Raw genomic sequence first — 144,179 nt, 5'->3', positions numbered from 1 at the left:
GTTGACGTTCCACAAAGTACAAGCAAATGTTAACCCTTAGCATGCTGGTCCTGTGCAAAAGGGAGCAGCTCTAGGGGAGCCCCATCAGGCGTCCGCCTTTGGGGCGACGCAGATGTACACTAAAGGGAGATATTTATCAATTTCTGGCGTATACAGATAGAAGTTTATCTTACTTTTAAAATGCATATATATTTCTTGTTGAATTAGGTGAAAAAATGTAAATGTATCAATGAGAAGTAATACATTCTGGTGAACATAAGGCAATCTTAATGGACATCATAGTTACTATGTAACTATCATCAAATCTGGTCCATAAGGTTCCATTTATCAAGCTCATAGAATTGTCATTAAAATGAAAATGATTCGTACAAGTCACATACAGAAGTCCCTTCTTATAATCTATATATTAAGATAATTTGTATCAACTTTACATAAGACAGCTGTACAGGAAAGGATTACATAAAGCAAGTGGAGTAAATGGGCCATGAGTTAATAATGAGTTACACACAGAATTAGAGATATGCGAAACTATTCAAAATGCATTCTCAACATTTTAAGCGTTCTTTCAAATTCGCGTCCCGGCGAGATGTTTTTGCTAAGCCTCAAAGGGATAACAATTTTACAAAAGAAGTCTTAGATTTTGCAATTTGGCAAGCTTTCAGAAAGTGAGAGAAACATGGCGTGTGCCTGATTTTGTAGTCTCAGCATTAAGCAAGAGTTAGAGAATTCCGCAAATTAATCTAACAATTGTATAGAGTTTCACAAATTAGCATACTAAATGAAATTGCCATGCACATTGACTTAATAGTTGGAGCATTGCTTGCAGACTGACTCAATCGTGTCTCTTTTTTATAAGTCAAGCACAAATATTGCATGGTTAGTAGCCTAATACATACATTTTGTACATCGCTACTCCTTAGATTGTAAGCTCTTCGGGGCAGGGATTTCCTTTCCTATTGTCTAATTTTGCTGCACTTATTGTATTATTATAATTCCCTGTACTGTATTCTTTGTGAAGCGTTGAGTACACTTTTGGCGCTATATAAATAAAGACATACAATACAATACAAAGGATCATTTTATAGTGTACAGTATATCAGTTTCAACAGGTCATCCCATCCTTTTCCTCCAGTTTTTATACAGCAGAGACTGCGACTATTCTAACACAAACCAGTGGCAATCACCAAAAAGACCCAGGTACATTCTGAATACATGCCTTAAACTTGCCTTAAACTTGCCTTTCTGCATTGATTAATGGCCCATCAGATTAACAGCGGGGTCCCTGGCAATCCCATTCAAACTGAATGGGACTGCCAGGGACCCTTGCTGTGTTAATCCTATGGCAGAAATGCCTTAAACTTGCCTTAAACAAGCCCAGCACATACCCACAGAGAAACCGTTAAGTCTGAGTTGGCATAAATCTACTGCATCTGAAAAATATACATCAACTGTGCAGAGCCTGACAAAAAAAATGCCTTGCATTTGTTTCATAACATTAAAAACAGAATAGTAACTAAATGACAGTATATCTTCATGTGACTAAGAGTCTCCTTGATAAGTAGATAAGAGCAGTTTCAAGCAGAAAATCTCATCTCTGACAAGGAAAATTACGATGAAGCACCGTTGATTTAGCATAACGAGAGAGAGAGAGAGAGAAAGAGAGAGGGTGAGGGGAGGGAGAGAGAGATGTTTCTAAAATCTCAAGTGATATATATATATATATATATATATTTATATATTTATATATATATATATATATATATACACACACACATATACACACACATACATATATAGACATACATATATACATATATACATACAACGGAAATAGCCGTGTTAGTTCAGTTGCGATAGTGCAGAATAAATTAGTTCTTCAGTATTAGGTGATACATTTTTTATTTGGACTAACAATTGATGTCCTATGACATAAATTGTTAGTCCAAATAAAAAAAAAGTACAGATTTACAGAAGGGTAGATGTATAGAAAGGTATAGTAAGTATATAAAGTCACCTTTAAAATAACTCAGGCAGATGTCATGCCATTCATGTGAAGGGAAAATGATGACGGTTTAAGGAGCCTACATCCAATTTTTTGTTTTTTTACTGTCCAAACCATCTACGATTATCCACCTCTGAATCAAATTTAGTTCAAATACCCACAAAGAATTTGCATCTCGAATTTTGACACATTCACCCATCTCTAATTATTACCATTGTTTTTTTTCTTTATGCAAATTATTAAAGCATTGTGAGTCAAAACATCAGTGTCAGGAATATACGGTAAATAACTTTGATGTTCACAGCAGGAAATGCAGCGTTTTCATGTCTTTGTTTTGGGTTTTCCTTTTATTATGCATAGAAAAAATATTCTTGTCGCAGCTTAAGAAAGGGGGAAAATGTGTAATCATTGTTTACCTGCACATTTTCGTGGTAAAATTATGTAACTATTTCATTACAATTCTTCGTGTCCTACCATAGGAAATGCAAAACCTATTTTCCTTGGTTGACGTCTGAAACATACTGCTGCTTTTTGTTAAAATTACCTGCAGACCATTTCTGTACAGGTCCATCTGCCATTGAATTGGATTACTGCCTGCGGTCTTCATTGCACAAAGTGGCAAAATGCCAGATTTATGGCTGTGTCTTAATAAGCACCTCCTATATAATAAGAAAATTACTTCATGTAAATACATTGCTTCCCACTATCTAGAGAATAATCAAATATTGAATATCTCAAAGGATCTAGAGAAAAGCCATCTGCCCAAACTGACACAGACACCAAGATCAATTAATTGGTCTGGATTTAATGTTCACTCGTTTTTTTTAAACTTTGACCCCACGCAAAAGCCATCTGGCTTTCTCTTGCCCCTTACAGGGAAAACACTTGAGTAGTTTAGAAATAACAGGTAGAATTATTCATGGACAGACACAGCTTTGCATAAAAATGCACCATTGTTTATTCAGAAAATAATCTGGCCCATACTGTAAGTAGACGCTGACAAAATTTGCTCATAATAGCACATCACACAGTGTATTTAACAGAAACTGATATTCACCAAAAAATATTGAACTCATCGACTTAGTGGATGTTTTAGTGGAGAAATACAGTTCTGCTCCTGAAAGTAGTGTAGCCCCCCTATGGGATTACCATGGCCTTTTAGGTGTTAATGGTGCCCCTCTGGTGCCCACTCTGGAAGAAGCCTATGCGTAACATGCGTCAGAGGGTAGCGCCATGATGTCACACATCACGCGCCCACAAGCAATTTAGCCTTACTGACGGGACTGCCTCCAGAGACCTGTGAGAACTGGGAACTGTGGCGCAGCACCCCACGAAGAGCTGCAATCCGGTTTACTTTAACTCCCGCAGGGACAGCATAGTCCAGCCTTCAGGGTCCTCCATCCAACTCTGTCCCCCACCCTTTTCCCTCCCCCTGTGTGTATGGGTATGTTATTGAGGGCAAGAGCATAGCGGTAGGAGCCTTATGTGTACCATCACCCTCTGGCCCCCTGCGTCGCACAATGTTGTTTAATATGGCTCATAGACGGAATTGCTAAATATCAGGCCACATAATCTAGGTACTTACTATATCCTATACCTGGCACAGTTTCTCAAAGTGCACCCAGGAGATACACCGCTGCATGTACTATTACCCCCACAGGAACAGCATATGCTAGTCTACAGGGACCTCTATCTAGCTCCCTTCCCCACCCTCTCTCTCCACCTGTGTGTGCAGGTATGTTTTTTAGGGTAAGAGCTAAGTGGGAGGAGCTTAATATGCATTACTATACTTAGAGTGCCACAAGCCATTAACTGCATCCTGGCCAAATGTGCACAATTGCTGTTTAGATACTAATGCTGTGTTTCACACTGATTATCACAGCATTTACACTGGTGCGTGTACTATTACCCCTGCAGGGACAGCATAGATTAGTCTACAGGTACCTCTATCCAGCTCCGTTCCCCACCCTCGCTCTCCCCCTGTGTGTAGGGGTATGTTTTTGAGGGTAAGAGCTAAGCGGGTGTTATGCCGATGCTCGCCACAAACCGTGACCGGACCGCGGGGCTGAGGTGGGGTTATATAATCACCGACCTTAGTCTGCGCAGACTGATCCGGAGTGCGCAGTTCGTAGTCATACATCGCAGGGTCAGGATTGGAGAAGGCAGCATCGTCGTTATTGAAGCCAAAGTCGGGGTAGGAGAAGACAGGACAATCGATGGCCAAAGCAGGGTCGGGATAGAAGACATCCGGGTGGTCGTAGTCATAGCAAGGAATCTGCAACAGGCAGACAGGAGTTCCCCGCTTCATCTTAGGAGCGTGAGCGCGGGAGTGGCCTCGGCCCATGACGCCGGTCTCAGCAGGGGGAGACAGCAGGCTGGCCGAAGTACACCGCAGGGCAGGGTCGGGGAAACCAATGCTTCAGCACAGAAGTCCAAGGCAGGCCACTGCATGGAGATTAGCAGCAGGCCTCAGGAAATTAAGGTTAACCACTGCTAAGAGAGAATGCAGCAGGTACCAGTGCTGGCTAATCACGCTTCAGCACAGGAGACAGGAACAGACCTCTGGATACTCAGGAACGAGGAAGGTAGAACACTAGGAGAGAGGCCTGGGCGGTTTGTGGCAGAGACGGTAACGTCCAAGGTAGGAGGTTATGCTCGGCACTGGTTCAGTGCCAAAGCCCAGGATATAAAGGGCGGAGATCCAATCACAGGAGGAGGGTGTGTGAGTATTCCTCCAATGATGGGGCACAGGGCAGAAGCTGCAATGAGAGGCAGCATATGTGCCATTGATTGCCAGAGGAAGCTTTTGCAACTGCAGAAGTATGCAAAAGCTATAATCAAAGCCAGGAGCGGATTCCTTACAGTACCCCCCCCCCCCCTTCAGGTGAGATCTCCGGACGAACAGGGTCATTCACAGATCTGGGGGACATGGAATTGTTCCTAAACCTCCTTAGGCGAGGGTTGGCATTGATAGCCCACGGTTTGTTGGGATTCCTTACAGTACCCCCACCACTGGGTGAGAAGCCTGGGTGGACAGGCCCATTCATAGGTCTGGGAGACATTGAGTTGGTGCTGAAGTGTCTCAGGCGAGAATTAGGTCCAAAATCCAGGTGTACATTGGCGAGTGCCACAAAGGACAGCGGTGGCACTGCGGTTCTTGGTACATGGGCAATGGGACCAGGGGACTCCGGAATAGGGACATCAGAAGGGCAGCAGCCAGGTGTCCAGTGCATAGTAATAGTCCAAGAGTACGGGACACAGGACACTGATTGTTGGACATAAATGGCAGGGGGACCTTCAGAGAAGGCAATGGCTTTGGTGGAATCAGCACGAAGGAATTTGCGAGAGTCTTTAGCTTCCAAAGAATTCCGGGTGGTGATTAGCGAAGGAATGGGGCAGGAGGGTTCACTGCAAACTATTGAGGCGGTACTTTTGATACAAAGCAGGGTTGCTATCCCAAGCAATGTGAGAGAGTCTGTAGCAGTGTATACGCAATTCTTGCTCGTGGTACTGGCAGTTGAAGAAGGGTCCGCTTCTTTTGGTCTGTGATCTTTAGAGAGAATCAAATCCGAAATTGTGGCATTGGCGAAGGGCATAATAAGCATCAAGGAGACAGTAGGGGACAGCATGTCTATACCCATAGTGGACCCGTAGAGAACAGGGACGGACGCTTCAGGTAAAGCAACGAGGTCCAGTAAGGGTGTCTTCGTTTTAGAGAAAGGCCAAATGCCATCCAGAAAGGGCACTTTAGGCACCGCACAGAGACCTGCGAGTAAGGAGTCTGTTTGAAAGGTGAGAAAACAGATTTTATCCAAAAAAACAGGCAGACGGTTAAGCGGTGCATCAGCCTTAGGAAAAACAGTCTTGGGGTTAAAGCTGGGCACCTCCAACACAGAGAAAGAAAACAGAGAACTCGAGCTTGGCTTAGGAGTGGAGGTCCCAGGTACCCAGGTCTCGCATGATTCTGTGGGAGTAGCAATGCAAAATATTACTGTTTTAAACATAGGGTTCTTAACATCGGTAGCTCCAGGCACCTTCTTGAGAGGTAACCCTAGTTTTGCGACAGGACAGTCAATAGCAAGTACCCCAAGTATTGTGGAAGACACAGGGAAATATAAGTCCATCTTAAAGACGGGGTTTTTCGAAAAAAGAGACACAGCGGTATTACTGAAAGTTCCAAATGCGATACCCCTGAGTTCGTGGTAGTAGACATAGAGTCAGTAGTGGATACCCCGAATACTGTGGGCGAATCAGCGTGAAACAGTATTATTAAAGGAGTGGGCATCCCTGACTTAAAGTCGTTTTTAATCATCCCGGAGGCTGTGGCATGATCCGTGAAAGAAACTGGGGTAGACTTTCCAAGAGAAACAAGGGACATCTTGCTTGTCACTGAAGTGGGTGATTGAGAACCAGCAGGAACAGAACTAGCTACTGTGATGAAATCAGAGAACATTGCGCTTGTTTCAGAATTGGGTCCCTGAGAATCCCTAGTGAGGGCATCAGACTCCATGGGAGACTCAGTGACAGGGGTCTTGGAACCAATTAAAGGAATTGCAGGTATCACAGACTGAATAGGAGAATTACCTTGCAAAACAGGAATTTTAGTAAAGGTGATAGGCATCTCACAGACTACCGCAGAGGTGGAGAGCAGGCAGTCAGGCTCCACCTCAGGAGTCAGAGAGAAGCCAAGGGTTAACACAGGAAGTGCTGGGGAAACCCTAGAAGCCATAAGGGAAGACTCAGAGCATAGTAAGGAATCAGAGGCAGATAAGCTGATCTCTGAAATGACAGCCTGAGGGACTGTAGAAGGGAGGCTAATAGCTGTCACCGGTTCCAAGGAGACAGACTTAGAGTCAAGGACAGGAATAATAGATAGGACAAACGGAAGTGATATAGGGAAGGTTGCTTCTACAACAGAAGTTTTAGCAGCGGCAGAGCTTAACTCAGCGGCTGCTGGAGAACTTTTAACTACAGTGTGAAGGGACTGCAGGTTTACAAAATCAGGGGTAAAGGGAGTTTTAAGTTTGAAAACCTGATCCTTCAAAAAGGAGGACCCTAACTGTAATTGTACTAAGGGAGCAACAGCAGATACGCTGATCTCAGAAGGGGTCACTTGGAAAGGGGCATAATATGTACTGTTCGCTTTTAACCCTAGGATTTGGGAAGAGGAGAACACAGACAGTACAAGGGGGGCAACCACAACTGTGCTGGTCTCTGAAGTGGGTATTTGGGAAAGAGTGTCTGGGACATCAGAAACGACTACAGATTCCACGAAAAGGGGTCTATGCTCAGAAGCAGGGATTTCAGCTCTCTGAGTGACAGACGGGGTCAGCAAAATACCTAGGAGTGGGGATTCTGCAAACAGCCTTAGGAAAACAAACGGTTCCAGAATACTTTTAACTGGAGCCAGTATTATTGTCGAAAGTTCATGGGGTGTAGCCCCGAGAATCTTAGCTGAATCAGGGGACATAAGGGGTTCATCCTCTGAAGCTAAGGAGGTGTCCTTGACTGGCGGACTACAGGGATTTTCCAAGGGAGGTTCATAGGGCTGACCTGCAGGGGTTAACATAGGAAAAACCTCAAGGGTTAAGTTAGGCTGTGACAGGCAAATATATCAAAAAGTGGCGCTCCAAAATTATAAACACAGATGTGAAAAAATGTGATACTTATACAAACATGAATAAATGCTGCTTAACCCAGTGTGGGGTCGTTCTCTCGATCCCGTGGACAGTGAAGAGGTGAAGGTCATCAGGAAGCGCAATGTCATGTAAAAAACAGAAGAAAATTCCCTGATGGTGCAGTATTGTGATTGATATGTGATAAATATCAAGGTGCAGTGTGCTGGATACTCACAAGTGTAGAGTGAGCAATGTTCCCATAAAGGTTTCTTTATGTGTGTCAGCCCGTTGGACCGTCAGACAGGTAAGTGGAATGATAAGTGCTGGAGACTTTAAGTGAATAATAAAATGGACATAGTGCAGACTGTACAAAATATCTTTAAAAGTAAGTATATGTGCAATACACTCACATGGTTTTAAAAGGTAACAAGCGTTTAGATCACACAGGTTGGATCTCAGCAATGAATGAGCTGTTCTCTGTCCCCCCTCTGCCTCGGCAGGCATGCGTGTCAACGGTGCGTCTCACCCTAACCGGGAACCGGAAGTGACGTCATCTGCTCTGGGGGACGCCGATCCTGTGGGAGTTTTTCTCATCAGCCTCACTCTACGCGTTTCTCCGTATTGCGGTTTCTTCAGGAGTGTATGGCTGACATGCTCTAGGAGGATTTTATACGCTATGCTCAGATCCCATTGGTTGGGCAATTAAGTATGGTGATCATGATCAGTAATTAGGGCAGGGATTACAGGTGTAAACAGGCAATATTTGTACAACTCATTATGAGTGTAAACAGACATAAAATTATAAGACTCATATCATACATATATGAGTCTTCCAAAAGAATTTTAATAAAATGAATTTAAAATTAACGATATACACACATTAGTTAAAATAGTTAAAATAATTAACCGCTACAACAAAATTAACCCCTAAATAAACTGAGCTAGTCATGTATTGACAGACATAGTGATGTGGTTTATCTAGTGGAGAAAAAGAGAGGCATGTTAGAATCATTCACAGAAAAGGTTTTATATCGAACTCAAGATTTAAACCTTGGGGGGAAATGGTTTTTAGCTCGAATATCCAGAATGATTCCCTCTTGATTAAATTTAAGTCTCTATTGCCCCCCCTCCAATGGGGCAAAACTTGCTCTATGGCTTTGAATGAGAAGCTGGCAGGATTAGAGCTATGTGTCAATAAAAAATGGTTCGAAACACTATGGGTTGTGAGTTTACGTTTTATATTACCCAAGTGTTCTAGCATGTGCGTTCTAAGCGGGCGTGTGGTCTTCCCAATGTATTGTAAGCCACACTCACATTCCGCAAGGTAAATGACATGACTGGATCTACAGTTCAAATGCTGTTTAATCTTATAGGATTTCTGTGTTACATTAGATTTGAAGCTGTATACTTCTTTGGAGCTATGCTGGCAGGCAGTGCACATTTTACATTCATAAAATCCTTTGGGGGGATCTAGCCAAGTGTGCTTTTTGGCTATTGTATTTCTCAGTGCACTCGGGGACAGGAAGTTTTTAATATTAGGTGCTCTCCTATAAACCATTTTTACTCTGTCCGCCAAATGTTCCCCCAAAATTGGGTCATTCCTGAGTATCGGCCAGTGGTTATTAGGGATTCTATTAATCTTACTGGCATCCTTATTGAATTGTGTAATAAAAGGCACTTGTATAGTGTCCATCTCTACAGTAAATTTTGGGGCAGGTGTGAGCATGGATTCTCTTGGGGTACTCTTAGTTCTAGCCAATGCTCTATCTATTACATCCCTCTTGTAGTTTCTCTCTCTAAACCTTTTAGTTAAAACTGTGGATTGCTCCTCAAAAACATGGTTATCTGTGCAATTCCGCTTTAATCTGCGGTACTGCCCATATGGGATGTTTCCAATCCACTTATTGAGGTGGCAGCTTGATTGTAAAATGTAGTTATTTGCGTCCACCTCTTTAAAATGGTTTTTGGTCTTAATGAGGCCATTTTCCAGATAAATGCAAAGGTCCAGAAAGTTGACAGAGGTGCTACTGACTATAGATGTGAATCTCAGATTGTACTCATTGTCATCCAAATATAAGAGGAACACATCTAGATCTTTCACAGTACCCTTCCATACAAAGATAATATCATCTATGTACCTCCGCCATGTGACCAAATTTGCGTCCAGCCCAGGCCAAGACCATATATATTGGTCCTCCCACATGGCCATCAATAGATTAGCATAGCTGGGCGCAAATTTGGTCCCCATGGCGGTTCCACAGAGTTGCAGATAAAAAACCTCGTTGAACCAGAAGAAGTTGTTACTTAGGACAAACTTAATGCATTCCACCAAAAAGTCTACTTGTATTGTGGGTAAAATCCCTTCCTTTTCCAAAAAATGTCTGGCGGCTCTACATCCATCCACATGTCTAATGGATGTGTAAAGAGCCGTCACATCTGCTGTCACCAATAGGAAGTTATCCTGCCACTCTATCTCTCTCAACATCAGGATTACGTCATTCGTATCTTTCAAGTAAGATTTTTGCTTTTTGACTATTCCCTGTAAATAACTATCCACAAACTCGGACAGGTTAGCCGTCAGTGACCCAATGCCAGATATTATAGGCCGCCCTGGCGGGTGAGTGCGGTTTTTATGTATCTTAGGTAGGAAGTAGAAAACGGGGAACATTGGATCCTCTACATTTAAGAACTTTAATTCATGTTCCTCCAATATTCCCCGTTCTCTTCCATTCCCTAAAAGAGTTTGTAGTTCTTTTTTATACATGGAAGATCACCAAGGATCTAGAAGATCTAGAAGATCTAGAAGATCACCAAGGATCTAGAAGCCCTTTCTAATAAAAATAAGAAGTACCATTCGAATCTAACAAAATCTGAAAAATTGGCACTAGAAGAACTATCAGCAGACAAAACTATCGTAATAAAACCAGCGGACAAGGGAGGGGGAGTAGTGATATTAGATCACGACTACTATATGTCTGAAGCAAATAAGATACTGGGTGATACAAGTACATACCAGAAACTTACATCTAACCCTTCTTCCATGTATAAAAAACATCCTGATGTTGAGAGAGATAGAGTGGCAGGATAACTTCCTATTGGTGACAGCAGATGTGACGGCTCTTTACACATCCATTAGACATGTGGATGGATGTAGAGCCGCCAGACATTTTTTGGAAAAGGAAGGGATTTTACCACAATACAAGTAGACTTTTTGGTGGAATGCATTAAGTTTGTCCTAAGTAACAACTTCTTCTGGTTCAACGAGGTTTTTTATCTGCAACTCTGTGGAACCGCCATGGGGACCAAATTTGCGCCCAGCTATGCTAATCTATTGATGGCCATGTGGGAGGACCAATATATATGGTCTTGGCCTGGGCTGGACGCAAATTTGGTCACATGGCGGAGGTACATAGATGATATTATCTTTGTATGGAAGGGTACTGTGAAAGATCTAGATGTGTTCCTCTTATATTTGGATGACAATGAGTACAATCTGAGATTCACATCTATAGTCAGTAGCACCTCTGTCAACTTTCTGGACCTTTGCATTTATCTGGAAAATGGCCTCATTAAGACCAAAAACCATTTTAAAGAGGTGGACGCAAATAACTACATTTTACAATCAAGCTGCCACCTCAATAAGTGGATTGGAAACATCCCATATGGGCAGTACCGCAGATTAAAGCGGAATTGCACAGATAACCATGTTTTTGAGGAGCAATCCACAGTTTTAACTAAAAGGTTTAGAGAGAGAAACTACAAGAGGGATGTAATAGATAGAGCATTGGCTAGAACTAAGAGTACCCCAAGAGAATCCATGCTCACACCTGCCCCAAAATTTACTGTAGAGATGGACACTATACAAGTGCCTTTTATTACACAATTCAATAAGGATGCCAGTAAGATTAATAGAATCCCTAATAACCACTGGCCGATACTCAGGAATGACCCAATTTTGGGGGAACATTTGGCGGACAGAGTAAAAATGGTTTATAGGAGAGCACCTAATATTAAAAACTTCCTGTCCCTGAGTGCACTGAGAAATACAATAGCCAAAAAGCACACTTGGCTAGATCCCCCCAAAGGATTTTATGAATGTAAAATGTGCACTGCCTGCCAGCATAGCTCCAAAGAAGTATACAGCTTCAAATCTAATGTAACACAGAAATCCTATAAGATTAAACAGCATTTGAACTGTAGATCCAGTCATGTCATTTACCTTGCGGAATGTGAGTGTGGCTTACAATACATTGGGAAGACCACACGCCCGCTTAGAACGCGCATGCTAGAACACTTGGGTAATATAAAACGTAAACTCACAACCCATAGTGTTTCGAACCATTTTTTATTGACACATAGCTCTAATCCTGCCAGCTTCTCATTCAAAGCCATAGAGCAAGTTTTGCCCCATTGGAGGGGGGGCAATAGAGACTTAAATTTAATCAAGAGGGAATCATTCTGGATATTCGAGCTAAAAACCATTTCCCCCCAAGGTTTAAATCTTGAGTTCGATATAAAACCTTTTCTGTGAATGATTCTAACATGCCTCTCTTTTTCTCCACTAGATAAACCACACCACTATGTCTGTCAATACATGACTAGCTCAGTTTATTTAGGGGTTAATTTTGTTGTAGCGGTTAATTATTTTAACTATTTTAACTAATGTGTGTATATCGTTAATTTTAAATTCATTTTATTAAAATTCTTTTGGAAGACTCATATATGTATGATATGAGTCTTATAATTTTATGTCTGTTTACACTCATAATGAGTTGTACAAATATTGCCTGTTTACACCTGTAATCCCTGCCCTAATTACTGATCATGATCACCATACTTAATTGCCCAACCAATGGGATCTGAGCATAGTGTATAAAATCCTCCTAGAGCATGTCAGCCATACACTCCTGAAGAAACCGCAATACGGAGAAACGCGTAGAGTGAGGCTGATGAGAAAAACTCCCACAGGATCGGCGTCCCCCAGAGCAGATGACGTCACTTCCGGTTCCCGGTTAGGGTGAGACGCACCGTTGACACGCACGCCTGCCGAGGCAGAGGGGGGACAGAGAACAGCTCATTCATTGCTGAGATCCAACCTGTGTGATCTAAACGCTTGTTACCTTTTAAAACCATGTGAGTGTATTGCACATATACTTACTTTTAAAGATATTTTGTACAGTCTGCACTATGTCCGTTTTATTATTCACTTAAGGTCTCCAGCACTTATCATTCCACTTACCTGTCTGACGGTCCAACGGGCTGACACACATAAAGAAACCTTTATGGGAACATTGCTCACTCTACACTTGTGAGTATCCAGCACACTGCACCTTGATATTTATCACATATCAATCACAATACTGCACCATCAGGGAATTTTCTTAAGTTAGGCTGTACCTGAGAATCAGAGAAGGAGAAGCTAGTCTCCGAGAGTGGGGTCATAGGGGGTTCAGCTTCTTGCCCTAGGGACCTACCATTAGTCTGCGGAATACAAGGGTTAACAATGGGGACCTCAAAGAGCAGACTAGCAGGGGTTAAAACAGAAATAACCTCAGGAACAGAGCCTAGAAATTCTGGTCTAGAAAGAGAGTGCAAACAGGATTCATTCTCTGGTGCTAGGGAAGACACACTGACCTGGGGGATGCAGGGATTTACAGTGGGGTACTCATCGGCCTGACTAGCAGGGGTTAAGACCGGAATAACCTCGGGGACAGAACCCAGGGAGGTTAACTCAGGATTAGGGAGCGTGGCAGCTTCTTCCTTAGCGGGCAGCGACAGAGAGATGGTTTGGCTATTCTTAGGAGAGGGAGGTGCCCCCACAGGTTTAGCAACAGGACTGGCAGCATAGGGGATCTTCCAAGCAGCAACGTAGCTGGCAAGGAGGGGATCCTGTTCTATTATGTGAATATCTAGTGTTGAGGAAAGTACATGGAGTGTATCTTGAGACTGAGCCAACATGAGGAGGGCGCCCTGTTGTACTAGATGAATGTCCAGTGATGAGGCCAGGGCATAGAGTGCCTCTTGAGCGTCGGCCAGTTCCATAGGGTACACGTTATCCCAGGTTAAAGGGGAAGCAGGAGAGCGAATACAAGCGTCCAGAGACTGTTTTAAGTTCTGAATGCAGTAAGCCTTAATAAAGAGATCACAACGGCATTGTCTTTGCAAAGGGGTTAAACCTTGATACGTAAACAGTTCTTCAATCAGGGGTAGTATTTCACACAGATACTGGCCTTCATAGTGGGACTGGTACGCAGGCCGGGACATAACTTCAGTTGGAAAATTGCCAACCCCCGCCACGGCGTGGTCCGGTTTTGATGGGCCGAGCATACTGTTACGCCGATGCTCGCCACAAACCGGGACCGGACCGCGGGCTGAGGTGGGGTTATATAATCACCGACCTTAGTCTGTGCAGACTGATCCAGAGTGCGCAGTTCGTAGTCGTACATCGCAGGGTCAGGATTGGAGAAGGCAGCATCGTCGTTATTGAAGCCAAAGTCGGGGTAGAGAAGACAGGACAATCGATGGCCGAAGCAGGGTCGGGATAGAAAACATCCGGGTGGTCGTAGTCATAGCAAGGAATCGGCAACAGGCAAACAGGAGTTCCCCGCTTCAGCTTAGGAGCGTGAGCGGCCTCTGCGCGAGGAGCGGCCTCGGCCCATGACGCCAGTCTCAGCAGGGGGAGACAGCAGGCTGGCCGAAGTACACCGCAGGGCAGCGTCGGGGAAACCAACGCTTCAGCACAGAAGTCCAAGGCAGGCCACTGCATGGAGATTAGCAGCAGGCCTCAGGAAATTAAGGGTAACCACTGCTAAGAGAGAATGCAGCACGTACCAGTGCTGGCTAACCACGCTTCAGCACAGGAGACAGGAACAGACCTCTGGATACTCAGGAACTAGGAAGGTAGAACACTAGGAGAGAGGCATGGGTGGTTTGTGCCAAAGCCCAGGATATAAAGGGCAGAGATCCAATCACAGGAGGAGGGTGTGTGAGTATTCCTCCAATGATGGAGCACAGGGCAGAAGCTGCAATGAGAGGCAGCATATGTGCTATTGATTGCCAGAGGAAGCTTTTGCAACTGCAGAAGTCTGCAAAAGCTATAATCAAAGCCAGGAGCGGATTCCTTACAAGCGGGATTAGCTTATTTTGCATTACAGGCAGTCCTCATTTTACAACGCTTCGTTTTACAACAAATGGCTTATCCAACGCTATGCAATGCATACCTATGTTCATTTTTACAACGCCAAAACGGCTTATCCAACGCTCTTACGACGCTTTGAAAAGTTGTTTGTGTATATAATATATATATTATACTATATAATATATTATATTTTTATATTATATTATATATTATGTTATATTATATATATATATATAATACAGTATATGCACTATATAATTTATGTGTGTGCTGCATATCTTATTGTCTGCGTAAAATATTTTGTGTATTTTAGCATTTCAAATGCAGTCAGGAACGGAACCTTTCATTTAAACAGTGTTCCTATGGGAAAACGTGTTTTGCTTTGCAATGTTTCGCTATCCAATGCCATTTTGAGTAACGCATTGTGTCTGATAACCGAGGACTGCCTGTACTATGCTTAGAGTGCCACTTGATATCTAGGCACTAATGCTGTGTTTCACACTGATTCTCACAGCATTTGGGTCTACTGTTCTTTGTTGGTTTAATTTGGGTTACCATACCCTTAGCCATCTGGGCTAACGTGATAGCCACTCGGCCTAACGTTATTGTCCTATATAAGTATTGCCATGGCTGGACCAGCTATCTTTCTGCTCCCCTGTCACGTAAGTTCACCTAGGTACAGACAGTGACAGGCTATCCTGTGGAGTTTGCCCCCCTCACGCAGCCATCCTGAGTGGCAGGAGAGGTGGTAACACTGGGTCTGTGTTGCAGCCTATCATGGTGCAGACCCTGTGCCCTCCCCTTTTGCATTAGGGAGGATGTTCTAAATTATAGGAGTCAGTTCTCCTCCGCCCCTCCTGAGGAGAGGAGTGAGTGTGTTAGAGTTCCCTTCAGCCCCGCATGGGTGGAGAAGCAAAGATCTGTGCATAGCACAAGGCCTCATCACATTATCTGCTGGCCAGCACCATCCAAGGGCCTGAAACCCCTACTATACTATGTGCAATGCTGTTATACCATCCTGCAGTGGCTGCATCAAATAAAGATCCCGTTAATATACTTCTGGCTGAGTTGCAGTCTATTAGGCTGAAGTATGGAGTAAGACTATCATGGTAGGGACTGCCTTCAGTTATACTGCATCCTGCTGTGACTGGAGGTGCTGTCACCACATGGAAAGAACCTAAGTATCACCTAAAGCCTGTCCTGTTACCCCACACCATAGCGGACACTCAGCTCTCCTGGACTCTCACAGGTATGACCGCACCACAGACATCAGTAGCAGCAACATGTTTCCAGAGCGGGGTGGGGAAACAGGGCTACAGTGCTTTATTTATAGCATTACAGTGCTTTATTTATAGCATTACAGTGCTTTATTACTGTAGTTTAACACTTTTTTTAGACATTCTATTTGTTCTCATAGTTTGGTCCTCATTTTTTAATGCATATCCATTAAATCTGATTTTAACAATAACATATCCACGCCAATATCTGGACCTCCGTTCACATTACCACATCTTCTCATTTGTGACAGATATATAGAGTAATTGCTTTCCCCTCACAAGTACCGAGTGCACCTTGTCCGCTCAGAGTGTCTGCGCTCCGCTTGGGTGTTTCTGTTTTTTGTGTTAATGGTGTGGACACACATAGAGTGAAACTTTTCCTACTGCACAGGATTGGGGGTGAGTTAGCAGATGCTAAACCCTGCCCTTTGTTTCCAGGAGACAAAGACGTCAGAGGGAGTATAAATAGGAAGGAGACGGTTCCAGAGGTAAGGTTCCTGGAGGGGTGAGAGTGAAGGAGCCTCAGTGTATATAGTTAAGAAGTATGTTCCAAAGTCTACACGACAGACTAGTTCCTATTTATTATGTTCTATTTAGGGACATTGCCCCTGTAGATATGTTCCCGATAGATGGCCAAGGTGAACCCAGTGGTTCACAGAAGAGGAGGCATGCACGCTTCTGAGGTCCCCATAAGGGAGATCCCGGGGTGTCATAGGATCAGCTCAAAGGCAGATCCACACACACCTCAGTTGCAGTCTTTCCAGAAGTGGCAATTCAGAGACCGGAGTTGGGTATAGATCCCCTATCTATATTGAGTTGGCCAGGGCCTGAGAAGGGGTCCAAAGTGACAGAGCATAATACACATTATATAGAACGGGAACAGGTCAATTAAATAGAATCCAGTCAAGTGTCCGCACCTCCCCAAAGTGTTAAGTGAGGATGCCTGGAGAAGCAGACATCAAGAGTACAGAAGCCATATGAAACTGGTGACACGTAGCCAGTATGTGTACTGTCAGTGTGTATGGATGAGAAGAGTCCTTGTTAAAGGGGCCAGAAATAAAGAGGGTTGTTTGTACTACAAAAGTTCCTGATGCCCATCATTTCTATCTTTCTACCTCATCACCCAGCCACACAAAGCCTGCATCCTGAATTAGTTAATGCGTTCTGAATAACCACTAATAGAGACACTAATATAAACTCCCTAGGAGCTTGGCAGGAAGGGTTAGGCCACGCTTATAGTCCCGGCGATGCGACGGCGTGATGGCATCCATGGCCTTTGTAATAGTGATTTCAGCTTATAGTGTAGGAGACAAGAGACGGCTATAAACCACACATATGGCGATATGCAGATGCAGCGGCCGTTATTCGAACACTTCGCGCGTTGTATACCTTGGAATACCCATGTCATGGCGCGTGATTTCTTCCAACCTTAAAGACGCGAGTGCAGAAAATGGCATTTTAGTGTTAAACAGTGTTAAACAATGACATTGACACAGTAGCACAGTAGAAAAACAAATAAGGTAGCGCTAATTTCTTGATGTATTAAATATGGATCTGCCAGTACCATCAACCCTGATTGTATATATCCTTTATATATGATTTGGTATATGTGCCGAGCGCCAGGGATATAACACTCTTTCCACAGTAGCACAGTACTGTACACATTACAATTCATTCATTTCTGCCACAGATATGAAACAGAATCCATGAAATTCAAACAAAGCAACCGCAATAAACACGTGTGCCTGGGGCGATTGGCCACGTTAATGCCGCGTGGAATACAGCAGAGCACACGAAAACGGCTCCGTAATATGTTTGAATAACGGCTGCTGCATCTGTATGTATCTTTTGTGTGCATTTCATTTTTGAAAGTGAGTCTTTGGATTTTCTCTACAGATCTCAATTTTTTCAATGCCTTTCTTTTTTTCTAAAAACTCAGCACAAAAAATAGCTTATGCCTCTCCAACGCTTTATTTATTCACTAACAGTGAACACTCTCTCACATGGTTCAGTAAATTGTACACATATTGAGACTTGGCCAAATGTCACATAAAACCGACCTTCCATGGAACAGGATTCTACACTATGGGAAGGTGACAAAAGATTCTGTTAGTAATCCTTGAACATTTGATGGTCTTATCTTCCTATGTGACAAGTTTTCCATAAGAGTTTGCTTTCAAGTGGAGCAGGACGATAGTGTAAAATAATAACAGTTCCAAAAAGTGACATGACTAGTAGTCACCTCACTGTTACAGTCCTTTTTTCCATAGAATACAATTTATACCAAAAAGTTATAACACCCATCAAATATAATTCATTGACAACCATCAGCTATAACTGAAACTCCAGAACAGAAAGACAGACAGAAAACACAAAAAAGAAAAAAACGAGACAAAACGTGAAAACGAACAAAAGAGAAAAGAAGTAACCATTTTTGGTTCCTGCTTATTTACTACCATTCAGTGTTTACTGAATTTAATTAATTCTACATGGATTAACAATGTTTTTGGATTTTTTTTCTGCAGTTTTAACAAGTATTATACTTAACTTGGCACAGCTGTGAATTATCTTTCACTCCAGAGGAGTTCATATTTCACAGGTATATATACTGTATTCTATGGAAATAATATAATTCATAAAAAAGTCCATGCAAATGTTGACAATTTCACAACATTTTAATGAGCAATGAAAGTCAAATATTCACCTGTTTAGAAAATTGTTCACATCTGAAGATACTGTAGAGCCCATGGGCAACCTCAAACCATGCTTACATATTCGAAACTGGAAGAGTCACAAAGCTCCTCAGTTTCCTTCAAGCTAGATGAAATATCCCAGGGATTTTGTTTTCTAGTTTATGCATGTTTACATTCTTTAAAAGACAGCTGCTCTATAAACTCTGAGACAGTTGAGTTTACTTACTCCGCACAAGCTCTTCCCTTGAAAGACAGTCTTGTAACTTAACCTTCTTCTCAAAGGTAAAATACCTACATCCTAGTTGAGGTCATATTTAATTTGCTACCTAAAACAACTGTGCAGGGTTCAGTATTGTAATATGCCATTGTGTGTAGGAGGAAGGAAGGGGCCCACTTTGGTACCATTGCACTGCAGAGCCACCTTCATCACGGAAGACTTGCTTACATCACCTTCAGCAGTAGTCCCTCAAGCAGGAAGTTCTCCTCAACCAGTGCTGCCATTCCCTTTCTCACAACTCTCATCCCCACCACCACCACAGCAGAGACTGAGAGTGAAAAGAGATGGACAAGCAGAACAAGTAGGGACTGAGAGTGGAAGACTAAGCCAATGGGCATCATTTACTATCCAGGCCTATTCTGTGGGAAAACCGTTAGTGGAGGTGAAAGTCAGGCTGAGGCAAGAGAATTAATAATGGAAGACCACATGTTGAGGTATCATCCCAGAGAATATGAGCAACAGGGACTAAATTAGGAGAGGGATACACAGGGTTGGCAAGCATCCTCGTCATCATGAGTCTCTACTCCTGTCCCTCTCCCCACCCTTAGTCTATTGCACCGCCCCCAGCTACAACAAATACACACTGACAATTGTATATGACAAATATTTGACAATCAGCCTGCTCTTTGATATTAGTTGGTGGGTGGCCCAATGTTGTAAACGTTTGCTTGCACAAGTCTCAGGTGGTATTACAGGTGGTGTTTAGGGCCTGGGGTGGACACCAGTGTAACAGTGGGTACTAGTACAGACTGAGCTCTGCTTTCCCTGTCAGACAGGCTTTTATTCTCAGTGCAAGACAGGTCAATAATATATGTAAATGATGTTGGTAAATGTATGCTTGCATGCCTCAGGTGGTACTACTAGTGGTGGTGTTTAAAGGAACAGGGTGTAAACACCGATTTTGGAGGTGGGGTATAGGTTGCACAGTGACAATGTTCAGCTTTGCTTTCAGTCAGTTTCCCACACTAATCCACAGATACGTCATATTTAGTATATATAGGTTATATTAGTATACGTCTGTACACAAGTCTCAGGTGGTACTACTGGTTGCTATTGTTAAAGTTCATTGTCTTGAGATGCTCCCTGTACATCTTACAGACATCATCCATGCATTCATTCACTGATTCATACACAGCATAAGTTCTGCCTTCTTGCGGGCTGGACTAACAAGATTGTGTAATGTTACTCTTCCACGTTTAATGCTTTTATTTCAGAGTGACCAGCTATACCTTGAAACTCCAATTATAGATTTGTTATTTTATTATTTTGATGTGGTATTTCTCCTCATCTTTAAAGGGCTCTCTATACTCAGAGAGAGATAACAAATGACACAGATACAACACAGACTATAGTTCCCTGGCGCACTATCAGATAATAAACCTGACGAATCGGAGTAGTCCCATGAATCAAAAGATGGTATAAAGAAGATCCACAGTCCACAATGTCCCGTTCTTTTACACAGATTGCTGGTCTGAAAATACAAATAAAACAACCATTGCGCAGTACCCTATGGTCAGTATTCCAAGACCCCACCGTTGCTATCTACTTACTTAAAAATAGATAAGAATGGGCCTCAAAAGGTTTCTTTAAGTCCCCCACGATTGGCTCCGACTGATTCCTGCTGCTGGTATCACGCTTTACACTTCCAGCATCAGCATCACCATACCGATTGGGAACAGAAAGGGGCACCAATAGTATAGCACTATAACATTTATTGTTAAAAAATGACAAGCATAAAAACATGCACTCACATGCGAGAATGCCCTATGTGTGTCCTACAACGTGCCGTCCGCTTCACATGGGAGGATGCCGAGTGATTGCAGGGGGAGGCTGGAGCCGGCGTGGGTCCCCGCTTCGTGGCCGCGACTCGGAGCGCCTAGTCCCTCCTCCGATGACGTTCCCCGTCAATCAACCTCCTCTCCTTCCACAGGGTCTGCACGTTGCAGCACGTTCAACAAGCTCCACCCTACGCGCGTTTCGTGACTCTGACGTCAGAGTCACGAAACGCGCGTAGGGTGGAGCTTCTTGATGACGTCAGCGGTTGGCGTGCGACGTCGTGAACAACACACCATCGAGTGGACATAGGCTGCGGACGGCATTCTTGAGCGGCATGTTTGCCCTCGCAAAATGTGAGTGTAACATCGCTGCTTTTTATCATTGTTAAATAAAATTTGCGGAGTACACTAGGCTGTCTTTCAATTTTCTCCAACCACGGTTGTTGCGGTGTATGCTGCTACTGGGACGACGCAGACCGAGTTGAAGAGAGCCACCTTAGGAACCACGAGGGGCCCGTGGAGATCAAGGTGGAGGAAGAGAGCTAAAGAACAGATTCTCTCCCCCGAATGAACAAGAAAATATCCTGTAAGTAGGGATTTTCCTCTTCAGGTTGGGGCAATTGAGTCTGTATACTGCGCAATGGTGTGTTTTCTTTATCTGTCATTGCAGACAACATAAGGGAACACGCCTAGAGGAAAATCTACCTCACATTGTTGATAAATCATTCTACTACCAGGACTGACTTTTCAAACAGGACTGTCTTTCGATATGGTACTGTAATTATCATCACCACACTTTGCGCCGGGGACATTTTTTGTATTTGTAATATGTCATGTGTTGTTGTTCATCTGAGGTTGTATTTACCTAATTTTTAGACCTGCTAAAGAACAGATGATTGTTATGTCCTGATATGTAAAACCATGGAATTCAAAGAGGGTGTACTTTCTTTTTCACATGACTGTATATGTTCATCTATATACTGTATATATTTATTTAGATACATTTATCTCGAGTCTCAGAATGACTCTATGCAATATCATTTTGGATGGCTATTCATTGCCTAAATTTAATATGTCCAAGATCGAGCTCTTCATGTTCATAACTAAGCCCAAATCCTATTGACACATTTCCTATCATTACCATTCCCTCAAGCACACTTCCTGAGTGTTACATTTTTACTTCTCTCCTTCCTTCTCATCTTATATTCATATTGTTGCCAAGTCTTGCTATTTTGTTTCGCTCACAACAGTGCTAGGATCCACTCTATACTCATCCACTTGCTAGCTAATATTTGTATTCTCTCCCATCTTGACTACTACATACACCTGCTAACTGGACATTCTCCCTCTTAGCTTTCCACCTTACAATCTATCCAATTTGCTGTGGTTAAACTTATTACACCCTCTCTGTCATCTATCTTTGCCTTTCTCTTCCTTAAATGCCATTGCTTTCTTCCTATCAAATTGAGTATTAGCTACTATACAAGAGTCTCCACTCCCTCAATGCTCTTCACTCCTGTGCCCCTCCTTATATCTTTCCTATCATCTCTTACTTTGTACCAGGTCGCTTACTGTGCTCTTCTAAATGCTGTTGTCACGGTAGGGGTAGTCAGCCTCACATAATAAAGGTGAAGCCCGGATGCCTGCCCCAATACCGTGTGTAATGGCTTCCTGTGTGAGGCTCATATTGGCCAAAATATGTAATGTTTCGTATAACCCCTTCCAGAAAAGAGCTAATCACTGTCTGATGTCTGGAAGAGGGGAAACTGTATGAATTGGGAACAGGGAATGTAGTAAATATATATATATATATATATATATATATATATATATATATCTGTAAAATCATTTTATTACCTGTAAAATGTATTCCCCCCCAGTTTAGAAAGCCAGTAATGTATATTATGTATAATCATTTCTCTGCAGGCAGACAGAGTAATTCAGTTATCTGAGCTGCATGCATAGAAATGCCGGTTCAGGACAAAGTTTTGGGGAAGGCTAGGTGCAGAGGACAAATGGTAAGCAGGGAAGAGTTGGGTATCATGTCCGGGGACGATCTCTCAGCGGGCTAAAGCCTTTGTTCCCTGCAAATCTGGAGGTGCCTTCCCAGTGGGAGATTTGGGGCTGGTCGAAGGTAGCCATTGCCGGGTCTGAGTCCCATAGCAGGATCCCCAATGGCAGGTTCAAATTTGCTGCTTTCCAGCCGTACGGTAATCTAGGGGCGGGTCCTAGGCCAGCCCCCATTCCCCATTGGTGCAGCCGAGCGAGCCCTCGTTCTGTGATTGGCTGCACCATCATGATCCACACTGTGATTGGTCAGCAGCCCCTGCTCCATGTAAAACATAGGCAACCGAGGTCTATGTAAGGGGATTGCCCGATCAGGGAACCAGACAATGTCTGGAGTCGATCGGAGACTCGGCTGGTGGGGTTTTCAAAAGTGATCTGTGTGGAATAGTACTGCGCTTGCCGGAGAAGCCCGCCGAGCAGAGACAAGCGGAAAACATCCTTGGAGCTGATCGGAGACACGCTGGTGGGAGATTCAAAAGTGGTTTGTGTAAAAGAGCATACTCAAGCACTGATCTCAGTGGAGAAGCGCTGGGGAAGCACGGGACATGAAGCAGACTGGATAAGCCTTCTGGAGCAGTTCTCCAGCACCTAATTGAACCTAGATACTTCCCCCCTACTCCCCCAGTTGATGAGTGTATATTGGTATTGTGTATTTTGTGTGTTTGCTGGCTTGCCAGAATAAACTTTCATTCATTCAATTATTGTGTCATGTCTGGTGAGAGTGATCCCGGTGGTAAAAGGTGTTAAAAGTACTAGTCCCCCATGACAGCTGTCTTCTCTGTAGAATGCTTTTTTACTGCTCTGTCCACTTTAAATCTTTCTCTCATTCTGCCCTCACCTCTAGAACTCTTGTCTACTCACAGTTCACCAACTTCCTTCTATCTATATAGCGATAAGGCCAACTTGAAATATCACTTTTGATTAAGTATTTCCATAATGCTGTAACATGACATGACTCACTGCATAGGCATTTCCCCTGTTGACCTAGCTCTATTAACATTTGGACTTCCCTGTCATGTACATCTTCTGTTGCTGTAGATTTTGCAACACACCAGTTAGATTGTAAGCTCTTTGAGGCAGGAACTTCTCTTCCCCTTTGATGAATTATGCACTTTTTTCTATTTCTATATTTATGAGTTCTATTATGCTTTCTATAATACTAGCTGAAAGTACTCTGCATTGCTTGGGAATTCTAAGAAACCCAAAAATACTGAGATGTATAAATCAATCATTTAAAAAAAAAAAATCATGGGAAAAAAATATGTATTTTTATTCTGATGCTGTTGGGTAAACTATATTTTTGGTTTTTCCATCAGGCACATTTTTTCCAGTTCCCACTTTGGAGAATCCAACATAAAATTATGTGCAAAACATGGATTTTCTAAACTCAGTCCAACTACTTTAAGTGACTGTCCTTGAGATATATTAATTGACATTGCAAAGGCAAGCTTCACTGGAAACTGAAGTCTTTTGAATTCAAAAGGAATGTCAGTAGGAGTGAGTTGGATTCTTGGTATGAATGTCTTCTCCATTAGCACAGCCTGATAAAATAGTGACTTTGATGACATTAGGCAAAAGATTTTCACTATTAGTCGAGTTCCATTACATACTGTAGTCTTGCAGCATCTAAATTTCACAGAAACATGATAGGTGAGCCAATTTTAAGGATCAAGTTACAGACGAGACCACGAGTATTCTAAAGCTTGCCTTAAACTAGCCCGGTTAAATTTCTGGGTATGTGCTGGGTGTAACCTGGCTAGTTTAACGCAAGTTTAAGGCATTTCTGCATTGACTAATGACCCAAAGGATTAACACAGCAGGGGTCCCTGGCAGTCCCATTCAGTTTGAATGGGACTGCCAGGGACCTCCGCTGTTAATCTGATGGGCCATTAATCAATGCAGAAATGCTGGGTCTAGTTTAAGGCAAGTTTAAGACATGTATCCAGCATGTACCTGGGTCTTTTTGGCGATTGCCACTGGTTTGTGTTAGAATAACCATGGGCACTACAGTATGTGGTGGCATCCCAGATTGTTCGATTTTGTTTAGGAACTCAGTGGGATATGAAACTGCTTTATTTATATCCATGACTGTGTCAATTGATTGTTTTAGCTTTTCCAGCAAATTTTTATTGTATTTTTATGTTGATTTCATTGATACAATTGTTTTGTTTTTTTAGCAAGAATTACATACTTGCTAAGCCATTTGTATTTCTTGAATTCGTTTGGAAAGACTTTTGTCTTTTAATAAATATGTCTCATCTACGATGTTGCAAAAGTTTTCTGGAAAACTGATGAGTCCAGTGAGTCAATCAGTAAAGTTTTCCTTCGCCAAGATCTCAGTTGAGTTGCAGTTGAGCAAATCTGTCAGTAGAATAATAACTTTGTAAATGAGCTCACATGTTTGTTGTAAGCTTTCATTTGGTAACACTCCGCCACATATATTATTATTTTTTACATGCTTTTAGCTCATCAGCGATAGTTCCCTTTGGAACAATAGGAAACATTTGCAAAAATCTCCTGCTAAAACAACATCTCCACCCATAATAGTTTAATTGCCTCTGAGGTCCTGAAGTGTTCAATCGAGAGCCCCTGATGCATGTTTGTGGGACATTGTACTCATCCCACACTATTCTTCAACTGCATGTGTATCCTTCCAGCCAAAACAACCCACAAAACCCTGGCAGATATAATCCTCCTGACATCCAAACTGGCAATATAAGATCTTTCGCCTTGCATCACATTGAAATCAGACTCATCTATGTTTTGTTTCAATCTGGTCTTGGCCTCTGTTTGTGCCTTTGCCATGAGTTCTCACTCTAGCGTCTTACAGGTATAGTGTAAAAATAGTTGCTGCACAGTTAGAACTTCAGAACTTATTTTCTCTAACCAGAGTTGCCTATACCAGACATATCTACTAAGTGCTTACCTACTATACCCTGGAAAACCCAGAGGGAGAAGCTGGACAGACTTTGAGGGAACAAGGTGAAAAAAAAACCACATTTAAAAAATATATATATATATATGTTTTCTTCATAATAGACTCGCACCTAAAATAATTTAATTGAATAATAGAAATAGATTGAATAATGAAATATAGCAATGACTGGTCCAGGCTATCTTTCTGCCTCCCTGTCACGTAAGACCTAGTAGCTACAGGCTGTGACAGGTTATCCTATGGGGGTTCCCCCCTCCTCATGAGAGTTAGACGCTACTTCAGGGTTTGCAAACAACAATAGCGCCATCTCCCAGAAGCCTGCCTACCTGATTGTATCAAGCTGCGGACGGCACGTTGTCAGCTGTTTTTACACAGCCTGGTTTATGTGAGTAAGCCCTTGGCTGTTTTTTATTTTTATTGTAATAAATTTTTATCAATCTGCACCATCATCTTTCATGTTATTTCCTTTCTGGGAACACATGGGAACTATGACCAAGTGGTAATGCTGTGAACAGACAGAAAACCTGGAGGATAGACATACAACACGTGGGATTCGTGATATCTGGAAGAGAAGAGGTTAAAAGCACAGATTGTCTCAAAGGAACAATAACACAGCAAGTCTGTAAGTTCATTACTTTAATCTGTTGTGGAGTTATTTATGGATTCTTGTGGCTGCGCAATGGTCTTTTCCTTTTTGTCCATTACATACTTGGAGGAGTTCGGAACCAGCAGCCAGCAATTGGATCACCATCGCTCCATCAGCTGGAATATTGAAAAGAACTTTCCATATCTATATGGACTAATCATTGGACTGGGGTATTGTTGTAGCCTGAAGCGCCGGGTCATTGCATTTTAGTATAATTGTCTGTAATGAGTTTGTGAGGAATTTGTTTGGCAGAGACCCCGTGGCAGCTTTCACTTAGCAATAAGCTTATTATTCACATATTGTATTTACACTTTATATATTTTTTTGCGCTGAGTTATAGGGTATATCTTTTTTTAGTTTACCACAAAACCCTTCATAATAGACTCGCACCTAAAATAATTTAATTGAATAATAGAAATAGATTGAATAATGAAATATAGCAATGACTGGTCCAGGCTATCTTTCTGCCTCCCTGTCACGTAAGACCTAGTAGCTACAGGCCGTGACAGGTTATCCTATGGGGTTTCCCCCCTCCTCATGCTGACTCTCATATCGAGTGACCGATGTGGAGGTGACATAGGAATCTGTGAGCAGCCAATAGTGGTGCAGATCCTGTGCCCTCCCCTTCTGAGCCTCAGGGAGGAAGTGACCAAATTATAGGAGAGACTCAGCCCCTTAGAGGGGAGTGAGTGTCAGTCCAGCTTTCCCCTTCATGGGGCAAGGACGTACAGTCTCCTCCCGGCTGGAAGAGAGACATGCTTTCAATCCCTCATGGGTTGAGTGCAGCAAGAACTACTATAGCAAGGTCTCAAGATTGCCAGCAGTCCAGCACCATCTAGAAGCCTGGGACTTACACTGACAACTAATGCATTCATTGTAAGGACATCAACAATGGCTGCTACAATAAAGCATCCCTTTTTATACTTCTGGCTAAGTGGCGGTCTATTAGACAGGAGTAAAGGAGTAAAGACTGTTATGGTGGTAAACTGCCTTTATCTCTGCTGAAGCCTACTACTGTATGACTGGAGGCGCTGTCACCAAGGAGAAGAACACCAAGAAGCACCGTAAGCCTGTCCTGTTTCCCCATGTCATCGCAGAACTCTCCGCATCTCCTGAGCCAAACAGGTACTGAGCACCATACAGACCCTGTAGCCTGGCAAGGTCTCCCAAGAGGTGGGGGAAGCAGCGCTACAGAAATAAGAATTAACAGATGGAGCTATGCAACACTGTTCAATCCCGTCTAATAAATATTCCATATAATCCGAGTAAAAGATTCAGGTATTAGTAAAGTCTATCATTTATTTGTGACTTTGTATTCACCTTGTCAGGACTTTTTATTTATAGTGCTATTTGGTATATTGTGTATTTCCCTGATTCTGTTCTAGAATTAATTAATGGAGCTTCTCCAGTCTACACCTACAGTACTGCAGTCCTGTTTTAATCTGACAGTAGATAGAACTGTGATGTGTGGGGTATGAGCAATGTCCTGATTTAGCTCTTACCTGAGCAAACTTACATCAGTCGCAAAGGTTTGTCACGCAACTTGTGCAATCAGGGATTCAGTCTGTCGATGATGAAGCACCCTATTAGCTGTCATGGATTCCACCAGTGGATCTCTGGCACAAGTTTCTATCGGAACTCCCTGCATGCTCCCCAGCCCCAATTTTTGCCACTCCCCTTTCTCAGGAGCCCAGGTCAACAAGGTACTGCTGAAAAAGGGGAAAGTCAACTTATTAGGGCATTAAAGTTCTTACCCCTTAGCTTATCAATAAAATATTCCGGTAATTCTGTCTCTATGGTTCAAGTAACAACTGCAACAATTTATGTGTTTATCTGATATTAAGTCAACTGTGTTTGTATTTAGAATGCTAACAGAACTGCGAGTACACCAATTACTTTAACTTCTATATTTGATGGTAGATCAAATTCAGTGTATGTGTTGAATGGAAAAATTATAAACATATGAAAGACAAAGGGGTTCCAGTTTGTGCTTAGAAGAAAAATAGTAAAAAAAAGTTTTTATTCATTTGAACTAAAACCTGACGCATATATATATGAGGTTTTGGCATTGTCAGTGGCCACACTAAAGTTCCGATGACCATATTGTTTCCTGGCAATTCGTTCTGCCCACACTGTAGCTACAGTAGCCATCTTAATTACTTGCGTCCTGCCTATAAAAAGGCAGAACTTCCTCCAGGAAGCTGCCAGAGCATGGTTTCTGTTTTGTTCCAGTTACACTCCAGCATTCCTGTTTGTATACACCCAGCTGTGATCTCTGCCTGTGATACCGACCTTGCACCTCTGCCACCTGCCTTGATCCCAGCCTGTGACCCCACCTTCTCTATACTCAATTCAGCACTCTGTCTCACTGTTCATGTCAGGGATTTAATATCCTACCTCAGACCTGCAAGTCAATTTTTGGTCTGTATGCTTCTGGTTAGGATGTTGCTTTCTGACAGTCTCAAGTTCTATGATAAGGAAGGGGGTGATCATTGTTACATACTGCAGAATAATCCTTTGTCAGATACAGACACTTTAACTGTCCTTACTGTAAAGAACCCTTTCCATTGTTGCTGGTGAAATCTCCTGTCCTCCAACCTTAAGGGATGACCTTGTGTCGTTTGTACTGCCCTTGGGATGAATAGTTATTTTGAAAGCTCCTTGGACTGTCCCTGGATATATTTGTATATAGTTATCATATCCCCTCTTAGACGCCTCTTTTCTAATGTAAATAAATCTAATTTAGCTAGCCTCTCCTCATAAGTTAGATTACCCATCCAATTTATTAATTTGGTGGCCCAAAATGGTACTCCATTTTCAAGGTGTGGTATTACCAACGCTTTATAAAGGGGCATAATTATTTGGGCACTATTGACTTTGGGCACTATTGCTAAGCCTGCTGTCTACAAGCAGTCCTAAATCCTCCTCCATCAAGGATTCCACTAATATATCCCTCAGGTCTGTAATTTACTATCCTACCTCAGACCTGCAAGTCAATATTTGGTCGGTAGGCTTCTGGTTAGGATAGTGCTTTTTGACAGTCTCAAGTTCTATGATAAGGGAGGGGGTAATCATTGTTACATACTGCAGAATAATCCTTTGTCAGATACAGACCTACATAGAAATGTTGTTGTTTTTTTGTTAATTCCATTTCAAAGAGACATAGAGAGAAATGATGTCCATATTTTATCATAATTAGCCACCCAACATAGTTACATAGTAGATGAGGTTGAAAAAAGACACGTGTCCATCAAGTTCAACTTATGCTAAATTTAGATGACAGATACTTTATCCTATATCCATATTTACGTATATTGATCCAAAGGAAGACAAACAAAAACATCCTGTGAAATATCATCCAATGATATCTCATAAGGGAAAGAATAAATTCCTTACTGATGCCAAGAATTGGCAATCAAATTACTCCCTGGATAAACATCCTTCCCATGTTTACTTATTTGGTATATCCCTGTATACCTTCCCTTTCTAAAAAGATGTCCAACCTTTTTTTGAACAAATCTATTGTATCTGCCATCACAGTCTCCATGGTTAATAAATTCCACATTGTAACTGCCCTTACTGTAAAGAACCCTTTCCTTTGTTGCTGGTGAAATCTCCTGTCCTCCAAACTTAAGGGATGACTATGTGTCGTTTGCACTGCCCTTGGGATGAATAGTTATTTTGAAAGCTCCTTGGACTGTCCCTGAATATATTTGTATATAGTTATCATATCCCCTCTTAGACGCCTCTTTTCTAATGTAAATAAATCTAATTTAGCTAGCATTCCTCATAAGTTAGATTGCCCATACCCTTTATTAATTTGGTGGCCCAAAATGGCACTCCATATTCAAGGTGTGGTCTTACCAACGCTTTATAATGGGGCGTAATTATGTTTACTTCCCTTCCATCCATTGCCTCTTTAATGCAAGATGAGATCTTGTTTGCCTTTGCAGCTACTTCATGACTTTGGGCACTATTGCTAAGCCTGCTGTCTACAAGCACTCCTAAATCCTTCTCCATCAAGGATTCCCCTAATATGTCTCAATTTCAGTTGTAAGTCGCCTGTTTATTCTTGCTTCCCAAATGCATAACCTTACATCTATCTGTATTAAACATCATCTGCCATTTACCTGCCCAAGTTTCCAGTCCTCCAAGTCCTTCTGGAGTGAAATTATATACTGCTCTGATTCTACTACCTTACACAATTTAGTGTCATCAGCAAAGATGGAGACTTTGCTCTCTATGCCAACCTGAAGGTTATTAATAAACAAGTTAAAAAGCAACATAATTATTAACTTAGTTGAATAGATCCATAAAGAAATGATTAACCAAGCTATTGAGCTAAAGATGGATGATAAATAATTGCTTTGTGGGTCTCAGGCAGAGAAGGTCTTTATGGTTGCTTTGCTAATCTGTTGAAAGGTAGGTGGAAGCCCTATAAGTTCCTAGCAGCATAGAGTAATTGCTTCTATTTAAGTCTCTGGCAGGGATGGGGTCAATCACTACTCTTTCGATTTATTCATAAAAATGAATGGTTGCATTGGGGGACATTAAGAGGGAAGACTTAATTGTTATTATGCAGTCTATTTTAAGGAAGAAGGAATTCATAATACATGCCTGATAGCTTCCTGTAGAACAAGAATTACCCTTGTCACTGACAATGAAATCAGCAGAGCATTAATTATCACAGAGTATTCCCGAGACTTATGTATTCCCTCTAATATCCAGTACCTCAGACGATACGCCTGGTGCTGAGGTGAGGGCCTGAGTCCTTATGCCTATGATTAATACCGAATGTGCGTGGAGCAAACAAAGGAACACAACTGCCACGACACTTTGTTATATAACTGATTTATATATATATATTTTTTTTTTTTTTTAAACGGTTAACAGGAGCCTCATGAACCTTTGGAACCGGATCACCACATACTAATCATAATACATTCTCATTACAGTTCACATAAGTGCTGAGGCCTCCCAATCCTGGGTAAGCAGACCTATATTTGAGGTATCGGTACACCATTGTAGCTCGTGGTTTTAACTGGGTGTAGCAGGCCTGTACTTCGCAAAAGTTTATTTTGGCACCACTGTTTCCTATGACCGTTGGGGGATCCCCTCTGTCGGCTATCTCTCCCCCATATGGCTCCCAATCTCAGCTGCAGGGCTATCCAAAACTCCTTCGGCTTCTCTCTGTCCTCTCAGCAACTGCAATCTCACCCACACGGGACACGTGCAGGTCCCGTCACACAGGTTACTCTTGATCGAGAAAGGAGGGTGTTGACAGGGCAACCAAAAGAAACCTATGTGCACTCGCTATTCACATAAGAGGGCTAGGAAGAATTCAATCCAAGGGAGTGATCCCTATATAGCCAGTCACTAATATAATAAAATAAAATCCTTTATTAAACATCTATGCAAAAGGGACAATATACAAGGGATAAAATAACAGGGAACTACCGCAGGAGTGGAGATACTTATGAGTCTATTGCTGACAAAAGTCTATTGCTGTCTCTTTGATTGCAGAGAGACAAAGAGGAGGGGAGGGTAGGGTAGGGAGCCAACGTCACCTATAATGATTAATACTTAGCTATTCACATAAAACCAGACATCGAAAGCAAGGACATAGACCTGGTCTAATACATGTATTACTTTAGTCTTCCTTATGTATTTAAGGTCTGTAAGTCTCTAGCATATGAGTCTGGTGATGAATACTTATCAATTGTTGCAAATATGGTGTGTACAGTACGTTTGCACGATCGACTATGTCTCTTAATTCAGCTTAAACAGATGCCCCAATAGCATTATAAGATATATATGTACAAACCACATTACCACAGCACTTGATCTCAGGCTGTCCTGTTATGTTTTTAGATCCGTACATAGGAGGTGGCATATGTAGTTTATACGGTATGCCATAGTGCGCACATGGTATGTATATCGTATATGTATCCCTTGTGTGCAGGGGTGTGTATGCTGAAATACCGTAAGGCTTAATTACAGATGAATACGACCTGGTTTAGCTGTTGAGACCGTGCATGTTGGCGCCTTTTATAATACTAATCCTTTTCTCTCTTTCTTGTTATCTGACCAGGGGGTCAGTTTTTTAGTATATAGGCAGCCCCCTAATTTAGGGATTGATTATCCATATAGTTAGCGCTACCTAAACTGTGTTTTCATCTGTTGAGACCGTGCTACTTCAGTATGCTTCTTCTCCCTGCTCCACTCGTGCGCTCCCTGATGGCGTCACAGCGGTGACGTCACTAAAAACCGACGTACGTTTCACACCCACAAGGCGCTTTGTCAAGGTGTAGGGAGTGGTATCCAGCCACTCAAAAAACATCTTAAGCATTTGGCTGGGGGTGTATTCTCCTAATCAGCCAATTGCGTAAGTAAGGGGCGGTACAGACCTCACAGTATAACTCTACCGATGAAGTTCACCTTATCTGAGCCTGTCATAATTGTACCGATATCAAACAAAAATAAAAAAGAGGGATCTTGCGACGGGAGGGGGTGTGGTCGAGGATTTGCAGGGGCGTGGCCATCACGTCACGCGGCTGGTTCGCCCTCATTGGGAGAACCACCGGTGGGGGCGTGGCCACGCCTCCTTCGCAAGGTTTGAACTCAATTTGATTGAGTTGGAAAAAACCTTGGAGCACGGCGCGTCTGCACCTTCAGCGGTACAGTGCGTACTGGGCCCAGCCCATTGAGGGGCGGTGCATACACGCACAGCACAGGCTGTTACTGGGACCACAGCCTTAGGGCTGTTCTATACTGCGTGCACTTGCTACGCCGTGCGTGCCCGCTGCAGTTTTAGTTGGCTGAGGTTAGTCAGCCTTTCTATAATGGTGCCGCGCGCGTACACTGCAGTGAGAGTGAAACCGGCCGACAGGGGGAAGATGAAGAAAATAAAGAATTTACGCCGATACCGCCGCTGAAATGTATGTATATATATGTGTGTGTGTGTGTGTGTGTATGTACAATGTTAATAAACAATTTATTAAAGTATTTCTTTATTTCAAAACTTATTTATAACACACACACATACACACACACACACACAGACATACACACATACACACATAAATACTCCTACATATAGTACGTCACTCGCGCACAGCATACGCACAAAAAGTGTGCGGCACGTGCACGCGAGTTCACACAGGCACGCGCGCGGCGGCCGCACACACTATAGAACGGCCCTTAGGGAGGTTCAGATGCCGAACTTGTTACACAACAGGTACATATATTTGTTATAGACACTCTAAAACCCCTCTACGCGTTTCGCGCTAATTAGCGCTTCTTCAGGAGGTATCTAAGCATGCTGGGATATGTCTCTTAAATACGGGCAAACCTTATCTTATTAGCCCAGATGCTAAAAACGTGTGTGCATTAATAGGACAATTGCTCTGTTAATCACAAGGTGTTTGTATACAAACAAAAAACATAATTCTACAAATACTACGTACACAACATTGACAATGTTATACAACTACACCAAAAACATTTTTAAAAACATTACATTCTAAAAATTCTAAAATTGATTAAAAACATGTATAAAAATATATCAATATACACATACACACACATAAATATATTAAAAATGCATATATGGAGAACACCTATGGAAAAACTGCCTACCCATAGAGACTACATATTGGGACGTCAATATTTAACCCATTCCCTCCTCTCCTCTAAATGATAATATATGCAAACACATTCATCTTCAGAGGTGTTCATCAAACTATCCAAAATCTTTACTTACTTTAAATAGCTTAAAGATTAACCTAAATAACAATCCTTCTGACATTAATTACAATTAAAAAAAAAGTTCTTATTTAAAAACAAAAAAAAAATTATATTACCTGTATTTTATTTCCTACAGTACAAAGAATTATTTTATATAAAAAATTATTTATAAAAATATACTCAATTTTAAACCTGACAGTCATCCTAAATAAGCTCAATTCTTAAAATAAAAAACATAGTCCAGGTAACACCTTATTCCTACTTAAATAAACAGGTCCAGAATCAACTTCTAAGTTAGCTCTTCTTGCATCACTAAGTTCTATTTAAGGAAAGGTTTAAGCTCTATCATTTCATTTAACCCCCCGGTATTCTACTATGTAATGAATATATCCAAAACTGTTCCCTTTGGAGAAGTTTTAGACCTCTATCTCCTTTTCTAATGTATGTCGGCCCTACCTCAAGTCCCCTGAAATGTAACCCTTCTGTTAACCCATTATGGTGTTTCAGAAAATGTTGTGCTAGGTTATGTATATTTTTTCCTTTTTCTAGAAGGCGCTTAGCATTTTTTATGCCATTTACATGTTAACCAATTCGTACCTTTAAGGGTCGAATGGTTTTCACTATATAACACTTATTAAATGGGAAGTCAATAACATAGACTACAAAATTTGTCTGACATAATAAATTGACAAATTTTATGTTGTCGCCCTGTTTGCTCATCCACAAACATTTTCTCTTGTGACATAAATCTGCACATAATACATTTCCCATACTGATAGTTTCCAACTGGTTTCCCCCAAAAGTTCTTATTAACTGCAACTGGTTTATTCGGTTGCTTTAAAACACTGGGAGCCAAAATGCTTTTTAAGCTTTTGGCCTTTCTAAAAACTACCTTGGGTTTTTCTGGTAATGTTGTTTGCAAAATAGGGTCCATTTTCAGGACATCCCAATGTTTATAAATTATTTGCCTTATCTTAGATTCCTGTTTGCAGAAATCTGCGATAAACATTGGTTTTGTTACCTTCAGAGGCTTGATTCCTATCTTTCGGAATTAGTAATGTATTCCTTGGTCTAAGTTACTTTTGTGTAAGGAGTCTTGTATTACATCTGTACTGTATTGTAACCTTTTCACAAAAATCTCTGTCTAAAGACCTCAGATTGTTCCTCACAGTCCTTAGGCTCAGAGCAATTCCTTTGAATCCATAGGAATTGCCCATACGGTATATTATTGAGCCATTTGACAGGGTGATTACTAGTGTAATCAAGGTAGTAGTTGACATCCACCTTTTAAAAGTGGCTTTTGGTCACAATACGACCGCTTTTAAATTGAGATCCAAGAAATTTATTTCTATAGGATCAATTTCTCCAATGAGAACAATATTTTGATCATTCCTATTTAAAAATAAAATTAACTCTTCCAAATTTTCCATAGAACCAGACCAGATGATCAGGATATCTTCTATATATTGCCATAATAGACTAGATATTGACGAAATCTGTTATTATTCCATACATATTCCTCCTCACAAAGACCCCTAAACCAACCCACATAATTGGGGGAAAATCGAGTGCCATCGCTATTTCATTTGTTTGTATAAAGTATTCACCCTCAAACAGGAAATAGTTGATTTGCAAAATAAATAAAATGCTGTCAATAATAAACTTCTGTTGTGCACTTGACAAGGTATTGTGTTGATGCAAAAATGTGCTACTGCCTGAACATCCAATGTGGCCCAAATAAATGTATTCTCCCAAATAATATTATTAAGTGAATTTAAAACTTCCATACTATCCCTAAGGTATGATGGAAGTGCGGAGGTCATAGGTGCCAAAAATGTGTCAACATAACGTTACAAATTAGCAGTAATAGAGTCAATACCAGACACAATTGGGCGTCCTGGAAGGTTAATTAAGGTCTTATGGATCTTTGGGATGTGATATAGTATGGGCACACGAGGATGGGTATTATAAAAAAATTGGAATTCCCTCAAACTGAGTATGCCATTCAATTTGGCATCAGTCAGAGGTTTCTCCAGTAGGTTGGAATACTCAGTAGTTGGATCTGAATTCAACTTCCGGTATGATACTCCATAATTTAAGTGTCGGTACGCTTCTCTTAAATAATCTGCTCGATTTTGTAATACCGTACCTCCTCCCTTATCTGCTTGTCGGATAACTAGATCCCCATTCTGGTTTAAATCTTTAAGAGCTCGTCTTTCCTGACATGTATGGTTGTCATTAACCACATAGTACCGATTGTTACTACACAACCTCAGAAACTCTTGTTCTACTAATTTTCAGAATAACTCTATGTAAGGTCCTTTGGACTCATAGGGGTAGAAAACAGATCCAGGTTTTAGCCTCCGGTGTATTATGCTTATGCTCTGATCACTTTCATCATATAGGCTTGGAAGATTTTCATAAGTATTATTAAAATCCGGTGGAGTGCCATCTACTTGTGACTGAAAATTAAAACCGTTATCAATGATCTCAGTACTAATCTCCAATACATTAATCCATTCACTGGATTCATTAATCACTGATGTTTGAATCTCAACCAGATTAGGTGCTGTTCCAAGTGAGGTAGTAAAAAAATGATCTTCTTCTTCATTATCTGCCATATCCATGTTTTGTGAAACTATGAAAGGTACTTTAATTTTAGCAAAATGTCTATTTAGTGTCATTTTCCTTATACATTTCTGCAAGTCAATATACAGATTGAACTCACTATGCTTATTGACAGGGGAAAATGACAATCCTTTCTTTAGCACACTAAGGGGTCTATGCAGTAAGCGGCGAAAAAGCACTTTCGCAGGGGTTTGAACTCGGCATGTTTTTGGAGTGTTGCTCTCACGGTATGCAGGAAGGCCCGAATACCTGTGAGAGCAACCTTTTCAAACATGGCGATTTGCTGGTAGCGACACGGTCTGCCTGCCGATAAGGGCTCCCGTGGCAATATCTCTCTGCGCAAATCTCGGCAGAAATTCGTTTTTTTAAAATACATTTTTATTCATAGTGTAGATGTACAGGGGGTCTCTGGAGCTGAACCGAGTTGGTTTCAGGTCCGGGGACCCCCTGCTTCCCGAGATACAGGCCCCGTTATGGGGTGCCGGTATCCCTCTGCTTTTAAATGTCCCGCGTCATGTGAGCGTGGGATGTAAACAAAGCAGAGGGATACCGGCACCCCGTAACGGGGCCTGTATCTCATGAAGTAGGGGGTCCCCGCACCTAAAACCAACGTGGTTCAGCTCTGGAGACCCCCTGCACATCTAAACTAGAGTCAAAACACACATATCAATAAACAATAATTCATTACCGTAGCGGATAGCCGCTATGGTAATGAAGCTACATTAATGTCATTTTTATTAATAGTGTGCGTGGTGTATTGCAATGTTTATTGGGGTCAATTGTCCCCAATAAACATGCTATTGTGCCTCAACCCCTTCATTGCCTTAGTGAATAGCCGCTAAGGTAATGAAGCTGTTTTAATGTATTTTTATTAATAGTGTGCGGGAGCAGGGAGTCTCTTGAGCTGAATCGCTTTGATTTCTGGCTCAGGGATCCCCTGCTTCCTGAGTTACAGTCCCAGATATGGGCCATCGGATGCCAGTATCCCATTGTTTACATGTCACACGTCACGCGACGTGGACGCTATAAAAATGGCGGCGACACTGGCACCCGATGCCCCATACCGGGGCCTTTAACTCGGGAAGCAGGGGGTCCCCTCCCCCCGCACACTAACACATACAGTAATGGGCAAAATTACTATCATCCACATATTGATAATAATGCATCTGCCTAATTCAAATACAAGAAGTAGCAGAAATAAAATAAATACATCTTGCTCTCACCCCCTGCCAGGCACCCACGATGTAGGCCATCCTTATCCTCACCCGCACCTGACCCATGTTGCTGCAAAAAATACACAAGAATAAAAAGCGACAATCTAATGTCCCCTAACCCCTTAATCACCAAAGCGGTTAGTAACCACTAGAGTAATTAAGGGGTTAACCCACCCTCACCCACTACCCACCAGGGAGGACAACCCATCCACCCTTGGGGACAATACCCCCTTCACCCAACCCCACTACCCACAATAAAAACCCTATAAGAACAGCCCCACTACCCACCTCCTAGGCCCCACAATAAACATTACCATATTTAATAAACATTAAGACATAACCCACCCACCCCTTGTGCACCCAATAAATACATTATTTATTATTTTACATACAGGGTTAATACCCGAGGCCTACGGTGGTCCTGACTGGTGTCTGGAGGCCCCACAATGCACCAGAGGGGGGTGCCCACAGGGTCTGGGGGTCTCCGGGTGGTCACCGCTAGGCGCCGTGGGCCCCAGGTGGTACCCGTGGGTCACCGTGGGCCACAATGGGGTCCACGGGTTGGCCTGCGAGTGTCTGGGGGTCCCCGGGTCAACGCCACAGGTGTCTGGGGGCCCTCGGGTGGTCCTTGTGGGTCAATACCCCCCCCACCACCACCACCAAACCCATTCAGTACAGTAATGTGCAAAATAACTATTATACAGATATGGATAATAGATAATTTGCCCATTATTAAACACATAACCAGCAAATATAAAGTAAACAAATACAGTTCTACTTACCACAGCAATATGATGGATGTCCACGTCAACATACAGCAGTGGTCCTCCGTTGCCACAAAAATACATTGCAAATACATTATAATGTCACCTAACCCTTTAATTACCTTATTGGTTAATAACCGCAAAAGAAATTAAGGGGTTAACCCACTCTGCCCCGATACCCACCCATGAAGCCTAACCACCCTTCCCAGGCCACTACCCCCACTCTTCACCCATTCATTTGAACATACTCCTGCCAGGTGAAGGCCATCCTCATCTTCCTTACCATGCTCTCCGTCCTAAGGCCACTAACCACTTAATCACCTTAGTGGTTAGTAACCGCTATAGTAATTAAAGAGTTAACTCCCTCCCCGCTACTCACCAGGGATGCCTTACCAGCCACCCCAGGGCAACTACCTCCACTCTCCCCCCTCTACCCAATGATTGGCACAGTGGTAACCAATGCACATAATATGAGCATGTTTTCCCACTATGGCAATGAATGGGCAATCTACCAATAAAAAGATAAGCACTGAATAAAATACATTACATTTCATTTAAAAAAAAATGCCAATAAACCAATTTATGGGCACAGTGGTACACCATGGCCATATAATATGGGCATGGTTTGCCACTATGGCAGTCAATGGGCAACATTAAAACATTAAAAAAAAAACAGCACGAAAAATACATAGCAATTACATTAAAACAAGTATTTGCAAAAAAAAGGCATTGCCTTTCTTTAAAATAACGTCACTTAAAAAAAAAAAAGAACCCTGTCACATGGTACACCAGCCAATCGAATTGGGGGTGTACAATTTGACACTCAAATGTGACGTCACAGGCCTTATACATCTTGCCTTTCTCCCCCCTAGGTTTACATGTACCTATTGCATGGCTTTCTCCCTATACTACCTGTACTTGTTTCAATTGCATGCCTCTCCCCCCCCATAGGTGTACTTGTACTAATTGCATGCCTCTCTCCCCATAGGTGTACTTGTTCCTCCCCATAGGTGTACTTGTTCCAAGTGCATGCCTCTCTCCCCCATAGGTGTACTTTTTCCAAGTGCATGCCTCTCTCCCCCATAGGTGTACTTGTACCAAATGTCGTGAATGCTCATATATTTTGTTGAGGCTCCAAAGAATCTGATTTAAGTATAAAAGAGAAGACACCATTTTATTTACACATTAACTGATCAAGTATAGATTAAAATATGTTTATGAAAATATACGGTAATATGCTGCTCAAACACATTTTTGCTGTATAGAAGTGAAGCGAATGCTAATCTCACAGTCCGCTATGGTTCCTTAGTAGAGATGAAGTAACTTGCCCAAGGTTATAGAATACTGGTGCTGGGATTTCAATTTGATTCCAATTACAGACAGTTCTGTCACACCTATGCAACTCCATCTTGGTGGTATTTTTAGATACTAGCAAGTAAAAAACAACATGTTACTGTATGTCAGGTAAATTGACAGTATGCCCTGATACCAATATTAAAGCAGCAATACACACTGCTCGAGATTTTCTATTTAAAGCTTATCTGAACCAGGGGGGAAGCCAGGAGCTTTTCGTGGTCCTCTGACATTCGGAGACCCACTGGTCTATGTGCCTCCCATGCACAAAATGCTTAGAGGGTCATACCTCGCTCCCATGACAAATAGAAAGCTGTGATGTGGCGATGACATTACAGCACAGCGTTCTATTTTTGGACCTACTTTTTGGACCTATTTTTGGACCATAGGTTCCTAGACATCGGGGCGACAAAGAATGATCTCTGGAGCGTTTAAAAAAAAAACACGCACACAGATGCAAACCTGCCTGGTAGTTAAGAAGTTAATAAAAAGCTACACTAACGATGTTAGGGCTCAGGGAGCATGTTACACCTTTTCCTGTGTGTAAACCCTTTCATCTTACCGAATAGACTCCCTCTCAATATTTGGAGATCATTTCCCACCCTGACTGACTCACCGTACAGGTAGCTACAAGTTATATTTTAATGTGTTTGTCTCCTCAATCAGCAGTGTTTTCCCATGCTACAGTATAAAAATACACATCTGCTTACATTCTCAGTATACGAGTTTTAGGTCATTTGGAAATGTAAAGTTCTAAAATCAGGACCCCACGTTGCAGCTTTTTTCTTCTTTTTCTTTTTTTTTTAAGGTAAAAGTTGGAGGCAGGGGGTCTCCGGAACTGAACTGCATTCCTTTCCTTCAGGAGATATTTATCTTCGTAGGGGGTGCGGGTATCTCTGAAGGTTGCAGCTCCATCTGGGATTGTTGGGGCTAACATAATGGTGGCTTAAATGTCCTGCGTCTTGCGGGCCAATAGGAATACATGACGTAATCCCTTACGGCTTCCTATTGGCCCGCGTGACGAGGGACATTTAAACATGAAGGACATAGCGGCTCTGCCTACGGAGGTAAATATCTTGGGAAGCAAGGAGTCCTGGAGCTGAAATTAATGCAGTTCAGCTTCAGAGACCCCCTGCTTCAATCCTATCAATATTTTTTTTTTTTAAAGAAACAAACTGGAGTCCTGATTTACAAACATGCTGATATTTCATCTTCTAGGGTTAAGGATTTATTTCAATGTTCTCTTTTTGCCCTTGGAGCATAATAAATCAAGATTGGAACCAGCATAAAAGGATAGTTCTGTTTACACAAATGTGTATATATTCTATTATTTTATTTAAATAGCAACAAACATGTATACAGCCTTCTGAGAGTGATTATACAAAACAGAACAAGACATATGGATCGATGTTAGAATGCAAAAGATTTAAACCTAGCGATTTCTTTCTGATTCTTGTTGTAAAACATACAGAACACCTACAAGCTCATATTGAACCCCCAAAATACCCACAACATATATATAAGCATATAAGTTTCACAGAGGAGTGCTACTGAACATGGCATTATATATATTTAAAACCACAGACATAACTAATATTGACAGATTTATTATAAATCATTCTTCCTGGCAATGCACAGGTTATTAAGAATCTATATTAGTGTTAGGGACCCTTGAAACGTGGTCTGCCGTGCAGTTGGCTCAAGGGCTTACAACAATTTGGCCAAAATGTTAAACTAAAAGACCATTTTATTTATTAGTTATTTATACATGTATATTTAGGCACTGTACCGTATATAAGTTTTTCTGGATGTGCACTGAGCTTTGTCTGTGTTTTATGTTATGTCTCTGGTTTTAAATATATATAATGCCATGCTCAGTAGCACTCCTCTGTGAAACTTATATGCTTATATATATGTTGTGGGTATTTTGGGGGTTCAATATGAGCTTGTAGGTGTTCTGTATGTTTTATAATTCTTGTTCAGCTAGTCTTAGCTGATTGGAGGGTGGCAACCTCCTACCTAATTGAAGCTCACTCCCTCCCACATTTAAATGGTTAAAAGCTCACTCCATGGCATCTTCCACTCTCAGGGGAACTTGATTGCTTGCAGTGTGATTGTGACAAATCTATTACAGAGTGTTTTTCCTGGTAATGTACAGGTTAATAAAAGCTTCAATCAGACTTAGACCTTTTGCAACTAATATTGACAGATTTATTATAAATCATTCTTCCTGGCAATGCACAGGTTATTAAGAATCTATATTAGTGCTAGGGACCCTTGAAATGTGGTCTGCCGTGCAGTTGGCTCAAGGGCTTACAACAATTTGGCCAAAATGTTAAACTAAAAGACCATTTTATTTATTAGTTATTTATACATGTATATTTAGGCACTGTACCGTATATAAGTTTTTCTGGATGTGCACTGAGCTTTGTCTGTGTTTTATGTTATGTCTCTGGTTTTAAATATGATTCTTGTTGTAGCATGGCAATTATTCAAAGCAGCATTGTAGATTGTATTACCAGATTAAAAAATAATTACTCAATGGGGGAGATTCCCTAAGTTTCACTGCTGGGTAACCCGCCAGATCCTGTGTTAATATCCATTGTCTTGAATGTATGTACAGGCATACCCCGGTTTAAGGACACTCACTTTAAGTACACTTGCGAGTAAGGACATATCGCCCAGTAGGCAAACGGCAGCTCGCGCATGCGCCTGTCAGTACGTCCTGAACAGCAATACCGGCTCCCTACCTGTACCGAAGCTGTGCGCAAGCGGGGAGACTATAGAGCCTGTTACCAATGCGTTATTTACATCAGTTATGCACGTATATGACGATTGCAGTACAGTACATGCATCGATAAGTGGAAAAAAGGTAGTGCTTCACTTTAAGTACATTTTCGCTTTACAAAAATGCTCTGGACCCATTGCGTACGTTAATGAGAGGTATGCTTGTATGTACAGTATATATGTCTTTATTTATATAGCGCCATTAATGTACATAGCGTTTCACAGCAGTAATACACGTGACAATCATATAAATCATAAATACTACATAAAGAAGAGAAGTGCTTCAGACATAAAAGTAACATTTAGGAAAAGGAGTCCCTGCCCCGAAGAGCTTACAATCTAATTGAATGGCAGTTAACTTTGGATCGGGTGTGTTAACTCGCAACAGACTGTAGGGAATGTCCCCCAATCTTTTAACAGAGCTTAGACGGAAAGAATTTTGCAGAAGATAGGCTGTTAAGATAACTAATTGAGAGTGTATAGGGAATTGAAGGGAGTTTCCATAATTATTTAATTTTAAATTACAAATGTTTCATTATTTTTACACCAGCACATTTGTAAGGGGTGGAAATCCTTTTATCCTTTGATATCCTACACGTGGTTGTTCTTTTCTTTTGATGGCGTAAACTGCAACCTGCTTTGAAATATTTGCAAAGCTTAAGACACAGAAACATCTTTTACTATTACTGTAGCTTGTAGAAAAACCTCTGTATTGGACTTGTGCTTGGTTCCAAGTGTGCTGCCCTTTGCTTTTAAGCCCCACATGTACAATTTATCTGATTTGTATATAAATTTTTTTTAAAAACGTGTCATTATTCATTAGCAACTGAAATTTGAAAGCAGTAGTAGTTAATATTGTACCAGAAATGTGTACGGATAATCATACTACATTAGCTAGTTCAAGTCTGACCAAACACATGATCAATTATAGATCATTTTTTATTTATTGAAAATATTGTTTAGTGTTTTATCAGTAAATACTACAGTATTTGCAATCACAAAACACGTTTTGCTAAATTAACCCGATCACATAATGCACTATTGCATAGCCTGCTAAACAATTTTGTACTCGTACTGGGGGGCTGGTTTAATGGTATGATATGTTTATTTGTAGAAGGAAAATAAAATACTAGCATGTTGCCTGTACAACATACATATACATGGCGCAATACATGTACATAGGATGCCATCGGGGCTTAAAATGCAAGACTAAATATTTGATCAAGACTATCTACCATTATAAGGGAGCAGCCCAACGTAGCAGGCAGTAGCATTGGATATCAATGCTTTGGCTGTGATGGAAAGTTTACTACAATATTTATAAACACTTGATTTTGTTAAAGGAGTCAATCACCTGCTTATTGAACTTACTACTGCCATTATTTCACTTGAGTCCTAGCAGAGACTGTCCTTCTTAGTATAGACTAGAAACACACCAATGATCAATTGACATCAGCAGACAAGTCAGTGAAATGCATGGTCCAGATGGTGGCAAATTCCTTCAGTAGCGGCATAAAGTCACAAAGGGAGAGACTGAAATGATTGGCACAGCAGGACCCTGTAATGAAGAGTCCAGTGCCAATGGAGGTCCCCAGAGCGAATGGGACCATTTATGAGAATCACAATAAACAGTTTGAGAGTGATTTTTAAAAAAAAATTAATTTGGATTATTATAAAGATATTGCACCACTGGAGGCTCGCTATGCCCTCTTTAATGTTTTACAACATGGCGAAATTGATGGAACCACGCTCGTGCTGTCTTAAAAATACGCATTGATAAATCTGAGCCCCTTGCAGCTGTCAGCCTGGAGGTACTCCCAAACACTCCGATGTGAGGTCTCCCGAAAGAGGTCTCACTGACAAAAGACAAGAAAATGCAAACAGCGCACCGGGGAATCAGTAATAAAATAATCTATCCATTTATTATAAAAACAAAGAATCACTATGTCTTATATGGGACCAGATGATCCATATTAAAACACAATAATGCTAAAAAGCAATGACAGTGTCAATAAGCTGAATGCCTTAATGACCAAAGCAACTAAAAATAGTATTTAATATATGATAAGTGAATCAACATATACAAAAAATAATGCAAGCGGTGTTTAAACAAACAAAAAAATATATATATATACTAGCTGAGAGACCCGGCGTTGCCCGGGATGTAATGTTCCTGCTCTCCTCTCTCTCTCTTTCCCTGTCTCCTCCCCTCTCTTTTCCCCGTCTCCCCCTCTCTCTCTTCCCCCCCCTCTCTCTCTCTCTTAACCCCTCTCTCTCTTCTCCTGTCTACCCCCTCTCTCTTCCCCCTCTCTGTTTGTCCCCCGTTCCCATCAATCCAGCTCCCCCCCTTTACAGGTCCGGTCCCCCCCCCCCATTTACCAGTCCGGTCCCCCGACCCCTTTCCAGCTCCGTTCCCCCCTCCTTTACAGCTTCATGTGTTGTTATGTGTGTGTGTCCCTTCTCCCCCCCCCCTCCTCTGCTTTTTCCTCTGCCCTGTCGCGAAGAGGGGTGGGGGGTGGTTGTTGATACATGCTCGCGCTCCCGGCTTCCCGGCCTGGCCGCTGGTCCGGCCGGGGGGGTCGATACCTGCTGGCGCCACCGCGGGTGGGGGTGGTGGTTGTGGTGACAGCTGCTGGCGCTACACGTCTTCCCGGCCGCGGGGGGTGGGGGGGTTTGATGAGGTACATGCCAATTTGTGTGAAGCGGTGGCTTTGGTTACGTCTTCCCGGCCTGGCCGCGGGGGGGGGGGGAGTGGAGGAGGAGAGGGGGGATGATGCGGTACCTGGCAACGTGTAGGAGGCGTCGGTCAGTGTGTCGGCGTCGGTTACTCGGCGGGATTCGGTGTGTCGAGAGGTGAGGTGGAGGAGGGGGGGCGTTTGAGGTGAGGCTGTGGCGCCGAGGGGCGTGCGCCGCTGGCCCCACGGTGCACAGGCTGGGGTTTGCTGTGGGTGGGGGGATGTGAGGAGAGGTGAGGCGGCAGAGGCGGCACCGAGGAGCGGGCAGCATTGCTGAGTGTGACCGATGAGGCATGCGGTCTGTGTGTGGGGGGGCGGGGAAGGGGTGTGAGCGGGTGGGGGGTGAGGGAGAGCGCCGGGTGAGGGAGTGGCCCATGGGTGGTGAGAGCCGTGGTGAGGTGAGAGTCCCCCGCTGTGTCCCGGGCGCTCGCTCCGCTCCCCCACTGACTGTAGCGGCGCCGGGGGGGGAGGGGGTTGGGGGTGGTGTGGTGTGGTGTGTGTGTGTGTGTGTGTGGCTCGTCACTCCGCCTCAGGCCAATGAGAGGTGTGCAGGGGCGGGCGGGCCAAGGGAGCAATCTCATTGGCCTGAGGGACACAGGCCATGCAGACATACAGTGCTTTCAGAAATATATAGTAGATATATGCGAGTGCAAATAACAACAATAACCACAGAGGGGGGTGTGCAATAACCAGGAGTTTGGTGCGATACTGCTGCTGGGAGGTGCTGATGTATGTCCGAACTGCACTTCTGACAGCTGATGGTATGCCAGCTCGCGCTCCTTGGTTTCGCCACACCAGCCAATGGTAACACGCGCCAGACAGACTCACGTGACCTCTACGCATATCGCAACAGCGTGCTTTGTCAGCGGGTTCCCGGTGCGCTGTTTGCATTTTCTTGTCCAATGTTTTAAAACACTCAAACATGCATCCATGTTTTACATAGTCCCTCCAAGTATTATATAGTATGTAAAAGTGCAGTCTCACCTATCACAAAAATGAGCTGATCACTGTAACTGCCTTTACACAATCAATTCTAAGCTTTTTTTCTAAATCATTTTCCTATGTTGGTTTGCTTTCAATGGCAACCTGAAACGTAGGAGCCGTTTCACTTTCTTCTGCCTCAATGTATAATGTTTTGCGCAAGATATCCCTTCTCTTTCAAGGGTAAGATATTCCCTCTCCTAACCGGTTAGAACATGTGTGACTAAAATGGCGTCAGAGCTAAGAAGGGATCAAAAATACCAAGGGCTAAGAGTAGATTGACTTTGCAGACATACTTAAGGGTCCATTTTGAAAAATAAAAGTCTATGTTTTAAAGGAATCATATAGTGAAATTAGTGCCAGCTACATTGGTAATTTTTTTTGTGAACTAAATGGGACTGCTCCATTAAACTGCAGATTTCAACTTTCTGGGCATACGGTAGGCATGGAAATAGAAGGCACATTACAGCTAGAAATGGGTTAATTTTCCATAGGCTTAAGACATTTTAACCTTTTCAGCATGTAAAAAAGTCATTTTGAACCAAAAGTTCACAAGTTTGTTTAATGTTAAAAAGTCAATGGGCAATTACATTGTTGTATCATTTTGCTTACTTGCACTTTTAAAATTCACAAAAATTTATAAAAAATATTTTAAAAAGTTGTAGGGCTGCCATTTCACCACTTTAAACAAGGAAAATAGTGAATTATGTACAGTTTGGGCCATTTTGCTAGAACTATTGGCTCCAAAAATTATTGTAACCTCCTTGTAAGTGCATGCTTTTGACACATACACTCGTACACTGCCCCCTGCCTCCTCTCGTGTTTGCTGCAATAGGAAACTACAACTCCGAACTTGCCCAACTTGCTTTGCTGCATCAGAGAGCCACTTCCGGTGCAGGAGGATGTGACTTGTGCTGGATAGGGCCTCAGCCAGTGAGATTGGACGCTGGGAAGGGGGACTGAGAGAGGAAATCTAGAAGGGTCCCTGGCAGGACATGCTGAGGCAGAACTGCAAGGGGGAGCTGGCAGATCTCAGGACTGACTGCAGTTTACCGAGGGCCATCTGCGTCCCGCTGGAGAAAGCAGGCGCTAAGAGGTAGTGGACAGGCTACGTTTGCAATAAGGCCAATGATGACCTGAGTGCTAGCTGCGGGGAGGGACAAGCACCGTCAGAGGGGACGTCTCCAGAATTAATCTAAAGTGGTATCGAAGCGTTTTGCGAAGTACAGTCCTGCAACACTTTTCAGTATGAATATGCTCCAACGGTGTGCCGGCACCAGCACAAAGGATTTTGATACCCAGGATTGATTGGCCGCAACACCAGACACTGACATACACCCACGCAGTGCTTGGGGGGCATGTTATGTGTTGTATGTAGTGATCCTTTGTTAAGGATAACAAGGTACCTGAATACTCATATCTACTTTTCTTTATAAATATGGTTACACCATAAATACTACTGTAATTTGTCTCCCGTTGTCTGACCTAAAGCCATGTGTGGCATAATGCATAGAGGGCGACTGGCCCCAACCTCAGAAGCAGATGTTAGTCTGAGGAAAAAAAGATGGGTTACATTGGAGGCGCTGCTGAGATTTTTTGTAGCTGGTGTGATACACACAATACTGTCCCCTAATCATAAATGGTGAATAAAGGGAATAGTTCACTTTAACCATTAAAGTATACCCACTAGCCGTTTTTTGCCCAGAAACAGCTTAGAATTTTACAGAACATTCACTCTATAGTGTCCCGTCGAATGTAACTGACAGTTCCTCACCATGAGTGCGCCCATTTTAAGCGAGTGGGGTACGGGTGACGGCCTGGATTGTAATAGAAGCCTTTGATATCCAGCATTGGGTGACCGGAGCACCAGACACTGACATATACCCGCGTACCGATTGTGGTGCATGTTATGTTGATGTGTTATGTGATGGAGCAGGTGTTAGTCTGAGGAAAATGAGAGGGGTTACATTATTGCGAAACAGCCACAGGTTTTGCTAACCTTTTTAAAGTTTGAACCTGGTGACAAGCATATTTCAACAGATTTTCACATCTCTACTTACAGCCAATTAACTTGGGGTCTCCCATAAAGGGCATGCTAGATTGATGCAATACTGGTGGGGAAAATAGCAGATTTAAAAGAAAATGCCATTAAATGCACTCTTTTTCTCTCCATATATTGTTTGCACCAAGTGGACTGTTTTAAAACGACATAAGGTGGAAGCACATACCACTACAAATACATGTTATGCAAGTTAACACTGGTTTCATAATTAGTACAGATTTTATGGCCTCTCATATTCTGGAACAAAAGTTACATTGTAAATATGATAAACATTTCACAGAGGAAATAATGCTGCAGCAATACAAGCTACTGTATGGTGCTGGAATCGGACTATGCTTAAGATCATCTTCACCACAAACATTATGTACATTGTTTCTTATTAAATAGAATGCTTGAAGATGTTAGAATGATGTATCTTCTTGAAATAATAAAAAAAACAAAATTCGTAACAACAAAATGTGTTTTTTCAACTATGTGGTACTACAGCTTGCCATTTTGTTTTATGGTAAATATTTCTGCTGTCATGTGCTCTGGTAATAGCAAAGAGTCTGATCACTGTATAGTGTTCTGTCGTGGAGGGAGATCAGGATGTGGGGTCTGATGCCTATCACTTAGGTGAGGATATAGTGGCAAGGAAAAAGTACCTGTTACCTCATTTGCTGGTCCCTCACAATGTAGATAGTACAGTAGAGGCAACCGGAGCTGTGGCGGCTGTGCCGGTAGTTGCGGCTGTGAGCCCAGCGTCTGTGTCAGCTGTGCAGACTCCCACACTCTCTCTGTTGTGTGCTTCATGGATCTCAGCAAAGACGGACAAGAAAAAAGGAAAGAATATCCGGAGCAGCAACTGGACGACAGAATCCAAAACGAACAACACTCAGCTAAGTCAAGGTAGAAAAGCTTTATTGCACAAAACGGAAATCTCCAATAACACCTTCTACATGTTTCACGCCTGAAGTCGCTTTGTCTCCTTGACAAAGTGCCTTGCAGGCATGAAACATGTAGATGTTGTTCTTGGAGATTGCCGTTTTGCCCAATAAAGCATTTCTACCTTGACTTAGCTGAGTGCTGTTCGTTTTGGATTCTGTCGTCCAGTTGTCGTTCCGGATATTCTTTCCTTCTTCTTGCAATTTTGTTTTAGCATAGATAAAATTCTTGTGGAAAAAAAATGCAGTGCAATTCTCCACCACCAGCAGAAGAAAGCCCACTTATAAGTTTTGGATATGGGACAAAGACAAGTCTTTAGTGGGCCATTAATAATATTGGTTTCTGTAAATCAACAGAAATACTCAGGGGAGCTTTCTTCCACTCTGTCGGTCTGTCAGCATTTGGTGGCAGTATTACTTTGCTGACCTGTGCCTAAAAGAAATGAATCAATGAAAGGCACTGCTGAGGAATGCTATTCTGCTGTTTACTCCAGGCAAATGAGTGACAGCAAACATCATACTGTTTACTTCCATCACCTTAAAACTGCAGTTCAAGCTGACGTTTAAAAAATAAAATAAAAATTCTTCCATTCAATATGTACATCAGTACAATGTGCACACTGACAGGTTCTCCTGTGCTCGATTGGCAAACATTCAGCTCGTGGGTTCTTTAAATCACTGTTAGTGCTACAGGCGAATACCCAGATACAAAGTTCTGTGTGGAAAATCATGTGACCAGGCAGGCACTAAATACAATTGGTGCACAGCTAGAAAGAGGGCAAAAGGGGTGTGCCAGAGCCTGTCTCAGAACAGGAAGGGGATGTAACTTTGTAAATGGTTGCTATAGAAACAAAAATGCTTGTTACGTTAGAATACATTAAAAATGTCTTTAAAAATTGTTTATTTAAAAAAAAAATGCTACAAGTATTTTCTCATAGTACAGAACTGATTTATTAAAAAAAACAAAACAAAAAAAAAAAAACTCATGTAGGATATTGCTTGAAGTGCAGCTTTAACTGAATCAGGGGCCTGGAAAAAACTAAACCCTCATATACTATAGTGCCGACGAGTATTCAAAAACAAATCTGGGGCAATCACCAAAAAGACCCCGGTACATGCTGGGTACATCATGCAACATTTCAGTGACTTTTCTGCAGACAGACTAATGGCCCATCGGATTAACAGTGGGGGTCCCTGGCAGTCCCATTCAAACTGAATGGGACTGCCAGGGACCCCTGCTGTGTTAGTCCGATGGGCCATTAGTCCCTGCAGAAATGTCACTGAAATGTTTGCAGCATGTACCTGGATCTTGTTGGTGATAGCCCTAGATTTTCCAAGGCAAGTTTAAGAATACTCGTCGGCGCACCTGTACCTTAACAAACAAAGTAAGAAAACATTTTTTCACAGACAAAGAAAGAAGGTTCAAGACATTTTTTGTTTCCTATCATAAATAATGTATTTATTGCATATGGCTATTAAAACAGCATCCATGATCAATAAAGACTAAATACAATGCACTACTCTAGTTCAGATTATTCTCGACTCCAGCAGCATCACATTTACCTTATTATATATACACACCATGTACATCGGAAGACACTGCAAGATAAGTTAAGTCTCTTGTCATATCACAATAGCAAGAAATATACAGTATTTAACATCTTGATATCCAGAAACAATATGTATCCCGTAAAGAAAAAACACTGTTTAATAACTGTTAAGGTTACGATAGCAAAATATTTTAAGTTTAAGGGACCTCCAACAAAAATGTACAAAGACTTAAATATACATTGTGGTGTTTCTGCAAAACCTGTACATTTTGGTTGCAATTCTGTAAACTAAATTTAAAATGTAAATATTGCATATGCCTTCTGTTACATTTACAGAGTTGAGCAAGATTTTAGTATGCTCAGGATTTTCTCCTCAACTGTGGATATTAGTATGAATGTAAAATCATGTTACAGAGCCTTGCTTTTTATCGATATAGGTTTATAAATACAATATACATCAAAAACTTTGTGGTCAGCAGGTACCAACTTTCAGTGCTGTTAGGGTTCTTACATAGCAAATATTAACTATATTTCATTTGGAAACTATGCCAAAAAAATATGTTATAAAGTTTTACATATCTTTATATCTATACATAAAACTACACTATATATTTAAATAATCAGACCAAACAGTTTCTGGCCTGTGCATTGCTACTGTATGTGAAGCAAAACCTTCCCCTGCCCAAAGAATTACATTAAAAAAGGAGAAATAGAAAAAGAGAAACTAGATATGAATTTACATTCATTTTTGTCTGGTAATACAATCCTTATTTGTAAGACGTTCATTGTATATGCAGGAAGACATGGTGTTGCTATTAAATAAATTACATTTTGCAAAACCCTTTGTACAGATCCATAGAAAGTACCTTGTAATTTACTGGGTTCCCCCAGCCTTCATATAGTAACAGAGCTCTCAGAAAATTCACACAGACCTTGAGCAGGTATAAGAAATGAATGATTACATAGAAACTCAAGTGAATGGAAGTTACTGCATCATTAACTGTGCATTACCCCGCTCCTCACCTTACTAAATAAGGGGGTAAGACTATCTAAATTTCCCAAGCTGGATATCTAGTTAGGGCATTGTTACTTAAGAATCAGAAAGACTGTAAAGCATTCTGATGTCGGATGCAGTGCTTTGCAACAAGGAGAAGGTAAAAACACTGCCATTTCAGAATACTGAAAAACAAAACGAACGGGTACCAGTAACTGGGTTTTTGTGTTCTATATTATTATTCATAATTTAGATTAAATAATTTGCTTCACACTGGAACGTGGCACCAATGTGACATTACTGCAGCTGGCGTACTCTATTTTCAGACTTGTAAATTGGTTGGCCAATTTGTCCAGCCAATAAGAACCAAGCCAAATGGTTATCCCGGAAATGTCAGTAATGTAACTGCCCGTTACTAAGGAGGTATACTCCATTATGTGGCACATACGTGGTGATGTTTGATTAAGAAAAATGTAACCGGATATGTGTCACAATCATTTTCTAATCAAAGTACCTTTAAAAAAAAAAAACATTTAAAAAGAAAACGCACACTTACAAAAGTGAACAAGTTAAAACACATACTAACATTTGTGTGAACACACAAAAAATCTCCTGATGGTAAAAATTAACATAATTTTAAACGGGTTACTTCAGTGATACATATCACCATTCTCTCTGTCCGTCATTAGTGTGCATCAAATACATTCCAGTCCAAATAAAGGGCTCACTCTGACTGTGCAGTGTGTGCAACAGGTATCAACATAATTGGGCAAAAAATGTCCAGTGGATGCATTTTTGGTCCATTTCTGGTAACAAGAGTTGCAAACATCTGCACCATCACATCACTTTTTAAACGAGTTTCAAGTCTATTTAATGCCATGGTTTGGCTTTGTCTTAAAAGTAAACAATGCAGCTAGTAATTTTGATCTGACCAGCATCTTTGTCCTTTTTAGTGTTCAATAAGGCTGAAGATGTTCTCCAGAAGCTTCATTGTTCCAGGGAAATTAAATCTTGTTGAGCATCATCTTCTCTTGCTTTAGTTGTGTTGTTGTTGTTTACTGAGGTAGGACAAACAGTACACTTTGTTTAAAATATGCCCGATTTGACTGCTTTAGATTTTGTCTATATATCTTCCAGCCTGCTGAAGAATAAATAAAGAAGGCTGATAAAGGCCTCTAGCCTCTGCATTACTTAAGGACTTTAAAGAATAAATGAATGATTTTCGCATAAGAAGGATTTCAAGCCATTTGTGTCAAAATGGCAGCATGGAAAATAATGCCACCAAAATAAATTGAGGCAGGTCTCTCTCTCATGGTAGCTTGCTGATGCCATGTTCACAACAGTATATACCTGAGGGGAAACAGTTCAAACCGCACGAGCGGAAAGAATGAAACTTTAGCAGCATCTGGTCAAAAATGTGGGCCCGAGGATTTTCTTTTTGTAGTGTGTTGAAGTTTTGAGCCACCGCCTTCACTCTGAAAAGGAAAGGAAAACAAAAGTTGTCAATATGTGAAAGTTGTTTAGAAATCCTACGGCAAGATAAAAACAGTTTTTTGAAATATCAATAGCTTATTACGAAATATACACACATATATATATATATATAAATATATATATATATATATATATATATATATATATATTATATACACACACACACACATAAACTGAAATGTTTATATACAGAATATATTCTTGTTTTAGCAAAACAAAACGGGGTCCAGCTAATACTTTTAGAAAAACCTCCAAAATGTCACCTTAAAAAAAACAAACATTTTATTGAAGATTTTTTTAAATGCAATATTAAAAGGGATAATCACAGGTATTTCAAGGGATGATAGAGAAGTACATAACCTGGCAATGGCCAGGTACCTCAGAGTTGACCTAAGAGGTAAAACGTTGTTGCACCTGTACAAGGAGAGCCATGATTTAAGATGCCCACCTTTGAGGAATTTTGTTCATCTCTTTTCCAAATCTGTAAATGAATCATGTCTCTCATTGGCAAGTAAGGTAAAAATAAATACAGTAATGTTGCCACAAGGCTACAGAGCTTGTTTTAAGTATGTAGTCAGCCTTGTACTATAAAGTTCACGTAGTTCTAATACTCATTCAATGTCAGAGCAGCCTACAGAGTATCCATTCAATGTCAGAGCAGCCTACAGAGTATCCATTCAATGTCAGAGCAGCCTACAGAGTATCGCTGGTCTCTGTTACAGTAAAAAGGTTATGCTGACATGTTTGCAGTCCAAGCTAAAAAGGCTAACCTGATCCTGGAAGGCATGATTTGCTAACTTTTTTTGCTCAAAATGATCTAGGAACAAAGCAGTTGTGCACACACAAAACAACAAACAAACAACTCAATATGCACCAGTGAGAGAAACTATGATAAGACAGATAAACACGTGAAAAAAAAACCACATAGCTAATTGGCCTAGCTTTTTAACCAACTCACTGCAAAAAAATGTAAGTATATCCCTACGAGACAAATTGTATCCAAGAGGAGAAAAACATGGATTCTGCACTGATAAAGCCACTTGATAAAATATATAGCACCTGACTAACAGTTTTAAATTAGGCACTTTGAGGCAAAGGTGAATTTTTCTCTCAGCAGAGGAAGTATCAAGTAGCTTTTTGTGCGTCTCCATAGTCTCCTACTGTGGGCCAGTGTAACTGCAGAGATAGGATGTGCATTCTTATTTTCAAATATAATTTCCATACAAATTATGATACAGGACCTGCTGGCATACAGGTAATTTGCTGTAGCAACAAAAACAGGTAATTGTGTAGTGCAGCCAACTGCTGTCCTAGCAAAAGCATAGGGAGATTCTCTTTAACAATGATCCAGAGAGGAAGAACATATTTTCCATGTTATGCAAGTCTGCAAAACACTCGGTATAGAATGGTGTGCTGGTGTCACGGCTGGATTATACGACAGTCCAGAAAGCATGTAAATTCCACCTGACTAGTAAGACTGATAACCATGTGTTCCCTAAAGTGCTGTTCAGAAGAAAGTGTTTTTGAATTATTCACCTGTGATCAGGTTGCAGCTCGCGGTGCAGAGCAGAATACCTTATCTGAACCCTTTTGCAGCGCTAGTCCAAAAAGTCACAACAATTAGTACACAGATAAAAGTACCTGTGACTGGAGGTATTTAACCCCTTGAGTGCTATAAGGGTTGGACACACACTGCAGAGAAGCTCTTGTCCTGGCAGTGTTTCGCACACTGGAACCTCAGTATGTTGGTTTTAAGGATCAGAACCACTAACAGATGTTCCAAAGACAAGCAATAGTTTTCGACAGCACATATGCAAACAGTAAAAATGTTTTATGAATGTGCAAAAAAGAAGCACTGTTCTCATTAATTGCTCTGCAGAACCAAAGTGGTTAAGGTGTTTCCCTGTGCTCTTGTGCTCTGCCACAGGTCTTAACAGCTGCTTAATGCATTCACTGTAGCCCATCTGTCACTGAGAAGGAAAAAAAGGGAAATTCCTATTTCCTGTTTGAAATCTGCACTTACGAGTACCGAAATACACTTTCGCTGAAGGCGTTTATTCTCCTAATTTTGTCTGTTTACATTATTATCCATTGTATCGCTAAAGTCAACATCACATCAATTCTACATCATTTGTGTCCCTGATGACGTGGGAGAATCCTCCACATCATCATCACTGGAGGTCTTGGAACAATCTTTGGATCACTCTGGCCTTTCCTTTGTGTGCAGAAGGAGATTCCCTCAAACAAAAGACAAGCAAAGGTTGCACTACATACGCAGGCTGGATCACGGATGGAAATTGTACCATAATGCAAACATTGGTTTAATCTGTGTTTATAGATTGACTCCCTTCTAAATACAGTAAAACTGACCCGCCTAATTTGAAAGGAACAGTTAACCCATATTTTATCTGTGACCAGTCCTCCATACTACACTACTGTATATATACAGTGGTGTGAAAAAGAAAGTACACCCTCTTTGAATTCTAAGGTTTTACATATCAGGACATAATAACAATCATCTGTTCCTTAGCAGGTCTTAAAATTACAACAACATATCCGTGTCATGATTAATTGAACAAAAATAAAGCCCAAATGGAGAAGCCATGTGTGAAAAACTAAGTACACAACTAAGTACACACACACACACACAGGTAAATCCAGTAAAGATAGAATAATTTCCACAAAAAGCTCCAACTTAAAACAAAAAAAACCAGCTGCAGCATATTTTTCCGCAAAAATGATTGTGTTGGTGTCTTTATGGAGGAGAGGTGGTATTGTTGATGATTTCAGCATGATGAAAAAAAAAAAAAAAAAAAAAAAAAAGGGCGGGGGGTGTATTACACACACACACACACACATGCACCTAGGATGAAGGAGTGGATCAGTGAGTAAAGACTCTCTGTAAATGACGTCGAGTTTGAATCAGCGGCACCTGGTTCAATTCCTGGTGTCGGCTCCTTGTGACCTTGGCAAAGTCTCTATCTCCCTGTGCCTCAGGCACCAAAAACACCAAAACACCGATTGTAAATTAATCTGGGCAGGTGTTGTGTCTTGTGTGGATTGGGAGGAAGTGCTATATGAAATAAAGTGTGTTATTAAAATAATACATAGATTGGATTGAAAGCGAACAATCCTGGGGACTGAATCTACAAAATCTAAAACACTGACCCCCACAGTAATGCATCAATCTTTTTTATATGTATTTTGATCTTATAATTCTCAACATTACTTGTTCTGCTGTGATGTTGCAAAGTAAGAACTGGAGCAAATATGTATAAATTGTTCTGCTACAAAAGAAAAGAAAAAGTTTATTGCTTGAAGTGGTAAACATGTTGTTATTGTTTTTGTACTGCAGATAACTTGAGCTTAATCATGTTATTTACGCATACATTCTTTTGTAGCTAACAAAATCATATCTAAAATGCATTTGAATACTGTGCTCTAGCATTGTTTTCTCCTCATGTGGAGTCTACTATGGAACATTTTCACCTCTGTCATTTGTGCGCTCTAAAATCAAAGCTACCATAAAACTGTAGAATTCATCTTAATAAAAACACAATGAAACATATTTCAATTAGAATTAGCAAACCATAATTAAAAATGGTACAAAATGTGCGATACGGCTGAGGGCTTCAAAATTATTTCTACTCTTCCATATGTTGCTACATGGACCTCCGCTTTAACAACATTATAAGTATCTTTTGACTTAAAACTTCTTTGCTGGCGCCTACAGGGTTTTCATGGGAAAAAATGCATTGTCTTGTATCGAAAAACCATAACAAAAAAGTGACGTCACACTGCTAATGGGCGTGCGCGCACATGCCTGTCGCGCATGCGCAGAAGAGGAGCTTGCAGGCCACCACAAACGTGCAATACCGCCCTTGTCCACCAAGTACATTGGCGCTCCCCCCTCTTCAAGCACGCATGGGCACTAACGCCCGTGGCCTCTGCGCATGGCCGGCGGCCTTTGCACATGCGCACCATGGGCTTCTGCGCATGGCCGCGCGCCTCCACCACAAGAGAGGACGACCGTGGGGGAGGAGAGGAGCCGGGAACACCGGACAGGAAGAGAGTGAGAGAGCCGCATCCCCCGAGATCCCGGTGCTGTGCTATCACACACACATACACACAGAGTCACACACACAAAGTCACACACATGCAGTCACACACACGCAGTCACACAAACACACACACGCAGAGTCACACACAGACACGTGGAATTCACAGTTAGTATAAATATATTAGTGCCGTGCACGTGAGTTCTAAGTCACACTTCTTTGTGTTTTGTCATTGAAATTGTGTTTTGATTTTTAATTAAAAACATCACCATCACAAATATAATTTCTGTGACAAAAGACAAAGACGTTTCACTTAAAATGTGCGTGCTCGGCACACACACCCTTTTTTTAACCTTAAATGAAAAAGGTGTTCCGTCTAAGTTGAATAGTACTTGCAAGGAAATTCAAAGATGGCTGGGGGTGTCACCCAATAGGAAGCTTCAATGTCATCTCACTATGATGTACAGTAAAAGCTTGCAAAAGAATTTAAAACGAAATAATCACAGGAACTGGGGTAGCTTGAAGTACCTCCGTTCAGCTTCAGGGAACCCCTTGTTTCAAATAAGGTAAAAAAGATATTGCTGTATGTATATAAAAAGCGAGAAGCAAAGATTTCTGGTTTAATCAACAGTCTGCTCGGATATGGTTCACCTGTTGAAGCCCTTCAGTGCCAAATGGTCCTGCCACCTCTGGAACTACGGACCCTCCAGCACTGAAGGATGGACACTGCTTCCAGTGGCTGGACTGGAAGTAAAAGGGAAGGGTCAACAGGAGCGCTGATCGTGAACAGGACCTAGAAAGCCAGCAAAAAGCCATTATGTACAGCGTAGGTTATAAGGGCCTCTAGGGTGGGACTTTTTATGATGGACACTGTACGGCAATAGGGCACTGAAAGGGTTAAAGTAGAAAGGTTTTGTTTGCTTTCTATGGTTCCCCTTTATCACTCTTGAGACCGTTTTTCAGACGCCTGTGTGGGGATACATCTGCAGCTGTCGCTGAGTCCATTACAATCTAGTTTGGCTTCTAAATATTTGCTAGGGTGATCAGGCTTTTGTAATTGTGTAAAAATGTTGAATAGAACTTAAAATAAAATATACACAAATGCCGGAAAATCAAAAGCAAACGTTCAAACTTTGTGTTAAATCTGACACTGTGTGATCAATATAGTTCTTATCAAGTATCCGGCCGCTCTTCCTCCTACCGTGCACCCCAAAACTGGAGCACCGGAGACTCTCACAGCCACCACCAGTCTAAGTTCTTTCAAAGCTAAAGCTGTCTCACATTTTAATCTGGTCTGTAACTGTTACATACGCCTATACCAGCGGTGCGCAAACTGGGGGGGGGGGGCTTAATTTAATGCCCGGGGGATTGCGTGAGGCCTCTGCAACACTCCACTTACCTTGATTCAGCCGGATATGTGACGCGTCGCCATGGCAACGTGGCGTCAGGGTCATGGCATGACGTCACATGACCTCTGCACGCCGGGAAGCATGGTGGGGGTGGGGCGCGAGCACGAGGGGATCAGACAGGGGAGGCGCAGCGCGAAAAGTTTGCGCACCCCATGGTCCTATACCATATATTATTATAATGTATAAACTTGCTCACTTAATGTAACTATGTATTTGTAACCATGTATCTGTCATCATAACTCTGTGCCCAGGACATACTTGCAAACGAGAGGTAACTCTCAATGTATTACTTCCTGGTAAAACATTTTTATAAACAAATAAATAAAGTACTTCTGTTTAGGAAATGGTCTACTCTGCTTGAAATGTGCATACGCTAAAAAAAAAAAACTATTACTGTATATTGCAGCTTGTGAAACTGTATTTTAAAACAAGAATAATATGTGCCATAAATACTTATATTAATGATCTTGATCCCTTTTTTTTTTTTTTTTTTTTTAGCATTTTTATACTATTTTAAATTCCTGAGATAACAAGCTTTTAAACAAACATTAGTGGGATAAAGTGAAAAATGCTAGGAATCAAACAATAACAAACATCAGCAAATCAGTATTTAAAAAAGATTATTAGTTGTTCTCTTATTTACTATTTTTTATTAGGTAAACAAATAGAACTATAAAAAAAAGCCTATTCTTGACAAAAAAAAAGTGAGTTTCTTATTCTCATTACTTATTCACATATAGCAGACAAAATTAAATAGATCAACAAACCCATTTTAAAAGAGTATTATATATAATGAGTCATGCTTTAAGAAAAAAGCGGGACAGTAATGTGGAGTTAAGTAAGTGAATTTGGTTAATGTGAGATTGCTGCTTTATTTATTTCAGAGCGGTTTCATGAAGACACCCTGAAGGCAACACTAGAATACAGGTTATTTCAAAAGATCAGGAAATCTGATACTAACATACTGACTTTTGGTTGTAGCCCATTTTTTACTTATGAATGAAATGCTAACAATGGCAGAGTGTTTCATACTTGGATGAGTTGGTTGATTTCAACTCCAGCAACCACTTTATCTGTGGAGCTATGAATTGCTAGAATATTTACACTTCAAATAAGCAGAGCTTATTTTGAAAGAGTTCTACTAACTCTTTAGATGTCATTGGCTACTCAACGGGTTTAACCATTATATAATACTGGTTCCTGGGATAAACCCTTCAAAATCTGCAGCAATTACATCTCTTTTGTGGAACAACGTAAAATACTAAGCCCTTCTACATTCAGAAGGCCTGCACCATACTGTATATTATATATTGAAGCATGCGTACAAGCAGAACACATACAGTACACAAGGCTTTCTCCAGCTGCTACAGTATTAGAGGTGTTTACTATGTGTATAGCAATTCCCCTCTGGTTACATTACTACGCTAGCACAATCTCCGACTACAGCTTCCTGTCAGGCTACAGTGTCTCCCTAAGAAGCAATACACAGACATGGGTGTGTGGGCAGTAAAAACATCCTACTTTTGATGTTGGCAGAGAAAATGCAATTCAGTTTTCATTGTTTTGTAAACCTTTGCACAGCCCTGTTTGAGACATGATGTCCCCAGCTGAGTCTTGGTTGAGGGTCTGTGGGGGTTATTCATTAAAGTGCAAAAGCTTGTTCATTCAATAAACCACTTGAATAGTGAAAATTATCAGATTCATTTCATAATTTTTTCAGCTTCTTGATATTTAAGTACACTGCCGTCATACAGGTCAGATATTCTCAATTGTGTTTTCCACTAATCAAAGAATAACTTTTTGTTGTGAAACAACATGGTATTAACCAACAGACATGACTGTGTGGACAAAAGCAACCTCCTCTGGCGCTGAGGTGGGGACTTGAATTTTCTTCGTATAGACTGTGACCTCAGGAAAAAACAAAAGACAAAACATGCAGGAAGCCTGCAATGGTGTATTACCCAAGGGATACAAAACATATATATAGGAGCAATTTATTGATTGATTATCTATAAAATATACATAAAAATATACATGAAAATATACATAAAAATTAATAAAATATTTGAACCAGTGCTTGGCACTAACTGGTGATGTGAACAAGCTGCTTGCACACTATCACAGTGGGAGGCTTGAAATTTGTGTCCAAGACTTCTGATCTTTGCTCCGCCTGGTAAAAATTGAAAACCTACTCACCAGATGTGAATAGGTCAAATGCACTGGTTAATGGTCTTTAAGGCCGGGATACACCGTCTGCCTGGCGGTGTTTACGTCTCCTGCTGCCGGGATCCTATCTCGTGCTCCGTCGTGAATCACTTCATGGAATGCACCCGATCCGCTCGCGCAATGACGTCACCAATTCTTGTCCACTGCTACGGTGTCCCAACAGTACCAAAAACCATCCAACGCGTTTCGAAAGCTCTATTGGTGTCTTTCTTCGTCAGGGAAGCAGCTCCCTGACGAAGAAAGACACCAATAGAGCTTTCGAAACGCGTTGGATGGTTTTTGGTACTGTTGGGACACCGTAGCAGTGGACAAGAATTGGTGACGTCATTGCGCGAGCGGATCGGGTGCATTCCATGAAGTGATTCACGACGGAGCACGAGATAGGATCCCGGCAGCAGGAGACGTAAACACCGCCAGGCAGACGGTGTATCCCGGCCTTAAAGACCATTAACCAGTGCATTTGACCTATTCACATCTGGTGAGTAGGTTTTCAATTTTTACCAGGCGGAGCAAAGATCAGAAGTCTTGGACACAAATTTCAAGCCTCCCACTGTGATAGTGTGCAAGCAGCTTGTTCACATCACCAGTTAGTGCCAAGCACTGGTTCAAATATTTTATTAATTTTTATGTATATTTTCATGTATATTTTTATGTATATTTTATAGATAATCAATCAATAAATTGCTCCTATATATATGTTTTGTATCCCTTGGGTAATACACCATTGCAGGCTTCCTGCATGTTTTGTCTTTTGTTTTTTCCTGAGGTCACAGTCTATACGAAGAAAATTCAAGTCCCCACCTCAGCGCCAGAGGAGGTTGCTTTTGTCCACAAATTCAAGTCTGGGTGCAAGATACCAGAACAATCTCAACAGGCAGCTCCAGGACTACCATTCGGACAATTTATCTAAGGTTTATCATTTGTTGATTGTATAAGCGCTGTTTGTACACCTTTTGTTCTACATAGACATGACTGTGTACTGAACACTCCATGAACCAGCAAAGATGATCCAGTGTCTCTAGCAGGGGTGGGCATCTCCAGTCCTCAAGGGCCACTAACAGGCCAGGTTTTCAGGATTTCTATGCTACAGCACAGTTGGCTCAATCAGTGGCGTGATCTTCATCTGAGCCACCTGTGCTGACGTAGGAATATCCTGAAAACCTGACCTGTTGATGATCCTTGAGGACTGGAATGGCCCACCCCTGCTGTAGAGGGCTAAACTGTTTTTTTTTAATTTTTTTATTCATTCTGGAGTGACAACATATGTATAGGTCCCAGTTCTGCCCTTACAGCTCTTAAACCCAAAAGCCTTTCTGTGATCAATCGGGTGGTGGCTAAGGAATTTAAATTACTAGTAATCTTTGTATTAATATTGAGTGCTACAGCAAAAAAAAAAGCATGATTATGGAGTAACTTTTTAAATGCAGCGAATGTTTAAGTGAAATAGTTAATGGTCTTATCTTTGCTCAATATGAAGCACAGTAGCAGGATATTTTCAAAATATACCTGGCAAAACAACGAGTTCTCCTAATGCTCTCGGCACACAATGTTTGTATCAACAGTGACAGATACGAACAGCATGAAACGTGAACTTTTTGGTAAACACCATTGCCCTGTGCTCCTGTTTGTTTGCTTTTGGTGCAAATAAAAGGTACCGGATGAGAAGTGCAAACGGAAGCCATACGTTTACTCAAGGAACAGGTGCTGAACGGGATGTGGAAGGTTTCCTATTCTAAAAAGCGCATGCCTCGCCTCACTCAGTCTTGACGCTGAGCCATTCCAGTGCCAAGACAAAAATTGGTCCTATATTAGATAATCAACCTCCACCATAAAAAGCTCCCCTAAAGAACGTACAATTTCAAGATCAGAGTCCTTATCTTCTTCCATCATCGGAATTCAAGGATACACCACTTCAGTGATTATGGGAATAGTCGTGCTTTTTAAAACATTGCGCTTTTGACCATATCTACACCAAACGCCCAGGGGTCTATTCTTGTAGCTCCGTAGTGTGACGAACCGCTTCTAAAGTGCCCTTTCTGATCGAATTGGCATGCTTTGCTATTTTGTAAAGCCCTTCTCGCATGTCCAATCCGTGTCTAAAAGGCTCTTTTAGAAGCAGTTTAATTCTGGTTCTGCAATTCGATGGGTTTGTCAAAAAAGCCTCAAACTCGTATTTTTTTTTCTCACAAAAACGGCAATTCTTGTTGCTTCGTTATACAAACCACTTGGTAAAAACTCACATTTTTTTCACGCCACCTCAAGAGTGGTGATATTGGCATTGTAAGTAACATCCAGAGCCTGAAATATGGGTTTGACTGAGAGAGGAAAACCTATACATCAAACTGGGGATGGAGTCAGCACGACCTCCGTCATTCCGCTTCCTACAGTAAATACAATCCGGGCGGTTTGGCAGTTAAACCATTCAGTTTGTCACCTTTTTATAGAAGCGGTTTAGAAGATGTGATTTGCGATAGAGAATAGGGGTTATTTCTGTCATATTTCATTCTGCTACTTCTAAACATGCCAAACCATACAGTTTGGCACTGACAACTTTGGAGTTATGAAAAAAGACTCTCTGGACTCTGATTTCACAAAAACACTAGTCAAACGTTCATGAATAGTGGATTATTCACTACTGATGAAATTGCATGCAGTAACTAAACACTTCTAAGAACAAGTAAGGAACTGAAAGGTAACACTTTGCTCACACAATGTTCATACTTATGATGCCTTTACAGGAGCAATAAAAAGTGCTAATCGGGCCCTAGTATTAGTAATGAAAACTTCTGAAATCTCAGCGTTCTTATTCTTTAATTTGGATGTGTTATGTGGTGTGACAATCAAAATCCCTAACATACAGGAATTAGCCAGTTACATAACACAGGTTTGTTTAAATGTGGGGATTTGTTTAAATGTGTCCTGTGAGTTGCAGTTCACTTGCCCTGTTGATACTGGTATCAGCCAGTTTGGTTGGCATTACACTAAAACCCCAATTTCTGACCCTTTCGATTAAAACAAGCTGCTCAACAATGCCTAATCCATGCGTCACATAATCCTCCTTAATGCTGTACAAACTCTGGGTGATGTTTGGGTAGTTTTTACATTTAACAAGAACATCTTGGCCTGCTTCAAAGAACTTTCAGCTCCACTAACAAAAACAGTGAAAGCCAAGACAATGATGGCTTCCCTGGGCTGCAGGAGCACAAGGAATATTTTGATTGTAAACTCTTTAGGACAGGGACACTATGTACTAATGTTTACTTTTATATATGAAGTGCGTATTCCCATTAAGTATTTTACAAAATGTTATTTTGTTGCATCGATTACTGCTGTGAAGCTTTATGTGCATGGATGGCGCTATACAAATGAAGATCTACATACTGTACATGCATGTGCGGGAAAGTACAGTAGTTTGTGGCAGGCCACTCCGTCACTGAAGGAGATAGCAAGCCTACAGTAAAACCAGTAGGTACTAGATGTCTTTATTTACTCATATTTATTTAGTAAGCCCACTAGAGAACAAACATTCCTGCTGAATTTCAAATCTGAAAACCATCATTTAAATAACCAATAGGAATTCCAAAACAGCCTTTAGATCGGCACTCTAGCTCTATACTATATATGCTGCCATATTTATGTGTACTGAATAAAAATGAGACTAAACTACATGTGTTTAATCTGATTTACAAGCACCCATTCCTGATTTTAACAGGGAATTGTAAATGCCTTACAGAACCATTTAGAATAAAGCTTTGTTAAATGGCGTCTCAGTGTACCTGAGAGTAATGGAGTAACAGTCGGGAAATTGATAAATGCTTTCATTATTTTATTTTTCTATTTGTTCGAATAGTCCTGTTTAATGATCTCCTATTTGTTGTTCTAGCATAAACCATTTGAAAATGTTGTTGAAAGAGCTCTCCTAACCCGTCCAACAAGATCATGCATTCCACTTTGCACAGCAGTAGAAATGTCTTCAGCTGTACTTTGACCAGTGTAAAGAAGCCAATACAACAGCCCGGAGGAACTGACTACATGGGATTTTTTTTCTTCCCTTTTCATCTGCCGCATGATGATTAAGACAGGACATGGTACACAGCAACACAACAGCAGAACAAATCTTCAAGGTAATCCATGCATGTTTATAATTAACAGGTAACACTTCTAAGGTGTTAACTCTACGTGGCCAAGAAAAGCCATGGACAATTTCAATCTGCTTCAAGACAATTCCCAAGGGTTAGTAGTAATAGAATGAGAGCTAAAGCAACCTCTATTATAACTTGGACTAAGCTCCATCAAAACAAGTCCTGCACTGTCTCCTCCATGCTCTAATCTCACTAGCATTGTCACTATTGTCTCTTTCATAAAAATCTGTCATTCCCTTGTTGAAGAACAAATCTTTTAGTCTATTTTGTACTGGGACTGGGAGGCAGATGGCGTGCAATCATTAGCCTATTGTTAGCAGCAGTGCTGGGGTAGATTACTAGTGTGCCTTGCTTGTCATGGCAGGTGCATGGCCTTGGGGCTGCCATCTGCTAAGGAAGGAAGTATTCGCCTGTAAGATGTGGCAGGGTTTCACAGACAAATGTAAACAACAACAATGAATCTCGCCTGATTGGTAGAAATAATTTAATATCAGCACGCATTTTGCATGGACAGAAATGCTTCTCTATGCAAACTATTGGCCCTTTCACCACTTGAGAAAACTGCAAATGTTTGTCAGGCAGAACACCAAATTAGCAAGGTTGGTATGGCAAGAGCCAATGTCTTGGGGCTACTTTGGGGTTCAATCAAGCAGTCGGGCATGAAGAAGATAATAGCTAAAATACCAAAAATGCACCAAAAACACAACACGACGGTGCATAATTTAATAAGTGGTCATAACATGTTTCTAATGGTGTTGAATCAACTTTAGTGCTGCTTATAACAAATTGGTTCATTGTCATGATCTGCAGTCGAAAAGCAGCTAGACCTAAAAATTGTATTTTTAATGATTGGTACAAGAACAAAGGGACACACAGAGAAACAGAAGAACTAACATATCCCTGACAAATGTCACACCAAACCATTACACTGAACATATGAGCCACTGATCCTGTTTACAACCAATGAAACCAGGAAAACTAGACAAAGTAAACTGAAAACTTATACTTGCTTTGCTTTGGTATCTTGAATTAACTGAAAAAGGCACAAATAAAAGTATGCAGTATAGTACCCCATGCATAAATGTATGGATTTAAGGTCACACTATGCAACGGCGTTAGAAACTTATGTAATTAATACAAGCACATGTCTGAACTCAGATCGCATCTAACATGTCCTCAGAAGAAAAAAAAATAACGCTGTAAACCATATGTATCTGGTAAAATATTGTCTTTTCTGTGCTTGGGTTTAAATCAATATGTATATGAAGGTCCTTCAAAATAAAGGGAAACTGAACATTTCCCAGGACTAAATCCCTTAGAAAAACAATAAGTACTACAAATATAATCTAGTCATATTTGCATGTATTGCATGTGATATAGTGGCTAAGGGGTTAATGGCTGTTTTGGATGTTTGTCAGAGGCCCTTTTTTCCTGCCTTTTTTACTTGAAGGAGCCAAAAATAATGAACCCTGAACTGTGGTCTTAGCATCTGCTCATACATTAATTACATGCATTGCAATCACGTACCTTTGCTCCCCCAATAAAACAGATTAGCTCACTTCATTCAAACATTCACTGACCTCGAATACAATTTTGGCACTGTGCACATGCGGAGCTCCACCGCCCACTTTAATCCTGAACTCACAGGCAAAGCCTGGGGTCTTTTCAGGGCAGCAGCCTTCCTCATCTTTATTAGAGACGTTTATAATTGACGGAGGTTGGGTTTTTAGCCCCTTTAACAAAGGAGTCAGATATGAGGACACTGGATGCTAACGTTCCCTCCCACTCCCAGCTAACAAGGTGTACCTGTACATTGCTATCTTTTGGGATAAATGTTCTGCCACATCTGATAGGAAGTTCTGAGCGTATTTCAAATAAGATACATAGGTATTGGTTAGCAGAGAAATGAAATATGCCAAGTAATCCCCATTAGATCAGTTCTTTGGTTACCATAAGGCTATATCATTTGGAGAATCTGCCTAATTGCCCTTTGATGCCAAAACTAGTTATAGTGTACATACCCCCTCCCTTTGAAATACTGTTCTTGTTATGACCCGCCTGCATACCTTGCAAGCCAATTTACAGCACCTGCTTGTCAAACTCTAAAGGAAAGTTATGAATCATACAATTTATAATGCCATCACATTTCAACGTTTTCACTTTTGTGCAAAGTGACTGACAGGCAGCATACTCACAATGAAGATCCTACGGTGGCTCAAGACCATGTGTTTTGATTTTTGAATATTCAGAAACTAAATTAGATCTAAAAATCTATTGTAACGCAGAGAGCAATGACAATTTTCATTTATTCAATTGGCTCATATAATTTAGTTATTTGTTATACATACATACATACATACATACATACATACATACATACATATATATATATATATATATATATATATATATGCTCCTTACCAGGCAGACCAAGAGTCCCAGGGCCACGTAGCAAGGAAGAGACAGCACACGCAGTGAAAGTATCATAAGTGATATATTGTAAAAAGCTGGCACAATCACCAACGTTTCGGTCCTCCCTTGATAAAGGTCCTGTTTGAAGGACCGAAACGTTGGTGATTGTGCCAGCTTTTTACAATATACCACTTATGATACTTTCACTGAGTGTGCTGTCTCTTCCTTGCTACGTGGCCCTGGGACTCTTGGTCTGCCTGGTAAGGAGCCTCTACATTTATTATTTCTATGGGACGAGCACCTGCTTTCCAGTTTTATGTGAGTGCCATCTGCCGTGTGTGTGTGTGTGTGTGAATATACATATATATATATATATATATGTATGTATATATATATATATATATATATATATATATATATATATATATATATATATATGTATGTATGTATGTATGTATGTATGTATATATATATATATATATATATATATATATATATATATATATATATATATATATAATTTCAATGTTGTATTGTGTGCTATACCTTTAATGACAAAAGCTAAAAAACAAAAGTGTAACCTTAAAATATTATTAACAACAACTACATTCACATTTCACTTTAAATAAGTAAAATAGGAATCACTTATAAAAATGAGCAAAACTATGCATTAAAGTAGAACATAAGGGTGTTTTGATGCACTGCTATGCTTTTTGGAGCAGAGTTGTGGCATATGTCAGACCAGTTTCTTGCAAAATTAGAGCAACTGACTTTGATACATAGGTGCAGGATGAAAGTGCCTCAGTTTTGCACCAAAATTGCCTTGATGCTGTACATATAGATCCCTAGGTTTCAAGAGGCTTATTTAAACATTGTGTCCCACAGCTCCTCTGCACTGTGACTGTGTAGTGATCTTTAAATACACTCCTTTCTTAGAAAACTACAGACACATTTCAAATATTTTTCCTGCTTGAATATTCTTTATGTTGTTTATACTTATAGCAAGTGAATGTAAGCTTGTCTTGCTATCTTGAAAGTAATCAGAAGCAATCGTCAAAGTAAGCATTTCCTCTGCCTTAAGCAAAAACTGTTCTTGATTCACTTCAGAACAAACACACCATTCAACATAGTCTACAACAATTTATCTTAAATTATTCTGTGTAACCATAGGAACCACTAAATGTATACTGCAATAAAACAGAGCTAAATTCTTTATGACATTTCAGGAAAAATTGCTGATACCCACCAGCACCAATTATACCATTTGTAATTCTTTGCGCTTAATACACATGTTCCTTTGTCTCAAACTAAATGTACAATTTATTTCTGATGTTGGAAAAGTGTTTTATTCAGCTGCTAGGTTCATTGTGTTTATAAATATATTTAGCTTTGGCACAACAAATAAAAAGATGGAAAGAAAATCCTTTTTTCCCCCTCTCCTCTACAGAAAAAAACCAGTGTTTGAACCAATTGCCACAAAAATCAGTTTTAGAGACAGATCAGTACAGTGTTTACATTAGCTTATAGTTGTCCATCTTGTGATCGGCAGCTTAGCAGCGACCCACACTAAAACAGAAAAGCTTTGCTGATAAAGTGTTAGATTATCTGTAAGAGGGTCAAACTGACACCCTTCAAAAAAGCAAGAATTGAAGTTAAAAGACGTTACAAGAGCTGAGCTGCTGCACCTGGAACCTGTGGAGGAGCCGCCAGCGTGGGGTTCTATGGCAGTTGGCAGCAGGAAAGGGACTGTTGGGAATTGAGTGGGTAGATGGTCAGTTGATGTGAAAACTCAGAGCGAGACAGAGCAGCTGGGATAACAACAGTATATAAATAAAAGATGGATGATGAAGATGGAACAGGCCAAAAACAAACTATCTAATAAGGATGTACAAAAGAGCGACTGAGAGCCCTGTACACCGAGGCAAAGGATGGAAACCGCAAAATTGTCCCCAACGGACAGTATAGATAATGGGCACTGGGTGAGAGAGCATATTAAAATGGGAGCTATAGTTTAATAGATATGTTATAAGTTTGTATTGTATTTTATAGTAGATTACTTATTAAAAGAAAATGAATAGATTTTATTTGAATAATTCTAATGTCCATTTCATAAAAAAAAAGTACACATATAAATATATGTAAGGGGGGTACAGAACTGGCCATCTGATCACAGCCATGTTACGCCACCCGCTACCGTGTTGCTTGGTCGCCTAGGTGCAGCGTCTGCGAGGGATCCCTGCGTAACGGGATAAGCCCCTCACAGGAACCAATATTGACAGTAACCTCACACACTGTTATATAAGAACAGGTTTTACTGAACACATACATACATATATATATATATAAAAATATATACATATATATATATACATACAGCCTGTACCACACAGTATATAACATAGTGAGAGTCCACAAAGTACATTGGGTGCCAGGCACCAATACTCTGATGACGTTTTTCCCTATGTCAGGGCAAACCCAAAAGTGTGTATGGTAGCGCTACCCGTGAATCGTTGGTGCCCTTAGATGAGGTACCTGCCCAGGTACTCCAGTACCCGGGTGCTGCCGAAGAATAAACAGAGATCCGCTGATCCAGCGACGTCGTCGTCCACGAAGGCGTCCGCTTCTGTGTGGGGTGAACTCCGGTTCGAGGGTCTCACCTTTGAGAGTCTATTAACATAGGTGGTCTGGTCCAAGACAACAGACCGCGAGTCCCCATGCGGTGTCTTCGCTAATGCCTATTACCATCAGGCTACTGGGGAAATGTCCCGAGGTGGGGGGGCTTTCCCTGAAGCAGCCACAATCTAGATGTGAGTCTGGCCTAGTCTGGGAGTCACTGACACCCAGATCCTACCTTCCCCTTCTGTGCTCTGGCTCCAACTGCCGTGGTCTCTCTCAAGCATGCCAAATGTATCTTTTTCTGGTAGCTGTGCTTCTGGAAGACCTATTGGCTGTGCTGCCCACAAGACCCGACATATCCCTGAGGCTCCTGTGGCATGTAGTCCCGCACGGAGCCTTCCCCTAAGATAGCCGACGCAACTCTAGCTCTACTGCGCATGTACAGGACTGTAATGGCCACCGCAACTGCCGGGACTCTCTGCGCATGCATGCTCTATCACGCATGCACGGATATTCACAAGATGGCGGCGTCCTGTCCTAGGTGCCGCCCCGGAGTCCCGGCGACCCGCTCACCACACCACCACGCAGCCCACACTCCCTGTACTCGCCTGGTACCCAGTAGTGTCCCTGCACCACAATGCTGACGTCCCCCTCCCACAGCGATGGTAAGAGGGCCAAAGGGGGGAACCTGGCTACATCCTCCATCTGGTGGAAACCCCACCGTCCCCGCATGTGAACAACGTATAAACATGACACAATTTATATAATAAAAATACAGGTTAATATATACAACTTAACTGATGCAGGCTCTGAACAATATTATACATCTCAACAAACATGTGGATAACCAAGGCTAGTTTGCTTTTAGCCAGCTGCTGAGACTCATAATGGGGTGCCCCTAACACATCGTACGCCACCCTATTGGGAGGGTGTCTCACTCGCTGGCTTCTGCGAGGCTCTTCTTCATTATTTCCCACTAGGGAAAGTCGATCATAGTCTGCAAAGGAGTGAACCAGTCTCTACAAAGTCTCCGAGTGGTACAAAGTTCGGGCTTAGTGGGTCTAGTGGACGGCTTGTTGAAGCCACTGGTGCGGGTATCTGAGGCACGGGCCCATTACCTGGTGCTCCTTCGGGAGGTGCCCATCAGTCTCCATTGAAGTTGGTGGAGTGCCCTCCAAAGGATCTTGTGTGAATTCGGTTGCTGAAACGGGAGTCTCGGCGGCATCTTCTGGCTATGGGGCAGTTACTGTGGTCTCTGTTTCAGTCATTTTCTCCCATGTGTGGGATGGGCAACAAGTGGTTTCTGTGCCAAACCTTTACCTGGCCATCCCCGTCTCGTATACGGTAGACCGGGAGGCCTGGCATTTGGGATTCTACCTCGAAGCCCCGTCGCACCAGCGGTCGGCCAGCTTGTGTTTGCCGGGATCCCTAAATTGCGTAGGAGAATAGCGTCTCCATGAAGAAGTTCCCGATATTGGACCTTGTAGTTGTACCTTCACTTGTTGCAGGCATTTAGATGGGCCGAGGCCTTTTCCGCTAGCTGATAGGTGCGTTGCAGGCTATCCTGAAGTCTCTTCACGCATCGGTAGTGGGTCATATTGGGTACCCCATCGGCAGATACCCTGAGACGAATGTCTACAGGCAGTCGTGCCTCTTGCCTGAACATCATGAAGTACGGAGTGTACCCCGTAGATTCATGCCTGGTGCAGTTGTATGCGTGCACCAGTGCTTCAACATGCTTGCTCCATTCACTCTTTTGAGAGCCCGTTAGGTTGCCTAGAATGTCTAGCAATGTTCTGTTGAATCTCTCCGGCAGAGCGTCTCCTTCTTGATGATACAGTGTGGTCCTAGACTTCTTGATATTGAGCAGATTGAGAAGCTCCATGATGAGATTGCTCTTGAAGTCCCTTCCCTGGTCGGAGTGCATCCGACTCGGCAGACCGTAGTGTATGAAATACTTTTCCCACAGTACTTTGGCGACTGTGAGAGCCTTCTGGTCCTTTGTCAGAAACGCTTGAGAGTAGCGAGTGTAGTAGTCTGTCACTACCAGGACATTACTGATACCTCTTGAGTCGGGCTCGATGCACAAGAAGTGCATTCAGAGGGGGTCCATGGGACCAGAGCTTTTCAGATTGCCCATTGGTGGCTGCACGGGTGGTCAGAGTCTTCCTCTTAATATATTTCAAAGACTTCCGGCAATGCCGCTCTACAGATTCTCGCATCTTGGGCCGGAAGAATCGGTCCCTCACTAACCCAAAGGTCTTATCCACCCCCAGGTGTCCGTGGTTGTCGTGCAGGCATCGTAGTACATGGCACTGCAGACTTCGTGGCAGAACCAGCTGTCGTCTGTCAGGATGATTGTGGCAGGGGACGATCCAATAGAGGAGGCCACACTCTATTTGGAATTTGTCCCATTCTCTCATGAGGATTGCGACAGTGTCGGTGGGGGCACGTTTCACCAAGGAGGGATTATTCTGGTGTAGGGCCTTGCGTATAGCCTTAGCCACGGGATCACGTATCTGAGCCTGTACTATCTCCTTCCATTCTAGGATGGTGTCCTCGGTGATAGACATGCCGTCGGGATGGCAGTAGGCAGCGCCTTAGGTCGGAATCCCAATGAAATGCTACTCGCAGCTTGGAGAACGCCACTCTTTCTTCTACGATGGTAGCAGTGGAGCAGATCACCCACATCCCAGTTCCAGGGATTTCCAACCAGGGGTCGTCGTCCTGCCTCATACTCAGTCCAGGTCTCCTATGTTTATAGGCCCTGGCTTGTGTTTCAAGGTAAATTGATAATTTGAGAGGGCCGCTAGCTACCTGTGGCCGGTGGCGTCCAGTTTGGCGGACGTTAGGATATACGTCAACGGGTTGTTGTCCGTGCGTACTTCAAAGGGAACGCCGTATAGATAATCATGGACTTTCTCCACTACTGCCCACTTGAGGGCTAGGAGCTCAAGTTTATGAACCGGATAGTTCTTTTCACTTGGGGTTAGGCTTCGGCTCACATACGCCACTGGGCGAAGGCCAGCTGGATACTTCTGGTGTAGAACAGCTCCCAGCCCGTTGAAACTGGCACCCACATGCAAGATGTATGGTTTCTCTGGATCGGTGTAATCCAGGACCGGGGCTTCCGTCAAGCTTTTCTTGAGTCCCGTGAATGCCTTTTCGCAGGCAGACATCTACTTGTCACCGAAGGGTGCTCGTGGAGAAGCGACCTTCTGCCGAGGTTCTTATGGGTAGATCTTTAGTAAGCTGTTGAGGACCCTGGCTTTACAAGAATATCCCTTTACGAAGCAGCGGTAGTATCCTCAGAATCCCAGAAAGGATTGCAGCTCCATCACGTTGTCTGGTCTCAGCAAGTTCACCACGGCTTCGACCTTGGCGGGGTCGGTAGCCACTCCGCCGGTGGACACTATGTGGCCGACATAGGTGACTGACGTGCGACAGAACTGCCACTTGTCCAGGGACAACTTCAGGCCTTCCTTGCCCAGTGTATCTAACACCTTTAGGAGGCGTTCCTCCGAACACGATGATGTCATAGAGGTAGACTAGGCACTCACAGGGTTTCATATCCCCAATGGTCTTCTCCATCAGCCACTGGAAGGTTGCCGGGGCACCGCAAATGCCTTGGAATATTCGGGTAAACTGATAGAAGCCGAGGGGGCAGAAAAATGCCGTCTTCTCCTGGTCTTCGGAGCTCATGGATACCTGGTAGTACCCAGATCGCAGGTCCAGCACGCTGAACCACTGGCTTCCGGTCAGCGCATTGAGGATCTCCTCTATTTGCGGAAGAGTGTACTGATCGGATATGGTACGTCTGTTCAGGGTCCAATAGTCTACGCACAGGCAGACTGACCAATTTTTCTTGCGTACCATCACAATCGGAGAGGCTACGGGATTTGGTCATGATGCCTTCTGTCTCCATCTCCTTCAGGACATCCCTCACGTCTTCCACATCCCGTGGAGCGATACGTCTCGAACGCTCTCGGAATGGCGTGGTATCATTCAGACGGATCGTGTGCTGGGTGTTTTTGCTGCAACCCACGCCATCTCGCTAGTGGAGAACACCTCCCAGCGTTTTCCTGGTAGAAAAAAAACAGGGAGAGAGGGGGGAGTGTGTGTGGGGGAGACAGATATATCACGTCAGGAGGGAAGAGAGAGAAAAAGTGGGGTAAAGATAGAACATACAAAATATTTACAAACACAGTCACAAATTACAGGGTTGTTTTGCCATGGTTCTATGGTATAGGAACCGTCTAATGAAACTAAACAAAAACAAGAAAGTAATTAAAAATGTTGTTTTCAGGTGACATTATATGAAGAACTGTACACATGTTGAAGGTCTTAAAATACAGTAACCATGCCATCCTTGTACATGATCATTTAAGTCATAACCTTAAACCAATGTTATGTGGGATGAATATGACTACAATTTAAAAAGCACGTAAATCACAAATGAAAAGATTCCAGAACACTGAGATATGATTTGTGATTTGATGGTAACCACAATGAGGAGGGTGATTATTAGAAATGTGCATCATTTTCACCTGAGTTCAGGGAAATGTTTACATTTGTACTTGAAAGCAGACAGATTTTTGGAGAACATTCTGCAAGTTAATGGACCAGATTCATTCCCATCCAGGAATATGGGTTTTGAGTATTCAACATAGCTTATTTCCCAGGCACCTCAGGAATGTTCACAAGTATCTCCATGTGTGGTACCCAGTGTTTTTGGAGGTATATAAGTAAATGGGTACTCTCTGAAAAATGTGAAACAAAATGTGCAAACCGATCTTACATGGGTTTGTATATCACTGATGATAATATGTGGAGGCCCATGCATTGCATTACAAGTACTGTACTGTGCTAAGGGAATGTTTGTATACATGGACAGGTACCAATGTATCACACCAAAGCTACAGTATTACTGCAAGATAAAAAAAAAAACACCTTTGGCATCACCCATTAGAACCATTGATTTTAAATTTATATCCCCTATTTAATATATAGTCAGAAGTCATTAATGTTAACACTGCACAACATCCATTTGTTTGAGTATGGTTAACACACCATCAATGGCTTCACACAATATTGAACAGGAATACATGCAAGGCCATGTTAACAAATCGCTCTATCACTAGAGTCCCACTTAACATCCATGTCCCATGACATCCATATTAAGAGCACTATATTATTATAGAGTAGTTCCACCATTGATGTAATGTAATAACATAATGATCCCTTTTCTATTCAATGAAAATGCAAACTTTTTTTTGGCATTCTCCATTAAAATTCTTAGATGTCATTTGAGATTAAAACAATTATATATATATATATATATATATATATATATATATATATATATATATATATATATATATATATATATATATATATATACATATACACACTAGCTGAGAGACCCGGCGTTGCCCGTGAGTTAAATTTCCCGCTAGGAGGGGGGGGGGGGGGGGACAGTGGACAGGAGGGGGGGGGCAGTGGACAGGAGGGGGGGGACAGTAGACAGGAGGGGGGGACAGTGGACAGGAGGGGGGGGCAGTGGACAGGAGGGGGGGCAGTGGACAGGAGGGGGGGACAGTGGACAGGAGGGGGGGTGGAGAGGAAGGGGGGGACAGTGGATAGGAGGGGGGTGGAGAGGAGGGGGGGACAGTGGATAGGAGGGGGGGACAGTGGACAGGAGGGGGGACAGTGGACAGGAGGGGGGGGCAGTGGACAGGAGGGGGGGCAGTGGACAGGAGGGGGGGCAGTGGACAGGAGGGGGGGCAGTGGACAGGAGGTGGGCAGTGGACAGGAGGGGGGAGCAGTGGACAGGAGGGGGGGGGCAGTGGACAGATGGGGGGGGGCAGTGGACAGGAGGGGGGGGCAGTGGACAGGAGGGGGGGCAGTGGACAGATGGGGGGGACAGTGGACAGGAGGGGGGGCAGTGGACAGGAGGGGGGACAGTGGACAGGAGGGGGGGGCAGTGGACAGGAGGGGGGGCAGTGGACAGGAGGGGGGGCAGTGGACAGGAGGGGGGGCAGTGGACAGGAGGTGGGCAGTGGACAGGAGGGGGGGACAGTGGACAGGAGGGGGGGTGGAGAGGAAGGGGGGGACAGTGGATAGGAGGGGGGTGGAGAGGAGGGGGGGACAGTGGACAGGAGGGGGGGCAGTGGACAGATGGGGGGGACAGTGGACAGGAGGGGGGGCAGTGGACAGGAGGGGGGGACAGTGGACAGGAGGGGGGGACAGTGGACAGGAGGGGGGGTGGAGAGGAAGGGGGGGACAGTGGATAGGAGGGGGGTGGAGAGGAGGGGGGGACAGTGGATAGGAGGGGGGGACAGTGGACAGGAGGGGGGACAGTGGACAGGAGGGGGGGGCAGTGGACAGGAGGGGGGGCAGTGGACAGGAGGGGGGGCAGTGGACAGGAGGGGGGGCAGTGGACAGATGGGGGGGACAGTGGACAGGAGGGGGGGCAGTGGACAGGAGGGGGGGACAGTGGACAGGAGGGGGGGGCAGTGGACAGGAGGGGGGGCAGTGGACAGGAGGGGGGGACAGTGGACAGGAGGGGGGGTGGAGAGGAAGGGGGGGACAGTGGATAGGAGGGGGGTGGAGAGGAGGGGGGGACAGTGGATAGGAGGGGGGGACAGTGGACAGGAGGGGGGACAGTGGACAGGAGGGGGGGGCAGTGGACAGGAGGGGGGGCAGTGGACAGGAGGGGGGGCAGTGGACAGGAGGGGGGGCAGTGGACAGGAGGTGGGCAGTGGACAGGAGGGGGGAGCAGTGGACAGGAGGGGGGGGCAGTGGACAGATGGGGGGGGGCAGTGGACAGGAGGGGGGGGCAGTGGACAGGAGGGGGGGCAGTGGACAGATGGGGGGGACAGTGGACAGGAGGGGGGGCAGTGGACAGGAGGGGGGTGGAGAGGAGGGGGGGGGACAGTGGATAGGAGGGGGGTGGAGAGGAAGGGGGGACAGTGGACAGGAGGGGGGGACAGTGGACAGGAGGGGGGCAGTGGACAGGAGGGGGGGCGTGGACAGGAGGGGGGGGCAGTGGACAGGAGGGGGGGGCAGTGGACAGGAGGGGGGGGCAGTGGACAGGAGGGGGGGCAGTGGACAGGAGGGGGGGCAGTGGACAGGAGGGGGGGGTTGCTTAAAATATTCTGGGTCCCTCCTCTCCACTCCCCTTGTATGTTTCTCCGCTCCCCCCTCTCTCTCCGCTCCTCCCCCCCCCCCCCCATGCGCAGCTCCAGTCCCCACCCTACAGTGTCTGACACACACACAGTGTCCCACACACACACACACACACACACACACAGTGACACATACAAACACACAGATATGTCACCTCTCCTTCCGGGCGCCGCCATCTTAGGCACTCGGCGCCGCGAGGGAGGAAGGGGGTCCTTCCGGGCGCCGCCATCTTAGGCACTCGGCGCTGCGAGCCAGCTGCAGGCTGCCTGCCCACTGTCTGTCCCGCCGCCGGGGAGGGAGGGAAGTGAGCGCCGGGGAGGGAGGGGAGTGAGCGCCGGGGAGGAAGGGGAGTGAGCGCCGGGGAGGGAGGTGACTGAGCGCCGGGGAGGGAGCGGGACATTGTATAATGTCAATGTAAGGTACATGTTGTAAGTTGGTGTGGCGGCCATTTTAGAAAGTTAATAAAGAGTGCGTAGGTGAAGGTACGTGCGACCATTTGTGTAATAGAAATTAAAACTGTGCACGCCATTATTTTAATATATATTTATTGTAATATATGTGTTTTTAGTAAGGCATAAAGGTAGAGTGCAGGGCTACAGGGAGTGTTCATCGTGCGTGGTAGTGTCGTCGTGTGTGTGCGTTTGTCCGGCCATGTGCACAGGGGAGTAAGCATGAGTGTTAGCTACAGGAGAGTAAGCAGTGTGTACACAGGGGTGACAGCATGACTGTGAGTTGTGGGATGACAGTGTGGTCAGTGTGAGTGTGTGGGATGACAGTGAGTGTGTGTGTGTGGAGTGTGTGTGTGTACACAGGGGTGACAGCATGACTGTGAGTTGTGGGGTGACAGTGTGGTCAGTGTGAGTGTGTGGGATGACAGTGAGTGTGTGTGGAGTGTGTGTGTGTGTACACAGGGGTGACAGCATGACTGTGAGTTGTGGGATGACAGTGACTATATGTGTGGGATGACAGTGACTGTGTGTGTGTGTTGTAAACTTACCAAGGACTCCACAGGGGTTCTGTGGGGGTATGCTGTCAGTGCAAGTGTGTGAGAGTGAAGTAGGTGTGTGTCAGTGATGTCACTGTAACTTTTGGCCAATGAGAGTCGTGTGGGAGGTGTGTCACAGTGGGGCGTACCTCTTGGCCAATGAGAGTCGGGGTGGCCACGGACCAATCAGATTCCCCGCAGCTAGTACCAACCTTTCGATTTTATATATTAAGATATACAGGCATACCCCGCATTAACGTACGCAATGGGACCGGAGCATGTATGTAAAGTGAAAATGTACTTAAAGTGAAGCACTACCTTTTTTCCACTTATCGATGCATGTACTGTACTGCAATCGTCATACACGTGCATAACTGATGTAAATAACGCATTTGTAACAGGCTCTTTAGTCTCCTCGCTTGCGCACAGCTTCGGTACAGGTAGGGAGCTGGTATTGATGTTCAGCACGTGCTGACAGGCGCATGCGTGAGCTGCCGTTTGCCTATTGGGCGATTTGTCCTTACTCGCAAGTGTACTTAAAGTGAGTGTCCTTAAACCGGGGTATGCCTGTATAGCAAATGGAAATATTACTGTGTGCTCATTTGCATGTCTTAGACAGGTCTGCAACCCTGCCTTTCACCATTATCACCCAGCATACAGTGCTTCCACTGCAGCAAGGGATTCTGGGAAATGACATGCAAATGAGCAGACAGTGCCACCTATTGCTTCAAATCCGTCTTGACATGGACATTATATATATATATATATATATATATATATATATATATATATATATATATATATATATATATATATATATATATATATATAGATATAGTTGTGTGAAAAAGAAAGTACACCCTCTTTGAATTCTATGGTTTTACATATCAGGACATAACATGGCTTCTCCATTTTGGCTTAAGAATTGCTCCTACCTCAATGTCTGCATTCTTGATATAAGCAAGATTGCAAAAACGCACAAGAATCATCCTGCTGTGACAGGACTTTCCAGGCCAAACCAGAATGGGTAAGTTATCAGTACTGCTAAGTAACTGATGCACTTAACTTGTTTCTGTAAAGCAGAAAATATGTGGAAGCCACATGCTATATTTTTCATACAACACAGATTAGCATTTGTATCAGATTTCCTGGCTGAATGAATTTACTGACAGTTTACATCAAAAGAGAAACATAACTGTTCATAGAGCCTGACACATATGCAGCTTCAAACAGATTTCCACATGAGTCTATGAAGATGCAGACACATAATCAATTATTGATAAAGGAACATCTGCTAAATCAAGCATAATCTACTAAATAAGCAGATGCATACATGGATAATTGCAGCAGATATAACGTCAGATTTAAGTAATTGATATTTTAAAGCAGAATGTAAACATTTCCACCTCAGATGAAATAGGTCAATGTAAAACAATATCTTGTTATGATTCTACAGCTTCCAGTCATTTTTGCCCTAAAAGATAATTTTAGAGAAATTGTGCTCCTTTGGCATGACCTACAAATATTTGTCAAATATCACATAATACTGCCACAACTATACAAAGCCGAAAGACATGACTCATGATAATTCAAGTATTAATAGCATAGAATTATATTGTTAAGAAGTTGACACCCTGCAGTCTATATTTCATTACACAATTACTGCCTTAAAACAAAACTATTTCATTACACAATTACTGCCCTAAAACAAAACCGAATTATGGCGTGCAATCTATACAAGTCCCTAATGTCTTGTACCATTTTAGCTATACACATTTGAGTATCTATTTCATGACACAGATTTTTATGATAAAGCCAAGGCTAATGTCAAGACAGCCCAAATAATAAGGCATACTGACAATTTTGGTGACTTTACCTCAAAGTCTGCTAAAATGAGTGATCCACTGTACATTCACATACGTCCGCCATAACACATGGGCATATAATATTAGCACATACTGAAGTGTGGCTTTCACAAGCATCCCAATGCGCTCCTCAACTTGACTTGTACCCTGAAAATAAAGCTGTGTACTATAATACACTATGTAGTATATTATGACAACACTATATCTGTGTTGAGGCTCATGTGCAGTGTATAGCACCCACATGATGTGGCTACATCTAGAGAACTGTGATTCCGTTTTAAATGAAAGGTGCATGTTGTTGTCCTCATCTGTATAAATGTCCCAACAAGAGATACCAATCTTCACTCTCAAAATGCCTTGAGAGGGCACAGAATAATGGAGTATGCGGCAAAGTACAAAATGTTACAGGACAAGATCTGAGCACAAATATATAACAGACTGTAGCAAAATGCAATGAGCCGAGTCAATTAAGTTCATGTTTCTTGGCAAACTTTTAAATGCAGTTTAAGTGCATCAGGCTTTGTGCCAATCTTTTATTATTAAGGCTTACAAGAGGCTCTGCTGTGTAACCAGTGAACTGGCTGTAAGCACATCCAGCCTGCATTTGCTGCATTCACTGTGTTTACATTAGTACAGTATATGAATCCAATACAGGTTTTTCTTCCTCCTTCATTCCACCTTCAACCATGCCCTCCCTCATTCCACCTTGTCTTGCCACCTTCTTCTATACGGAAGTAACTAGCAGCATGTGAGGGTGGAAACTGTGGTGTGTACCCGTCACATGGGAATTCTATTATTATGACTTTATTCTCATATAGCACTGATACCATACTACTGTACATGCTTTATAATTTGACATAGATTACATAAACACTGTTACACAACGTCTATACAAGGGGCAGTTCTAGAGACATAAACACAAGTTGGGTGTGATGAGAGTTCAGTGTGAGCCTGAAGTGTGCATCCTAAATTGGCTGGAGCTTTTATCAGATTAAAAAGAAAGCCTTGGCCAGCTCATGTTTTCAACTGTTTAAATATCTTATCGGGCTGGATAATGTTTGGGTGATATAGGATCAAGTGACCACCGTTTAAAGGAATGCCTGACATATGGCCTCATGTACAGGGAACGCCTGCACGCAAACATAATTAAACAATGTGTATTCTTTAAAAACCTGAGTGTACTGGATGAAGGTACTCCCTAGCATCTCTTGTGGACATCTCCTAATCTATGTAGTTTACCACACACACACAGTCTATTTAAGTTACAGCTGGTCTTACAGATAGCATAACCGCATATAATTAAGGTACAGATGGAGGGTAAACACTTCTATTCTATCTGCTTTCTTGGCCCTGGCTGACCCCACATTTTGAAATGACAATTATTCACTGTATACTAGGCCATAAGCAAAGTCCCTACGCTAACCTGCACAGTCCCTTTTCTTCCCAGTCACTACCGCTACAGTTTAAAAAAAAAAAAATTATGCACACTTTACATAATTTGTATTAATGAGTATTAATCACTATTGTTCAGACTTTATAGAATAGAATCTTCCCCTGACAAAAAGTACTTCACTGAAAGCTCAGTAATCAACTTAGAAACACACATTTCCCCCACATCTAGCCCTGCATGAAGAAGTCACACTGTGATGTAAAATGGCTCTGAGCTTCTCTACTAATCCCAAGTAAACAAAAGCAAGATGTGCATGCATGGAAAAGAAAAGCTAGCAATATACCCCAGGGCTGCTTTAGAAAGAACCAGACCTGGGAGGCTCCTTTCTTCCCTTAATTCTCTTTTAACCACCTCAAGGCTGGAGAAAATAGAAATCAATCAATGCTCCAATCATTGTAATTGTTTTAATGGCCAATGAACTAAACTGATGAAAAGATATGTATACGAAGGCCAGTGCTACTTTGTCCCCATAAAAGTGGTTGAGATATACTGTACCCAGTTTCTAGAGGGAGTCTGTACTGCAGCCCTAGCATTTAACCTCCCACTGATTAATTCAAAGGACATTTAATAATACTTCTATTTAAAACAATGATTACAAAACTCATGGTGTACGGTGCTAAAAATAGGTCTTGCAATTAAGTTGGAACACAATCTATACAATAAAAATTGTTTTTCTTTCCTTTCCTCGTACATTTAACAATAGATGTGGAGGAGAGATAAAGGTTGGTTTGACTGGCTCTATATCTTATTTACCATCATAGTACACGTCCCACTTGCATTGCATTAAAAGTCCCTTTCGAATCAGAGGAGTTCACAATTCACAAAACCTTGTGTGGTTTTTCAAATCAAAACAATGATAGTAGCATTCTCTTTTCTCCATTCACTGCTAATCCTTAACAGATTGTTAGCTGGTAGAGCAGGGAAATCATAGCCAATAAAGCATCACTAGCACACGCAAGTCGAAAACACCCACTTCTTCTCGGCAAAAAGAGAGCATTCATAAACTTATTTCAAACATGGTAACAATTAACACTGTCATAATAAGATTGAAATCGTAGCTGATTGGGCGAATTAGCTACTCTTTCATAAACACACCTTCCCCTCAAATACCAGTAAATGTTATGTGCAATCATAGTGTAAAATATAAAAAAAAAACCTCAACAATTCTGTTTACTTAACCCCTTCATTGCAGGTACTTGTCATACAAAAGATGCTTAGTTTCCAGAGTTCATGTCTATGCGTTATAAAGCCTGTTCCAAATGCATAAATGACTTAATGTGTAACAGAGCTACCTCAAAGATTCTGAACATTGTGTATGTTTCCAAATCACTTATAGGAACTGCAATGAGATCTGTACACATTATTTAACACTGTTCCCTGGACAAAGAAGGCTTTATTTAACATATTGCATCTGGTTACAACTGCATGGGCTCTCCCAGTCAGCTGTGATTATGTGGTGGCTATGGCTACTACAGTATGAAGCTTTCACATATACTGTAATCTGTTTTCATGCAGGCGATCAAACTACGGTACTGCAAAGCAAGTGCATCTATCAGATATTTCAACAGGTACAAAATGTGCAATGAGTTCTCAGTGAGAGTAATAGTTTAAAACCGAAATTGCTGGATAGTTATCTGACAAAAACATCAATGTAATGTTGTAAATGTTCTGAAATCTGTAAGTACTGAAAGAGATGCTGCCCGTGTAACCATGTGACTGCTCTGCATGTGCTCTGGACAGCAACAATAATAGAAGGGGCGAGTGACCTGTGTTTCCCTCTATGAGTGCATGTGAAGGCTCTGTTTTCCCTTCAGGTTAAAGGTGAACAGTATGTGTCTTTGATAGGTTTTCAAAAATAAAATTATAAAAAATAAATAAAACGTGTTTCCCCTTTCATGTTAGTCAGAGAGGAAGAAAAGAAGTAGGTGTAGAATTGAGAGGGATCTGCGCTCTCATGTCTGTGTGTGGGGAGGATGACACATCCCCCTCACTCCCAGACATGTCAAAGCTCACCAAGTTTCTGGGACTCTGAATTTTAGCATAAGAGACCACTTACCTGTCAATTGAGTTTCACTGATAAAAAAAATAGTATTTTTTTTCCATTAAAAAAAAATGTGTTCTATGGCGCAGAAGTCAGTGGGGAAGAGGGGAGGGAAAGATGGGGGTATGGAGAGGGAAAATCCTGCTCAGCTCGAAATAGACTTACTAGGGAGGTGCTATCAGGGTGAAAAATGGCGCAGAACCCACAAATCTCACAGACTGTGGCCCTTGGAGGCTGACAATCTGTGCACTCCTTATTTTACTTTCCCTCCTCCTTCTTCACATACAAGCAACTCCAAGCACTCACAACCATCATTTCATTTAAGGTACGTGTGAGGAGAGGGAGAACTGTTGTGTACAGTATCATCGTGCACCTTTACCTACAAGGGCTGTGTGTCTGCTCTTTGTGAGATGGATGCGTTCCCTATATTGCCATGCTTGTATATAATAGGGTCATGTTCCCTTTCTTTATGTGGCAATGTGTGTGAGGTGTATATAACCTTAAATGGGTCTGTCTGCAACAGGGTTGTGTACTATCTTATTGTGCCTGTAAGATTGTGATTGAGTTACATCTCCACAGCTTGCCCCGCTGACCGGAGTAGGCACAGACAATGGGCCTTATTCTATAATGTATATATGCCTAAACGGCCTTTTAGGCTGTTTTTGGACAAGAATCCCCATTGAAGTCTATGGGGATTTCTAAGTCGAATACAGCCTGAACTTTCACTTCGGGGATCATAATATTACCTCATTATTAGCTCCGAGTCCTCACTCACCTCTGACTGTGGTGGCACCCTTCATCCGGTGTAGCAGGAAGTCAATGCTGGCATAGGCTCCAATGTCGAGGCCGGTGAGGCCAGTGGCAGGCAGGTGCCCCCTAGATGAGGCTTGTGTTAGCAGCAGAAGGCCCCGCTCCTCGGGTGGAAGGTCAATAGCAATGTAGTTAAGTCCATTCTGGAAGCCAGCTGAGGTCTCCCGGCACATAGGGCTGCCACACTCAGCAGCCTCCAAGACGTCCCCAGGCCGTACTGAAACATTCTCTACTGAAGCTGAACTGTGTCGCTTGGGGCTGTGCGCAAAGGAAGGAGATACTGGGGTCACTGTTGTGGTGGATGAGAAGGTCTCAGAACTGTGGCGACGCCGGCCCCCTTGGGGGTCTGCCCGGATGAGCTTCGCACCCCGGTTAGGATCTGGAGGATTGGGCAGGCTGAACGCCCCAGACATCTGGTCCATTAGTAGAGTTAGACACTGCACACCAGACCCCTCCATGGGTAGAGGGGCAGCTGCAGTGGGGAGAATGGTAGGAGAAGGATCTGCTGGAGTCTTTCTGGGGCTCATCTCTGTGTAGTCTGAATGTGGACCCAGCAAAGAAGGGATGCTGGGCTTTAGTGGGGAAGACCCAAAGTCCAGGTTTATGTAGTCGGATATTGGGGAGTGTTGGGCCTCAGACCCCAAAGATGATGAGGAGGCTGGACTGCCAGCAGCAGACTCTGGGGTGGAGGCTGGAATAGCAGGCAGGGGAGGACGTGGCATGGAATTTTGAGACCCTGGCTCTCCAAAGTGGATGTGGATATATTCCCCACCCGGAGGGCTGGCTTGGTCTGGGGGGTGCTCGCTCATGCTTGGAAGGGTTCGCAGGGCAAGGCGGGAGGGTCGAGTTGCCCGGCTATGTGGAGAGGAGGAGGCTGGGCAGTTCATCAGCACATAGGGCTCAGCCTCCCCACGACTAGGCTGACGTGGGGACACGGTGTGAGTCTGGCAACAACAACTGTTTCCAGGCTGTAGAATGAAATAGTCTGGAGGAGTTACGGGGGTTTGGGGCTCTGAGAGCGAGAGGCGGTGTTGCACATGGACTGGCCGGTGCTTGGGGCCACTCCACATCCGCATGTAACCTTCTGGGGAATCTTCCTGGGAGCCTCCTAGGGACTCAGTACAACAGGTTCGGGGCTGTAAAATCTGTTGGGGGGCAGACACACTTGCAGGGCTCATGGGCATATAGTTCGAGGAGGGGACTGTACCTGCTCCAGGTGTCATATGCATGTACCCATAATTCCCTTGGCGCCCAATCTCTACATCTCCATAGTCCTCTGGGTATGGGTGGTATGGAACCTTGGGGGAGGAGGGCAGGAGACCTGGACTCCCCTTGAATGTGGCACGAATCAGAGTGGCCTCGTCGAGGGAGGTTGAGGAGACATGAGGTGCCACCCTCTGCCTTCCTGGGTTAGTCAGGGAGTAGGTTCTCTTCCTGTGGGCCTTTTCTGACTCTGACCCTTCCAACCGGCGGTGTATACGTGCGCAGCCACCCGGGAGGAGCCTCTCCATGGACATGTACCCATTTAGCTCCCCCGGCTGGGGTGGGGTGTCAGACACCGAATCAGGTGTGCCACTGCGGCAGCTCAAACAGACTCGTGTCAGCTCCCCTGGGCTGGAGCCGTATTCATCCAGGGACATGAATCCTGGGTCGCTTGGTGACCCGGATGCAGAGGCACTGCAGCTAGAAGGCTGTGGGGGGAGCAGCGGGTCAGAGGCTGAGCCGTGTCCACTACTGCTGCCAGAGGACAAACTGATGGGGCTGGCAGCTGAGGGTGGGGAGCGGGGTACAGGCATGGACATAGAACGACTGTGCTGCAGGGGGCCGGGGGCTGGCACCAGTCGCCCATTGCGCCCACCCGAGCTCAGTGTGTGGGAGCGGCTCAGTGGAGCACGCAGGGCGCTGGGGCTAAGGGGGCTTCCAGACACCACCCTGCTGCCTGAGCTATCCCCCTCACTGGCGGTGCGGAGCCGTAAAGAGGCGTTTGCTGCAAGACTCACGGAAGAGCAAGGGGGCGGGAAGTCAGTGCGGGTTCTCCGTGCCAGGCCAGTCTGGCTGGGCGGCAGCTGGTTCAGGTGGTGGTGCCGCCTGCCTGGCACGCTGATGGGGTTGGAGCTAGAGGACTGGCTCTTGCTGCGGGGCCTGAATTCAGCCAGTTCCCGCATGGCCCTCATAGCCTCCAGAATAGTCTCGTGGATGCTCTGGGCTACTACGGAGTCGTCAGCCTGCATCCAGATCTCCCCCGGCCCAGTGCTGGCTGAGCGTCCCACCTCCACGAAGAAGTAGTTGTCTGAATGGCCGCAGCGCCGGATGTTCATTAACTGCAGGGTCACCGATGGGGTCTCACTGTTCAGACGCACAAAGCTGATAGTGCGGGCAGATAGGCACAGTCGATACACCCCAGTCATACCACGGGTCTGGCCCAAGCCCTTGGGTTTCAGGTTTACTTGCCAAATCTCCCGGTACACTGCACTTGCCGGTGTAACCAGTCCATAGTTGAGGTCCTCAGCCTGTGCCAGGTGGTTTATGCAGCCACTGTTGCTGCCGCCTCCAGGGGTTCCCGGACAGCAGCACCCCCCTGTACCTGCACACCCAACCCCATCTTTCTCCCCCCTGCCAGTGCTGAGCAGCTCGGTGAGAGCCCGATACCAACTCTCCTGCTCCTGCTCACTCTCTGCCGCTACAGCAAAATACTCATCCCGGGTGTAGAGGGCAATGAGGTATTTGTTCTTGGCGTCCGCCCGTTTGTTGATATTAAGGCAGCTGTCCAGGGCAATCACCCGCTTGGCGGCTGCAGACTTGCTCCGCCACTTCTTCTCATTCTCATAGTACTCCAGCCTGGCAGCAGTGCAGCCTTCCCCAGGCTCCCGCAGCACAAAATAGCGTTTGTGACCGTGCTTCTGTTTCCGGAGGTAGCCACATTTTTTTACACTGCTGCTGTTGTTATTGTTGTTGTGGTTCAGATTGGAGCCGGCAGGGAGAACCGGCTGCCCCAGAGTGGGCGGGCTGGCCATCCTCCACTCACCTCCAAACGGCTGCCCCCCACCCCTCCTCGGATAGAGAGTTGCAAGGGTGGGGGTAATTTATTCGTAGTCTCCCACCTGATCTTTTCGGACCTTTGCAAAAAAGAGAACTGGGCAATGGGAAGTAAAAAAAAATAGATGGCAACCCGTTGGTGTCTCGCAATGCTGCTTCCCTTTTCTATGCAGAGGGTACCATCCGCTCAATGATATTAACAAAATGACAAGTCCCAGATGTTTTGCAATGCTTCTCCTCCTATATAGAAGGGGACATCAGCTCAGCAAAAAAAAATATATGAATAAAGCAGCAAGTCCCTGATGTTGCAGTAATACCAAGTATCCTATATGACAGAGTTCTTCCAATCAATAAAATCTTGAAGAAATGATAACTCACATCTATAGTGCTGATTTTTCTGTATACACAAGGAGCAGTTACGCAGAAAAAAGATGTGACACACCTTGCAATGCTTATTTCTCTTCTGCAGAAATAGGGTGAATCAGCTCAATAAAATGAAAGCGTGTAAGTCCATGCTGCTCGGCGACGGCGTGTTTTCTCTTCATAACAGACTGGTGCATCAGTCCAATGAAAATAAATAGGTGACAATTGCCTGGTGTCTAGCACCGCTGCCGTTCTCCCAGCACAGGAGGGTGCATCAGCTGCTGCTATCCCCGGAGCTGGTCTTGCTGACTGCACACACTGTGCTCCTCTCCTGCTTGCACCCGTCACTGTGTAACTGTAAATAACACATCTCACCGAGTGACTGAACTAAAGAAGCAAAACAACATGTGACGTACTGACTTACCGACAGAAAAAAAACACACACACAAAAATTGGCACTGAGAGGGACGTGGGTGGGACAATGAGGAGGAGGAGGCGAGGCTGTGAGGCCGCGTTTCACACGGGGATTGGTTAGCAGAGGAAAAGCAGACAATGATCGGCACCATATATGACAGAGGAGGGCAGGTTGGATCTGCAGACAGCCCCTACTACAGCAGTATCCCCTCCCATAGCCTACCTTCAGCTTCACACCTCCTCCTATCCTCCCCCTCCTTTTACACATCAACACGGAGAGCTGTCAAGGTCCAGGGGATTGCTGGGTTTTCCACCCCCCACCTACCCCCCCCCAAAAAAATAATTTTAAACACCAGTGCATCAGCTTTTTTTGAGGTTACAGATGCAAGAGAGAAGTGATCATAATAAAATCACTGACGCTGCCCCTCAGTGAGTGAGACTCAGGTAGTCAGAGGTTGTCCCTAGTGATCAAAGGGCAAATGGCAGTAGTGGGGTGCATAGATGTAAACAATGCGGGGAGGAGGCAAGTTACCCCCAACTTTTAGTCAGCATGAGAGATGTCTCTGCTCTCAGCTTTACGACCAGACCTCTTTACATTAATCACGGTATTTAAAGCCGCTGTTCACTTCTCCCCTGCACTGCTGCTGCCACGGAGGCTGCTGTGGGATTAGAAGGGGGAGTAGGGAATGAATAGGAGTTTATAACCGTGCGGGAGGAGTGTGCGATATGACTGTCTTGTGTGTACACATTATTTGTGTGGTATACCCGTGCTGTCGGGATTGTTTCATGTTTATGCTGCGGAATTGCGTTGTTAGGGCTCGTGAAGGGTTAACCTTCTCTAGTGATTGCTCCCCTCCCCCACGAATTGCCCCTCCACCACCAACAGAAAAACAACAAGGACAGGAGGTAAGGAGAGGCTGCTGCAGCTCCACATGAACCAGGGCTTGTTTGTGTTACCGGATGGCTTCCCTTACATAACTATACCTCCCAGGCTATAAAAGGGATTGCTGGTATATTTCATCATTGAATTACTTTATTTATGCATGCACACACATCATGGTTATGAATTATACGTGAGATGTGTTGGCTCTCCAAACGCTATAAACAGTGTTGGCCATACAGAAGGCTGTGATTTAAAGGTATACATTATAAGTCGTAAATGATTCACAGTGGTTCCCTGTGACGTGAATTTAGAGATCCTCTAATTATCTAATATGCATGCAAATTAAATCATATGTTAAATTGTACAATCTAAGCCTAAAGGTTTTTTTTTTTTTTTTTTTAACTAACATGGGAAAGACACCTTGACATTTCAGTCTGTAAACAAATGTGGAGGGGAGGTTCCCTTCTTGTTTACCAGAATCAAAATGAGTCATGTCTTCTCACAACCCATCTATAGTACTACTCACCACCTTACGGCACAGCAATGACAGTGCTGCCAATTAATATTTCAGTGGTGGGAGCCCATGATCTATTGCGGATGACTAGTCGCCGCCTTAACCCTTTAGTGTAACACCGTGCTCTGCATGGTACAAGCCCATCTTAATATGGAGAAGTGGGTGCTCTCTACAAGCCCATCTAGCTTTTGAAGGGGTGATGTCACATGTTCGTCTGCGGGAACCTGGAGCAATGGGGAAAACCATCATAGTATATGAAGAAATGAAATACAATCAGGTGGCTTATCCCGTGCTTTTATAGCAATCTGATGTAATACATCTGCCTAAAACCTTGGACAGAACAGCAGGTCAAACTGATGTGTATTTTAATGCATGGTGTGTAAATGTTTTGCAAATCCTTCAAGTGAAGAATAAAACTGCCAATTCAAACCTGATAGTTTCCTGTCTAACACTGTGTTCCACATTAGACAATAAGGGATTCGGCTGTGTCATCCTGTTCCCTGTGGGATGTCATTATGATACATTTGTTTATGTTCTTTTTTTTTTTTTTTTTTTTTAAGGGACTCGTATTGAAGTCATCTGTTTTGGATGAGTGTAGTTTCCATAGTGCATCAAGGAGGGCGGGCTTAGCTTTCATCTCCCACACAACTCAAATAATCATTCTGCTCCCTCTCTGAAGGATCAGAACTGCATAGCACCAACCCTCACCATCAAAACAAGCAGAGCAGCCTCGTCCTATCTGCGTAGTGAAGGATAGGATATCACCCACCCCCTTAAAAAGCCCCAGACAATGCAATGGATTGAGAAGAATTCCTAACCGCTCCTTATATGGCAACAGTCACAGATCTGTCTCCCTAGAAGTTTATTTTATTCACTGCCAGTGTATAATGTGCTACAAACAGTAGAATATAACTCAAACGAGTTTATAGTCCATCATTTCTACCTAGAGCACAGGAATATAATGTGCCTTGAAAGACCATAAACAGCTGAATGGAAAATGGTGTCCTCCCCTGTCAGAGAGGCTAGTGGTTTAATCTCAAGGTCATTCTCCAGTTGAATAAGGGCGCCTCTAAAGAATGTCACAGTTCCTTTCTTTTCACTTGAATGTTTCATTTTTAGGGATCACAAAAAAACGATCTCTGTATGTGGCACCTTCTTCATGTTTTATCACAAACTGGATTGGTTGACAGAGAGAGATATGTTTATCCCAACCTAAAATATGAATTGTGATATTACGCTTGCAGTGGTGAACATGGGCAAAATGGGTCCAAAATATTCAGCTTACACTGCAATGATTTTGTGAAGAGTATCACTGTAACTATTATATATACAGTATATATATATACATACACACACACACACGCACTTCACCTGGTTAACAACATTTAGATTTAGCAGATGGCACCATATATGGTCAGTATTGCAGCCTTTCAATCCTCTGTCCTGGCATACACTCAATGAAAGCTCTAACAAGGAGCCTACTCTGGTTGTAAAGGGCCCCATATATTATTATTCCGTACAACCACTGAATCACCCATCTGATTCCCAATCAACACAGTTTAACTTACATCTTAAGTGTTGCATATAAAATGTATGTGGAGTTAATACTAGAGTTAGAATTGGAGACGGAGTGGCTCAGTGAATAAAGACACTGACTGGCACTGAGAGCTTGGTTCAATTCCCAGTGTCAACTCCTTGTGACATTGGGCAAGTCACTTTATCTCCCTGTGCCTCAGGCACCAAAAACATAGTTTGTAAGCCCCACAGGCAGGGACTTGTGCCTGCAAAATGTCTCTGTAAAGCGCTCCGTAAAACTAGTAGCGCTATACAAGAACATGCTATTATTATTGGAGGTGAACAATACAAGAAGATCTGGACTCTGCACTACAACAACTCTGCAACTGTGAGAACTTGACTTTCTAAATGCTCAGATAATTTGTACTCTTCCTATCCTCAATATCTGGGAAGTCTCCCCTCCTGCATCTCACTATGCCCTCCCTATTGCTTTCTCTGTTTACTGTTTCCTCAGATCTTTGTAAACATTTCTGTTCTCTCCAACTTCCCCAGTCCCCTCCACCTATGTCTGTGCCCATACTCTGCACCATTATCTATACACCTCTCTCCCAACAACTTCTTTACCCTTCAATAATAAACACCCCACAAATCCTCTATTCACACCATCTATCTACTCCTTGCTGCTGCCAGGGATATCTCGCCTAATACTGGACCCAGCCATATACATACCTGCTCTCATCCTCGCCTCCTTGCCACCTCTTGCTGACGGTGTTAACCTATTTGATTGATCTAATACTGACTAACCTTAAAACTTACAAAATCCAATGTGTTGCCAAGTGGCACATGTTTGTTCACTCACCATAAGAATATAGCACACTGCCCCCTTGCCCATCTGCATCTCTGTCACTACTATTGTTATGTACAGTAGGTTCCAATTGAATTACTTTGTTATTACTGTTTAACCAGTTTTCCCAATTTTTCCCAGAGTTCCTAGGCAGTTCAAACAAAAAGCGTGTCATTTATCAAAGTCTTCCAACTACAAAAATGGGGCACAATTTTCTCATTGCTTCAGTGCAATATATTTGATTAGGTTGTTTAAATGTTCATATTTATTAGTTTTGTTTCAGATGTGCAGTCTAAAACAAGCTCAAAAGAATGAGCTATATTTTTTAATTTGTTTAACGCTTTCAGTATCAGAGCTGCTTGCAATTAGAGATGGCCGAAACTCTCAAAATCCACGTCCTGGAAATTCCCGGGCTTTTTTATTCAAAATTCATTCCGCAGTGTAAAATCAGTTGACTGATTTGTTCCAGTCTCAATTTGTGCAGATTAATAAAAAAAAACACAATTGGATACAATCCGCACCGATGTTTAATAATCCAATCCACGGATTCCACAATCTGTTGGCGGCTTGATCACAATCTGCCAATGGATTGCAGAATCTGCTGGTTCGATTCTTAAAAATCCACCATTGGATCGCGGACCTTGCCATGTGTGTTGTCAGTGATAAAAAAAAATCCGGAAAATACCTTTTTGAGACTGAATTGTGGAAATTCGCAGACCAAAGGAACAAGCTGATCCTAGGTGGATCCAAACCAGCAATTTTTTTTTGCCAATCTTTAGTAGCAATGTGTTGTAGGCACATTGGTTACATTAAATGTAACCATTTTTGTACAAAAGTTTATTTTTTTACCTTCACAGTCCTAATGGGAAAAGATTGAACTGGTTGGGAGACAGGCATGCTGAAACTGTATGGCTTGTGGGGATTGGTGGAAACAGTCTATACATGGAGAACACACACCAAGAGGCAGATCCCCCCCCACCCCCCTACCCCCATCCCCCTACCCCCCATCCCACGCCCAGCCGACATTAACAGGATCAGATGCAATACCCCACATAGTAGCTTGATGAATAGCAGCAAAAGAACCAGACCTGTCAGGGATGTTGTGGAGTGGCAAATACCCTGTATGGCATACCAAGAAAGTTGTGCTGCGTGCTCCTTACTGAAATCCATAGAGGGATGCAGCATCCCCTGCCATCCCAAAAACAGCAGTGAGATGCGATTTATCTGGAATTTACAAATATTGAATCTTTAAATGCATTAATATTTGTCCTGATAATGCAGCAGTGAATGTGGTACAACTGACAGTGCTAGAGATGAGAGGGATCACTCGGGGTCAAGGAGCCAAGCTGATGATCCAAGCATGTAAGTCCCTGACGTCTCCCTCACCTCCTCTTCTGCACTACACACCGGTTCATGGTTCAAGAGGCCATGTAAGTACTGATAACAAGCACTAAGCAGAGTATGATCAACACCCAGGATGGGAAAGACGTGCATAAGAAAAGGAGCACATAGCAGGTGAAGTAGCTTTAATCAAACACAACCCACCCCCAGGCAGCTCTGACACATCAGAAGCTGCAGCGTGTCGGCTCTACGTAAACAGGATTTTCTTCCTGGATCTACGTCTTCCTTTTTGATCTCTTTGCATACAGTATACGCAAACAGGCTCTCACGTCTTACTCCATCATGCATGTTCTGTCAATGTCAACCAATAGCATAACAAATCAGTGGAGTATGCAAGGGAATCATTCTCATTCATAAAATCGTGGTGTGAAGGTTTGGTGAGTTTGCTGGTCATGAAGAACAAAAATATATGATAACCATAATTTAATAAGAAAATTCTGAATGCAAAAAAAAGCAGTGCATATTAAATGCGTTTGCATACATATTGACCACTATTGTAAAATTAATTCAGTGAAAAAGTGTGAGGGTCATGCAAATTAGTCATTGCTTTATTATTTGCACAATCTGCATATTTGTATGCTGAGCCAATTGTGCTTACCAATTTGATAGTAGCACAGTGATGAGCAACATCTGTGCTTCTCACATCATGCTCCAGAATACAATTACTGTTTAAAGAGCTTGTTTGTATTTTCACTATACTATGACCAGTGGCGTAATTACCGCCCGCGATGCCTGGGCACGTGCTGGGGGCCACTGCTTGGAATGGTTGGGGGCATGAAGGGAGTTGAGACCCGCCTTCTGGACTCCAGATGAACCCCCCAAGCGATTACAGGGGCCTTGCGCTCTTCGCCAAAGCAACAAAACTGATTGCCGATGGAGAGAGCGAGGCCTATGTACGAGATCTGCCCTGCTCCATCGACGCTGCGGTGTCATGATGCTGTGTCATCATGGCAACACAACGACATGATGCAGCCAGGGCCGCTGACGGGGTGAGAGCCGGGACAAGTTTCCCGGGCCCGGTGGCTGCGGGGGACCCTGTTGGCTGGCACTAGAAGTTTGGCCCGGTCTGAGGTTGGGCTCAACTTCTGTGCCCAGCTGCTGGTCCTCTCGTTGCTGTCTTGCCCCGGGTCTCCTCAGCTGCGGTCCTGCCACTCCCTCACTCTGCCTCTGATGCCGGCCTGTGCTGGAAGCTGGGCCCAGATTCCAGCATGTATCGGCATGAGGGAGAGGCCCGGTGTGAGACAGTGAGGTAGGCCCGCAGCTGTGGAGAGCCCGGCTGCCGGTTCAAGGACCGGTTGCAAGACCGCTGACACGGGGGAGGTGGGGTTGTCAAAAGTCTTGTCCTGGGTCTGATGGTGGCTCTGGTTACAGCAACATCATGGGACGAGGGCCGGAAGGTAAATGAACTGCCCATGCCACTGCTAATGCAACACACTTTGGCTGCCCTTCAGCAGCCACCAAAGGCTGTCCGCCTTTGGGGCTACGCAGATGTAGACAGAATTGGTACTGAATGAATTCAGCTGGGCTTTGACATTCCTTTTTCCAGTCATAAACACTGCAGGGTGTTGGGTTTACATAACACATGGCAGCAAGAAATCCCAGGTGTTAATCCTTGGCAAGCTGTCTGTGCAGAGGAGAGCAGTTCTTGGGGAACCCTTTCAGAGGTCCCCCTTTGGGGCAACACAGATGTTTATAAATGTATAAATAAAACATTTTTGAAACCGTTTACTTCTACAGTAGTTAGTTGGAGCACATAACGTACATGTTCAATGTGAATTATCTTTATATTATATAGGTATAATTACTAAAGAAATTATTATAGTGCGTTGTATTTATTTGTTTTATTTACATATACTCACATCCCAGGTTGTATTAAATGTTAAACCTTCTCTCATTTCCATATACAGCTATTTTCTTGTGTCTTTGCTCCTTTCCTCCTGGCTGTTAGTATGCTATTGCCATTACTATTATTAGCATTTATTAAGAACGCGCCAAAATATTCCATAGCACAGTACAATAGGATTGGAGGATGAAAGACAAAAAAAACACAAACATTAACATACTTTGTTCCAGTAGGTAAAGAGGGCCCTACCATAAAGAGCTTACAATCAATAGGGCATGGTAAGTGGAAACATAAGATACATGGGGTTTGGGGATAACTGCTTGTTAATTGAAGGAGTTGGTGTTGGGGAAGAAGTAAATGGGATTATGCGGAAATAAAGCTGTGACAGCAGGCAATGTCTGAAGATGCAAATGCTTCAATACACATCTGAAATATTTTACCCAAGACCAATAACAGCAGCTTTAATACCAGCGACTGGCAGCAAATGGCCAACACTCGTTGACAGTCATTTGTGCTTTTAGCCTTATGTTTCCTTTCAGTGGTTTCCTGTTACTTTACTTCTTGCATGTTATGTTGCATTGTTTCATTTACAGTATCTTTAGTCTTATACTATATTTATGTTTTTTATTACTTGCATTTATCAGCTTTATCCCCTTTAACGCTTTCTCTCTCTGACTGCAGCACTCATTCCCAGAACTGCTTAATATGAGCAGCTTTAGAATCCAGCAGTGACTAATGCCAGGTCCCCACTGGCTACAGCAGGCGCTGCAGGGACAAGAGCCCTCCCCTCAATGGGACCGGGGCCGCCTAGCCGAGTTTTTCAGGAACACCTGAAAATGGAGGTGGCCACATGCGAAGGAGTGCTAGGCCACACCCCCCGCGGTTCAGCCAATGAGGGCGAACCTGCTGAGTGACGTCATGAAAGCGTCCCCGGCACGCCCCCCCCCCCCTGTTTTTTCCCCTGCAGCTCCCTGCAGACAGAGGAATTCAGCTGCACGCGCCGCCAGCCTGGCGTGTAGCAGAGGCACTGGGGCCGCAGCCTAAGTCACATAGAGACACTATAGCATTCTACATATATTTCCTGAACCAGGGGGATACTGGTGGTAAGACATCTTCTGAGAGACCCACCAGTTCAGGGTGCTCATAGGGATGACAGATATATTCACAATTACTAGGTATATGCATTTTTTTTTCTTAAGTAAAAGCATGTTCCTCAAATCACATCTGCAAAAAACTTGAGTCTGTTCTTACAAATGGACTCAAGTGTAATGGAAACATGTTATAGCATGTCAAACGGCCTTCCCTTTCTTCACGCATGACTGTGTGGACCTGCTTAGATTGGTAATCCATTCACTCTGGAATTTGCGAATGCACAGGCATTCAGTCTATCAGACAATGGATGGGATTAATAACGAATCTGGCTTGATGCTTTATCACTATTGTAGTCAGGTCCCCCTCTTCGTGTCAGAACTCCCCTCTCCAGGTACTCACCGGCAGGTGCGGGAGCGTGTGCGCGCCTCCGGTGTGCGTGAGGCGGTTGTTGGAGGTACGGGAGGACAGCCGGTGGTTGCGCAGGGCGTGCGCATTGCCGGAGACTCCCGGCGGCTCCAATGCAGGGCGCCGCCATCTTGCGCGAAGTCGCGCATGCGCAGTGGAGCTCAGGTGGCCCTTATGAGTTGCACATGCGCGAGTACAGCCCGCGAAGCACTAGCCTTCCAGGGAAGGCTCTTGGACGGTTAGATTACAGATAGCATTGTGATGCTCCAAACTCCAGACAAATCAATGCGCAGTCTTTAAGCATTTATAACATTAATGCATAGCTTTGATATCCTCCATAAACAAGATGATATACCCCACCTTATCACTGAGATAGCATATATATAACTACACAGTTTTTCCGAATAGCTGGCCAGGATTCCACTTGCACAGCGGTGAGCATCCACGTCCCTGGTGTCCAGTCACAATGGCATCGGAGTGGATATGCAAACAATAAGTAAACTAGAGTATAGTAACTCACGTTTTGGTGGGGTATAATTCGATGTCAGTCCTTCAGGATATGCGTGTGCCTCCATTTTCAACAGCTTACAGATGAAGGGAATGGAAAACAAAGCACTACCTTGCTGATGCACGGTGAATAAAATGTTAACTCAAGTGCGTGCCCATAAAAAATGATTTATTGGTTCCAAAATATAAAACAACTACATGGAGGGGGTCCAAAGGGCCCCTCATCAACGCGTTTCGACCGTTGGTCTTTCTCTCACTGAAGGGGCATCTCCTGGAGGAGCTACGGGTAAAGGGCTATATAATGATGTTGTGCATTTTCCATTATATAACTGCTGTATATAGTTACATAAGTAGTGTGTCGCAAGCGAGGTCGTTGGGGTTTTTACAAGGGGGAGGATGTAGCCAGGTCCCCCTCTGCGTGTCAGAACTCCCCTCTCCAGGTACTCACTGGGAGGTGCGGGAGCGTGTGCACGCCTCCAGTGTGCGTGAGGTGGTTGTTGGAGGTACGGGAGGACAGCCGGTGGTTGCGCAGCGGGTGCGCATTGCCGGAGACTCCCGGTGGCTCCAATGCAGGGCGCTGCCATCTTGCACGAAGTCGCGCATGCACAGTGGAGCTCCGGCGGCCCTTACGAGTTGCGCATGCGCAAGTACAGCCCGCGAAGCACTAGCCTACCAGGGAAGTCTCTTGAACGGGACTACAAGTCCCATGAGCCTCGGGAGTGCCCCACATCACGCCAGGGAGCCAATAGGGCTGGAGCATCTCACTGCTCTGGGGGATAGATACATTTTTGCGTGCTGAGCCCACGCTAGCAGTCGGAACCAGTAAGAGCTAGGGTAGGAGTTAAGTGCAGGGGTCTGTGACCCACTGCAGTAGGCCAGCAGCCCCCTAGGCCCCAGTCAGGTCCTGAGCCACATTACAGTATGTTGTGCTTCAGGGACAGGCCCTAGGTTAGGGACCTTGCCCCATTAGTGATATTGTCAGTTAGGGACACAGCGGACGCTGCGCTCCCCACGAAGAGGCTTGGGCTCAAGCCTACGCTACAAAGAGCATGACTATCTCCAGGGAGGAATCGCCCCTGACAGATCCTCATGCTAGGAAAGGCAGGATATCGCAGACGGGATCGCTGAGCGGCGGATCCTTTTCGAAGTTGCATGCAGGCCCGGGTGCAGGAGCACCCGGCAGGTACCTTCATAAGTGCACCAACAATACACCTATATACTATACAGACATGAGCTGCGCTGCCACACATCTGGGTGGGGATCCAGGACACTGGGACGCTGGTGCCGAGCACCCAATTATTGTGGGCACTATATGGTTGTGGGACATTGGACATGGTGGGGGGTTGTGTCCTGCGTGACGCGTTGGCCAGTGGTACTCCTAGCCAGAAAGGGAATACATATATTACGTTATCTGTGATGCTATGGTTATGTTGCATATACAGTAAACTGTTCATATATATACTTCGGTGTATGTACTTATTGTGCATGTGGGTCCTGTGTAGGCAACCTTCTACACTCCTAGAATCCTACACAGGTGGAGGCGCTTTAAACCAGATCGTTCCAGAGGATTCACCCCAGGTTCCCAGCAAGCGGAGGCTCAGGCCTCTTGTGAACCTGCAGGTATACGCACCACACCTGGTAATACATAGGTTCCCCCTCACATGCACTCTATCTGCGATTGGGGTAGGGGGAATACCCGTTACATTTGGAGGCGCTGCTGAGATGCAGACCTTGGGTACCCTGTTCAAATTAAAGCTGTGCGTCATAAAAGATCAGCAACATGTTAACTCCCTCACGCCAGGAGGTCCATGCTTGAGCCGTCACGGTCCGGGAACCACCCCGTTATGTAGTGGCCGTATGGAATGTCTCCGCATTAGTAGCGGAAAGTGACATCCGGGACTCTATGAGGAAGCTCCTGGGCCTAGATAAAGTAAGGTACCGGGGCAGAGTGTTCGACTCTACTTTCCAGTGGAGAACCATACTATTCACTGTAGGGCAGGACATATGCCAGGAGACGGCTCTGGTCACCCTATCAGCCCCTGAGGCCCCACCAGAAGGCTACCCCCTTATATACTTGGACTTACCAAAAATACGGGCAATGTTTTCATCAGCGGACGCTACCCAGACCCCCCAGTTTCCAGATGAACCGTCCACCAGTACCTGGTCACCTACCGCACTGGTGTCCAGTACCCCATACAGGGTAGACCCTCACCCGCCCAAAGTCTCCTTTACTCCAAGCGCTCTCACCGGAGCTACTAGTTGGGCTGAATGTCCACCCCCTTCACCAGCCCCCACACCCGTGGGATGAACCTCCGGCCTATCAGAGACAGTCGTGTAACTAACGAAGGCTCAGAAATGGGGGTGACCATGCCGCAATTCGTAGAGGCCATTACCATGGCACCCCAGTCACAAAATTACCGTAAACTCAAAGCTTTCCCTGGAGTACTTCCGACACCACAGGGGGAAGAAGGGATAGACTCTTGGAGGGAGAATACGTTAAAAGTAGTATAGGAATGGTCATGCACTGCCGCAGTGAAAAGACAACGCATCATGGAATGTCTTAGGCCACCAGCTTCTACCATTGTAGCCATCCACAAGGAACTACACCCAGATCTGATGCCGCTGGAAATGGTGAAATTTCTGCTGGAAGCATACGGGTTGGCGGAAGACGAAGGAGCTATTTGGACGAGGTACTATAATCTCTATCAGAAAGAGGGGGAAGAATTGTCGGCATTCATACAACGCCTGCAACTGGTCTTAGGAATCCTACTCAATCGTAAGTTGATCCCCACCTCTGGGATGGATGAGGCACTTCGTAAATAGTATCTGCGGGGATCAAGCCCCACTCACCCCATAGCCAATGTGATCCGCAGCAAACTAATGGAAGGGAGTCCTCCTACGTTCACTGGATTATTGCGCAGATGAAAGTCAATGAAGCACATGCCATGTTACACTCTCCCACGAAACCCAAGGGGTCATCTATACCGAAGGGCAAGGGGCCTATTGAGAAGAAGGAAGAATCTGCCACCCCGTCCAAGGGATACAAGCCAAAAGCCTCAGGAAGAACATCTCCCACCTACAAGGTGCGGCCTGCACGCGGTGAGGTCGTTTGCTATAACTGCGGTAAGAAGGGCCACTTCTCCAGTGACTGTCCAGAGAGGGAAGACCTCCCACAGGAAAAAACCCCAATAGAGGAAATTCAGCCCGGTCAATGGTCTGTCACATACAGATGGCAGAGTCTGACTCAAAAACCCCTACTGGGTCCGATGAGGCCCCTCCTGATCCCAGCCCAGTGATGACGCCTAACCATGGGATGCATACAGTCAGGTAGGCCCATCGGCCATCATGCAAGTTGTACTAGAAGGGATCTACGCCCCTGCCCTACTGGACACCGGATCCCAAGTGACCATAATATACCGTAAATTCTATGACCAACACCTCAAGCACTGCCCCTTGCGGTCGGCAGAACATATGAAGGTGAGGGGGCTAAGTAACGAAGATTACCCCATCGATGGGATTGTAAGGGTTCAACTGGAGATACTCCAACTGAACACCGGCAAGAAACACCCCATGCATGTGGAAGCAATGGTATGCCTTGAGCCCCAAGAACAGTGCACGTATCCGATCATCTTGGGAACAAATACTGATATAGTGCGAGCTGTAATCAGAGCATACCTGAAAGAGACCAATGAGTTACCGATGGCCAATCCGCTCCTCGACCCTGTCCTACGAGAGGAGTGCAACAGGGTATACCTGTCTTAGAGCGTCTTATGACCCTGCCTTAGAGCGTCACGGGGACCTCTACAACCGTCAAGCTGGACTGACGACAATTTTACCAGGGGGAGTGTAACGTATGGCCGTCTGGTGCTGCTATCCTGATCGAGATGAGACCAACCATGTTTTCTCTCTGGAGAGTACCCCTGAGGAGGACGTTCAGAGAGGGTATTGGGTAATACCCGAAGTGAGAGAATGGACGACTAAAATTCCACTACCAACCTGTGTATATGTTCAGAACATCTCCCCATTCCCAATGGACCTTGATGCGGGACAAAGTTTGGGCCGCATGTATCCGGTCAGCCCTGTGGAAACAGTGCCACAGGTGAATGCTGCTGCAGTGGGTGAGCAGTTAGTCGACCTGGACTTCAACTTCGGAGATTCGACACTGCCAACTGAGTGGAAAGGTCGACTAACAGCCAAATTGAAGGAACGACGGACTGTATTTTCCACAAGCGAGATGGATGTGGGTTGCAGTCGCAGCGCCCTACACACCATTAGATTGAGTGACGCCACTCCGTTCCGTGAACGCTCTCGTCACATCGCTCCCAGGGATGTGGACGATGTAAGGAACGTCCTGAAAGAAATGGAGACCGCTGGGATTTTTACGGAGTCTCGGAGTCCTTACGCCTCACCCATGGTGGTGGTAAGGAAGAAGAACGGATCCGTAAGACTGTGTGTCGACTATCGAACCCATAACAATCGTACGGTACCCGACCAATACAACCTTCCTCGCATTGAGGAGATTCTGAATGCTCTAAACGGGAGCCAATGGTTCAGTGTTCTCGACTTACGATCTGGGTACTACCAGGTACCTATGAGTGCAGAGGACCAGGAAAAGACAGCCTTCGTCTGCCACCTGGGTTTCTACCAATTTACGCGTATGCCCCAAGGTATATGTGGGGCCCCTGCTACCTTCCAGAGACTGATGGAGAAAACTATCTGAGACATGAACACTTGGGAGTGTCTAGTCTACCTGGACGACATCATTGTCTTCGGGATGACCCTGGAGGAGCACGAAGAGAGGCTGCTTAAAGTGATAGACCGTCTTGGAAAAGAAGGGTTGAATTTGGCCCGCGACAAGTGTCGGTTCTGTCACACCTCGGTGACGTACGTGGGACACATCGTGTCTGCCAAAGGAATTGCCACCGATCCGGCCAAAGTAGAAGCGGTAGTGAACTGGCCTCGTCCTGAGAATGTCACGGAGCTGCAATCATTCCTGGGCTTCTGTGGGTATTACCGTCGCTTCGTGGAAGGGTACTCCAGTCGAGCTAAACCCCTGAACAATCTTTTGAAGATATATATATATATATATATATATATATATATGCTTTGGACTCAATATGGGCAAGATGACCCAATATGTCCTGAGATCCTGAATGTCTATCAGCTCCCTCTGCTGCTCCATCAACATTGCAGCATTTGATGCTGATGTTTCCTGGCTTCTTGCTGCAACTGGAGAGGCAGATAGGGTAGGCACTGTTGCAGACTGGGGAGCAGCCCATGGGGTAGACAGGGGAACAGCTGGGGGTGGGGTTGAGATCAGCCAGTGGAATAGCTTGGGGGTCAGCCACAGGTTCAGCTATCTCCTCAGGTTCATCAGTGACCTCAGTGAGGTTGAGGGCCACCAGTGGCTCCTCACCCACTTCCTCCAACTGTGGGCTCTTGCACCTCCTCAACCTCATCCTCTGTAGCCACGGACGCAGCCTGTTTGGCCAAACACTCCCAGCATGTGTATGATCCTGATAAATAAATATATCTTATCATCAAATACATTCATACAAAACGTGGGTACATGTTGTGGCAGATTTACACAGAGGCCCCCCTTAAGTACTTACCTGGTGCCGCCCTCCTCCTTCAGCGTCATTTGATGCCGCAACCGCATGCACGATCAGCACTTGCCAGCCACGAACACACGATTGGCGGCTGCCGGGCCACAGACGCGCGATTGGCACTTTCCGGCCCTGGACACGCAATCGGCGCTTGCTGGCCCTGGATGTACGATTGCCGCATGCCGACCGCTGAAGCGCATGAGTGGCTGGCAAGTACCGGTTGCGCATGCGCATGAGGGGGTGGGGCAGCAAGCACCGATGTATGCCGTCCCCACATTTTGTTGCCCTAGGCCCGGGCCTAATGTCAAATCCGCCACTGTGAACATTTAAGCACATTTGGATAGATTTGCTTAGACCATACAGCCATTCTTGTACATGCCTCTTTATTTATATATATATATATATATATATATATATAAATTTATTGTTATACCTTTTTACGCTATGAGTGCGCCTGTTTTTTTTCTGTTTTTGTAGATATATATATATCTACAAAAACAGGAAAAAAACAGGCGCACTCATAGCGTAAAAAGGTATAACAATAAATTTATGGAGTCAAGGATTTAGAAATACACACTCACAAACATAGCAGAATAAAAAGCAATTTTGAGTATAACTCAACCAGCCAGACGCAGGAACCAGGTAACGGATGACTTCAGTAAAGTGTCCGGTGTAGGTGAACTGCAGCAACCTCAGTAAAAGCCTCCGGATCCCGGGGAACACGAGGGACGCCGCCTTCCTCTAAATCCAGCGTCACAGCAGTGAGTTCTCAGCTCCAAGTACCACGAGAACTCAATGACGTCAGAGGATACAACCGGAGACAGTCCCCATGAATGCAACAAATGGCCGGCTGGGATCAATATATTGCAATGAAAGAATAAAATACTATTCTTGTCTTTTTTTACTATCCCCAGTGCATCCGATCAAAAGGCTGTGCAGTAAGACATTGCCTATAGAAAGGATACCTGGTTCCTGCTGGTTGAGTTATACTCAAAATTGCTTTTTATTCTGCTATGTTTGTGTGTGTATTTCTAAATCCTTGACTCCATAAATTTATTGTTATACCTTTTTATGCTATGAGTGCGCCTGTTTTTTTTCTGTTTTTGTAGATATCTTCAAGGAAGTGATGTTCCCTTCATTCGGGCTGCAGAGACTCTTTTGGATAGCATTTGGAGCATTTATTCGGATTTGTATTTTTTATATATTTTTTCTGGACTTTTATCTTGTACTATTACTATTTTTATTTATGTATTGTCTATTTTTATTTATCCATTTTGTATAGTATAGGTTTTTCTCATCATCTATTGTCTTTTCATATACAGTGGGTTTAGGTTGGCGCCATTTTCCCTCTCTTTTTGTGTTTGTATATATATATATATATATACATATATATATATATATATATATATATGCACTAACTTGCCAAACTTTAGAAGGCCATGCACATGAATGAGAGTTGAGGCATGCTATCGTTTCTAACCCATTTGTGGATCAATGACCTCTCATTTTCAAGTACTTCCTGGGCAATAAGTGCCGTTAAGGACATTAAAAAATGACTATTTCTAACATGATTGTAATGGCTTACATAAGTCTGGAATACATTTACAGTATACACAAAGATGGTTTGAGGAACACAGGTTAATAGGTTAAGCAGTGGGTTGAGCAACAAGATTCTTTCGTGAACCTTAAGACTATACGCAGACTTGAGTTCTTGAATCTTATGAAATATGTGCTGTGTACCGTGGGTATTTAGATCCCTTTCATAAGATGATTAATCAATTTTGAATATAATTTTTTGAGATAATAACTCTAAGTGTTGCTTAAGGTAGTCTTATTGTGATTAGTGAGTCGTTTCATGGTCCTGAAATACAGATGTAGCAAAGGTTACTGTTTAAGGTGCTGTGATCGTGGGTGGTCCCATAACCACGCCGATTGTGGCCCAGGAGAATTAATGCTTTGGGGGTCTCATTGAAAGGAATGGGCCCCCACAGAGCCATCGCGGCTCTAATCACCCCCAGCGCCGCAGACATCCGGGGATCCGATTGCGGCACCGAAAATAGTAACTTTTGCTACATCTGTAGCACCACTTGATACTAATTCAACCCTTACTGCAATGTGGAAGAAATGGTCTATAGTTTTTTCAAATCTTAATAGGGCCCATATATAAGCATATCACATACTGTATGTTATTTAGCTAACTCATCCTCATCTGTATGTGTGAGTGCACTGCAAATAATACAGTAATGTTTGTTCTGTTGTTCAAGGTTGTGTCTAAAGTGACATGTACTGTATACATGAGATTGATATCTGATGTATTATATACAGCAGGGGGCGCAAACTTTTTTCCCTGCGCCCCCCTGCTGGCTGTCCCCTCACTCCTGCGTCCCCCCCCCCCAAACCCAACTCACCTGCGCACCGGCGTAATGACGTCACGTTGCCATAGCAACGTGACTTCACATGACCTCGCAGCGTCATTCTGACGCCGCGTTGCCATGGCGACGCAGGGAGGAAACCGCCGGAGCCACGGTAAGTTAGGTTTTCAGAGGTCCTGCAGCTCCCCCGGCACTTAATTTAAGTGCCTTCGGGAAGTGCGCGGGGCATCTGTAAACCCCGCGCCCCCCCGTCGGCAGTCTCGCGCCCCCCCTGGGGGTCGCACCCCCCAGTGTGCGCACCGCTGATATACAGTATATACTGTAGTGTTACTTACCAGGTCTCTCGTGATCCGTGAAGTCCACAGGCCCAGGTAGTCCCTGTCATGGAAGACCAGGAAAATAACACCAGGGATCAATACACTAGACAGAACTGCATAGTTGAACATAAGTGAATTTATTAGAAAAAAGATTCCACAAACTCCAGTACATAAGACCCACACAAACTCACCCAACTAGGGGAATAACCTAGAGCACTAGGTGTGGGGACCTCCGTCTAGAAGTTTTCCCTGATACGTGTTCCCAACTTGCACTGCTCTCCTTGATGGTAGGAGCACTTGCTAGTCAGCAGATTTAAATTCCCCACCATTGCTTACCTCCAAACTCCTCCACAAGTCTACAGAACACCCTCAGTCAACTTTGGCACTCTGAGCATTCCCCAACAAGTCTCTGGAACCAAAGCCGGGTTCCTACAAATATATCCCTCGGTCTCAATCAACCAACATGGAGAACAGAGGCTCGACCAATTCCAAAGCGGATTGTCTTCAGAGTCCAATCAGTGAGCGAGGGCTCGCCTGCGTTGCACCAATTCGGAGTGAGGGTAGGTTACCAGACTTCCAGGAAAACCCACAGGAATGGGCTAAATTCAAGCAGGGCCTTTGAACAGACCAATGGAAATGCACCTACGGAGCACTGTCCCGGTAACAGTTCTCCTGGTCCTCCCAATACGCACTGAAGGGATAGGCAACTCCGAGTCTGGATCAAACAATTGTTCCCCCATGGGAATCCACTTTCCCCCCCACCTAAGTCGACGTCCCAGCCTCACTTAACAATGCGCCAAGCCACTCACCTTATCTCACCCAGGATCTACTTTATGTTGAGGTTGGATATGTGTATACCCATTCTCTCCACTAAGGACGGTACTTTTAAACCATATAACATACCGTAAAACCATGGTTCCCAAAGTGCTGGAACCAGGCTACAGAATATAATAGCGCAATGTATGCACAGTACACAGATACAGGATTGGTACAATAAACTGTACATACATTTATAAATTCATCATATTATTGACAGGTAGGGGTTATGGTGGGCTTAACTTTTTTATTTAGCGACAACCACATCTACCCCTACCTTCACTGTCCCACAACCTGGGAGCGTGTGATCACTGGGCTGACAAGATCTTCCATCCATATCAAGTGCAAGGGGATAGGTGAGCCTCCACTAGTCTTCCTTGCCTCCTTAACATGATCCGACAATTTTTTTTAAACTTAGGCCTTACTGTCCAGCCATTGCTTTTTTAGCATGTCGATTGTGCGGATAGTATTGCCCAGAACATTAATGCATCCGGCCTCAAATGCGCTGATTTTCAGCAGGGCTGGTCTTCTGGCAAAGAGACCCCATTAATTTTGAGTGGTTTGCCACCACACCTCCTATTAAGATCTCCAGCTCCTCATCATTACATTAAAGGTTTCTTATTCTCCCAGCCCCAGCAGCAGGAGCAGCTCCAGCAGTGGAGGTAGGAGGTAGAGCAGCCATCTCTTCTGTGTAGCAGTCGAAAATGGCGGAGGTTTTCAGTTGGGATTGTGTATTTAATTGAAATTGTAACATGCTCACGGGCGCGATGTTAGGCACATACTAATGCGTAATGCGTCATTAACTGATGTGCGCTAATAACACTTTCTCAAAGGGCATGTGCAGTGTATTTTTTAATGTGACTGAACGCTACACTAATACCGTTCATCCAGCTAACATTACCATGGTTGTTTTGCTAATGGACGTTATTTTTGCATCTCATTAGCTTTGAGGATCCACGTTAATAACAAGAAAAATAAAGTGTGTTTGTTTTTTTAGTGAACTTCCTGTTATAAGGAAGAAATGTGCGACCTTCTGAGGTTCTACACAGGAAAGTACGCTGAAATACATTGTAGTATCATGTACATGTTAGTCCAATTGCAATAGTGCCACCAAGTGACTAATTCAGTGTATAAGGTGATACCTTTTTTAGTTGGACTAACAATTGATATTTTAGGAAACACCTTTGAGAATTCTAGTCTCTCCCACAGGAGATCTTGAGGTTGGAACTGAGTGTCTGCTCACAAGTCCCCAAATCTTCTTTATACTTTCTCTTCTATGGAGTATACACAAGAGATCCATTACCACTAGGTTGCACATTACCTATCACACCCCAAATCTTGCAGCTTTCCTTTCTTCTACTCACAGTTACGTACAGTATTTCTTATTGTATTTCCTTTTATTGCTTTGCAGTAGTTCAATGGTTCCTTTTTCTCCTCCCATTCTTTGGATAATCCCCCATACTGTAAGAGTTTCAAATAGGGGCTAACACATGAATAGAAGGAAGATAATTACTATTCACCTTGTATTTAAAAAAATAAAGCTTGCAGCTATTATAATTTGCATTTAAACAGAAGCACAACATATTTTACATTTCGGTTTCAGATGCATTCATGCAATGACTGTGATACTGTCCTACGGAATGAAAAGCCTTACAATACACTACTGATGATGTTGACCGCATGACAACCTAAAAATGTGAAGAACGTTGTATTATTATACTCAAATTAGTATCCTTCCCAGGTTGAGTTGGGAAAAGTGACCACTTAAGTTCAAGTCAAAAGTTGAAAAAAAAAAACAACCATGTCATACTTCTCACTCCAGCCACTCTGCTTTAAAGATTGCTCACTCATATGTGTCAATTTCCCATGGAGTGTCACAAGATCCCCTTCTTTAAGAAATCATCATGAGATATTAACTTTATATAACAGCTCATAGTACTGGGAAATGGATATTCACTTTATACAACAGCTCATAGTACTGGGAAATGGATATTCACTTTATACAACAGCTCATAGTACTGGGAAATGGATATTCACTTTATACAACAGCTCATAGTACTGGGAAATATATATATATATAATTAGTGTCCTGAAACATGCTATTGTTATACAAGGATTAGTCAATATTATCTATTTCATTTTTATCAGCTGCAGAATAATGTATATTGCTTGGATCCAATTAATGCACTACACGTTTCTTATAATTTGCTGCCTTATTTGGCTTGCATGGGGTTGTCACTTGATTCAAATATTGAAGAGGGAAATCAACAGCTATTTCTGTTTCTTATAAAGATGATTAAGCTTATTGCCAGTATGGCTGCATGAACTGAGCTGTTATCAAGCAATATCACCCTACGGGGCTCATGGTAAACCAATCCCTTAATGTTTAAGCACATTAAAAACCGTAGATAATTGAAGATATAGCTACAATCTCAGCGTTTAATGTGCAAATTATGTACTGTAATGCATTCAAGGGAGACAGATGTTACCTCTGAGCATTGTGGACTTGCATCAATCAGTGGACTTGATGTTCCTCTAGCTTCTTTCGCAGAATTGGGTTCCATGCAATCAACTCATTTTCCAAGGAACTCCATTCACAGCATTTATGGGACAACACAGCCCACAGCTCCCAGAGGGCAGCAATATGCAAATGAAAAACAGCAGTAGCTGAATGAAAAAATAAAAATGAATGTTTTTCATTGAGTTGAACATTCCAGATATAGTGAATGTGGTTATTCTATTCAGGCACACCATGGATCATGGGACCCACAGTGAATGAAAGGGTTAAAAAGAATGTTTTACCGTGTGACATAAATGGTGATGCTAAATGTTAACACGTAGCAGGTTTACTAATGTTACATTTCCACACACCTTTTTATGCTGTACATCTTTTATACTGCAGTGTTCCACATTTCTGCAATTATCTGGGTTATTTTTTTAGAAGTCTCTTTTCTATGACATACTGTATGTATACCTTTCTAAGATGTAATGAAGTTTGTTTGATTTAATTAAGCAGGATATACAATTCACGGAGTCCAAATAATATGTCGCTATTCTTTCCGTGTGTAGTAATACTGACATACAAGTTGCTGATGTTTAACCTTTTATGCCCAATGACATTTACTGATGTCTCAATAAGATGTGATTTTATTGTCAACATTAATCTTTATGGGGCAATACAAGATCCAGTATAATACAACAGCTTTTCTTAAGTGATCTGAATCATTTAAAAGGTACTATCGAACCCAACCCTTGTGTTTTTTAATGGTACCCAGTGGGTCAGTGCCCTGTTGCAAGCAACAAAGTTACAGAGAAACATGTCCACCGATTCCAGCTTTCTAAAAACCTGCAAACGTATATTGTAGTCTTGTTGATCCTGTCTAATGTATTTAAAACGCCTCAACACTTTTCATGCCTGCAAAGTAATTGCAGATAACCAATATGATAATGATCTCAAGTCCCACGTTTTAACATTAGATGAGATTCTCACATCATGATTTAGTTTATTTAATTCATATATGTACACTTGAAACATATACTGGTGCCATGGGCTCTGTTTTTTAACTGATAGCACACAAACATTTCTTATGGGTTTTTTTTTTTTTTTTTTTTAAACCTGGAATAATTTTTTTTGTAATTTTTAATGATTACCACACCTCCCCCAATAAAAAAAACCCCTGTTGGATTATTGAAGATACCAAATAAAAAAGTGTTTCTACTGTTCGTACAATATTGTTTGGTAAGACTGTATCATAGAGAAACACATATTCATATTATATTTCAATTCTATTTTAAAATAATAGTTGCAGGGTTTTTTATAGCATACATCAGTCTGTCTCCTGATATATGTAGTGAAAGGGAGGAGAGATGGAGAGGGAATATGTCTGTGGAGCAGCATTTGAAAGACCTTTTTCTCAAAGATTGTAAATGGCGTGACTAGAATAAATAAAAAACATTAAATAGCTAAAGTAACAAAGTAGTATTATAATAGCAACATCTTCCTTACATAGTTTCACATTCACTTCATATTGCAACGCAATTGAGATCGTAGATGTTTTGGTATTGACCATTGACAATTGACCTTTTCTATCATCAGATTAACCTAAACAATCATTTGTAGAGACTCAGCCCGAAATGCTTTGGAGGGTCTAGAAAATACACTGATGTTTTCTTAAAATGTCCTTTATAGGCTTCGTATTGCTGGATTATTGTTTTGTCTGCCATGGGGACATTTAGATTTGTATTGCTCACCCTTAGTGATAACATTGGCTAAGAGGGCCTAAATATTTGTATTATTTGTTTGCATTGATGTGTTTTTTTTACCTACAATTATAATCTGCTCCTTATGGATATTTTACTCTTATACATTTTTGCCATACTACACATAACCAAGGTAACTCTAGCACTTGCTAAGTGATATCAGTCTGTTAAATGTTACCTAAATATTATAAAACCTCAAGTTAATCACAGTTTAATTAATTGCTAGGATTATACATGTTTGGCATAAAAACGCATTAGCACAGAAGTTTACAAAGAATGATGACATACTGTAGTGTAGTCCACAATGGCTTTCAAATTAAAACAATTTCTGTTCCAAAAGCACAAAGTTATCACAGTTTAGTGAAGGGGCACCAATATACAAGATAGGACATAAAGGGTAGGGCAGGGTGGTGTATGGTGGAGAACCTGACAAAAGAAAATGCAAGTACAGATGCAGCGGCCGTTATTCGCACATTTCACGGAGCTGTTTTCGTGTGCTCTGCTGTTTTCCCCACTGCATTCACACCGCAAGTCACACCAGGCACACCAGTGTTTACCGCGGTTGATTTGTTTGAATTTCATGGATTCTGTTTCTTTGGGTGCAATTCTTCGCGTATCCGTGGCAGAAATGAATGAATTGTAATGTGTACAGTACTGTGCTACTGTGCTACTGTGTCAATTTCAGGTGTTTAAAAACCAGAACACTACAATGCCATTTTCTGCACTCGATAAAAACACGAGTCAACACGCGTCTTAAGGCGGTACGGATGGAAGAAATCACGCGCCATGACATGGGTATTCCAAGGTATACAACGTGTGAAATGTTCGATTAACGGCCGCTGCATCTGTAGCATTGGAAAAGAAGCAAAATACCAAATATTGAAAACAAGATAGGAATAAGCTGTGGAGGTTAAGAGGTTTAAGGAGAGAAAAAAGACATGGAAATTATGCAGCAAAGTCTCCCAGATGCAAAACATGTGGGAGTGTGTCTCAGAAAATAATTCTCATGCAAAGCGATATAAATGCAGGCATATCACACTGGTACATAACCTACAACTCTGGGACGTGATCAGTGAATACATTGTCATATATGTTCTATTTCCTGGGAGGTAAACTGATTGGAGTTTAAAAGTGTATATTGCAGACTGAACCTGTTGATCTGAAATGTGGCACAGATACAGATGTAGTAGTTATTACCCCATTAACTCACAAAATAACGTGTCAAATAAACTGTATTATCTACTTAAACATTTTTTCCAATAGCCCTTCTTTTAAATAACAAACCAGTGTTAATCGGTGTAATAAAGTCTGCTACATCTGAAAACACAAACACACACACATATTAATTCACCATTACAAATCTTTGTTATTAAACACATTAAAATGCTGTGCTGTAAAGTCATCTGTTACATATATTTATACAGTACTGTATTCAATTCACATTGAGAATGCAATTATGTCTGCACTGCACTTCGCTGCTTCTCTAACCTGCATGGTTAATAGTCTAGTTATATAAATGTATTTATATTTCATACCCTGCAAGCAAATTTCCCAAGCAAATATTAAAATGTTATATATGGATTAAGCCAGGGGCAAACTGGTCTCCTGCAGATACATTTACACATCAGTGTAAGATTGCTGTGAAGAAAGAAGCTACTTAAAACAATTAGACAACAGAATGTTTATGACTGCTATTTTGGACCATATAACAGAGTTGCCCATTGCTTAAAAAGTAACAAACAACAACATAAAAGGCCATACGATGACAATAGGACTGGAGAGTTTTGCTATCATCAGATGTAGGGCCTCTCAGTAAGCACCGAAAAAGCACTCTTGGCAGGGGTTCAAAATCGGCATGTTTTTGGCGTGTTGCCCTCGCAATATGCAGGAAGGGCCGAATCCCTGGCGAATCCCTGTGAGTGCAACACGCCAAGTAGCCGGTGGCGAGACAGTCTGCCTGCCAATAACCTGGCGATACGCCGTCCCCTGCCGAGATGTGTCTGCAGCAGAGAGAGATCCGCCGCTCTCTCTGCGCAAACATCGGCAAAATAAAAAATATTTGCAATCAATTTTTACTAGTGTAGATCTGCAAGGGTTCTCCGGGGCTGAACCGCATTGGTTTCAGGTCCGGGGACCCCCTGCTTCCCGAGATACAGGCCCCTTTCTGAGGTGCCGGTATCCCTCTGCATTTAAATGTCCCGATCACGTGACCGCGGAATGTAAACAAAGCAGAGGGATACCGGTACCCCACAAAGGGGCCTGTATCTCGGGAAGCAGGGGGTCCCCGGACCTAAAACCAAAGCGGTTCAGCTCCGGAGACCCCCTGCACATCTACACTATGAGTAAAACACACATATTAATAAAGAATAATTCCTTACCTTAGCGGCTATCTGCTATGGTTATGAAGCAGCATTAATGTATTTTTAATAATAGTGTACGGGAGCAGGGGGTCCCCTGAGCTGAACCGCATTGATTTCTTGCTCAGGGACCCCCTGCTTCCTGATTTACAGGCCCCGGTATGGGGCATCAGGTGCCAGTGTCGCCTCCATCTTTATAGCATCCCATACGCGACGTGCCCGCTATAAAGATGGCGGCGACACTGGCACTGATGCCCCAAAATGGGGCCTGTAACTCGGGAAGCAGGGGGTCCCTGAGCCAAAAATCAATGCGGTTCAGCTCAGGAGACCCCTGCTCCCGCACAATATTATTAAAATACATTAATGCTGCTTCATTACCATAGCGGCTATCTGCTAAGGCAATGAAGGGGTTAAGACATAATAGCATGTTTATTGGGGAGAATTGCCCCCAATAAACATTGCAATAAACAACATACACCCCCTGTGCCCCCAACAACCCCTATACCCCCTAACATACAGTACATATATTACATTTTTGTGATGCACAGCAATGATACTATAGGCCGGAGGTGGCCCTCGGGTGTTCCCCGCAGGTGTCCCCGCGGGCCTGCAGTACCAATTCTGTGCCCCCCAAAAATAGTTAAAAACACAAATACTTATAAATAAATACACCCCCCCTAACACATACAGTATAGTAATGGGCAAAATTACTATTATCCACATATGGATAATAGTGCATTTGCCCATTTCAAATACATAAAGCACAATAAATACAATAAATACATATTGCACTCACCCATGTCCGGCTGCCACGATGAAGGCCATCTTCATCGTAATTCCCGTTCATGCCCCCCTCCGATGCTGCAAAACATACACAAGAATTAAAAGAGCCAATGTAATGTACCCTAACCCCTTAATCACCTTAGCGGTCATTAACCGCTATAGTCATTAAGGGGTTAACCCACCCTCACCCACCACTCGGGAGGCCTAGACACCCTCCCCCACTACCTCCCACCCGTGAGGCCTAACCACCCTGAACCACTACCCACCGGGAGGCCTACCCAACCTGACTTGGGGACAACACCCCCTTCCCCCACCCCCGCAAGCAACAATGATCATAACTATATTTAATAAACAATACATAACCCACCCCCTGTGCCCCCCCATAAATACATGGTTTATTCTTTTACATACTGCACCGACACACTTTATTCGAGCAAATACCCAGTATGTACCTGGCAGATACCTGGAATGCGCCGCTCCTCACCTCTGACAAGCCCCGTTGCGTTTGCCTTCCCAGCCTGGGTTCATGCCTGGCTGATGGGCGGCTGATCTGTTAAATGATAATGATTAGGATTTAATAGGCTGCAATGCTTCGCGTGTCTACCAGATGGCATAAATTCATGAATTGTAATTCAGTATATATATATATACTGTGCAGTATTGCAGCCAGGGGGAATAAAATGCTTTAATCCCTGCCTGGAAAATACCTCAATGCACTCGGGCAGAAAACAGTCACAAACCTCAATACACCCGGGTATACCCGAATTCGTGGGACTAGCCGAGCTCGAATAAAATGTGTCGCCAGTGTACAGGGTTAATACCCCAGGCCCACGGAGTCCCCGGTGGCCCTGCCGGGTGTCCGCAAGCCCCACAGTGGCCCAGCAAAAGGTTTCAAACAGGGTCTGGAGGCCTACGGGTGGTCCCCGGAAGGTGCCGTGGTCCTCCAGGTGGTCTCTGCAGGTCACCGTGGGCCCCAAATGGGGTCTCCATGGGTAGGCCCGCAGGTGTCTGGGGGGCCCCAGGTCAGCCCCGCAAGTGTCTGAGGGTCCTAGGGTGGTTCCCACGAGGGTCTGGGGGCCCTCGGGTGGTCCCTGTGGGTCAGCGGTACCCCCACAGATGTGGGGCCATTGGTTCTTCCCCGCATTTTTTGATCTATATATTTAGTTCATGGTCATATGGAACGGATCTATTAATTGTATTATTGTTATATCATGTGTGATTTTATCTGTTCCATGCTGATCAACTCTCTCACGACATGATAGGCTGCTACTGCTGTTAGTTCAGCTTTAACCAATCCTATTTGATAGCCTATAATGGTATATCTTGCTACAGCAGATGGCAGCCTACCATTCCTTGAAAAAGTCACTCATGTGATGAAATGCATCGGACGTCGTGATTTAGTGACGCACTGACGTCATGACGCTAGTTGGGAGCTACACCGAGCTTTGCCAGTTCAGACACCACACAAGGTTTAGCAGAGAGGATTTCCGGGCTTAAACAGAGTGCTACAAGCGGAGCAATCACCGGATGGTGTACCAGTTGCCTGTCATCTGTGAATATCCTCTATTTCCATGTGGACGCTCTGATTACTCTCCATTCAGCCACGGATAAGTATCTGCTGCTTATAACCTGTGTATACCTACCTTACTATCTGGCTTCCACCTCCTGCAGTCTCCCACGGCATACAGATTGTCTCCAATGAATGTTTTTTAACCCATTGAAGTGAGTGCATGTCCTGGCGGCCACTCTCAATTTTAATAAATTGTCAATTTTACATACAATATTATGCCATGGAGCTGGCCCTTCTTTTTGTCTTTTTTTCCATAGATTTCCTTGATATGGCTAGATCAATCAAGAAGCAGCCTACTCCATACTGTGACTGACTATTATTTCTGCATCTGGACTTTTTTCTTTCATTTGTTTCCATCAATTGGACTGGTTTGTTCTTTAAATCAAGTGAATGGTTTAAATATTAATTGTTTATTTATTTATTATTATATATTAATCATTTTATATTATTATATAAGTTTTATTTGTTTATTCACTATTCGCTATTATATTGAACCCACATATCACACTGATAGCGCTGCTCTTTGTTTTTTGTCTATGTTGTATATTTAACCCTTTAGCAGCTTTATAGTGTGAAATCACCAAAAAATATTTTCAAGTTTTTTACTTTAAATTATCACTTTACAGTGACAGACAGGTGATCCAAAATGATGAAATCAGTCTCAGAACGACTTAGCAGATGTAGCAAATTTATTGCAAATATTGAACCTGTTAATCCGTCAGTCACACCAGATATGAAAGGCAATTTTTTTAAGTTAGAGAAATGTCTAAAGGATGAAATGCACCACTGGTGGGACAAGGTCTCCTTAGAATGTTACATTGAGAAAAAAAAATTATACCAAGAGGCCTTAGAATTTTAAAAAAAGCCTTCATTTGAATCTAATGACCACTTTATATCTGAATGGAATAATACATTAGAGACATGTTCTTTGTCCGTGATGGGACACTTAGTGACATACAGAAATGAGAGATTGGATGCACTTGCAGTTACAATCCTTCATCTCCAAAATGAACTCAGGGCCCACATGTTGGACCCTGGGTTCATTCGTATGGAGATCGACACTAACAATAGGGTTGAGTCCTATGAAAAGGACATAGTTGATAGGCAGAACATTAAATTGACGAGGGACAAAGATGATTATACTAGTGGGAAGGTTATGAACTGGAAACGTACTAATCAATCTAGAGAGCGACGATATAGCCATAAGTCAAAGAATAATAATAATAACAAAAAATCTACCGGTTCAAAACCTGTTCTCACAGTTAGTACTGAGGAAAATACTAGTGGAGCTAGTAGAGAAAGAATAGTATCTATGGAAGATAATTTTGGGGTTTATGACCCCTTTATTACAGCCAATAGGTTCCAGGTTCTCGCTGATAGGCAAAATGAATCAAATTCTGGTGATCCAGATATAGCTATCTCTGAGGCCTGTCAGAGAGACCTGGGAGCTATTGCTAAACGGGTCTCCACCAATGATATAGATCCATCTACTAAGGTTTCTCTACCCTCTTCTCCTCCTTTTTTGGAATAGGCCCAATCGAGCAATTCAACGAGGATAGACAAGGCATACCCACTCTGGGAACAAAAGTACCATCATATACCGAACACACAGGAACGAGGAACAAAAAGAGGTTCAGAGGGACAAGAGGAGGGAGGTACATCTAGCAAAAGAAAAGTAGATCCCTAATCCATATCCCTGATCCTAGTAGCATTTATAACCTTTCCACTCACATACTAACTGAAAGTCAAACTATGCTGCTGAGTAAGAGCTTACATTTTGCACCTACTTCTAAACCACGCGCCATTGATCTCTTTGTAGATTTGAACTGCTTTATTCGTAAATTAACGTTGAAGGGGTTCTTTTCTATTCAGTCCGCAAGGAGACCTATGAGCGCCCCTTTATCCAGCAGCATTGAGTTGGAATGTTTGGATGCTATGAATGATCTTCTAATGGAATCTACTCAATCTACTGAATTGTCATCACCTTCTAGTAATGGACACTCTCAAGGGGATAATTGGCTCCAACTTATAGATGAATCACCTAATATGGGTATTAGACATACCACGCTTAAACCTAGATCACTTTTCTACCCATATCAATCCAAAGGTAGTTACATTGACACTTTCTATACGTTGGTGCTTCGAGATTTAGAAAAGCTCTGTCATGAATCACCCTATATACAGAGTAACCTCACTAGAAGTGAGAATCAAGCATTAGATGAACTGAGAAGTCTTGAGACATTGGTAGTGAGACAGGCAGATAAAGGAGGGAGTATATGTGGCAAAAATGGGGGTAATCAGCACATTAATAAAGGCAGTGTGCTCAGCTGGTTACCCCTATTTCGTATTGGGGATGAAGGGGTTAATTTTATATGCTGTTTCCATGTACCATTTTCCCCTATATGCATTGTTGTCCCCTTTTTGCAGGCTAGTCTATACCTGCAGTGCTGAATAACAGGAGCCGTTCCATTAAGACTGCTAATTTAGGTACGGAGTGAGCTAGCACCCTGATTTTTGGTGTGCAGCCTCAGTGTAACCCCCCAAGCACCCACATATTAAAAATATAACTTTGTCATAAGTGAAACATATATTTTTGATAAAGTGCCTTTCTGTTGCAGTTTTAAAATGTACAGGCAGGATGCTATTTTTTCTGCCTGCCTTTGTAATGCATTAAGGAACAAATGTTATGCATACATGGGCCCCCTGTTGAGGAGATGCCTATGAGTCTGGGGAGGAAAGACCCCAGAGTCTTAAAGTGTCACTTAATCAGGATGTTTCTGAGTAGCAGATCCTGGTACTCATCCTGGATGTTTCACACCTTGGGACCAAACTCCAGACATTGCGTCCCCAGAAATGAGTGGCCCCTTTTTACTCAGCAGTGCTACCAAGCTGCTTACTGAGCATGCTCAGAGTTACCTGGGCTGGCTGTAGGATTTGCCCATGTGACATGGCAGGTTCTGATAGGAGGAAGATAATTCCTTGCCAATGGGATGAGGCTAATGTAAAACCCCACAGGCCCTTGTCCTTAAAAAGGCCTCTAACCCTCATTCCTGTGCTGTTGTTGCTGTTGTTGCTGTTACCTGATTTCTTCAAGCGGATAAGATCTAAGTACAGCGGCTACGATTCCAGAACGCAAGGGGTTAAAAACATCGCAGCAAGGAAACTAGCCCTGCTTCAGGATTTCGTTAGCCTTGGGGATTCTAGAACGAACCCCAAAGAACCAGAAAAGACTTTGCACTACTTGCAAAAGGACTACATTTTAAAAGACAATCTTCTGGTGCTTTGCACCTTTTTGGACATTATCCCCTGTTCCTATACCAGTAAGTGTAATTATTAAGTGTATTCTGCAGTTGTGGTGTGTTTGCCTATCAAGGGAATAAATCTCAGTTTATTTTGCTCAACTTTTCTCCTCAATTGGGACCCACAAAATATAAATGTGTTATTAAGTGCGTCATCGTGACAAGCATTTAAAACTGGTGGCAGCTGGTGAGATACTGATTGAGCCTATATTGCAATTCCCTGCTGGGCTCTGTAATATAGTGAGGACCTTGTAGATTGCAAGCTCCTCAGACAAGTGGCAACTTACACACACTTCCAAAGAAGCACGAGATAATTCACTGGTCTCTAGACCCATACCTCAGTGGCACCATGAGTGCACACTCAGGAAGGTTTTGTACCTGGAACCGGGCGCAGATAGTGGAGAGATGTGTGGGGTACGGTTTAACGACAGACGGTCATTCCAAGAGTCAGCTGGAGGAGGATTTAGAAGAATATGAGGGCAGGATGGCCCCGCCAGCTGCTGTGGCAGCAGACAGTACTCAGCCTGGAGTGCAGGAGGTCCCTCCAGCTCCGGGGCTGCAAGGACAGGGGGAGGATGTCAGTGACCACCTGGAAGAGGGTGGCGTGGTGCCAGGGGGTGCAGATGGATCCGTCGCTGCGGCGACCGGACTTGCTACCTCTGAACTCATTGCACTCCTCACCGCCTGGGGAGGAGGGGTTAGCTATGAACAGCGGGTACAGCTCCTATCGATAGTGCTTGGAAGGACCCCTCACTCCCACCTTGTCAGCGGGGAACAGGACGTTCCCAGAGTAACTGCTGTGGAAGCAGCAGAGCCAGCAAATGAATATGTAACCAGCAGAGCCTTGGTGAGCAACGCAGCAGTCCCCAGAGAGGCAGTCATTCCGGCTAGAGGGGACCTGTCTACACCTCAGTGGACTCCCAAACATACAGTGGGCATCAACATGCTCTATACTGGGGAGTTCAAGCTTGAGAGACGGTGCTATCATTGCCACAAGGTGGGCCACATCCGGCCACATTGCCTGGACCGTGAGCAGTCTGGGGGACACCATTAGGGGCAATGTTCACAAGCTGCAGGGCCAGTAACCCAGATTGGGCTGGCCAACACAGAGAAACAGAGCACAGCCATGGAGCCACAACCAAGAGGGATGTCCCAGGCAGATGCTGCTTTTGTCACCTCAGAGCCAGCAGCAGTGAGCAGAGGATTTCCAAGTGCATCAGTCGAGATGCAGCCTGCTGATGTCCTGAGCAGGCACCCACGGAGGGTTACCTTTGGTGACCGGCAAGCAGGGAGCTTGCCAGATTTGGGTGCTGCTGCTATTCTGGTGCAGCCAGAAGATTTGCCCCAGGGCACCGGGGTGCAAAGAACCATGCCTGAGTGAGGGCTGCGGTCATTCCAGGGTGCCCAGATCATTTTGGATGGGGGTGCCAATCATGGCATGAGAGAGGTGGGGTTTTGTCCAGGGTAACTGCAGAGGTGCGCCTTAGCAATAACATGGAGCCTGTGATCTGTGTGGTTGCTGCGGAATTGCCTGCTGTTGCGGCGATTCCTAAGAGCCTGTCATCAGGAATCACAGCAGAATAAACCTCTGTCCCTCTGCATTTGGGACCAACGGTTCCAGTGGCCTCTGCGGAGACCAGACAGGTAAGCCAGACTACTGTGTAATGACCAGTGACTGACTAACTGCTCCCTTTACCTGTTCCTGTTATCCCTGACTTAGAGACTAAGGGTGGGTGGTTAGAATTAGGGACAGCAGATAGGGATGCGGTGAAAGCTGACCCCAGCTTAGAAGGTATGGGACTGCGGACATCCGAGTCCTGGGAAAGCGGGGGGTCAGACTACTGGCTGTGGCATTGCGGGCTCTGGGGTAGGGAGCCAGGTTCTACCGGGTTAGCCAGGGGCTGGACAGGTAGAAGATGGTTAGTGGGACCCAGGGATGGTAGGCAGCAAGTGTTGCAGGTAGCCTTCCCCAGTCCACTAGTGGGGCATCAGGGGGTCACTCACATGAGAACCCAGCTGTTGCAGCCTTACTTCTGGCCGGAGGCAGCAGGGGCAGTAGCAGACTTTGGCCACCCCTGGGACGCCTGCCAACCAGAGGGTAAAGCGGGGGATTATGTGCAGATGCTCCTGAACCTGTTACCAGGAATGGGGAACATGTTTCAGGAAGTAGCTCAGGCAGTGCCAGGCCTCTTAGGTAGGATAGGGTTTCCTATGGGGGTCCTAGTTGAGCTAGGGGCCTGCGGAGGTAGGCAGGCAGGGGTAGAAGCCAGGGCTAGGGTAGAGCAGAATAGGGTTCTCTTCCCAGACAAGCTGGGCAGGGCACATAGTACAGATCAGCCTGTGCTTCCAGGTGATCTGCATCCTCTGCATAAGAATACCTATCGAGTATCAGCAGAAGTGGAAGACAATGTAGAGAGGAAGGCAAAGGGGGTGGGGGGTCAGTCTTCAGCCTTCAGAATGGCCTCTGTGAGTTTTTCAGGGTGCCATTCAGGATGAGGAATGCTCTGGCTACTTCCCACCGCCTGGTCAGGAGGGCACTAGGGAGAGTGCAGAGGTATGTAGGGACATACAGGGAGAGGATATTTCGCTTCAGGCAGATCTGGGGTTTGTATCCAGGACAGGTAGCAGCAGTGCTAGTCAGGGTTAGGGAGACAGGGCTTGCTATTATACCCACTCAGTGTTCAGTAGAGAGGGCAGATGTAGTGCCTCTAGGGCACAGGGTGCATGGCAGGCGTCTAATTTCTCTAGGGGCCCCTAGTTACTGTAGGCAGGTTACCTCACAGCCCATTAGTGGGACTGACCCTCTGACTGATTTGACCCAGAAGTGACTGTCTGTGCTGGTAGTCTGGTCTCCAGCCTGGGAAAAAGCATTTCAGGCTTTGAAGACTGCACCCATTCTGGCTGCTCCAGATTATTCCAAGAAGTTTCTGGTGCAGACTGATGCCTCAGACTTTGTCATTGGTGCTGTGCTCAGCCAGGTGGGGTAGGAGGGCAGGGAACCTCCAATGATGTATCTGGGCCGCAAGCGGCTTCCCAGAGAAGGGGCATATGCCACTATTGAGAAGGAGTGTCTGGCCATAGTATGGGCTCTAAAGAAGCTACAGCCCTCTCTGTATGGCAGAACCTTCACTGTTATCACTGACCATAACCCCCTAAGTTGGTTACAGTGGGTGTCAGGAGAGAGTGCCAAGCTATTGCACGGGAGCCTTGCCTGGCAGGAGGTTGATTTCACCATTCAGCACCAGACTGGCAGTGAGCATGGGAATGCTGATGGCCTCTCCCGGCAGGACAATCCCCAAGACCTAATGACTTCAAAAACCCTCTGGTCAGCCCAACCACCAGAGGAGGAGGCCAGGGCAAACCTTGGGCTTTGAGTGGGGGAGATGTGGTGAAAATGGGGGTAATCAGCATATTAATAAAGGCAGTGTGCTCAGCTGGTTACCCCTATTTCGTATTGGGGATGAAGGGGTTAATTTTATATGCTGTTTCCATGTACCATTTCCCCCTATATGCATTGTTGTCCCCTTTTTGCAGGCTAGTCTATACCTGCAGTGCTGAATAACAGGAGCCGTTCCATTAAGACTGCTAATTTAGGTACAGAGTGAGCCAGCACCCTGATTTTTGGTGTGCACCCTCAGTGTAACCCCCCAAGCACCCACATATTAAAAATATAACTTTGTCATAAGTGAAACATATATTTTTGATGAAGTGCCTTTCTGTTGCAGTTTTAAAATGTACAGGCAGGATGCTATTTTTTCTGCCTGCCTTTGTAATGCATTAAGGAACAAATGTTATGCATACATGGGCCCCCTGTTGAGGAGATGCCTATGGGTCTGGGGATGAAAGACCCCAGAGTCTTAAAGTGTCACTTAATCAGGATGTTTCTGAGTAGCAGATCCTGGTACTCATCCTGGATATTTCACACCTTGGGACCAAACTCCAGACATTGCGTCCCCAGAAATGAGTGGCCCCTTTGTACTCAGCAGTGCTACCGAGCTGCTTACTGAGCATGCTCAGAGTTACCTGGGCTGGCTGTAGGATTTGCCCATGTGACATGGCTGGTTCTGATAGGAGGAAGATAATGCCTTGCCAATGGGATGAGGCTAATGTAAAACCCCACAGGCCCTTGTCCTTAAAAAGGCCTGTAACCCTCATTCCTGTGCTGCTGTTGTTGCTGTTACATGATTTCTTCAAGCGGATAAGATCTAAGTACAGCGGCTACGATTCCAGAACGTAAGGGGTTAAAAACATCGCAGCAAGGAAACTAGCCCTGCTTCAGGATTTCGTTAGCCCTGGGGATTCTAGAACGAACCCCAAAGAACCAGAAAAGACTTTGCACTACTTGCAAAAGGACTACATTTTAAAAGACAATCTTCTGGTGCTTTGCACCTTTTTGGACATTATCCCCTGTTCCTATACCAGTAAGTGTAATTATTAAGTGTATTCTGTAGTTGTCGTGTGTTTGCCTATCAGGGGAATAAATCTCAGTTTATTTTGTTCAACTTGTTCTGCTCAATTGGGACCCACAAAATATAAATGTGTTATTAAGTGCGTCATCATGACAGTATCGTCCTCCAGGATAGAGATGATTATCTCTCTGAGGCCTATAGACTCCTGTCTGACACCAAGTCCTACAGAATTCTCACTGGTGATCCCACTCTCCTCTTCCAAACACAACTCGGTAATTTACTAAAACAGGGTCTGAATTATAACATTCTTAACAAAGATGAATTTAGATATCTATATATATCTAACCCACGGATGCCGATATTTTACCACCTTCCAAAGGTGCACAAGAGCCTCGTAGACCCTCCAGGTAGGCTCATCATATCAGGGGTGGAGTCGATGACGTCAGGGGTGTCCAGATATGTAGACCACTTCTTACAACCCTATGTGGTCCAATTACGGTCAAATCTTAGAGACACCCTTCATGTCATTGACTCCATATCTTCATTGAATGGAAATCAACTTATAGATGGGCCACGTGATGTTCAGTCTTTATATACCTTTATCGAACACACAAAGGATCTCAAGGCTATTGAGCACTTTTTGTCAGCTGATATCTCTTTGCAGCCTAATCAATGTAGATTTGTTCTATCTCTCATCCAGTTCATTTTGAACAATAACTATTTCCTGTTTGGGGATGTCTTCTATCTCCAGACCTGTGGCACAGCCATGGGTCCAGATTTGCCCCCAGCTATGCGAACCTCTTTATGGGGTTCTGGGAGTCCAAATACATCTGGAACAATGCGTCACTGGGGGCACATCTGGTGTTCTATGGTCGCTACATTGATGATCATTTGATCACCTGGGATGGGGATAGAGACTGTCTCAAACAGGCAGTGGATGATTTTAATGACAAGGATTTAGGACTCAGGTTTACTTATCACAGTCACACCCAAGAAATTGTGTTTCTTGATCTAACTCTATCAGTCGATATAGATAATATTATTCAGACCAATGTTCACTTTAAAGATATAGCAGACTGGTTATCTCCACGCAAAGAGTAACCATCATCCAAAATGGATCCAAAACATCCCTCTGAGTCAATTTAATAGACTCAGACGGAACTGCTCAACTATATCTGATTTTGAGAGCCAATCCTGTCGACTTATTTCTCAGTTTATTTCCAAAGGGTATGACTCTGATAAAGTCCTAGAGTCCTATCATAAGGTGAGAGCTATTAACAGAACAGATCTCCTTCAAAAATCTAAATCTAAAACAGCTGGTAAGGATCGTGGTAATATAATGTCTGCATCCGATGGTGTCAAATTCATCACTAAATTCAGTGGGTATTCCACACAAATTACCGAAGTGCTCAATCGGCACTGGAAAATTGTCATGTGTGATCCACATTTGAACAAACTACTTACCCCTAGAGTACCTTTCATTTTCCGTAAAGCTACAAATATTAAAAACCAATTGGCCCCCAGTAGGCTAAGGGATTTGGTCCCTACTATGGACCGTGAAAATGGTCAATTAGGTAGCTACTGATGTGTCAGATCTAGATGTATTATGTGCAAACACATGACGGTGTCCCAGTCCTTATCTTCTTTCCATGGGGACAACCCATTCAAAGTTCCATCCAATGTCTGACCACCTTTGTGGTCTATGTCTTGTCCTGTGCTTGTAACATTCAATATGTTGGATGGACTAAACATTCTCTCTGCCTCAGATTCCTCGAACATAGGCGTGGAATTATTAAGGGTACCCTTACTCATAGTATACCCCGCCATTTTTACAATGTTTATTCCAATGATCCTGCAAGCCTGAAAATAATTGGAATAGAAACGATTCCCAGATCCAAATTAGGTGGAGACAGATTCAAAACCCTTTGTATACGTGAATCCTACTGGATTTACCAGTTAGGCACACTGGCACCACAAGGGTTAAATGAATGCATAGACACTAGTATCTTGGTCTAATGCATCTTCTGTCCCTTTGTCAATCAGGGTAACCATTATTTCAGCTGTAGAAAGATCTTCCTGTCAGCCAAAGATTAACCTATTGGCCACTTATATGTGACCATGTAAATATTAATAACTTTTACACTCTCACCCAGTGTTTTAGCGAATGCATCCAGTCTCTCCAAGATATATTCAATCATTATATATTTTAGTCTCCTGTATATTCCAAAATGTATTTGCTCTGTGTTTTCAATGGTATTAGTTTATTTTATATTGTATTATTGCTCTGAATATTCCAATATGTGAATGCTGCTTATATCAACTTATTATAAATATAATTTATTTAATATGTTGAATTGGTATATTTATGTAGCGCATAACTATAGGAATATTCAAATGGCACATTCTTTTCTATGTATATAGCAAAGGTTTTTTTTTATTATGTAACTTTACTTTTTATATTCATTACTATTATTACACTTAGAGCATATCATGCTGTCATTTTTTGATCTATATATTTAGTTCATGGTCATATGGAACGGATCTATTAATTGTATTATTGTTATATCATGTGTGATAAACAGAGTGCTACAAGCGGAGCAAGCACCGGATGGTGTACCAGTTGTCTGTCATCTGTGAATATCCTCTATTTCACCGTGGACACTCTGATTACTCTCCATTCAGCCTGCGGATAAGTATCTGCTGCTTATAACCTGTGTATACCTACCTTACTATCTGGCTTCCACCTCCTGCAGTCTCCCACGGCATACAGATTGTCTCCAATGAATGTTTTTTAACCCATTGAAGTGAGTGCATGTCCTGGCAATTTTAATAAATTGTCAATTTTACATACAATATTATGCCATGGAGCTGGCCCTTCTTTTTGTTATATATATATAGATGAGCATACAGCTATATTTGCATATTTGCTTTCCTGTGGAGGTTTTTTGTCACTTTTTTTACTCACCATAACTTAACTCAGTATTATGGTTTAGCCTATCCCATAGCCTCTCTTGCATTCCCAGTAAAATCAACCCCACACTGATGAGACCCATCAAGGTCGAAACGGCTGTCTGTGGGTGGTTTTCTGGGTATGCACCTTAACCCTGGCTGTGCTCAAAGCTGTGACCATGCAGCAAGCTTAAGCCTATAGGGAACCATGTTAAAAATGGTTATTGAGGCAAAAAGTGACACTGTGTGCGCTTTTGCATGTCATTTCCCAGAATCCCTTGCTGCAGTGGAAGTGCTGTATGCTGGGTGATAATGGGGAAAGGTGGGGTTGCAGACCTGCCTAAGACATGCAGATGAGCATACAGCTATATTTGCATATATATATATATATATATATATATATATATATATTACATGCTCATTTGCATGTCATTTCCCAGAATCCCTTGCTGCAGTGGAAGTGCTGTATGCTGGGTGATAATGGGGAAAGGCGGGGTTGCAGACCTGCCTAAGACATGCAGATGAGCATACAGCTATATTTGCATATTTGCTTTCCTGTGGAGGGTTTTTGTCACTTTTATTACTCAGCATAACTTAACTCAGTATTATGGTTTGGCCTATCCCATAAGCCTCTCTTGCATTCCCAGTAAAATCAACCCCACACTGATGAGACCCATCAAGGTCGAAACAGCTGTCTGTGGGTGGTTTTCTGGGTATGCACCTTAACCCTGGCTGTGCTCAAAGCTGTGACCATGCAGCAAGCTTAAGCCTATAGGGAACCATGTTAAAAATGGTTATTGAGGCAAAAAGTGACACTGTGTGCTCATTTGCATGTCATTTCCCAGAATCCCTTGCTGCAGTGGAAGTGCTGTATGCTGGGTGATAATGGGGAAAGGCGGGGTTGCAGACCTGCCTAAGACATGCAGATGAGCATACAGCTATATTTGCATATATATATATATTGTATTGTATGTCTTTATTTATATAGCGCCATTAGTGTACATAGCGCTTCACAGTAGTAATACATGTGGTAATCAAATAAATAACAGATAATATAAATAACAGATCATGGGAATAAGTGCTTTAGACATAAAAGTAACATTTCAGAAGAGGAGTCCCTGCCCCGAGGAGCTTACAGTCTAATTGGTAGGTAGGGAGAACGTACAGAGACAGTAGGAGGGAGTTCTGGTAAGTGCGTCTGCAGGGGGCCAAGCATTATGTATCGTGTTTAGAATATCCACAGTGCTATTCATATGCTTCTTTAAGCAAGTGTGTCTTAAGGTGGGTCTTAAAGGTGGATAGAGAGGGTGCTAGTCGGGTACTGAGGGGAAGGGCATTCCAGAGGTGTGGGGCAGTCAGTGAAAAAGGTTTAAGGCGGGAGAGGGCTTTAGATACAAAGGGGGTAGAAAGAAGACATCCTTGAGAAGAACGCAAGAGTCTGGATGGTGCATACCGAGAAATTAGGGATGAGATGTAAGGAGGGGCAGAAGAATGTAAAGCTTTAAAAGTGAGGAGAAGAATGGAGTGTGAGATGCGGGATTTGATCGGAAGCCAGGAGAGGGATTTCATGAGGGGAGATGCTGAGACAGATCTAGGAAAGAGTAGAGTGATTCTGGCAGCAACATTTAGGATAGATTGTAGGGGAGACAGGTGAGAGGCAGGAAGGCCGGACAGCAGGAGGTTACAGTAATCAAGACGGGAGAGAATGAGGGCCTGAGTCAGAGTTTTAGCAGTCGAAAAACAGAGGAAAGGGCGTATCTTAGTTATATTGCGGAGGAAAAAGCGACAAGTTTTAGAAATGTTTTTAATGTGAGGGGCGAATGTGAGAGAGGAGTCGAATGTGACCCCTAGGCAGCGTGCTTGGGCTACTGGGTGAATGATTGTAGTTCCAACAGTAATGTGGAAGGAGGTAGTAGGGCCAGGTTTGGGAGGAAGTATGAGGAGCTCTGTTTTAGCCATGTTGAGTTTAAGGCGTCGAAGGGCCATCCAGGATGATATAGCAGAGAGACATTCAGAAACTTTGGTTTGTACAGCAGGTGTAAGGTCAGGTGTTGAAAAGTATATTTGTGTGTCGTCGGCATAGAGGTGATAATTAAACCCAAAAGATGTTATTAGGTCACCTAGAGAGAGTGTGTACAGAGAAAAGAGAAGAGGTCCCAGGACAGAGCCCTGGGGTACCCCCACAGAGAGATCAATAGAGGAGGAGGAGGAGGTGTTAGCAGAAGAGACACTAAAAGTACGATGGGAGAGGTAGGATGAGATCCAGGATAGAGCTTTGTTCCGAATACCTAGAGTATGGAGAATGTGGAGGAGAAGAGGGTGGTCCACGGTGTCAAATGCTGCAGAGAGGTCGAGTAATATGAGCAGAGTGTAATGACCTCTGTCTTTGGCAGCATGGAGGTCGTCAGTTATTTTAGTGAGGGCTGTTTCGGTGGAGTGAGCAGTGCGAAAGCCAGATTGTAGAGGGTCTAGGAGAGAATAGGTGTTGAGAAAATGGAGCAAGCGAGAGAATACAAGACGTTCAAGTAGTTTAGAGGCAAAAGGCAGGAGGGAGACAGGTCGATAGTTAGAAAGAAAGGTAGGGTCAAGCTTGCTGTTTTTGAGTAATGGTATGACTGTTGCATGTTTGAAGGAGGATGGAAAGGTTCCAGAGCAGAGGGAGGAGTTGAAAATGTGTGTAAGCGTAGGGATTATAGTAGGAGCTAGAGGTTTTAGGAGATGGGAGGGAATGGGGTCAAGAGGGCAAGTGGTAGAGGGAGAAGAGGAGATCAACAGCGACACATCCTCCTCTGAGACAGTGGAAAAAGACTCAAGGAAGGCAGGAGGAGAGTTAGGAAGAGGTGTATGATGGGGGGAAGAAACAGAGGGGATATTCTGCCACATGGATTCCACCTTTTCCTTAAAATAGTCAGCAAAGTCCTGAGCAGAGATGGAGGAAGGAGAGGCAGCTGAGGGTGGTTTGAGTAGAGTATCAAAGACAGAGAACAGTTGGCGTGGGTTAGACTTGTGCATGTTGATTAGTGAAGAAAAGTAGGCTTGTTTAGCTTGCGAGAGGGCAGAGTTGAAACAGGATAGCATAAATTTGTAGTGAAGGAAGTCTGCGAGTGTGTGAGACTTCCTCCAGAGGCGTTCAGAGGAACGAGTGGAGGAACGCAGCATGCGCGTGTGGGAATTTAGCCAGGGTCTAGGGTTAGAAGGGCGAGGGCGGCAGAGAGAAAGCGGGGCATGTAGATCAAGAGACGAGGATAAGACAGAGTTGTACTTTCTGACCAGGTTGTCAGGGTCTGTAGCAGAGCTGAGAGAGGAGAGGGAGGAGTGTAAAGTGGACTCAAAGTCAGGTAAGTGAATAGAGCGCAGGTTTCTGCAGAACCGGGGGGTAGATGGAGGTGGAGAAGGGGAGAAGCGAGATAAAGAGAATGAGATGAGATGATGGTCAGAGAGAGGAAAAGGGGAAATGGAGAAATCAGAGAGAGAGAAGTTTTTAGTGAAAACCAGGTCTAAGTAGTGGCCATCCTTGTGGGTGCTGGCTTCAGTCCACTGTTGAAGGCCAAAAGAAGAGGTAAGAGAAAGAAAGCGGGAAGCCCAAGAGAGAGAGGGGTCATCAATGTGGCAATTGAAGTCCCCAAGGAGAAGAACAGGGGAGTCTGAGGAGAGAAAGAAAGAGAGCCAGGATTCAAAGTGAGAGAGAAAGGCAGAAGGGGGATGAGTAGAGGTAGGTGGGCGATAGATGACCGCCACATGAACAGGGAGAGGAGAGAAGATCTGGACAGTGTGAGCCTCAAAGGAGGGAAAAGCAAGAGAGGGGGGAATAGGAAGGGTTCGGTAACGGCAGACAGAGGAGAGCAGGAGCCCCACGCCTCCACCCCTGCCATCAGGTGCCATATATACAGTGTTCGACAAATCACCCAAAAATCTACTCGCCCAACTAAAAAATCTACTCGCCACCTAGTCTGCCCCCAACCCCGCCCCTAACCCCACCCTAGTCCCGCCCCCAAACCCCGCTTTAAAATAAAATATATAAATAAAATACATTTAATAAATTCCTAGCCAGAACAACATTCGTTTTTGACATAAATGAATTTATTGTATTACATTATACTACAATTAGTCCTTGTTACGTGTGTGTGTGTGTGTGTGTGTGTGTGTGTGTGTGTGTGTGTGTGTGTGTGTGTGTGTGTGTGTGTGTGTGTGTGTGTGTAAATGTTCCTGCACCCCTTAACCAGTGTCTTGACGTCCCCGCTTCACGATATCTAAAGCAGCAATCCCGCCTGGGATCTTACCTGATCCGCAGTCCCTCAATGTCCAGGTACCTCATTCCCGCAATGTTTTACATTGGAGGGCATGTGTTCCCTACCTGTCTTCTGGGTTAGGGGGGGTTCCGATGTCTTCCTTTTGAAGCTCGAGTCAGATCTGGAAGAAAGCAGTATAGGTTATTGCGGTGTAGTATAGGTCTGTTAAGATATATAGGGTAAATAAGAGATCCAGAGTATGAGAGAGAGAGACACAGAGAGAGAGACACAGAGAGAGACAGAGAGACAGACAGAGAGACAGAGAGAAAGAGACAGAAACACAGAGAGACAGAGAGAGAGGAGGGAGAGGGAGAACACACAGAGAGACACACACACAAAGAGAGAGAGAGAGACACAGAGAGAGAGAGAGAGAGAGAGAGAGAGAGAGAGAGAGAGAGAGAGAGAGAGAGAGAGAGAAAGAGAGAGAGAAAGAGAGAGAAAGAGAGATATGAGACACACAGAGAAAGAGAGACACACAGAGAAAGAGAGACACACAGAGAAAGAGAGAGACACAGAGAAAGAGAGACACACAGAGAAAGAGAGACACACAGAGAAAGAGAGACACACAGAGAAAGAGAGACACAGAACGAGAGAGAACGAGAGAGACACAGAGAGATAGAGAGAACACACACAGAGAGAATGAGAGACAAAGACAGAGAGAGTGCGGCAGAGAGAGAGCGTCAGGGAAAGGGCGACAGGGAAAGGGCGACACAGGGAGAGGGCGACACAGGGAGAGGGCGACACATGGAGAGGGCGACACAGGGAGAGGGCGACACATGGAGAGGGCGACACATGGAGAGGGCGACACCGGGAGAGGGCGACACCGGGAGAGGGCGACACAGGGAGAGGGCGACACAGGGAGAGGGTGACACAGGGAGAGGGTGACACACACTCACAGACACACACAAACACTCACAGACAAACACAAACACTCACAGACACATACACTCACTCAAACACTCACAGACACAAACACTCACAGACACATACACTCACAGACACATACACTCACAGACACATACACTCACAGACACATACACTCACAGACACACACTCACAGATACATACACTCACAGACACACTCACAGACTCAAACACACACAAACACAGACACACTCACAGACTCAAACACACACAAACACTCACTCACACAAACACTCACTCACACAAACACTCACAGACACATACACTCACAGACACATACACTCACAGACACATACACACACAGACACACACACACACACACACACACACACACACACACACACACACACACACACACACACACACACACACACACACACACACACACACACACACACACAGACATAAACACTCACAGACACATACACTGACACACAGATACACACACAGATAGACACACACACTCACAGACACACACAGACACACACAGACACACCCACTCAGACACAGACACCCACACTCACAGACACACAAATACACACACTCACACCCATCCACACTCAGACACACTCACAGACACCCACTCACAGACACCCACACTCACAGACACCCACACTCACAGACACTCACACACAAACACTCACACACACACCCACACAGACACTCAGACACAGACTCAGACACACTCCCACTGGGTGGGTGACAGGGTTGGTATTCATTGGAATGGAGGGGGCCTACCTGTTCCTCCAGGGCCTGCTTGTCCTCCACATGCTGCTCCACATGCCAGGGGATCGGCAGGAGTTGCGGGAGGATGGGGGGGCCAGCGGGAGGATGGGGGGGCCAGCGGGAGTATGGGGGGCTAGCGGGAGGATCGGGGGGGGCAGCGGTAGGATGGGGGGGGGCAGCGGGAGGATTGGGGGTCAGCGCGAGGATGGGGGGGCCAGCGCGAGGATCGGGGGCCAGCGGGAAAATCGGGGGGTCAGCGGGAGGATCGGTAGGATCGGGGGGTCAGCGCGCGGAAGGGGGGCCAGAGCGAGGATCGGGGGGCTAGCGGGAGGATCGGGGACCAGCAGGGGGACAGCCAGACGGGCGCACGGCCACCAACCTCCCCGATGGGAAACGTGGCAAGCCACGCGAGCGCCCAGGCTGCAGCCAGGAGGGGGGTCAGTCAGCCATGCTGGGAACAGCCGCACGGGCCACACCAACCTCCCCGATGGGAAATGTGGCCGGGAACATTGCCAACCCCCCCCCCTCCAGCGCATGCGCACGCGCACCCCCCTCCCTCTACCTCCCGCCAGGCTGCTTCCCTTCTTCCCCGCTCCTATTACCCTGCCCGCGCGGGTGCCAAAGGAGCGTGGGACGGAAGGGAAGCGCCTACCTTGTCTTCCAGCCCTGGGCAGCAGCAGCCACGGAGACCCCCCCCAGCCTACATCCGGGGACCCCCCCTCCCAGCCTACATCCAGGTACCCCCCTCCCAGCCTCCATCCGGGGACCTGAGGGGACCCAGAGCTGCCAGCCGGCCCTCTTCCTCCAATCAGGGAGGGAGATTACTTATTTATTTATTTTTAAAAAAATTGGCGCGAACGGAGGAAATTTGAGCGCGAAAAAATTTGAGCGCGAACGGGGGAAATTAAAAAAAAAAACACGTGTGCTGCTTGGGCCAATATTTACTCGCCCGGGGGTTAAATCCACACGCCCCGGGCGTGTAAATGTATAGGATTGTCGAACACTGTGTATATATATATATATATATATATATATATATATATATATATATATATATATATATATATAACACACTGTACAAATGAGTGGATGAAGAGTTGGTATTGGTGCAGGATGGGTTAACCCCTTAATTACTTTGGCGGTTATTAACCGCTAAGGTGATTAAGGGGTTAACTGGCATTTGAAAGTATCTTCAATGTATTCTTTTGCCAAAGGAAGCCTGTTTGATAACCGGACTGCATATCAATGCCAGGGGGTTAGTAGAACTCTATTTATTTAATTGATTGATGCTGTTTTATGTGTTTATTAATGGGCAAATAATCTATTATCCATATCTGGATAATAGTTATTTTACACATTACTGTACTGTATGTGTTGGGGGGGGGGGGGGGGTTATTTATTTCTTTAAAATGTATAAGAGGAGGTTTATTTATTTTAAATACAGGGTTGGTTCCTTAGGTCTGCGGGGACCTCTGGAGACCACCTGAGGTTTCCTTGGACGCTCAAGGATACCAGGCTTTTGGGTCACCGCGGACCCACAGGGACCACCCGAGGGCCCCCAGACCCCTATGGAAACAACCCGAGGACCCTCAGACACCTGTGGGGCTGACCCGGGGCCCCCCAGACACCCGCGGGCCTACCCATGGATACCCCATTTGGGGCCCATGGTGACCCGCGAAGACCACCTGGAGGACCAGGCTGATACATTCCCTTCACAGCTTCAAGGCGATTGAGTATATCTCATAAATGCTATTATTTTTACTCTGTTTGTGAGTGCGCTTTTTATATTTTACAATCCCATAAATACTGTTTTATACTTTATCACACTAGGAGTGCACCTGTTTTTTCTTCTTGTTTTCTGCATATATATATATATAGAGTGTTCGACAAACCTATACATTTGCACGCCACGGGCGAGTAGATTTAACATCGTGGCGAGCTCCTATTGGCCCAAGCAGCACACGTGTGGTACTACAGTAGGTGGCGAGTAGATTTTTTGGTGATTTGTCGACCACTGTATATATATATATATTTTTTTTTTTATTTTTTTTATTATTAATTATTTATTTATTTATTGTGGGGCTGTTGTGTGTTTTTTTTTTTATTGTGGGTAGCGGGGGTGGGCGAAGTGGGTATTAGCCCCAACGGTGTGTGTTTAGGGCTTGCGGGTGGGTAGCGGGAGGGGTTAACCCCTTCATGACCGTAGCGATATTAACCGCTAAGGTAATGAAGGGGTTAAGTCCACCTGCAACCCCCCCCGCAAGCCCTAAACAGCCACCAAGGGCCAAATACCCCCTTCACCCTCCCCTGCTACCCACAATAAACCTAACATGGCTGGTTAACCCCTTCATTGCCTTAGCGGTTAGCTGCTAAGTTAATGAAGTGGGCTGTAAATGCATTTTTCCTGCCTCGGATGCATGCCGGGGGGCTCCGGTGCTGTTATTAATGGCTATCAGCTCCGGAGACCCCCGGCATCAATCCCAGGCAGGAAAAAGGCCAGATTTTTTCTAAGTGTCACCCTTGCCGATGCTTCTCCCCCACCAACTTGCCATCTTTAGTTAGCGGGACGGATTGGCGAGAAAATATCAATTCTATAGTGCCGATCAGCAGCGAAAAGCTGATCGGGGCTACTAGAAATGAGCGTGTTTCAAAAAGTGCCGATAAGTGCCAAAAAGTGGCTTATCGGCACCCGGCTGCTGCAAGTTTTTTTTCGGCAAGAAAAAATGCCGATTTTTGGGGTTTTCAGCAGCTTATCGGCGCTTATTGCATCGGAGAGGCATTTTTGGTGACAAAATGGCGAAAAACGGCTTTTCAGTGCTTACTGCATGAGGCCCATAGTCCTTATATAATATGCAAACATTTTCATACATCCCAAGATAATGTTACTTGATGTTATTCTGCTGTCTGGTTCAACTTTTGGACATTTATAAAGACAAATTGTACTTTTTATGTGGCTACTATTTTTAACAACACGTCTTACAATACTTGGTATGTTTTATGGAATAAATACTAGCCATCAGTGTTAAAACATTTTTTTTTAATTAAAGCAGCACAAAAATGCATATAATAATTATACTTCCACTTAAACATTGTCAAATATTCTAGATAAGCATCATTGTATCTACAGTAAGCATCATCTTTTTAATGTTTTTAAAATTGTATCCTCTGAGTCTCTACTTGCAGTAGCAAACAGCAAAAGGAAAGACTGAAGATGTACTGTATGAAATATAAGAATATATTAAAGTAGTACACTTTACATAATTATTTTTAATTAATTCATAGCAGGCATAATATATAATAACAAAAAAAAAAAAGAATGTATAGAATACCAAAATCATAGCCTTGATATGCGTTAAACAATACACTGCACATGTGCATTGGGAAAGAGTATTATTAGGGAACATCACTTAGTGACACATTACACATTAGCGTGCGCCTAACATTGCACCCATTAGCACGTAATAGTTTAAAATAAAAACAAAAGCCAAACTGCAAACCACAGCCATTTTTCACTGCAACACAGTAGAGATGACTGAGCAAGAATCTATCTCCACTGCTGGGGCTGCTCCTGCTGCTGGGGCTGGGAGAATAAGGAGTGTGAAATGTATTGATGAGAAGCTTTTAATTGAAGGTGTGGTGGCAAACCACTCGAAATTAATGGTGGATCTGAATCAGAAGAACAACACTGCTGAAAAGCAGCATATTTGGGGGTGCATCCTGCAGCGCATTAATGCAGTGGGAAATACTGTCCTCACCATTAATATGCTGAAAAAGCGATGGGCGAATAGTAAGGCCAAAGTTTTGAAAAAATTAGCCGATCATGCTGCTGACACTAAGAAGACTGGAGGGGGCTCACATGTCCCCTTGCACCTGACCCCAATTGAGCTGCTCAGCTGAGTGATTGCCCACTCCCAGATCATGGGACTACCTGTGCTTGTGTACTCCATGGATCACGAGAGACCTTCTAAGTGACAATACAGTGCAATTATAATACACTAGATATCACTATCATGTCACTTTAAAACACAACATAGAACATCAAAGCCAACATTACTGTCTTATTTGCTGTGCACTCACACATACTGTACAGGCGAGGAGTGTGACAAAATGGGAATCAGGGCATCTAAAAAGAAAGGTTAAACCCGGTCCTGCTGTTCCTTTCCGGTAAGGTCACTGCCCGTGACCCCAGGGGTAAGGCACTAGGATTGCCTATGTATGTGTTTCCCAAAAGCATGTACAAATTTGATCTTTTATTATATTTGAAAGCAGTGGTACTGCTTGTGTCATATTTCAAATGTACCTTGTATTTCATTGTAATGTAGATGATGTTTTACAACATGTGAAAGCAGTGATATTGTTCTGGTCTGGAGACTGGCTTCTTAGGGGTTAACCATGAATTTCCCTGAAACTTAACTTTTAATCACTGTGATCACTGTAATTATCAGACATTATATGCCTAGGGAGGGGAGGCCAATGTTATGTATGTTTTTTTTAGGTGTGTTCCCAATGTATTTATTCTGTGCCTTTTGTTGGGGAATTGAAGAGGGTTAAGAGATATCTGTGCTGCTTGCATTTTAGTTGTGAAGGTGAGCTGGCAACAAATAGCTGAGTGATGGGCCCACATTAAGTCAGAGGGCTTGTCCTTGTGCAGGTGGAGTGTTCAGACAGTTGGGATGAGATGTGCTCCCCTGCTGGGAAAACCCTTACGCCAAAGCTGAAGCTTTGTGCTACACAAAAAGCTCAAGAGAGGTGGACCCCACCCATGGACAACCTGCTGGTCCAATTTTGTGAATGGGAACTTTGGCTATTTAAAGGAGCAATCCACGCAATTTCCTACATGTTACATAATTACATAGTAGATGAAGTGGAAAAACACACGTCCATTAAGTTAAACCTATGCTAAATTTAGACGACAGATACGTTATCCTATATTTACTGTATACTTACAGTATATTGATCCAGAGGAAGGCAAACAAAAACCCCAGTGACATATCATCCAATGATATCTCATAAGGGGAAAAATAAATACCTTCCTTCAGATTACACCCTGGATCAATATCCTTCCCATGTTTACTTAATTGGTAAATCCCTTTCCTTTTTTAAAAGATGTCCAACCTTTCTTTGAAGATGTATATTGTATCTGTCATCACACTGTCCATGGTTACTGAATTACACATGTTAAGCTGCCCTTACAGTAAAGAGCCCTTTCCTTTTGTTGCTGGTGTAATTTCCTTTCCTCCAACCTTAAGGGGTGACCTGTTTGGTTTGTACTGCCCTTGGGATGAATAGTTATTTTGAAAGCTCCCTGTATTGTCCCCGAATATATTTGTATATACTTAACATATCCCCTCTTAGACGCTTTTCTAATATAAACCAATTTAATTTACCTAGCCTATCCTCATAAATCAGATTATGCATCCCCTTTATTAACATGTGTTTTAAAAAAAATCAGTTCTGTAGTTTTAGATAATACTTACTACATGTTTTAAATTCAACTCTTAATGCCATTATTAATGCATTTTAATATATTGAGCATCCTTTGATTTCTATTGCATGTTTTAGCACTTCTCCAGCAGTGTAAGACATTTGCAACATTGTTTGTGATAATTTGTTGCCAACATTAAAACAAAAAGTGAAAGCGTTAAACACTTTAACAAATACAGGCAGTCCTTGTTTTACAACGAATGGCTTATCCAACGCTATGCAATGCATACCTATGTTCATTTTAACAACGCCAAAACGGCTTATCCAACGCTCTTACGACGCTTGGCAAAGTTATTTATGTGTATATAATATATATTATACTATATCATACTATGGGCCTTATGCAGAGAGCATCGTTATTTCGAAATTCGCCATTTTTTGTACAATTTCGCGCAGAAACCGGCAGAAAATGGCGAGTTCCGAAAAACGCGCCATTTTCTTTTTTCAATTGCTAAAACTCGCCTCGCGGCTGGCGAGAACCTCCATCTCGCCATTTTTAAAACTCTCCGAATGCAGAGAGGTGCGAACGGCATAAAGCGGCTGTTCGCGCCATTCTCGCATTTTTGCCGCGCCAGGAAAAGATGGCAAGATGGCGCTCGCCGCCTATAGTAAAGGGGAAAAAAAGGCGCGAATTTGTTTTTACACGTTTCTGAAGCGCGCATCTCGCCAATTTAAACTCGCCACACGCATCCATGTTAAACATAGCAGAATTCGCACTTTTCTGCATATGGAGAATAAAACTCTCCAAAAAAGCTACTTTTTATGAAATTCGCCAATTTTAAAATTCTATGCTCTCTGCATGAGGCCCTATATAATATATTATATTTTTATATTATATTATATATTATGTTATATTATATATTTATATAATACAGTATATGCACTATATAATTTATGTGTGTGCTGCATATCTTATTGTCTGCGTAAAATATTTTGTGTATTTTAGCATTACAAATGCCTTCAGGAACGGAACCTTTCATTTAAACAGTGTTCCTATGGGAAAACGTGTTTCGCTTTACAACGTTTCGCTATCCAACGCCATTTTGAGTAACGCATTGTGTTAGATGACCGAGGACTGCCTGTATGGATATATATAAAGCAGTAGGGGACGCTGAGGTTAATAACACAGCCTCAATCCCACAAGAGTGGTAGTCCTGCAGCCAAAGTCCAAACAAGAGGACAAGAGGGATTCCCAAATCCCCCACAAAGTCTACGGCAAAAGAAGGTTGGACGTTCCAGGGCGCATGGGCAATCCATATACCACTAAGCTGTATTTGATTGCAACCTTATAACCAAGTATATATATATACATCAAAATATTATGTGATATAGCAGCATACTATAGGTGATCATATTCAACCAACCCTGTATCTATATGTCCGGTCCCTCACCACTGGGGTTTTAAAACATTCACTATGTAAATAATGTACACACCAGAGTTTCATATATGTTTAAATAAAATTGTATTATTTTGTTGTTGTTATATTATCCCTGAGAGGCATTAAATGTGACCAGTCTCCCTTACTGGTCCTATTGTAGTCTACAAAGTAATTTGTGTATTACACCTACTATAGGTTTTTGAACTAATATATTATAAGGTTGAGTGCAACAATTTGGGATCTATCCTGATCTTCTTCGATCAGACATTGGGGACTATGCTGTAAACGGCGCAAAGGCACTATCGGCAGGGGTTTGAACTCGCCATGTTTTTGCCGATTTGCTCTCACGGTATGCAGGAAGGCCCGAATATCTGTGAGAGCAACCTGAACAAACATGGTGAATTGCCGGTGGCGATATGACCTGCCTGTCGATAAGGGCTCCCCTGGCGAGATCTGTCTGCTGGAGCAGAGAGATCCACCTCTCTCAGCGCAAATCTCTGTGTATAAAAAATATTTTTAGATGTACATTTTATTAATAGTGTAGATGTGCAGGGCTCTCCGGAGCAGAACTCAAAATGTTAGTGGGAAAAACCCATACAAACAGTAACATGCATGAGCAAGATGTAAAGATGGAGTATAACCTCCTATAATTGAGAAAAGGGTCTAGACCAGCTGGTTCAAAGTGTGTAATGTAAATGAGAAAATGTATAATTGAATCAGATTAAAGTAAAACATAGAATATGTACCAATATGAGGTAAAAAAAAGTACACAAACCCAATATGACCCATACAATCAAAGACCCCCCTACCACTGCAATCCCACTACACAAAAGTGACACCACTATCAGGTAACAGATGTAACAAAAATAAAATAATAACGGAAGCGGGTCAGAGGGCGAGGGAGTTGAGCAATCAACCTCATATAACTCTGCTTCCACAATGAATCAAGGCAGGTAAAATGCAAGATAAAACTATGCAACAGATATAAAGAAAAACCTGATCAAAAATACATAGGGCAGCTCAGCAGTACATCAGGGTAAGGCACTAGGGAGTACAAACATAGCCCCAATGATCGTTTCGCCGCCTCGCTTCGTCCGGGGGCTTGTGTGTTGATATAAATATATATTTGCATACATATATTATCAAAGCGTTTAGCAGATATTTCTTTTGAATAGATTTTATGCATACTGTATACTGTATTTTTCATTGGATATATATCTTATGTAGATTTGTAGACAGAGGTGGGACAATTTTGTGCCAAAGTTCAAATTCACTGCGAAAATTATAAATTGTCATATTTTAAAATATTTGCCAAATCACCAGTTTGAAAATAACCATCACAAATGGTTTTTTAAAAAAAAGTGCATTTTGACACATTCATCCTCTGTTTGTGGATGTAATTATTCTGATAGCTAGTATCTATTTATAATACTATGCATATTTTGTCAATGAGACACTAATTTTAGACTTAATTTGGCTGGTGAGTAAAAGCACATGACCTGCTAAGGAGTTACTTATGTACATAATTACATAATTACTCCATGTATACACATGATTATTTCAATAAATAGACCAATAAAGCACACAGTCATTCAAGTGCAGTCTTTTAAAGATCAGTGTTGTAATCCAATGTATAGAAAAACAGAAAGGAAGTAAAGAAATGAACCTCATACTGTACTGTAGGTCTTTAGAATGCACATCAGTGAAACAACTGTTATTTATAAAAGAAGCTTCTGTGTCCACATAGAAGTTAGTAAGCAGCTTATGTTGCAAGTGAATAGTCGGCTGCAGTGCTTCTGTGTTTATATTGATGGAAAGACCCCACTCATAGTATTCACTTTTCCAATTGCATTCATGCCCTGTGGCAAAATGCATTGCTATGCCTTTGTTTTCTGTTTTTATCAAAGGTTCTCCCAAAGCCTTAGTAAATTGACTTTGTATATGAGGCATTTGTTCTAAGTGGCTTACTTATTAAAAGTATGAACTTTGTTTGTGCTACACAACCTCACAAATTTGATGTATTACACGATACCAAACATTGTTCAGGAATTGGTGTGAGAAAATGTATTTTCCCTTACCAATGTGTGCAAAGAAGAAACATGGTGTGATTAAAATAAAATGTACAATAATTCTTTCAACTTTTACACATACGCTGCAGGATGCGACTATGATCTCTGTTATCTGGAAATTAAAGTCAACGGGACAGAAAGCACATTTAACGTTAACTCAAATGTAATATTTAACTAAATGTATTACAGTCCACGGGACCATTATTCTGTTTGAACACTAGCAAAGAATTGTTTCTCTGAAATCACAGCATTCAGATGCAAAAGAGGCAGTCAAATATGGAGAACTTTAAAAAAAAATCCTTTTAGAAAAATATAACAACTCTTCATCTAAAGCCATGCCATTTAATGGGTAGCAAGTCATAAATTACCACCTAACATCTGGCAGCTTTTTGTATGTAAATCATAGCATGCATTACCACACATTTCAGATACCCACCCCCCTTTGGAATCATTGTGGATGGCTCATTTGTCTACATGGGTGCAATAAGTGTCATTCATTTGTCATCTTGACTCTCCTGCTCAACCAATAATCTTAAAACAAAAGCCTGTGACAATAAATAGCTGCATAAATGACAATGCTAAAAGTTCTTTCAGATGGATGTTAAACATACTATTCATAATAATATTTTTTTTGTTGTTCAAAGGACACAAACAATTGAAAGTGTGTTATCAAGAATACACTGCCACTCTTGCAGGTATGAGAACTATGAAGAGAAAATGTATCCTGTTAGTCTCTGATTTGTGTTGATGACATTGCAGATGGGTAAACATTTTGTTACCATTTGTTATGGCAAGCAATATGGAAAAAAATAGTAGCTACATCAGTATTAAATATAGTGCATATGTTTTTATAGAACGAAACAACTAATGTCTGTTTTAACTTAAACAGATAAAGTGCAAGTGCAGTCATAGATCTTTTTTGCAATGGTATATATTGTTCTGTGTATAGTATAATAACATACTTTATTAAAAAACAAGTCAATTTATTTTGGTCCAGAAAACTTGAGTAACTTGTGCATACGTTATTTTGTAATCTTGTTCATATATATTGTGATGCCCACGCCACACTGTTGCATCTTTTAGAGCCAGATAAAGGCAGACATGGATTAAATCATATGCTAACAGGCCCACCGTCCCTTTAAAAAAACCAAATCATAGAAGATAAACACCTATTCCCTTTAAGGAAAGCTAACTACACCATAGCTTTCGCCCTCACTAACTGCATGGCCAGGTAAGCTGGTTCCCAAGCCAAAACATGCCCTGTCATATGCAACAATGTAACACAGTCTCTGCATACAACAATAAAGTTTTTTTGCTTATCTGTCAGTCCTTTGGAGCAGACGTCCCTGCTTCAGCACGGCTTTGTCGTCCTTCTTAGGGGAACTCAGCCCCACGTTGAGCCCAGAGAAACTCCTCTGTAGGTCCTCTATACCAGCTTCTGCAGCTGGGGAGCACTTCTATCTCCCCCTTCTCTGGGGAAAACAGTCTCTCAGCATACCAGCTTTCAGTCTGTCTTTTAAACCACTTCCTTGTCCACTCAGACCACGCTGAGTAACTATTAGCTAGGAGCTGCTGCTGGCTTCTCTTTGAGGAATTAAGTCTGTGGACTGGAAAGCACACTTACTGCACTGTTCCAGCCCCTAGAGGACAGTGATGGTATCACTATATATATAGAAAGAATCTGTACTGTGTTAGCCAAGCTTATTATTCAAAAACGAATAGACGATACCGTGTTGTGGCTAACAAAATTATTTTATTTGTGCGAGCATTCGAGAAACACTGATCTCTTCTTCTGGCGGTGACAGTTGAATGAATACAAATTTATGCAACTGTTCAGGACACTTAGCAGTGGCCTAAACCGAGAACACAGCTTCATGAGTCACTACTCCTGAAACAAGAGAACTTTCTTTCCATGAGTGCTAAAGGCCAGGTCTATACATACTGCACTATATGAATGCACACACAGCTGTCTCTTACACATAAATATGTACAATGTAATTCTATGTATACACTCCCACACACACCTTTTGCCTTTTGTGAAGCACAGTACACACTGTGGGTTCTTTATAAATTTACATACACACACACACACACATCATTACATTCGGGGACCTTTTTACACCTTAAGTCATAAATCGCATACTGCACAGGGGGGAGGGATAGGCTTCAGTCACAGATACATTCCAAGATGCACTGTTTTTAAGTTGCTTTATCCATTTTAACACCGCCGGAAGAAGAGATCAGTGTATCTCGAAAGCTTGCACAAATAAAAGCATTTCATTAGCTACACAATGTACATGTACATACACATACACACACATTTATATAAAAATATTCTCTAAGGAACGAAGTTCATAAGCCCTACACCTGTATTTACTACACACTTGTATTTACTACACTTCTGCCATAAGACACCTTCCAGTGCTGGAAAACACTGCACAGTCATTGAATTAAACGTTCTATAAGGTGTTTTCCAGCACCAGACGGTGTCTTATGTCAAAAGACTACTTAGTAAATTTAGCTCAGAATATTTTATCCTAACATTCAGAAGGAAAAGCATTAATCTGCAGAAAACCATTACAATTATAAAACGACATAAGGCAAAAACCAACAGAGATCCAAAGACCAGTGCTTCAGAGTGATGGACAAAACAGCATATGTGAATAAAGCTGATTTATTTTTATTTTTTGGAAGACAGACAATAATTCACAAGAGTGTAACTCCAATGTGGGGATGTGTATATGTGCCTGAATAAAGAGGCTAATGGAGCCAATATCTGATTGTGGGGACAGCTGTGGCTTGTTCTCCTCCTATTCTACATGCATACAACACCTACAGCAGGCCTGCACAACTCCAGTCCTCGAGGGCCGCAAACAGGCCAGGTTTTCAGGA

At 43.4% G+C, this 144,179-nt stretch overlaps 1 protein-coding gene across 2 annotated transcripts; it reads right to left on the bottom strand.

Annotated features, from left to right (window-relative positions):
* Nucleotides 1-50,921: 50,921 nt before the first annotated feature.
* Nucleotides 50,922-88,714, bottom strand: IRS2 (insulin receptor substrate 2). 2 transcript variants are annotated; one of them, XM_075590712.1, is made up of 2 exons: nucleotides 84,798-88,714; nucleotides 50,922-53,640 (listed from the first exon to the last, which is right to left on the bottom strand). In XM_075590712.1, the coding sequence occupies exon 1, from the start codon at nucleotides 87,873-87,875 to the stop codon at nucleotides 84,819-84,821; it is 3,057 nt and encodes a 1,018-aa protein (XP_075446827.1). In that variant the 5' UTR covers nucleotides 87,876-88,714; the 3' UTR covers nucleotides 50,922-53,640; nucleotides 84,798-84,818. The 2 variants fall into 2 exon arrangements, with proteins under 2 accessions (XP_075446827.1, XP_075446828.1); XM_075590713.1 differs by having other exon boundaries at nucleotides 50,924-53,640; nucleotides 84,827-88,712.
* Between the last annotated feature and the right edge of the window lie 55,465 nt (nucleotides 88,715-144,179).

The sequence above is a fragment of the Ascaphus truei genome, chromosome 3 (genome assembly GCF_040206685.1).
Source record: "Ascaphus truei isolate aAscTru1 chromosome 3, aAscTru1.hap1, whole genome shotgun sequence".
NCBI lineage: Eukaryota > Metazoa > Chordata > Amphibia > Anura > Ascaphidae > Ascaphus > Ascaphus truei.
This window is presented reverse-complemented; position numbering and strand designations above follow the sequence as displayed.

What these genes read in the sequence shown, in the direction of transcription:
- IRS2 (XM_075590712.1), bottom strand. Translation starts at nt 87,875, where the DNA reads ATGGCCAGCCCGCCCACTCTGGGGCAGCCGGTTCTCCCTGCCGGCTCC.